Source organism: Paramormyrops kingsleyae, chromosome 3 (assembly GCF_048594095.1).
Source record: "Paramormyrops kingsleyae isolate MSU_618 chromosome 3, PKINGS_0.4, whole genome shotgun sequence".
NCBI classification, from domain to species: domain Eukaryota; kingdom Metazoa; phylum Chordata; class Actinopteri; order Osteoglossiformes; family Mormyridae; genus Paramormyrops; species Paramormyrops kingsleyae.
In genome coordinates, this window is record NC_132799.1 from 42,524,634 (window position 1) to 42,668,812 (window position 144,179).

The following is a 144,179-nucleotide window of genomic DNA, read 5'->3' on the forward strand; positions in this document are numbered from 1 at the left end:
TAATGTGCCTCTTTTAGCAGTTTTGCTTTTCAGCTACATGATTGAGCCTGTCCTGCTGTCACACATGCAGCAGATGGACTGTTTCAAGCTCCTATCATGTGGAGAAATATTTTGGGAATGTTGAACCTAAAAACGTGTATGTTGTGATGGTGTTAAGGGACAGCTGGGAGCTGGTTGGTCATGCAGAATAATAAAATAACCAGGCTATACAAAGAGACCCTTAAAAAAAGTAGCCTTTTATTTGAACCTCAAAGCTTTGGAAGTAAAGTTCATCATCTGGAAGGCAGTAAGTACTGGTTTTAAGGGGCTGGACTTTACTTCAAAGCACGCTGAAAGGACTCTGTTCTTTTTTATATTCCATACACAGTTGTGAACAGAGCATGTCAGCCCAGGGAAGTACAATTGGTAATTATGTTTCTGAATCTTCTGCAGACAGTGTAGTTCACTCTTGAGAAAACGACTCATGCGTCTACCTAACTGTACATTGTAAACATAATAAACACAGAAGCAATCTTCATATTTTTTTCTTTCTTCGAACATCTAGATACAGAGTCAGTTAATTCAGTTATACTTGCCATTAGGGATACAAAAGGCCTATCCACAGTAAAGTTTAATTCCAGCTATGAAACTTCAAAAGAAAAACAAAAATGTTTTGAAATGAATAGAACATTTATGTGTATACTCTTTGACTATAATAGAAACTACACTGAAGGTCACTAACATCATTTATTGGTTGTTTAGTTCTTCCGGTGAGTTAACGTACAGCCTTTCACAGATGCATGGCAAATGCTATTAAAGTGAACACCAGACATTACCAATCGAAAAGAGAACATACCAAAGCTCTCGCCAACTCCCAGGTTCAGATTTTTCAAGATTTCTGTGAAATGTGACAGTTTTATTTAAATGGTATTTCTTTTCAACCCCCCCTCCACCCCCAGAGGTCACAGCTATGGTATGCTAACCTTAAAAATGAGACACATATAAACAGTGAAATACTGTACTGACAAAACAGTACATCCAGAATGAAACACTGGTGAAAGGTTCACAGATAAACACCATGGCCGAATTCCTTCATAGAGATTAAGTGAGGTGCTTTGTGGACACGTGATAGTTGACCTTAAAACCAGGAAAGCAGTCATTATTAAAATGGGATTACTGTAATAAAAACGATCTGTGGCAACTCTAATTTGGACATTGAAGACAGTTATAGAGTGTGTGTGTGTGTGTGTGTGTGTTTTTGTGCACTGGCACTGCTCACATACACTTGCACCTTATGAGAAAGTATTGGCAAGACATCGTTTGAAAGGTTCATTTCTCACAAAGCCTATGACACATGATTTTTCATATAAAGTGAGCACGTTTCTCTCAGGCGTGTCTGTGGTAAAAGGAGGGAGTGGCAAGACTGTCACTATGGTGAGCTTCTTTGGTGGGCTCAGGATAAATAGGGGAGAGGCAGATGGCTCCTTCTCAGAAAGACTCTCTGTAGCAGCCAGACTTGTGCAGATGTATTTACTCCTGTGCTTGAACTGCTAGGGTCTCTCTCACAGACAGACACAAACAGACACACACTCACACACGTAGGGTGATGTTCTCCTTGGGCTGTGTGTGGTCTTGGCAAGACAGCAGTTAAAAAGGACACTGAAGAGCAGGCAAAAAGTCACACATATCTTTTTCCCTTCATTGGCTGAGGCAAGAGTCCAGGTGCTACACACACAGACACACACACGCACACGAACGCACGCCCCAAGGGAATGTTTCACACAGTAAGTTCATGATTACCTTCTCGTTATCTCTGCTGCCGGAACATTCTAGCATCTTAAGAGCCACAGCACTTCTTGGAAACCAAGCCATCCCTGCTCAGAACTGGGGAGACACGTACAGACCCAGCTCTGACAGGAACATGGTGACAATCTCTAACAGCAACGCAACATGTTTTGTTTTTAACCACAAGTAACATTTGCCATAATGCGAAATGGAAGAATACCACTTGGAGGGGGCAGCTGTGGTGGGGAGTACACCCTGCCGACCCTTCTTCACTTGTCCATGTCCTCAGGAAGTCTGCACAGAAACCGTGACCATGAAGAGACTTTCAGCCCCTTTTGGGGGGAGGGGGCACACAGTCACATTCTTGTCATGCCTGGTGACCCACCCAGTCCTCTCAGTGCCAGCCTCAATGCCTCTAAAATTGGTAACCCCTCTGTGTCACCCTCAATGCCACGCCCATCCATTCTGATACAGCACCATTCCTACAAAAACGCTCCAGGCTCCTCACTCCAGCCCACCCTGAAGCACCTTCAGTGTCCCTAGTGGGGAAAGACCCCCCAAGACCCCCCCCCCTAACTTCCCTGCACTCCTCACCCACTGTGCATCGGCATACAAATTTGTTCTTTTTTTTCTTGTTAGAATAATAATAATCTATTATTATCATAGTTGTTATTATACGCACCCTCTTTATGAACATCTAAAATGCTGTTTCCTCACTGCTTGTTGCTCCAACATTAGATGAGGTTAGCTGAGGCCGACAGTTACTCTACATCCAGAGTATATATACACATATACACATGACTTTGGTTCAGTACCTAACATAAATATTCACTTCAGGTTATGGTCAGACACACAGATGCAAGGAACCTAATCATATGCCAGACAGCTAAGCGGTCGGCTCGTGAAGCTAGGTAAAGCAAGATGGGAGGAAGTCATGGCTGGGTCAGGTTCTCCGCAGGCATCGGGCTGAGGATCCGTCTCTCAGACGAGCCTCTGTTGGTTGTAGAGGTTCCAGAGTAGTAAACTTTAAACCACGTCACATATACTTGTAAGGCACTATGAGGAAACAATGCTAAAACCTAAGACTAAGCCTGGTCAGGGCTGCACCAAGGTGCTAAAGGTGTCAGACTACACACACATGCACACTCGTAAAACACGTACATGTTCACTCACACATGCACGCACGCACACACACACACGACCACGTAGTACATGCCTATGTTCTCATAACCACTGTGCAATTACATTGAGAGAAGACTAACATAACTACAGGTATCTAAATTCTTCACAAAATGAAAGGATGCAGACTGCTACATTCTAAAAAGCTCCTCCCCACCCCCCCACCAACGTAAAAATAAACAAACCTATGTTTTTCCCAGAAGTGAATAAAAAGGGGGGGGGGGAGAGCAAAAAAAAAATCTATAAACACACTAGCAGAATCTGTCAGTCACACGCCGTTGCACTTCCAGTGGGACTCCAGCTGATCACTCATGGGGTTGGGGGGGAGGATTTTGGAAAAGGTTAAGTCAGTTCAAGGCCATCCTTAGTTTGCCAGCATTGAGCAGCAGGGAGCCTCCTCTCTCCCCCCCTGGGGGATTGTATCCGGCGAGAGAGTCCTCGGAGGAGGCCTGTACTTCTCATCTGTTTTTATTAGGCTCCAAGGCGCTTTTGGAAGGAGGGAAGTGGACAGGGAATAGAATCTGAGAACGATGCCGTATGGCCATGGACAGGCAGAGAGGCCTACAGGAAATATGGCAGAACAGCTTTAAAAGAAAAATCCTAACGGTACCCCCCTTCCCCCATGTGGTCATCTCTGTCACTGTCTTCAAGTGTGCTGGAGTTCTTCTCTGCAGGGAGAGGAGCAGGGCTTTGGGGGGCTGAGCAGCAGGGTGTCAGGCTCCAGTGTTGGGTCTAGAGGTACGGGTACTGGTTCACCTTGGTGGGGCTCAGGGGGTATCCAGTGTAGACGGCAGAGCCGGGAGACGCGCTGATGTAGGTCTGGTGGGTGAACTGGGCTTGGTACTGGCCATGGTGGAGGGTGGGTGAGGGCAGTACACGGTGGCCCATGCCTACGGGCACCATGCCCGCAGGGTATGCGCCGTGCTGGACAGCATGCCGGGCTGAGCCCTGGGGACCCACCAGGTGGGCCACAGCACCACTGGACCCCAGGGCAGCAGGGGCAGCATATGTGTACAAGTGAGGCTGGCCAGGCAGGTGCACGGCACCCGCGCGGGAGGGGCTGCTCTGGTGGAAGGAGTAGGGGGCCTGGGCCGACAGGGTGGGTGCGATGTAGGCCTGCTGTCGCCGGGGGGCAGAGCCACACTCAGCCATCATGTGTTGCTGTGCCTGCTGGGGGGGGGGGGGCAGAGATGTGTTGCACACTGAATTCTGCTTTCCTATTTTAAATTTCTTTTTATTAACACAACATTTTGTATTAAACAAGTTTATTCATAAACACACACAGACAGTAGTTTTTCATTGGCCCTCAGTAGTGCTATTAAGTCTCATTCCCACACCATTTGAACAGATAATGAAAACAATAGTCTAATAAAAATATTCTTACTTGCAGATTCCTAAGAACAAAGATCCAGCACAAAGAGGGGGATTTGTGCAGTGGGATGTTTCCAGCACAGGGGGATTGCTATTACTAGGGGGACTTTTTGCAGACAATGTTGCTATTTCATGTTACGTCCATATTGTTGTATAGGGACCTAATTGCTCATTCATACACATGGCCCAGTCTCACCTGGCTGAGGTTGAGGGGTTGCTGCTGGAAGTGGTGTGGCCCAGGGCGCTGCTGCCGTAAAGGCCCACCACCGGTCACGCTTCCAGAAGAGGAGCCACCACTAGCTGCTGCCCCATTGGTGGATTTGAATTTGTAAGCAGAGCCCTGGTGTGTAGCTGTTTCTGCAAAACAAGAAATAAGTTAAGTTAATTTAGCGCATACTTACACTTGGCCCGTTTGCTTCATACTGTGCCCGATTGCATGACTGTACCCCCTCCACACTCCCCCATTGGCATGACGGTCACATAGCAATTAATGTTCTAGGCCCAAGCACGCTTTCTTCATTGTCGTCAACTTTTTGTGTTGAAGAAACCATAGAAAGAAAAGTGCCACTGCACAGCACAATGATGCTTATGATTATTATCCTTATTTTACGGCTTATTTGGAGTCGTTTTGGGCACGATGGCACATGGCCCTCTTACGGATTTATAGAATATGCCATGCAGCGATTTTCATTTAGTCACGCTGCATGTATAAGAAGAGTCTCATTCATCCATCTACCCATTCTCTGGAACCACTTATCCTGTTCAGGGTTGCGGGGGGTCCGGAGCCTATCTCGGACGCTACGAGTGCAAGGCAGGGAACAACCCAGGATGGGGCATCAATCCATCACAGGACATATTCACATACCATGCACTCACCTACACACACCTACGGGCAATTGGGTAACTCCAATTAGCCTCAGCATGTTTTTGGACTGAGGGGGGAAACCAGAGTACCCAGAGGAATCCCCTCGATGACATGGGGAAAACATGCAAACTCTACACACGGAACCCTGGCAGAGACACAAACCCAAATCCCACAGGTGTGAGGTGACAGTGCTAACCACTACACCACCATACCCAAGACAGTCTCATATTTTATGAAATCTCAAGAGATTTTGGGTGTTGCATCCAGTTGTTCTTGGATACATTCATCTGCCCAAAATTCCAGCAAACACTGCAACATTGCTGGAATGTTTGTTTGTCGCCAATTAATCCGTTCCTTTCGGGTCCAGTTCACATGCAGTGTAAACTGTGCAGTGGCATCATTGACATCATGTCTGTGTTCATATTTGGGCACGGTTAGCAATCACACTAGGCGTACTGCGCCCCACTCCAGCTGAAACTTGCCCCAGCCCACCTCTTCAAGCAGGCCGGGGCATGGTACAGAATGATCATACTAGTCAAACGAACTGTACTTTGGCATTCAAACATGCTTGGGCGTGGTACAGTTCTCCTAGTATGAGCACACCCTTAGTCACTGCATGATGCAGTTCGGCCAGCTGATCTTTTCTATTTGAAAACTTACAATTATACTCAATCAGCAAAGCTCCTTCTGGAACCTGAATGTGTAATTCCTGGCTACCGGCATAAAACACCAACCCAGGGGCCCCGTTTAATGCAAGCAATCCTGTGCTGCCCCCCTCCCCAACTGCCCTCCCATCAGGCCCCAGGGCTTCACCTGGCAGCAGACGCTCGCACTGGGCCAGTGACTCAGACTGGCTCTTGAGGGGCGGGACGATGATGGTACGGGGATTGCCGTTGCAGCAGTTGTCCAGCGGGGCACCTTTGGAGTCGAGGCTGTTGCCGTTGGTCGGCTGGGCCTCCACAGCGTACGGGCTGCTGCTGCTGCTTGAGGAGTCCGAGACAGGGGAGTCATGCACTGTCACACAGCTGATGACGTTCTTCCTCTGCTTAGACATTGTGCTGGAGGGAGAAAAGGAGGCAACCAGGTCAGGCAGGCATGATATGGCAGGTAATCCGCAGACAAGCTGGAAGGGCTTGCATGGGGTGGGCGTGGCAATCCATCCAGCAGAATCAATCGCAGCCTACCATCGCTGTCTGTCACACACTGGAAGTGTTGCAACTGTGAAAGCAAGCTCCCCAGAAGCCTCAATGACTATATCAAAAAGAAGGAATCATCCAATGATATTCTGATATGACCCATGCAAGCAGACTGCACTGTGTAGCTTAGAAAAAAAAAAAAAAAAAGGTGAGGTCTGGAGAAAGACAAATGTTTTATATATGGCCCCCACAGAGAAGACTTTTATGAGTTTATTTTTAAAATTGGAAATATGGCTCTCAGATTCAGAATCACAGAAGCCTTTGCTGGAGTTGTTCTCTGACCTGGAAGTGTCCTGCTTCTGGTCATCCTCCTCGTCAGTGTCGCTGCTGATGGTGATGATGCTGACGGTGGGGCTGGGCGTATCGGGGATGACTATGGTCTGGCGTGGGGGTAGGGCTTGGGCCACGGGCGGGGCAGCTGGATGCTGCTGATGATCCTGCGTGCTACTGGTTGCCGAATTTCCCCAGCTACTGCAGGCCAGTGACGGGCCGCAGCCTGCGGGTGGGCCATTCTGGAGCATGGCACAGCGGGGTGGCGTATTCTCCTTAACACGCTTGGAGCGCTGGGGTGAGGGCAATGCCTGCGAGGACGTCACCTCATACGCTGACGCGTTCCTGCGGGGATAGGGCAACAGAAAACCACAACAAAGGAGAAATTAAATTTTTTTATTTACGTTGAGACACTATACCAGATTATCTATGCTCTCATAACTGCAAACCTGAGTATTTATGCCAACTCCTAAGACAGTATAATAGTATTTATACCACTAAAGGCACTTTTCATCTGCACCAGGTATCATACTTTTGGTACAGTAGTGTTGATGGTTTCCCTTTTCCATTGGCTTCTGGACAAGTTCCAGTACCAAAAGTTCCAGTACCAAAAGTACCAAACCGGGGGGGTACTTTTTTGGTACTTTGAGGTGGGACGTGTTCATCGTTGACTGGTTATGTCAATTGCCTGCTGCTGAAAATACAAATTGTCATCTTGGAAAAAAGTTATAAACTATATAAATGAAGCAAAAAAAGTAAGTTCAAAAGAAATACATTTCTCAAGGGATTTAAACTCCAATGATGAAAATGAATACGATTGGCTCAGAATGTGCATGGAGAGCTCATGCAAAAGCAGCGGTGGTAAACTTTAAACTGATTTTTAAACATAAATTATATAATCCTGAATACAGGGCTAGACATAAGCCGCGGCACCGCGGCCAATGGCCGTCGTGCCTTTCAAAATTGGCCGCACGCCTCCTCAAAATTGAAGTACCTTACGGCCAAGATTGGCCTGCCTTTAATGTTTGTCTGGCCGTATGCCCCCTTTTTTTACCGAAAGTAACGTTCATTACACAAAAGACTTGCGCACGACAGGGTCCACTTTACCTCGTCAACAATCGATGCATCTGTACTGAACCCGAACCCAACCTTCGATACGAGAAACGAGGTCGACCCGCACATCTCGTAATTCCCAACTACTGAATGAACCGCAATGAATTCTGGACTAATACGATCATGTGTTCGTCGCATGATTGGCTGGTACGGTATGTATCGTCCAGCCTACTATGGAGCCACAGCAATGACAATGGTGCATCATCGGGGGTTACGTTTTTTGATTGGAAAAGCCATCCGACGGTTTCCGAATAACAGATAGGTGTCCTCTTCGGTAATCATCGTGTAGTTGTCGTCTGCTGCTTATGCTGTCACCATGCCTCGCAAAGATCGAGAACGTAAAAGAAAGCAAGCTGAACTCGCGGCTACTGCCGCAAAATATTGCAAATTATCTACTTCGTTCAGGTAAGTGTCAGATGGTGTTGTAAAAAAACATTTGCCGAGGCAGAGCAGATTTGACTCAGAGAAGTACCAAGCTCTGCTGGGAGGATATAGGACTGGTAGCGTGCAGTGTGCAAAAAACGAACGTCAAGTCAATTGTCATGTACACTAAAAGAATACGGGTGTTCTGAGCAAACAAATACAAAAATATTGACGGCTCCTTTATTGTTGGATTTTGTTTTTTGAAATAAAGCTATATATATATCTATAAATATATATACTGTATATATTCTGTCTCAAATCGAAGGTCGTATTGCGTAGGTTGTCTAAACTTGGTAATTACAGTAATTGGTAATTAGTGACTCAGTATTGGCCCAATGCCTTTTTGGAAAGTTTCTGCTTTTTTGAAAATAAAAAAATGCATCCTTTATGGAAATAAAATTCCTCCACAAGGCCCGAGGTGTCCTATGAAATTTAAGTAAATGAAAAAAACATTTTTTCAAATTAAAATTTTTAATTTGTCAATGACTTCACAAAAAACAATACCACTGCACACTAGCTAATTTACTCCAGATTTTGGCCTTGTGCCCAGGCTTAATGGCCTTGTGCCCTAGAAAAAATATGAATAGCCAAGGCCAAAGTGGCTGTGCCCTCCTAAATCCTTATGTCTAGCCCTGTGAATAGGAACAATTACATTTACATTGCTTGCTAAAATTTATTTCCTGTGACAAAGTCAAAATGTTTTGTGAAACTAACCCCCCCACACTATAATGTCTGGACAGTATGATTTCATACCAGCTCACTCGGTCCTTGCGATGTAAAATTTGCATGTGAAGTACATGCAAAGCTGGTATTATCACACATCACCCAGCCTTATAATATACTATAGCCATTACTCTAATTCAGCACAAAATACCCTGCCTTGTGTTGTGATGTTATTCAACTGCAATACAAATTTTTACACCAGTAGAAAACCAACATCTTGAAGCACAGTACATTTGGTACTTTTCTGAGGTAGCAAAAGTACGGCACCTGGTGCAGTGGAACAGTACCTTAAGGCAATACACAAGGGTGTTTATGCTGCCTCTTGAGATAGTATACCAGAGTATATATACCACTGAGGCAATATACAAGACTATTTTTGCTCCCTCTTGGGAGAGTATATCAGAGTATTTACATTACCACTAAGAAGGGAATACACAAAGTATTTATACTACTGAACTACTAAATAATAATTACTGCTACTGACTGATAGCCCTGGATGATAGCCCTGGATGTTTGATGTGCTCAATTTTCTGTGCAGAGTGAAATCATGAGGAGGGAAGGATCAGAGAGATCCTCCCTCCTCATGCTCCTCCCTCCTCATCCTCTCACTCGATATGACAGCGTGCTCTGCTGCTACAGCAAGCAAGAACAAATTATGTTAATTTATCAGGGTACAGAAGTGCAGTTTAAGAACCTCTCTTTGGCAGTGTGGGAAGCAGCAGTCAGGTAGCCTAGCTGAATACCTCTGAAAACCTTCCAAGGTCCAGCTGTGTAAAAGGAAACACGGCACCCTCACCTGGCCGTAGACTGGTGCTGTTTATTTTTCTTTGAAGAGGAAATGCTGGTTGGTTGCTGTCGCATCACATGGGCAACACCGACATTCAGGGGTTGACTGGAGGGGAGGGTCACATGACCCGGGAGCAAGGCCGGCTGCTGCATTATGGGATTGTAGTGACTACTGTGTGGATGGGAGTTCCTGTAATGCAACAGTGTGGACATTGGAAATGCTGTAATGTCAAACTTATCCTACATCAGGTTTCAACTTTTACTTTTAATATGCAAAACAGGAAGCATATTGTGATGAATATGGTGAATGGACTAGTAATATTATCTGCTGGCTATGGGCACACTGTAGCCCCAACCTGTATCAGCTCTGTAAAGATATTCAGCCAGTGAAGCATTCTGTGGTTGAAACAAAATGCCCTCTCCAGAGGTAAAAAAAAAATCTAAATCCTATTGTACACAGTAACCACAAGGTGGCAGTGCAGAGAACTTTAGCCTCAGATTCAGAGAGTATCCAAAACAAATGAGGTTTCAGGCTGTCTTTCTGGGATCAAAGCTGGTCAGGAGGAGATATATATATCACACATACATACATTTTTAGGATATTCTAGCTGATTATACCAAAGCATTGTATATGATGTGCAGGTTTATTTTTTTCCCACTCGTCCGGCTATTTCCTGAGGTAATTTAGGTTAAAAAATCAAGGGTCTGACATCTTCCCCCTCTTATCTGAATTCAATCCTGGTTGTTGATTAGTACTCTCTCCATCACAAGGGGGCTAAAGGGAAATGTGATGCATGTGCTGCACCCCCGTGATGTCTATCTCTTTCCCTGCTTCTCCTCTTGCCCCCCCCCCCCCCTTCCCTTTGTGCAAGCTGACCCGCGGGCAGGCTCCTACCTCCAGCCTGCCAGCGGCTGCGCGGTCGCCATGGCATCAGGGATGATGGTGGCATGCGGCACCGAGGGGTGGGCCAGCTGCTGCCACGCTGGGGGGAGGAGGATCTGCTGCGTACCGCTGGGCCAGGGCTGCTGTGTGTGGCGGGGTGGGGAATAGACAGAGGTAAAGGAGGAAGGGAGAAAGGGGAAAGAAGAAGACAGAGATAAGAAGGATAAGGAAAAAAGGATAAAGAGCCAGAAAGCAAAACATAGTGGGGGGGAGGCAACAGGGAGGGGAAGAGAGAAACAATAGACTGTGATGATTACTGTATGGAGTCTCACAGCAGGACTGCTGACAACGGCAGCCATCATTACTGCACAGAGTACAGACACAGGGCACACCGACACCTACACACAGGCCGTGAGTGTGCAACACCTGTGGGAGGGAGTGCCTGCCTACCCGCTTGCCGGCAGTGAAGCTAACCCCCTTCCCCTCCAAGAAAGCCTCAGATCCCAGGATCCACTACTGTCACACCAACCTACGGCCAGGTCAGTATGACCATGTTCTAACATCTCACAGCAGCACTAATTGTTAGCTGCTCCAGGTTCTGCTAATGGATTGCTCCCGAGGTGTGACTGTTCCCCTTGTCGCCACAGAGGGGACTCTAGCCTCATGCACTCTTTATGCGAGTGGACCTGCAACCATGGTCTGTTCTGGAGATGAGCTGGTGTTTGCTGGGCTGCGTGGTCTCTTTGGAGATCGCTAGAGCTGAAATTAAGGGGAAAACACACAGCTGCCAAACAGATGGCAGTCTTTAAATCTGGGGCCAGGTAAAGAGGGAAGCTCAGCTCAGCTTGCCTCATAATTACTTTACTGAAGTAAACAATCTCATGGTAAGTTATCTGGTTCAAGCAACCAAAATGGTGTCTTTAAAACTTGCAAAAACATGTGTACTTACAATCCAAAGAAATCAAGTGGATCCATGTGAGCCTGGAGGGGGGAGAAGTGGCTAGGTTTTGGGGGGATGCGACACTCAGAACCAGCACTTACTGATCTCAGGTTTCCAAGTTATCTGGGCTCCTGCTTGTTTAAGTGGCCTGCTTGTAATCCAGAGTGGGGCATTTAGCTCTCCTCTGCCCTAAGCCATCACTATGGCAACCCCTCCCTCCCATCTGGTGAAGGTGGGGGACACTTTGTCACCATGGGCTGAGGAAGTCCTCTAGATGCCCCCTTCTAGTGTTTATCCATTTTCTGCATTCTGGGCCATGATAAAGCCTTGGTCTGAGCTGGGCCCCCTTCCCAGGCCACATCAGCCTCAGCAGGACTGGGCGATCAGACAAGAGCCTGGACTGCAGCATCAGTGCAGGCCACTGTGGGCCAGACACCATGGGGATGAGTGGGCTAACACATACCAGTAGATGGGGCAACCCAAGTCCTTTTCTAACCCCCCAACTCATACGAAAAGCTGTGCCCTCTAAGGGTCAGTTTATACTCCACGTGTGCAATATGTGTGCTTACGCATGCTATTGCTATGCTAGCAGTGTTGCTGCTCATACCTATATGTGTAGTTTACATCAAAATTGAAGATTAAAAGTTATGTCCACCAGGGGCAGCACGAGAGGACCCATCTTTGTCAGCTCCTTCGTTTCTGGTCTAATTTGTTTGCATGAGGTTGTGGTATGAAACGTTTTACACTTGCCACCTCCACAGTGAGTTGCTAATTCTGTAAGTACTGCTGCAGCATTCTCTACATTCTACCCACTGTGCCACATATTGGTACTTTGCTCTGTCATATTGTTGTACTATCTCATGTTAAATGTTGCTAGATATATCATAGTAGTTAGTATTTTGTACTTGCTGTTATGGCTGCACGATATTGGAAAAAATCAATTTTTCTGATAAATATTGCAATATTTATAAAGCAAAAAGGAGTTCAAAATAAATCAATTTCTTACAAACACATATATGACTGATTTAAACAACAAGGATTAAAATGATAGGCTCAGAAAAGTGCATGCAGAGCTCAGGCAAAAGCAGTGGCGGCAAGCTTTATACTAATTTTAAACAAATACCAGATATACTTGAAAAAGAATTATCATTAAAATCGCAAAACATGCTAAGTTTTGTTTTCTGTAACAGAATATAAATGTTCTAGTGACACAGAAAACCCCCACTCTTAGCAAATTTTATCACCAAGATTTTTAAATCCCAGAACTATTTGAAAAACATCGCTTACAAAAATAACTTAAACCGCAGTATAATGTACATACAGTATGAAGGTATGCAAAAGCCTGATCTCAACCCAACTGTGAGAATTGCATGTGCATAACTTCCAATGTCAATATTAATATATCACCCAGCCCTACTTAGTATTATTTGTACTGTAACTCTGCATCTTGTTAATTGTCTGGAATCTGTGGAGAAGTCATTCAAGTAAGAATTTCACTGTACTTTGTACATGAGACACTGCTTTCCTAGCTCAGACTGAATTTGGAAGCAGAAGAAACTTAAACTAACATAAAATTTTGAAGACACTGCACACAAGGCAGTATAGTGCTTGGAATTTTTTTCTCTTGCCTCTGAAAATATTCAGTTTTCAATATTTTCTGGCCACTCAATCTTAAAAAAAAATTAGATGGAACTTAAATACTAACTGTACCCTATATGAACGAATAGTCCCGTGACAAAAGGTGACCATACCTCCCCCAAGATTTTTGGGGCTACTTCATTTTGCAAATGCATAGCATTAATTCTACATGCACATGGAATGAACACAGAATATGCATGGCAGCCACAATGCATGAGCATTGAGTATAAACTGGCCCTCAAGCAACAGATTTACCACATTTGTTTTTCTTGTCATACAGACCTCCCAGTAATAGTATGGACTAGGACACTTGAGGCCTGATTCTTAGAGAAGCCTGCACTGAGCTTAATTTTTTTTTTTTTTTTTTTTTAAATGTGTCCTGTCCGACAGCTTTCGCAAGCAGAATAATGGTCTGAATGCACTGCTGTGTCAGACATATTTGCTTTACCATGAGGGGCTCTATAAACTCTGTATAGGCCCTTCATGTTGGTCAATATCTTTTTATTTGTATATTTATTTGATCTTATTTAATACATGTAAAATATTCCAGTTGCCGTGCTGCCCGGAAGGGAGTGATAGATTAGGAAAATGAGTGAAGAAAAGGGGTAGGGAGAGAAATGAAAGAGAAAGAAGGAAAGAGAGGAGAAAAAAAAACAAAAAAACACGAACAAAGGCACAGAGAGGCTAAGAAATTAACACATAAGGCAAAAAAAAAAAAAAAAACGCATTTGAAATACAACCAAAAAAGGATAAATACAAAGACACAACCAGAAATAAAGAAAATAAAACAGATATACAGACATACAGAATTGCAGCATGTGCTTGGAAGGGAGCGTGGAGGTGTATTTGCATGTGTGTTCATCTGTTTGGGGGAGGTGTTTGAACATGTATGCGTGTGTTGGGTGCGTGTGAATTTCTCCATGGAATGCCCTTGATAGCGAGGGTGGGGGGCCGCAACCACACCCCACAGGAACCAGAGGCCGGCGGAGACAGGCCCAGGAGACCCAAGGCGTCCGCAGCCCCCCATGAGCACAGAAGAGCCAAGGCCCCACGTCCCCACGACATCCGGGTCCCCACCCCAGCAGGAGGAGGAGGGAGGTCCCAGACGCAGCCCCCGCAGCCAAAAGGGCACAAGCCCCAGAGAACCATAGGCAACAGGCAGCCGACCCCGCGAGGGTGACGGCCGCTCCCGCACGGGCCAGGGCCAGGGCCCGAGCCCCCCCCAGGCCACCACCCGGGGAGAAGGGACAGCAACCATGCCAAGGAGGCAGCCGCGCCCAGGAAGGAGCAGCTAGCCTCGGACCCAGGCCCACACCGCCCACGCAGACACCTCGCAGACACACCTCTCAGCCATACACATAGACCATACACCCACTCACACAACATACACAGACACATACACAGAGACCAAAAGACATAAGCCCATCCACTCCGGACCGCCCTCCACCATGCATGGGAACGGACGCCACCCCCCAGCGCCAGCCGCAACCCCAGGGCGCCGCCAGCCAGACGACTACCCGAGTGCCCCCCCACCATCGCGGGCAGGGAGCAGGGGTGTAGGAAGACCCGCCCACTCTCCTCCCCCACGCACCTGTGTGAGAGGTGAAGTGTTGGATGCATGTGTTGGTGATTGTGAGTGTATGTGGTGTACGGGATGAGTATGACTGTTGAGAAACTTAAGATGGTTTTAAAATTGACGGGGGAAGCGAGGAGGAGTGCTGCTTGCAAACAGCTCTCCTCCCCATCACCCCCCCCCCCCCCCGCCAGGACCCTCAATGTATATGGTGTAAGTAAAATTGAGGGGCTGGCAGCAGTGAAGAGGTGAGTGAGACCACCTCAGCGGCCCCACCCACCAACCTCTGAGTAGTGCCCCCACCCCCCAAGGCCCTGTGTGTATACTGATATGTGATGACTAAAGTGCAATTAAAACAAGGGGAGGCAGAGGGCCGCACAGCACAGCGAGTAAGGCCATGTGGATGGCCCCCTCACTGCGTGCGCGGCACATCCCCACCCCGAGATCCTACATGTGTGCGTGGCATGTTATGTGAGTGCACTGAACTTAATTTAAAAAGGTACTTTCAGCTGAATGTGTTGTTAATGTATCAGCACATGGTTTTTAATTATTCAGTCAGCCAGTATTTTTTATGGAGGATGTACATAAACTTTAGGCAGGAGTGAGACATCTTAATCATTAACTTTTACTTCAGAAAAAAATCCATTTAGCTTTTTAGGAACTCAAGAAATATCAAGTGCTTGTTCTCAACCAGATTATAATTAGAATAAGAAGCCAAGAGCATTGATTAGCTGGAGATAAGAGTAATCAAAAACAACAACAAAAAAAACATTGTTCTGGGATGGGTAGACATGTGTGGAATGTTCCAGAAGGAGGAAACCCTGTGAAGGGTAAGGGGGAGGGAAATGATAGCTTTGAGGAACTGCTGTCGACCTAAATGACTTTAACCACTGGGTACCTCCCAAGCTACAGGTGATAATGATCAGAGCCCAGTACAGACAGCTTTACTGCCTGCCAGTTCTGGCTGGGGGTCTGGATGTTAACAGACACCAAATGAAGCTGTATTAAACTTTACAGCTATGGCCATATTTACTACTAATGAGCCGATAAGGTAACAGAGAGATAAACAAAAGCACCAGAATACATAGGATTGACCCTGGCAGGGCTGAAGGGGATGTGACATTCATCTGGCAGGTGTGACTCATTTCACCTCTGATAATAATCTCTGAATGGGATTAAAGGTACTCGCAGTAGTCTCCATGGCACCTCTTACATTGCACCTCTTACCTGGGTCAGGAGGCTGGGCTGGATCTGCAGGGGCTGGGCTCCAGGGGCCTGGGTCACTATGGGAATGGCACTCTCCATGTGCACAGAGTAGCCGCTGTGCTTGGACGGCGAGGCCTGGAGACCTGGGGGCAGAGAGGAAGCCCAGTGTCATGTGAGCACTGAGTCAGATGACGCCAGGTTGGACATATGACGACCGGCCCGTCAAAAGCACCCACAGGGGATTGACCCGCCTGTGTCAGAATGCGACACAGAATGGTATGCCATCCAACATTATCCCAGAAACTCATGCTAAACTTGTTCCAACTCCACTCCAGCATGAAAACAATGCCTGGAATGTTACGGAAAATGCCTCGGGGGGCTGAAAATAGATTAAGGCTTTTAGGAGAGCAGCCGTCCACCTGGCCCCCTGTGGGTTTGCATCACCAAAGGAATGAGGGCTTAGCGTGTGCACAGACTCACAGACACATCCATCGGACCACTCTCCACAAAGAGCCACCCAGCGCAGGACAGCTTACCTTGGAAGCCGGGGGGGCAAACAATGAGGGCTTGCTGAAAGGGGTCAGGCCGGGCAGCACACAGCTGGGAGGAGCCTGGGGGCAAGGTCACGCCTCTCTGGGCCACAGCTGGTGGCTGGCAGAGTGTAGATTGGTAGTTTAGTAGGGAGACATCAGCATTGGCAAGGGACAGGGTGGCACTGGTGGAGGGGGTAGTGAGGCTGGTGGCCTAAAGGAACAGCAGCAGCAGACAAGGGGCACATTTAACAATAATCCAATGATACCCAAAGGTGGCCATGAGAGCACTTACTTCAGACAGCATGAAATGGTCATTTGCCTGTCAGCACTTATGGTAAAATGTACCACTGAACACTGTACTGTGAAATGTGTGAAAACGAAATAATAGATGCTCAAAATACTCCACTGAGAACTGCATGTGTAAAGGTAATCAAACAGCTGTCACAGTGCAGTGCTATTAATGTAATGAAAGAGGGAAGAAGGAAGCGATGGGAAGGCAGAAGGAGAAAGACACTGGCAGAAGCTTCTCCTTTAATGCGCCAGAAGCAAGAGTGCATTGTCATGGGCGTAAATTTCATTCAACAGTAGGGGCGGACAATAAATGCCTTTTTCTCATGAGCAATTTTTGAAGGGGACACAAATAATACAGTCAAATTGTACTTATAAAGATATGTCCCCACAATGAAAAACTTTGCTTCTATCATTATTATTGTAGCATGGAGACTGTGTCATTATGGTTATTTTCAAAGTTTTTCTCAGGTTCAATGACAAAGCAGATTTTTCTTCAAAACTATTTATTGCATTGTTTGTTATGTTGTCTACAGTCAAGCCATCAATATACAATAAAATTTAAACATGACTGTTTAAATGCATAATAGATATTGATTAAACAAAAAAAATACAGTGGGGTCAGTTCGGACGTAGCACAGTGCTCATTTAGTAAATGCACAGCTAAACAATATGCTAATTGTGGCCGTTTATGTTAAGTTAACATTATGCCAAGTCGTCACAAATAAAACAATGCATGGGAAACGGCTTTGGCGTGTTAGTTGCAGTACACTATGCAACAAGCTATTGTAAACAAGCTAACGTTAACTAGATAAGTAATATTTTAATCGTTAATATAGCAGATTCGTGGAAAATTACATCGGTAATCAGCATTTTTGCCGCAACTAATTTATGAATGAGTCTGCATCAACTACATTAAAGAGAATCGCTTTATTTAAAGTGAATAAAATACCCTACTTACTGGAGTTCAACATTAATTGAGCTGCAGCCACACACCTGATTCGTGTGTGTAGAGAAGGTGAGATGACCTGGGAAAGCAGGCAGTTGGCCAATCCACTGTGAGGAAGGGGAGGGGGAATTTCTAAATGCATTTTTTGCGTTTGTTTTTTTTTCTACTTACAGAATTATTTTAGGTATACATACATATATTTTTCACAATAGATTTTTTTTTTTTTATAATTTTTTTTGGGGGGACAACCCTCGGATAGGGGGGGGACATGTCCCCTCCGTCCCCCCCGGGATTTACGCCCATGTGCATTGTAATAACAAGCCAGCCAGAACTGGGAACATGTGAGGTGAGGTGGGGGCTGCTACCTGCTTGTGCGTAACCTCGATAGGACTAGCATGCCAAGGGGGTCAAAAAAAAAAGGGGCAGGAGTGGCAAAGCAAGGGATCATGGGGAGAAAACACACACACACGGGTTACAGAGGGATGCTGAGGTCAGCCCACAGTGTAAACAGGACTGATGATACTTGGGGTCATTCACACACACACACACACACTAACAGAGCTAATAAACCCCTGACATGTGAGTGTGTTTTTTTTCCTTTTCACAAAAGCAATCTGCTGGCACTGCCTCTTCATTTGCTGGGGTGGGTGCAGGGACACACATGCAGAGAGCATTAATCAATATGCCACTGCAGCCTTCATCAAGCAAAATAAACATCAAAGCCCAGCAACCACTGATGGGGGGTAAAAAGAATAATGTTTCAACTCCACAAACATCCATAGAATCAATCACTTCCACAGGCTTCTGTGCTTTCCATAGACCATGGAACCTGCAGGCCATGGTAAAAGATTTAAAGAAAATACCAATCCATTCAGGCCAAAACTCAAGGCAGAGCTGCAGTATACCAAGGTCAGGCTATTTACACCCCTGTATAAACACTTTCTTCAAACAGACTCCACTCTTCAGAAGTGCAATAAGTTGTTAACTGTAGTGATTGTTGATGTGGGCCATATCGTTGCACTGAGTGTAACTTTTGCCATGGTTGTCATGAGCCTTGATCTAGATCACTATATCACTATAACAGGGGTATTCAACTAATATTTAAAGAGGTCCAGTTAGAGAGAATTTTTTTAAAGAAAGGTCCAGAAGATCATAACTATTTAGTGTGATATATATTTAAGTAGCCTATTAGTTGTATCAACATTGCAAGTAATCAATACCTGACTGTCAAATCAAATTCAGTGCAATTCAAAAACTTTTTGACAATATTTATTGTCACGTGACATAAACTGAACATATACACTCACCTAAAGGATTATTAGGAACACCATACTAATACGGTGTTTGACCCCCTTTCACCTTCAGAACTGCCTTAATTCTACGTGGCATTGATTCAACAAGGTGCTGAAAGCATTCTTTAGAAATGTTGGCCCATATTGATAGGATAGCATCTTGCAGTTGATGGAGATTTGTGGGATGCACATCCGGGGCACGAAGCTCCCGTTCCACCACATCCCAAAGATGCTCTATTGGGTTGAGATCTGGTGACTGTGGGGGCCATTTTAGTACAGTTAACTCATTGTCATGTTCAAGAAACCAATTTGAAATGATTCGAGCTTTGTGACATAGTGCATTATCCTGCTGGAAGTAGCCATCAGAGGATGGGTACATGGTGGTCATAAAGGGATGGACATGGTCAGAAACAATGCTCAGGTAGGCCGTGGCATTTAAACGATGCCCAATTGGCACTAAGGGGCCTAAAGTGTGCCAAGAAAACATCCCCCACACCATTACACCACCACCACCAGCCTGCACAGTGGTAACAAGGCATGATGGATCCATGTTCTCATTCTGTTTACGCCAAATTCTGACTCTACCATTTGAATGTCTCAACAGAAATCGAGACTCATCAGACCAGGCAACATTTTTCCAGTCTTCAACTGTCCAATTTTGGTGAGCTCGTGCAAATTGTAGCCTCTTTTTCCTATTTGTAGTGGAGATGAGTGGTACCCGGTGGGGTCTTCTGCTGTTGTAGCCCATCCGCCTCAAGGTTGTGCGTGTTGTGGCTTCACAAATGCTTTGCTGCATACCTCGGTTGTAACGAGTGGTTATTTCAGTCAAAGTTGCTCTTCTATCAGCTTGAATCAGTCGGCCCATTCTCCTCTGACCTCTAGCATCAACAAGGCATTTTCGCCCACAGGACTGCCGCATACTGGATGTTTTTCCCTTTGCACACCATTCTTTGTAAACCCTAGAAATGGTTGTGCGTGAAAATCCCAGTAACTGAGCAGATTGTGAAATACTCAGACCGGCCCTTCTGGCATCAACAACCATGCCACGCTCAAAATTGCTTAAATCACCTTTCTTCCCCATTCTGACATTCAGTTTGGAGTTCAGGAGATTGTCTTGACCAGGACCACACCCCTAAATGCATAGAAGCAACTGCCATGTGATTGGTTGATTAGATAATTGCATTAATGAGAAATTGAACAGGTGTTCCTAATAATCCTTTAGGTGAGTGTATGTATGACTGTGACTATATGATATGTGTCACGTTCAGCTCCGAATGCTCCTCGTGTGTGCCACGCCCCCTCATTACCTCATGTCGAACCATGATTGTTCTCACCTGTTGCCTGTTCTGTTTACCTAGTCTCTTGTATTTAGTCCACGTCTTGAGTAGTTTTCCCCAGATCTGTCATCGTCAATTCCCATGTGTGAGTTTCCATCTTGTTCGTTTGCCTCCCAATAAACCCCGTTTTGTCTGTCAACCTGGCTGCCCTCACCTCTCTCACTGGCTCGTCTACTCGCACCGTGACAGAATGACAGATCTCCCGAACAACGCAACGCAGCAGGGCGAGGACCTCTGGCTCGTCCTGCTGCATGAGGTCGCGTTTTGGGGAGAGCAGCCGGAGATCAAGGAGGACCCCACGCTGTTCGGCTTGGTCAAACGGAGCCAGGAGCTCCTCCAGGGAGTAAACCCTCGGAGAGAGGAGCGCAACATGGCGGAAGTGCGCTCCCTCCTGCAGCAGCTCGTCCTCTGGGTAAGGGAGAAGCGGCTCCAGCCCCTCGCCTGTGCCGATGCGACCCCGCTGCCTCCTACCAGTTCTGGACGGCAAAAAGAAGATGGAGGCGTATCACTACCCGCCGGCGCGCCTGGGTGAAGGCGGGATACGCGCTGTTAGGGACGCTATTCCCCGGGTCCCGAGAGCCCTTAAAGGGGCAGCGCCTAGTCGCTCGGCGCCCCTACTGACGCCCGTGCCGGACCTGCCGGCCACGCCACCTACTGCTGCTGCCAATCTGCCCGTGGCACCGCCTGCTGCTGCCGCCGATCTGCCCGCGGCACCGCCTGCTGCTGCCGCCGATCTGCCCGCGGCACCGCCTGCTGCGGCCACCGTTCTGCCCGCGGTACCGCCTGCTGCTGTTGCTGCCGTGCTGCCCGCGGCACCGCCTGCTGCTGTTGCTGCCGTGCTGCCAGCAGCACCGCCTGACCCGCCTGTCCTGCCTGTCTCGCCTATTCTGCCTGCAGTTGCCACCGCTCTGCCTGCGGCACTGGCCGAGGTGGCCGCGGATGTGCCCCCTGCTGGCCGTGTGATGGCGGCGCCCGCCGAGGCGCCCCCTACTGGCCGCGTGATGGCGGCGCCCACCGAGGCGCCCCCTACTGGCCGCGTGATGGCGGCGCCGCCGAGGCGCCCCCTACTAGCCGCGTGATGGGGGCGACGGGCTCGGGTCCCACCCGCCCTGCCCCCTGGCTCGCCCGTTCGGCCCCTGGCTGTGGCTAGGTGGCTGCCTGCGGGTCCTCCGGCTCGGGGTCGGCGGTCTCCGCCGGGTCCCCCCCTGGTCCCTCGGGGCCGGTCCTCGGCCGCTGCTCCGGCTCCATGTCGATCACCTCCGGGCCCCCCTGCTTCGGCGGGGCTCCGGCTGCGCCGTTGCCTGCCGCGGCTTCCCCCTCCTGCCTGCCTTCGTCGGTGTTCCCTCCTGTTCCCTCCGTCTCTCCCTCGTCCCGTTCCCTCGGTCCCTGTGTGGTCCCCTCCTGCTCCCACCTCCCCTGCGGCCCCTCCGGCCACTGCCCGTCGCCCGCCTGGGCTCCCTCGGGCTCCCCTTTGTCCCCCTTCCGTTCCTATCTGGTCTCCCCTGTCGGCTCCTCCTCCTTTTCTTCCGCCTGTGTTTGCTCCTTGTCCCTTTGTTCCTCCTCTGTGCACTCCTGGCCCCTTTGTGTCGCCTGTGGGTGTTCCCTCTGTGTCTCCCTTCTCTGTCTGCTTGTCCGCGTTTCCTGTGCTTTGTCGGGTCTTGTCCTTCTTCTCGTCCCTGTTTCTGTTTTGTGTCTCGGTCCTGTTTCCAGTGTCCCGTTGATGTTTTGCTTTTGTTTTCCAGGTTTTGGGCCCCTGATCTCGTCCGTCGCCTCCCCTCGGGCGCGCCCAGTGTGCACACCTTTGGGGGGGGTTATGTCACGTTCAGCTCCGAATGCTCCTCGTGTGTGCCACGCCCCCTCATTACCTCATGTCGAACCCTGATTGTTCTCACCTGTTGCCTGTTCTGTTTACCTAGTCTCTTGTATTTAGTCCACGTCTCGAGTAGTTTTCCCCAGATCTGTCATCGTCAATTCCCATGTGTGAGTTTCCGTCTTGTTCGTTTGCCTCCAGATAAACCCCGTTTTGTCTGTCAACCTGGCTGCTCTTGCCTCTCTCACCGGCTCGTCTACTCGCACCGTGACAATATGTATGATGTTCTCTCATTTACTAAGTAAAAGTGGGGCTGCATTTCAAAATAAGAGAAAATAAATAAAACGTGAAAATAGTTCATGTTTAAATAAAGTGCTTAACTTCAGAAAAATAAAATAAAAGGAGGAAAGTTTGAATTTCCCCTTTTTCTCATATCGTCTTAAAGTAGTCGGAGTAACAACGCAAATGGAATGACAAGCCATTTCAGGCGAAACGGTGCATTTTACATTTCATTTCAAATAAAACGCGGGGTTGCAAACTTCGGCCCCCTGGTAAAATGAGGCCTTACATCATTTATGTAAAATGATCGGCACAAAAGCTTATGGGACCAAGAACTGTAAAATATGAAATTTACTGATGAAAGGTTTCTTTTTGACAAAAGAGTAAGATACATACTGACAAGGTTTACGACAAATGACACGATTGTGCTAGTCCTCATTGCTGAGAACAGGGTTCTACAGGAGATGGTCCAGTATGCGCTAGGTTGGGTCAGGGCAGGCAGGGAATGGCGTGTGGGACTGACCTGGCTATGCACTGTGCTAAGCTGGCTGTTGAACGTCATGGTGAGATTTGTGGAGGTCCCGGGGGCCACATGAGAGATAAAGGGGGTCTTGCTCTGGTTGACTGCATCATACATGCTGACTCGTCGCTTGCAGATGTCCATGTTCTGGAAGCAGGATTTAACGCTGGATGAGGGGGAAGGGGTGAGGGGAAGAAGATAAAAATCAGATGAGAAGCTGAGAGATCGGGATGAACATTACATTACCCATCCTTAACCAGTCATGCCTATAAGGACTTAACAGAATTATGTGAAAAAGGGGAAACATAAAAGGGAATTAGAGTGATCCTGCCATTTTCATCACATCTTGTATATTCTGCTTTAATCTACTTTAACAATTTGAAGATTTACAGATGGATGTGTTTGTCTTCTGTGACCATCATCACAAGGCTCAGACATTTTCCACAGTTCAGCAACCATCTGATTTATTGGAACTTTCCTAAACAGACTTTTCTGAAGGCTACAGTAGAGGACATGGTTGTACTGGGAGAACAGCTAAACGTCCTGCTTAGCAGAGCCTCTAGCTTGACCTACCGAGTGCTGTGGGGGAAGTCGAGCAGGTGTGTCATGGTGACGAAAGGGTGGTTCAGTGTCTCAATGGGGGTGATCCTCTTGTCTGCATCTATGGTCAGCATCTTGGTCAGAAGGTCGATGAATTCCCGCCGGTCAGACTTCTCTGCCAACATGTCGTTACCTTCCAGGTCAGTCACCATATTAACCTGTGAGAAGCCATGGGAGGAGCCACTGAGTGACCAAGTCATGTCCCCCCCTTCAGAGAGGCTTGGAGAGATCCATGTATTCAGTCATTGCTGTGTCCTGTAATGTACAAGCAAAGAGCTCCTTACAAACCAGGACAGACTACATAGAAACCAGCAATCTAGTTACTTAAGGAATGTCCTATCAGATAAAAAAAAAAAAAAAAAAAAAATGTTAAAAAAGCTGGTGTCGGACTGTGTCCAATAATTTCTGAAATGGTTCATCCGTCAAACATTCACAAACAATTTATCACAATTAATATTATTCATAACATTAATCACTGATGTACCACTAAGTGCTGGAGAGGAAAGCAAAAATGTGTGTGTGTGTGTGTGTGTGTATGTGGGGGGGGGGGGGGTTGGGGGGGGTATACAGCACAGTCCATGGGCCACGTCTGAGGTCCGAGGGAGAAAGGCATGCCTGTCACTGGGAATTTCACACTGACAGGCGGTCCCAGATTCCTCGACGGCTCTTATCTGCAGCTGTCTCCCATCCACTATCTGATGCGCTTCCAGTCATGGCCTCACACCTTATTTACAATCCCCACCCCCAGTTAGTCTACCCCCCCAGCCCATTTCCCACCTTTATGTCATGTGATAAAAGTCACAGGACGTGGGTACAGGTCACTACTGTCTATGGTGGAGTACAGTGCTGACAGTAAGTGGGAGATGCATGTCATTCCAGATTAATATGCCCCACACATACTAATGTGCAGGAGTCCTCAGAAGCCATCATTTATCATATTATTTCTCAGCATCTGACATTAATGACTGTACATCTTTTTTAAGCAAAATAAGAACCTCAAATAATAAACAATTCATAATTAAGCTTCACATTGATAACACACAGATCCTCCCAAAAAGGGATTTCAGCTGGAGTCTCAGTGCATCTCCTGAGGGCCACTGGATTCCTCACAGTCCAGAGAATCACAATCCCATAATCCTCTTTTATAACCTCAGCACTGAAGGGGTGCCAAACTGCTAGCATCTCCACATCTGTCAAGCAGGGGCTGTGTTTCTGGGGGGGGTGGGGGATGGGGCACCGCCAATGCTGAAAGTGGAGGAAAATAAAGAAGCAGTGGGACGCGACGAGTAGCGGGTTTCTTCATCATATACAAGCAGTCAAGGGTGAAAAGGTCTATGGCCCTCAGCTCCATCCCACCCAATTTCAGCCACATCAGTCAGTGCCAGGAATCATGCCGGTCTGATTCTGGACATTCTAGGCTTGGTGGCAGGGAGTCAAGAACTCATAGAGCATCTCCCCACCACCCTCAAGGACTCCTATATTAAAATGATAGGAGAAGCCTGCTCTATTATTTAAATCTTATTCAGCGATGGAGAAAACATCAGCCTGCCCTCCAGGTTGGTCTTGCATTCAGAGACTTCTTCCTCTTCTTCTCTTGCATTTTTCATTCTGGGACCCACCAACCCACATCTGGAGACTAGCCTTTGTATACTGTAGGTGTCACTAGAATCTTTATTCTTTAGCCCAGAAAAGATTCCAAATTCAAACATTACAGGCATTTGGGGTGAGGGCAGGCGATGACTTGCCATGTGGCATGCCGGGCATTTTCCCAGTGGAATGATAGGTTTGTGGAGGACCACTTAGCAAAAATAGTCACGGGACACCAAAGTCCAGGACAAAAGCTAAGCACTGAATGGAAAATTAAGTGGTAATTGGTTTTCATGATTCTATCATCCAATTAGATTCTAGAGAATAAAAAGTGGGTGAGATGCCATATGTGGACTGCTCTTCCTACAGGTGGGACCTCCTGGGTTATACACATAGCTCCAATTCAATGAAAGAGTCTAGGCAGAAAATGGGTGTATGACAGGACAGGCTCACTGAGCCGATCACAAAAAGCCCCTTGTGCCTCATACAGCTGCCTTCCCCAGCCCGGAACGAGAGCTGAAGCTGCAAAGCCTGAAACATGCAGACGAATGTCAAAGATTAACAGCCACAGAGGGGCCCTGATGACGCTACTCACGCTTTTAGAAAAACAAGTCAACACTTTAAGGAATTCAGTCCTCAGAATGTTAAATGACATTGTGTGCTTTGATTCTCAACAGCTGATTTGTTTTGGCCAAACAGCTCTACGACGCCCTCTGCGGGGTTCATTACCTGTGCCATGTCATCCAGACAATTGAAGATGTACTTCCTGGCCTCCTTTGACTTGATCCCCGTCTCCGCTTCATGGTCCTCAGGTGTCTGGGGAAAAGCCAGCAACAAGATGACCATTCTGCCCTCCTAAAATCTCCCTATACACCCCCCTCAATGGGCCTTCCGGTGAGCATGAACACTACAGTCTGGATTGTGCTGCTGGGATGGCAAAACATCAATTTAGCACCAAGAGAAGGAGACACTTCCAGACATAAGAATGAATGAGATACAATAAAACCAGCATTGATGATTATGAAGGGAAGCGTTCTAATCATTGAAGATGGAGAAGGTACATTACAGATTCAAGCCTCGGTCACAGTGTCTAAGGCTGTGCAGGCCTTGGTTACAAAGAGTCTAAGGCCAACTCATACTTCACTTTTCCATGTGCGCTTTTGGTTCTGGACAAGGATAAGTGATAAATTTCACCATCAGGGGTTGGCTGGAGACGACTAAGGTTGGTGCGCATGTAGCCCAGATTTTTGTGTGTACCGGAAACCATGCGCATCCGTGTACATCAACCACGCATGTACAGAACAATTGATTAAGTATTTCCAGTAGGTGGCAGTGCTGACTTTCAGAGATCAGCAGCCAACAACAAAAGAGTAGAGGAAGAATAGCTATTGTTGTAGCAATTATGGTAAGCAGTTGTATGAGGAGGGAGAGGAACCCAGATATTGAATTGTTCATACTGCCCAGACATGGTACCGAGGGGTACAGCATTTTGAAAAGCAACACTATTCCAGTATTTTTAAGATTTGCCAAGTGGGTGGAGGGGGTGGTCCTCCGGTTGATTTTGTCAAAATACCATGGTATGCCTTACTACCATAATACTGCCTAATACCTTTAAAATTGTTCATAAAAATTTACTCATTTCACTACACTGCAATATATTTGCCCTTTCCTGGTCAGGTGGAATATCACTGCTGTATGCATACATCGACCACGACCATCCGCATCTGCAGTCAAATGTAGCACACAGAAAAGTGAAGTATGAATTGGCCTTAAGGCTTAAGTCACAGACAGTGCATGCCTTGCTTACAGAGAGAGTATGGCCTTAGTAAGAGAGAGAGCTGCATTCCATTTACCTCAGAAGTTGGAAGTTGGAGCTGGGAATGACATCACAGCCGAGTTAACCTCGTTCCCATACAACAAGTCGGAAAGCCATTCAGCAATTCCAGGGAGCCGTTTCAGATAGCAGGATTTCTTGCTTAGCCAGATAACTTGTCAAATTTAAGGTACCCCAGTTTAAATGGCCATTATCTTCTATTACTAACATTTATCCCAGACTACCTTAAATCCGATAAATTATCCGGCTAAGCAAGAAATCCTGCTTTCTGAAACAGGCCCCAGTTCTAGACAGGTTCATTGTTATCCATTGTTGCAATATGAGTTGATAACACATTACACGGTATTTTGCACATACAAACATCATAGCAACAGATAGCAGTTGGACAGTACTATGTGTACAATCAATTTAATGAGCCAAAAATAAGACATAAGTGCTAATAAACAGTATACAACTACAGCTTTCACTTCTGTTGATGAAGGGAACAGCCATCTTGAATTCTGAGGTCGGTGTTGCAGAGGTTCTTTCAACTTTCCGAGGGGGAATTTCTGACTAGAACTCGGAATTCCAACGTCAAAGTTCAAATGGAACGCAGCATTAGTTACAAATTGTCAAAGACTGTGCAGGCCTTGGATGCAGAAAGTCTAAGGGTGCTTTTCCACTGCACCAGGTACCATACTTTTGGTACTCCAAGAAAGTACCAAAAGTACAGTACTTCAAGGTGTTGGTTTTCCACTGGTATAAACACTGGTACCGGTGCTGAATTACATCACAAAGTGAGGCAGGGTATTTTGTACTGAATTTGAAAAATGGCTGGACTGGATATTAATACTGACATTGCATGTTATGCACATGCAGTTCTTGCATGCAATTCAGCTAGATTGAGCTCAGGCCTTTTCATTCCTTCATACTGTATGGACATTGTAGTGCAGGGGGTTTAAGCTTTACTAAAACATTTTTACTGTGTCAGAGGAGGGAAAAAAACTCAGCAAGCTTTGCAATTTTAATGATTATTCCATTTCAAGATTATCTAGTACATAATCTTTAAAAAAAAAAAAAAAAAAAAGTTTCTTACACTTTACATGCCTTCTCCGGGACAAGCATAATCATTTTCATCCTTGCCGTTTAAAACACTTTGAGGGGTTGCTTTATAGATACCTCAATAGTTACTACAACATAATCACATGACCATACGTGGAACTTTTCTAGTACCATGCTGTCCTACTATATTATACAAAATACTTCTATTTCTTGTCATGCCATCCTGACCTTGTTGTTTGGATCTCTTCATTTGTCCACACATCCATTTTTTTTTTTTTAACACACTTTAATGTTGTTTTCTGAGTTAACTGAGAACTTTTTTCAATATCGTGGTGGTATTGTGTTTAGAGGCAATCTATTTGCATAGCCAAGTGAGACTGAAAGCATTTCCAAGTCTCAACTGAAAGTACTGAAGTACCAAAAAAGTACCCTAGCTGGATTGGTACTTTAGGTACTGGAACTTCTGGTACTGGTACTTGCCTGGAAGTCAATGAAAAGAGAAAGTACCGAAAATACAGCACCAAGAGAACGGTACCTGGTTTGATGCAAAAAGTCCCTAAGGTTGAGCAGGCCTTAATTACAGAGAGGCTAAGGTCTTAGTTACAAAGCATCTAAGGCTGTGCAGGCCTTGGTTACAGAGAGTCTAAGGCCTTGGTTACAGAGAGTCTAAAGGTTGGTTCATACTTCACCGTACAAGAGCAACAGTCACGTATCCACTCTAAGTATGCGTACATGGAAACATTCATAGTTCTCTGGTCAAGCCACGTACTTTGCACTTGCACAAAACATGCTGTATTTATATTTTTATTAATAGTAATATTAAAAATATAAATTATTATTCTGATATTCCCTGCACACGTACCACAGCAGTGAGATTTGGGTCCAGTTCTGTCTGTCTTACAAATTCAGAGAGGCAGCTCACGGGGTTGCTAACTTTGATTAGCTGCCTGGAGTGAGATTTTCAATTCGAAACAAGTCTGCACTCACACATACACACTTTTACATGTATGTAACAGTTTTATTACCTTTTAAATAGTCTATACAGTTTTCAAACTACCCCAACACATCCATGTTGGTATATAAAGTGGACACTAGTGAATTGATCATGCTCAGTGTGTCCAGAGCTGTGCGTACACAGCTGTACAGACACATACTTGGAGTGCAGCAAGCGTTTGTCCACAGAGGTGCACAATGACGTCAAATGTATCAAACTTTCGAGCGGACATGTCCACTATTACGTGTGTGGAGAAGTATGAACCAGCCTTATGAATGGGCAGGGTCTTGGTTACAGAGAGTCTAAGGCTGTGCAGGCCTTGGTTAGTCAGTATAGAATATACACAGCGCAGCCACATAATACATGCCATAGCCTACGCCATAGCCTGATGTAGTTGTATTTCTGGAGAGGTACACATGTCGCAGCAACACAGATCGCAACAACTGTGTTTTGTTCACTTGGTAGCATTGCACTTCCTCCTATGCATATGTTGTTTGTTCTTTGTTTCCAGCTAGGGGGATTTTAGTGTGGGACAAGTTGTCTAACTTTTCCACTGTTTTTGTCACAGTTGCAGCCATTCACGCTGTTACAAAAACACAGTTGCAGCCATTCATGCAGGGCTGTATGACATTAGAAAATTTCAGGTGTCACTTTTTTTTTTTCTTTTTGCGATATAATCGGCATTATTTATAGAGCGAAAAAAGCAACAGGAGTAAACTTTTTTGGTTTTGGTGGTGTAATTGCAGAGTGACACAGACACCAGCTCAGAAGTATAAATGCTTGCAATGGTACAGGCTACTTCCATAGGCCACACTAAGCTCTGCGTAGGCTCCACACAGAAGCATAAGATACCCTTAAGGCCTTGGCTACACAGTCTAAGGCTGTGCAGGTCTTGGTTACAGAAAGTCCAAGGCCACGGTTACAGTGAGTCTAAGGCTGCATGTACACTCAAAAGCAATCTTCTAGTGTGGTAGAGGCCAAGGAAGGTAAAAAGGACAAAAATGGCTATATTCAAGTAGGACATAACATGACAGATGAAAACCCTTCAATGTGATCCAACTTCAATTGCATCTAGGCAAGATGCAGAAATTAAAACTCTACCAAGTTCTTCTCTAGGTTGGTTAGCTGCATGGCAAAGGCTGCTCATGTTGTCCAATCCTCGCCAATGAAATCCATTCTTCTCTCGTTAGCCTGGAATTTTATTTACAACACACTGTAGGTCCATTTGTTTTTGCACACAAAGAACATCTGCTTTACTTTGCGTAGATAAGACTCTGGGCTGGGGTGAAATCGAGTATAGAATATTCCGCAGAAATGCTGTGTGGACACATCACACCACAGCTGACAAGTTCAGACCCAACCCAAACCAACATTTAGGACCAAAACTAATGGATTAAAAAACAGCTTATTTTCACAGGCAGTCAAATGCAAAACCTCCTCCCCCTCGACCCAGATTTAATGAACCCCTACCCCAAAAACTAAAAGTTCATTACTCCCTGTCACTTTTTTTCCACTTGCACTTTATGTTATCATTTTGCACCAGTACTTTGGTACATACTATCTCACTGTGCTATGTTATCTATGTTTGTTCATATTTATGTCTACATTTGTTATGTCATTTACTATGCTGACAATCCTAGACCAAAAATGGTGTTTCGTTTCTTTTTTTAAATAATGACAAAGATCTATTCTATTCTATATTTCAGCTGTTTTACCTGAGATACAATGTATACACTGACTTCGCTCACTGCACTGTGACCGTACCTTAAGTCTCCACAGAGGGTACGTGGAGTCTGGGTCCCTGTGAAAGAAACGAGTCGTCTTCGTCCCTGCGCTCAGGAGGTACTCTGCTGGCAGGCCCTGTGTTTGGGAGATGTAGCGGATCTGGACCAAGGGACACGAATGGACACAAACTGCATCATGAACGGCTTAGCATTGCCCTGTACTATTTTTTTGTAAGACTAGCAATTCCCTATGTAAACCATTATTTAAAGAAAGTATAGGATTCTCAGGCAGTATTTGCAGAGCCATTGTGGAGGTATCAATATGACTTCCTGAAGCAGCTGTTTAGTGGGTAAATGAATGCAAACACTATGCCTGAAACAAATGCTAATTTTGGACTGGCACAGTATCTTCCTGCAAGGGCTGTGGGTTGAGCCTCCAGGAAAGCTAATTTAGAAGCTCCTGTTCTTCATGCATCAACAATTTATGCTTGATGGTTGGAGGGAGAGAAGGGTTACAAAACATTCAGTCAAGAATCTTAAACTGATAGACTGATGGTGGAAAATTAAATTCAGTCCAAGTTGCATTTTAGCACTTCTTGGTATTTTCTGACATGTCTACTGGCTACAGCAAGAGATTAATTTGAGCAGGTACATAGGCAGAGATGATCTACCAAGCAGATTCTAACTGAAAGCGCTCCAGTGAGTCTGCCCATCCTACAGTGGGCATGAAGGTGACCCACCCCAGATACTCACCTGATCATACTCCGATGCCCCCGGGTACAGCGGCCAACCCAAGAACAACTCAGCAATAACGCAGCCCAGGGACCACATGTCAATGGCCTCGCTGAAAGGTAAGCCCAAAATGATTTCAGGGGCTCTGGAGAAGGGATAGACATAGAGAACAAAATCAATGCTGGGTCAGAGGCCAGGTTAACAAGCAGTAGGGTCACCAAGGGTTGTATCCTAGGGCAAGCACAGAGTAAAGGGTAACACAGTATACTGCCATCAGATTCCAAGGGAATATTAACCTGTTTGACATCAGGGACAGAGCGCCCTGACGTCAGTTTTCCTTGGGGAATGTTGTTCTCTTCTCAATACCCATTCATTAGACCCAATCCTGGACCAAAACACAAGAAATCAGGCTTTCAGATATTTTTAAGCCACTGAAATGCCACTAGGAATACGTACATGAAGAATAGAGGGTTAAAGAAACGGATCACTCTGAACCACAAATAGGACCTCCAAAAATGGAAGGCAGAAGATTCAGTGGCTAAACAGCCAGATGTTTCCATAGAAACACGTCTTTATATCAACGATACCAGGGTCCGCACAACAAAAAGTGGACCACAAATGGTAAAAATAGTGCATATGGTACTCTGCAAAGGCATGTCTGGTCAACAAAAGCAGCTATTAGCATCCTGATAAAACTTTGAGTGGAATGCAGTGGCGTAACTATAGCAGGTTCAGCAGGTGCGGTCGCACCGGGGCCCGTGATCTCTGGGGGCCCGTAACTACCTCAGACCCGCCTCCTTAAAAAAAAAAAAAAAAAAAACCTCAGCATTAAAATCCAACCATCAAATAAAAACAGCTAAATAAAGTTATCATCTTTCATTGTCGCCAAACTGTCATGTCAGAGTATATTTGTTTCTACTGAGATACAGCAAGGGTTTCTGGGAAGGCTAAATGTTTTATTGTGATTTTTTGAATGGATAGCTGCACATTGCAATCATCGTGCTGACCAAAACAAGTAGCATGCCCTTCAAACCCAAGAGCGGCTGCAAGAAGCGCCAGGAACGTAGAGAGCTAGAGGAAAGGGTGGCAAAACTCCCGAAATTAGACCAATTTGGATTTTTAACCAAGAGTGGTCGTGAGGAGGACAGGACACGTAGCAGCAGTAACTGTGAACTGTCATGCAACAGGTAAGCTCTGGACCAGAAGCTAGCCTAACATATAACACAGAACATGTTTGATTTAGACTAGGGCTGGGAATTTAGCTCATTAATTAGATTAATTAATCACAGAAAAAGTATGGATTAAACAGCAGGAGATCCGAGTCCCAGATCGCTGCTGCGTGAGCCAGAGCGCAGTTCGGTTCAGTGAGATTTGGAAGAAAAAAACGCCAAAATGGCTAATAAATGATGTCTTATTAATGTTTTTTGCCGATTATGACGATATTTTCCTTTTGGAAAAGACGCTCGCGCGTCTCCCGGTTCAACTTTGGAGCGCAGCTGAGTGGCCATGCAAGGCGAAAGTGGTCACGAAGCACAAACACACGTTTATTTCAACACTTTGCCCATCGGGAAAGTGTGTGGCATTGGTGAACCTGGTCATAGTGTCTGTAGGAGAGCTGTTGGTCGACCTAGAGGCAGCAGGAGAGGGAAAATTGGCCTGGAATAGCCGCATTAGCTTTATCCATCCAGACCTCCAGAGGGGCGGCGCTGTGGCCGGAGTGTGTGTGTGTGTGAGAGAGAGAGAGAGCTGGGAGACGTAATGTATCAACATTTACAACTGTCATATACTGTAACCTAATTCATAGGTTTGGTTCAGTCAGTGATAAAAATGCCATGACCATTGTACATTATAGGCTTGTATTCAATAATTAATGGTAAAAAAAACTGCTTCTTGTAACGTCTGTATGTATGTGCGATTAAATGCGATTAATTAGATTAATTTAACAGAAGTCATCAATTCTGCAACTTGCCAAAATGCTAGTGGTAGATTATGACAGCGTAACATCCACATTCGAGGAAGTGTGTACTGCTCTCATGTTGTTTCTGACATTGCCTGTGACTGTGGCAACAGCTGAGCGATCATTTTCCAAGCTCAAACTTATTAAGACCAACCTAAGGAGCAGCATGGGGCAGGAGAGGCTCAGTGGGTTAGCTATCCTGTCCATTGAAAACACAAGAGCCAGAGCATTAAATATTAGGGACATTGTTGATGATTTTGCACAACGTAAGGCTCGTAAGATGGCCTTCTAGTGGCCTAATTCACACATATTGGGGGTTGTATGCATATGAATCATTTTCTTTTTTCTTTTTTTTCTGCACAGTTAAATAAGTTGGATTAAGTTTTGTTTCTGGGCAGTGCGAGTTTAAGCAAGTGTTCTACGCTTGAAGTTTCAGTGTTGAGTGTTTCAGTGCTTTGAGTGTTCCCATATTTCCATGTGAGTTGATGTTAATGCGGTTATATTAGATTACCCTGTAAATTGGTATTAATAACAAACATTTTTAAAATGTTTTCACATGTAATGGATCCTATGTAGTACAGTATTTTTGTATTTATAATTACAATCTATATAAACTACCTCTGTGCTTCTGGTTCTTTGCAGAGAGGATTGTAGTCACCCTTAATGTACGTGTATTGCATGTATCAGAGCTAAAACATCCTCGGGATAAATTTGAAAAAGTATAAGGGCCCGGATTGAATTTTCGCACCTGGGCCCATGACTATGTTGTTACGCCACTGGTGGAATGGGATTGAAATGTAAATACCACCACTACACTCCATAATGCTTAGTCTCCCACCAGATCATTCTGGATGATTCCCTTTATTCCTTTCCACGGGTTTATTGTACTCTAGTGCAGCGATTCCCAATCCTGGGCCTTCCATGGCTGCAGATGTCAGTTTTTTCATGTACACTCTTATGCACAACTTTAATTCGTTATTTAGACAGATGAGCAGGCCATCTCATCTAGAGTTTCAGGTGTGAAATAGTCACTAATTAAAAGCTTACACAGCCCTGGAGGATCATGGAAGCATGGAATCCAAGTTCCGCTTCCTCTACAGACACCAGAACCCAATCTCTTCACTGGGGAGCAGTCATACTGGTCAAGGGAAGGAGGTCACTGATCCACTTGGAAGAATCTGGTCATGCAGGGGCATGAGGCCAACCACTCCGATAACCTGACAGGCCATTGTCTCAAAATACAGGGAGCCACCCAGTACAAACATGTTCATTTTGCAGAAAGCCTTTTCCTTAAGGTCATTAGCCAACCATGTGTCACATTTCCATTTCAGTTTGAACCATCCCCCCTCCCCTCAATGGGAGGTTTACCTTCTAGTACTTGTGGTGCAGAGCAGGTTGGGGAGGGGGATGGGAGTCATTCTGCCAATGGAATCAAGCTGACACAAATGAGCCACAGTGCGGCCAGCAACACTATGTACATGCAGCAGAGCAGTAGAAACCAGGACTTGCCAGACCTGTATTGGGTAACCGAACTTAGTCAGTCTCATGAGAATGGTGGTACTTCAGTAGCAATAGAGTACAGTGACCTTGCTATTACACTCAGAATAGGATGGATCCTGTCCCCAACCAGTGGGTTTCCTGTAAGGAGTCTAGGGAATCAGGGGGGCCTGAACTTTCCATTTATCTCGGTGCAGTTAGTTAACCACCATGGCCTTTTGCTGCTGTTTCACTCCACTCCTGGAACCAGAATGCCCCAAGTCCAGAACCCCAGCTCCCAAATAAGCAAAGCCTAGCGCACAAAATATTCTGGAACTCATCCCAGGCCAGACCCCCAAGGTTGGATGGTGGAAAGTCGCTTTCCCACACAGTCGGTGTGCCTCTGACTGATCCAGGCTAACAAACAGCCTGCTTTTCCACCCCCTACCCTGCTCACCCCACAAGCAATTGCAAACAAAGCATTAGGCTCACAAAGGGCTGATCTGGAACTGCCCTTTAATGAAGGCAAGGCATCAATGTACATCTGCCTTCCACTACATGCACACCACAGTGAGCACAAGGTCACAGAACACTCATTAACCCCAATTTGTATATGCATCATTACATATGCATCTGTACCTCCTCCCCAAATATAATTAGCACCTTAAAGAGAGACTGGCCATGCCTGGGAGCCCGCAGGAGCCCACGCCTGCTTGGTGGTGTCCCCAAAATTAGCTCTGCAGCAGTCGGCTAGGCTGGGCTAACACTGACCCCATTGCATTACAGACAGTGCAGAGCTCACAGAACATGACACGGTCAAAAAAAAAAATAAAAAAAAAAAAAATCAGGCACTCCTTCACACACCCTTTCCAGGCCCTATGTTGTGAGGCCATAGAAACCCGACCATCATCTAAATAAGTAGTAATACCAAATGACTGTGAGCCGATCAGACTAAGTGCCCTTCTGATGGAACTGAATCGAGGTGGTATGAGCAAGCGACTTGTGAGTGTTCGTGCCATCCTGTGACTGAGAAGAGGAGGGGGGGTGGCTCCTTCCATCACATTCTAGCCGCTCACCGTGGCAATATGTGCCCCCCCCCATTTTTGCTTCGCTTCATTCCAGCTGGCTGTACCTCCAAGGTGCTGGCCGCGTCACTGCCCGCCACACCAAATTGTGCATGCAAATCCCACCCCACCCCCACTCAGCAGCATGCAAAGCTCTACAGCAGCTGAGGAGGAGCAGCTACTGGGGAGGGGGGCTGCTGGACGGGGGCGTGTCTGCAGGTCAACTAGTGATGCCGCTGCTGCTGGAGGTGTCAAGGAGGAAGGGGGGGGGGAGGGTGAAAGATCAGCCTCATGTCTCCATACTAAAGGACACAGCTTTGGTAAAGCCCCTCCTTCTCTGTGCTGCAGACCGGGCTGTGGCTGCTGGGAAACAATGCGGTGGAACAAGCCTGCTCGCCTCCTGCACGGGATGCGTATCCCATTAACAGCTTCGGGGCTCGGACGTCATGGCAACGGAATCACAAAACGGCAGAGTGATGCGCTCATTTGCCTGAACGCTGCTGGGCAGCCTGTCTTTCAATACGTGCTGACATGGAGCCTGGCATATCTTGGATTCCAGTTGCATGCTGGCAGGAACAGAGGTGCTGTGCTCCCCGGGCATACATCCTGTCCAAGACACATGTGACAACTAAATGATCATGTGAGCACCTAGACTCCTGTAGGGAGGGGGGGTATTCCAGTTGCTGCTCGACCCACAGACATCTTTGGTGCCATTGTTGAAGCAGACACATGCAAGGAGAGCTCCCTGATGTCATCTTCGGCGGTCTGCCACCCCCCCACCCCCCCAAACCTCCTCCTGACGTCCTCCAGGCATGCCAACATGAAGCTGTGAAGACAGGTTTGAGGACTTTCCCTACATTGGCCCCTTTGGCAGCAGTGTGAGTCCGTAGTCCCCTTTAGCAAACCTTTGTTAAAGAAGCATACTTCCCCTTTAACCTCTGTGGGAGGAAGGGTTACTGTGTGTTTGACCAGGAATGCATCATTTTATCATGCTCCTCATTTCACAGAAGCCTCAATTCTAGGAAACCAGCTGCAGGGAGAGTGCAGACGGCCTGCCACGTCGTCCCAGGAACAGCCTACAGAGAATGCCCCTGCAATGAGCATTCTGAGAAAGTCTAACATAGAAAAAAAACATGTGAGGAAGGACAAGGGGGAAGGGGAGGCTTCCTCCCAGACAAGTGATGAAGGTGTACAGGGCAGCAGCCAGGAAACCTACTCAGGCTAGGAAGCAGTGCAATGCAGCACACACCACAGTAACCATCACCCTCATTAATTACAGCACTAGTAAAGGCACCACAGCCGTCAGTGTGCCAGTACTGGTGACTCCACTGGGGTCTGAAGCCAGCCAGCAAAGATGAGGCACCATTTCCAAGTGCATGAAATATTAAGGGACGCCGATGAAATATTAAGAGGTGTTCTTGTGGGCTGGCACCAGCACATCACAGAGCGGCTGGCCGGTCTGTGGCTCAACCCTTCACACAGTCCTGTGACATAGATACTTCAAAGCCTGATAGCCACACAAATTGTTTCTTTTATTCTGATGATGTAACAGGGGAGTTTTTGGATGACCTTCAGAGGCTAAGGACAAAAGGGGAGCCCCATCACAGCCCAGCAGTGGCCATGTTACTGTCCCCATTTCCCAGCCCAGCCTCTTTTCTGAAACAGGACAGGGGATGAGTTACAGATTTAGAGAAATATCCCCCATCCCTGCTTCCAGCAACCCCTGCCTCTCCAGTCAGCAACATGCTCAAAGTGGACACACATACATACAGACAAGCCTTAAATGGTGGACCCCATATGCAAAACCTCAATCAGTGACCTGGTCTATTGTCTGTGCAGCAAAAAAAAAGAAAAAAAGGAAGAAAAAACAGGCAGACTGTCAGAAAAGGGATGCAGCTTATCTTTCCATCAGGTGGGGGGACATTAGTGAGGCAATGGGACTGGCAGGGGGCAATGGGGGTGCTTCACAAAGCCAGCCTCCTTCCCGGCCATACTGTACCTCCCAGAACCTCCCTGAACCACCTTTTAATGAATTTTATCAAAATTACTCATTTTATTTCCAAGTATGTGGTTGAGGAGCGGGCGGGAAATGGACAATGGGGAGAGGTCCCCTCATATCTGCCTCGTGATGCTCAAGATGCTGGCCCGAAGAGCAAAGCCAGGAACAAAGCACCAATTTCTCCAGGGGTTCGGGCAGGCCAGAAGCGCTCATTCCCACGCTACTCCTGTACCCCTAAATGCAGCCACTTAGGTTCTCTAGAGCAGCAAATCTCAACCTGCAATTTCTGAAAGGGTCACGATTTAGAGTTAGAAATGTAAGCATTTTAAAGCCAGCAAGCTCCAATGCTGATCCATGATCAGATTTCCCAGCTCCAATCCTTGAATCTACCTATACAAACAGGTCTTCTCCAAAAGAGATTCTCTCTACCATAGGAACTCCTAAGAAATGTCCCATTGGCAGCAAACGCTCCAAGAACTCTTTCTCAGCCAGACCACCTTTTCCATTGGCTGGTATCCCCTTCCTGATAAAACCCGAACAGTCAAGAAGCCACTGAGGCAGCTACACTAAGGTGATGCCACTGTGACCCACAGCCTTAGCTGACTGACAATCAGGGGCAAAGTGCAAGCAAAACAAGTGTTATATAAAGGGCTCCCAGGAGTCACAGCAGAGCACTCAGCCAGCAACAGGCTGTTCTAGACAATACCGGTGCACCCAGGCAGGCCCACTCCAGGACAAGCTACCTACTCAAGGCAGCCATTCAGCTAGAAGCACAATGGTAGCTTGGGCCTGGAGACAGAAGGATGATCCTCATGGAGCTCACTGGCCCATTAATTAGGAGCAAGCTTTGGAGGGGGGGCAGGATTTCCATCCAGATGCAAAACAAACTAGCATGAACACCCCTCCCCCCACAACTTCTCCAGAAGCTTCCGTTTCCAACACGCACAGGCATGAAAATGAGGCTGCCGGCCTCCAGCTCCATCTAAACATCCCTGTACTGAAGCTAGATTAACACAGAGTTTATGAGGCTCCCAAAAAAAAAAAAAAAAAAAACATGACTCCTTGCTGGTCTCTCCTCTTGACACCGATAGACCTGGAATGGCTGACGTCACGGCCTTGCCCAGCACACCACTCAGGATGCTTTTGAATGGGACAGCTTTTAGAGAGACAGGTAATTAATTTCTCCAAGCAAACCCTCACAGCAGCCATTTCTGAGGACGCTTAATCATGTCTCAGAGAATATCCACCTTCACTTCCCTCCCCCAGTCCACTCTTCCCAGCCACCCTGCCCACCCCCGCCAAACAGGGGACACCTTTCATCTGGTTCACTTTGTCCTTCCAGCTAAATACAATTGCTGCTTGGGAAAATCCATACAATACCACAGCTTTCATGTTGGAAGACTCAATAACAAATGGAGTGTGTTAAAAGCTTACAGAAATAAATTGACCACAATGGCCTTGCCCACCAAGCATCCTGATACACCTCATCAAGTGGAGAGGTTGAAAAAGCATGCACAACCTAAGGTAAATAAATACACAGATGTGAAAAGTGCTGTTTTAAGGACACCAAGAGTAACACTTGTGGAGGGGGTCATGCCTACAAGGTAAAATACAAGAAAAACTGAGTGAAAAACAGCAATACCTGAGAAGAGAAAGTCAGACACAGTGCAGGTCTGCAAAATGTACTCGGCTGCAGGTTTATCACTTCACAAAACAAACAGACAGGCTGGTGGGAATAAGCTGAAATCGTGAAGAGGCTGAAGATCTCCCTGACAAAAGCAGGCAGTCGGCTGCTTCTGACAGTCGTGCAGTGAACAAAGTAACATGGAAACCTCACACGGCAGACATGAAGCTGGAGTGGGGGTGGGCAAGAGGCTTCAAGCAGCCAGGGGAAAACATTCAGGGGCAGCAGGAACAGGCACAGATTCATGGGAAAAGTGTGGCATTCCGTGACTACACAGGTGCCCCCTGAACATCACAATCCCTGACCCGGGCCACCCCCCAGGAAGAAGGGAAGAGAGGCAGACAGAAAACAGGCACCGGGAGTCATGGTACAGGGCAAGCCGGGGTCGATTAGGCTCTGGGAAGGGAGACAGAGGCAGTGCTGCTCCAAAGGTGAAACCCAGTGTCAGACATGAGTCTTGAACTGACCCAGGCCCTATCACGAAACAAAGACAGTCCTGCTGCCCCAGGCTTCAAACCATATCTCAGGATGACATTAGGAATAAATGCAGGGTAAACACCAAGGGGGGCTGGAGCTGAGCCAGGGTCTGTGGGTCTTCAGGTCATGAGGGGCAGAGCCAGTGAGCCCATCCAGAGCACCACCCACCATCCAGTGCCTGCCTATCTCACAGCAACGTGGTGGAACGTTGTTACCCTACCCCAGCTCTGCTCATGACCCAGGGCCCACAACAGCATTCATTAAAAAAAGCTACCCCTCTGATTCCACCACATAGACCAACCACAGCTAAAGAACAGTCCCTCCAAAGTATGAACAGGAAGGCCCAGCCCATCAGTGCAGAGAACAGCAGCTGAATATCATCTCCATTAGGCTGCATTAACACATATACATGTTTACGTTACAGGGGCATTTCGTAACCTTCCAACAGACCTGCTGCAGGAGTAAGGCGAATGTGTCAGGAACGCGGCTGTCAGAGAAAGTTCTGCTGCAATATTTCGTGGAGGGGCTTGGTTTGGGGGAATGTGGTTCTTTCATGGGCAGCCTGCTGAAGACATGGTGTTTGAACAGGTACACCAGCTCACTAGCACACGGTTGGGGTCACCACACAGCGAAATTCAGAGTAAACATGCGGAGATTCCGAATTCCTTCCCGTCTGCTTCTGGAAGAAAGCATTGAGAAATCAAACTCAGAGCTGAGACAAAGAGAATGAGCCTGGGTGGATGGGGGGTGTGCCATTTGAAAACCAGTGAGGGCACGTGTAATCAGCACCCCACCGCTCAGTGGAGCACAGCCTCAATGACGAGAGCAAAGGGACATGGGAGTGCAAATGTCACATTTCACAAGCTTACAGCGAAGAGCAACATTCCTCACAATAAGATACCAGGAACGATAGCACCTTATTGGGGTCTGAAGGGGGGTGGGCTGGAAAGGCAGGTCGGTACAAAAAAAGGGGTATGGGGGAAAAGCAGTTAAATCAAGAAAGGCTGACAAACCTGGTGTGCATGAGTGTGTGTGAGCGCGAGTGCATGTGGGTGCATGCATGTATGTGCTGGAAAAGGTTGATTCACAGACGTTTTTATCACTAATTAAAGATAAGCAATCAGCAATGCCATGGTGACCGGCTTAATCAGGCCTTTCTGGAGCGCTGATGTAGAGTAGGAGGAATTCAGTAGGACAGCATGGCTGAAGATGTCACTGCTGCTGGGTGCTAATCATCAGGGCAAGGGAGCCACATCCATCCCCGGGAGGGGGCCGACGGTCGGGTCTGACGAAAAGCCTCACAAACGCAGGAAATGCCAGAAACTTTGGGGAAGTGGGAGAGGCTTGCGCTGCTCTCCACCCCCACACACCCGACGGGGACAAAAACAAGCTATTTGTCACTCAGAATTAGGGTTGGGTACCGAAAACCAGTGCCAATACGGCACCGGTACCTATATAACCGGTATGTACCGGACCGAAACAAAACGCGAATTTCGGTGCCACTTCGATGCCTGAACTGTCTATTGAAATATTTGTTCTCTGGGGCTATGATGACACAGTTGTAATAAGCATAAGATTCATCAACACACGTGACATCATCAGGAAATGAGACCATCCGAGATGCGCGTGAATGCGGCAACTAACGTTACACTTGCTCTGACAGCAGCAGGTGGTCTACCGCTATCTTAGCTTGCTAAATTAAACAACTTTTGTTAAAATGCCTAAAACTAAACGGTTGAAAGTGTGGCTATATTTCACAAGAAAGGATTCCGACACCGCGGCGTGCAGCAAATGTTTTACAGCAGTTGCATGTAAAGGGGGAAACGCGTCAAATCTAATGAAACATTTGAGGGTACACGGAATAAACTTAAAAGCAGAGGGATGCACCGTGCTTGACAGCTTGCGGACAACAGCTGGCACGATCGGTGTGGATAACCCCAGCCCCAGTCATACCAACCGTAGCAAAAAGGAGTCCACCGATTATGATGACGACAGCAACCTTTCCGCAGGTTAGTAGTAGGCTTATGTAATGTTAAATTAACATTACATAGGTGGCTTATGTTTTGTTGTTTTTTGTATTTACATATATATTCATATATACTATAAACTTTTAATATATTGTTCAATTTTAAGCATTCAATTTTTTGTTCAATAAAAATGTATTCTTGAGTCATCCACCATCATTTTGTGGCTTTTGCAAAATGCACCGGTACCGTTTTAAAAGTATCGATTTGGCACCAGTATCGAAAAAACCCCAAACGATACCCAACCCTACTCAGAATTCTGCATTCATAGTAAGGAGGGGAAGATCGCCACCCTGCATTGTGGGGGAGAGGCTCTAAACACAACAGGGGCCCCTGGGGGAGGGGAGGGCAGAGCACACTAACAAGCCGGCCATCACAAATCACACTTCTCTCCCTGATATGGTCAGTGCCATAGTTATTGAGGAATCTGGAGAATCAGACTACGTGGAGTGTGATGGGGAGCCCCCTGAAATGGGAGACTCCCCTTAAAGTCGTGGTGAAGACTGAGGGTGAAGTTTCACAGTTTTCATTAGCCTGAGGAGAAGCAGAATGTGAAAGACAGAGAGAGCGAGCAAGCCCTTACAGGGAAAGGTCAGAATTAGAGGTCGACCGATATGGGTTTTTCAATAGCCGATGCCGATGACGATATTTAGGAGTCAGGGTCAGCCGATGGCCGATATATGCTGCCGATATTTTTTGGCCGAAAATTGGACGTTTTCCCCTCTATTTGCATGATAAAATATCACATTAATAACAACAAACGATACACAAAATTTCTCAACGTAGCATTTATTGAATACTGACTTGTGTAAATTTAAATATAAACTTAAATAACAAAAACACAATACAACTTATAAACAACTTAAACTTATAAACAATAAAGATAGCAGCATCAGAATCTCTTTAGCAGCAAACTCATTCTTCAGCTCCCAAGCTCACCAGTCTGCTGCAGATATTGCACCTGGCTTTTCCTGGTGTTGGCTTTGTGAAATGCTGCCATACAGGATTAGATTTTTGTTCAGCCATCAGACAGCAATTACTAAAACAGAAGAATAAATGCAAGGTTAGAATTTTTATTATAGTACCTTCATCTTCAATTCATTCTACAATTCCAGTATTTCATGCACATTAAAACAATTACACTCTAATACATTTTGAAGAAAAAAAAAAACACTAAGTGCATCATGGTATGATGAGTAGTGTACACTAACATGTTGTTTCTGTTGTTAGCAGACAGATAGCTTAAAGACAAATTCACAATCAGAATCTAGTGATCCCGGAAAATAAAATAAAATAACTGTCGTATTGCACAGCCTTGTATGCAAGGACAACATAAGCCCCTAGTGATTGTGACGTTGTCTACGTATAAGCCCGTATAAAGGATAGACATGTTTAATGAGGAAACTAACTGCGCAAAGTCATGCACTTTTTATCTAGACGTCTGACAAATTGTTTGAATCTCCGGTCTCAAATGAAAAAAAGTTGCACAGAAGGACCATTGTCAGCATCAGCTCAAGTAAATGGTAACCACGCTTTCGAACAAACACTTTTCTCCGCCATGCATTGTTCTTAGCAGCTCTGTGTCTCCGAGGACGGCGCTGTCTGTGATCAGGGCAGAGTAACGCAACTCACACACGCTGCAGTATTTGAGAGCTGCCTGCTCCGCCCCACACACTCACAGAGTGAAACTCTCCGACACAAGAAAAAAAACATAACTGATAACATCGGGCTGATATGGTAATAATTAAAATGTTAACAATTAAAATGATTTTTAACGATTAAAAAACATCTGTGAGCCCACCAATAAGCGCACAAAACGAACTCTATTAGAATCAATGATCCTTAATGTTACCTGTAAGCTACAGTTGGTTGAAGGCTCATTATCATTACCCCAGTTCCCAATAGCGTAATTCGCGTTTTCTTTTAAAGCAACATTTCATAGCAAACTACTTAAATAAACAGGTCATTGAAAGATCAGAATTTAAGCCTTACCGTTTTATCCCAGGACTCTTCCAAAACTTCTGGCTGTGGTCCTGCACAAGGCAGCATGGGTCACCTGTTCCACAGCAACAATAACACTGGGCTGCCCGCAGAGGTGCCTGTCTGAAAATCGGCGTAGTGCACTCGGATATCGGCCGATGCCGATACATTAAAAAATGCTAAATATCGGCCCGATATATCGGCCGACCGATATATCGGTCGACCTCTAGTCAGAATTCCATGTGCTCTAGGCTCTCCCTGTAGGGGGGGACCGCAGGTCTCATGACAACAATCCCAGGACAGAAGCAGGGGCTGGCTCAGAATGGGAATGTCAGCAAAAGCCCCACCCCTTAATGCCACACCCAGATACTCGGCAGTTCCGCCTGTCACAGCTTTACGCTGCCATTCATCACAAGGGGTCAGGCACAGGTCCTGACAAGTGGCTAACGGAGAGATAACCCAGCAGATATCTAGGCCGAGTGTGAAGCCATAAGAGCGAAACTGGTACTCACCCATGGTGGCATGGGGCTCGCTGGGTATCGGGGCACCATGCCACCTTAGCAGCGGCTAGAGCCAAAGGAGCGGTAAAAACGGGTTGGAAGCTGCCGTCATCACTCACCTGGCACAACCCCCCCCCAACCTCCAGAGGATGCCGGCTGCAGCCCAGTCATGGGAAAGAACAAAGAGCACTTTTCACTGTGCAGGAAAGGAGGGGCTTAGTGTCTGTCATGGCAACGCAAACGCAGCCTCATGAGAGGATAGAAGCGGATAACGAGTCCCTCCGAGCAGATCACATCCAAAATGATCAGCAGGATCTGTAGGATCTGTCAGGCATGTATACAGTTTGCTGGGGCACGGTGCCTGGCTTGGGAAACTGAACAATAGCCCACAAACACTTGCACATGCCCCCCCACACACAGATATCTTTGTATTCATACCTTTGCGGGGACTGTCTACTCATTTCTATGGACAAAAACCTAATCCCAACTATGATGACTTTAACCCCTACCCAGCCCTAACCGTAACCATAAGTAACCAAACAAAATACAAGATTTTGGCAATTTTTTATTTTTTGATTTATAGTTTATATTTTTATAAAAACTGAATTTTCCCTTGTCTCGACCGAAAAAATGTGGTCTTTGGGAAGTGAACCAGCCTGGATTCACACAGGACGCTCTCCCAGGCTTTACACATGGGCGTTTCACTGCCTTGCTCATGCCCAGTGTCTGAGTATCGTTTTTCGTCACTTTCCTCTCTTTCATTTCCTATATGTTTAAAGAATGCTTCCAGTCGACCAACTCCCCCACTCCACATTAAACCCCCTGCCTGAACAACAGTTTACCACCAGATGCTGATGAAACGAGAGCCCACCCTCTCCTGTACTCCACCCCGATAGGTTACTGTGTAGCCATGGCAACCGAACATGGCATCAGAGGGCAAGTACCAGGCTAATCACATTATTGTAATTGCTGCTTGCCAAACACTAACAGCTTGGAATTCTCTCTCCATTTTATTCAGCCATATAGCAGAGCATTATGTAGAAGGTTTTCAGCATGGGTAATCCCTCAAAGGACCTCAAAGTGGCCAGGACACCATCACAGTGACCCTTCTGCAGAGGGGGCTGGCAGCCCAATCTACCAATTATATTTAAAAGAAGAAGAAAAGGAAAAAAAAACACCCGCCCCCCTACCATACCTTCATGGGACAAAAAAATACCAGAAGAAATGGCCTGAACAAGCAGTCTGTAGCCTTTCACCCCAAGAAAAAGAACAAGGTTCATCTCTCACAACTTCAGCAAGTCAGCCTTAAAAAAAATTCAAACTCCCATTAAGGAGGAAATGGCAGTACTGTGCCGGTACGGCCGACTAATCGGGAGAGTGTCTGCCGAAGGGGGGAGTCCAGCCCAACACCAGAACAAGCTCTTTAATTATTAACACCAGCTCAATACGCGAGTGATTATTTTTCTAAACAAATTCTGCCCCCGGCTCAAAATGCAGCAATTTGATACGGAGCATTACATTTCTGCCATGCAGCACTATTACTCATTTTTAATAATTAATCAAATGGGGCAAAATAGGATTTGACAGCCATGTGTTTCCAGATTAACGCTTCTAGGTGTTATTACGGCAGCGCCCACAAGCAACCAGCTTGCATGCTTTGCATATATTATGAAAAGAATCACCCGGAAATGCCTCATAGAGAGGGTTTAACCATGGCCAGCTAACACAAGTGCACAGGTGCATGCACACAGAGTCATTCAGAACAAGTGTCCCCCCATCCCCATTTATGTTTCCTGTCAAGCCATGTGAACCACTACTAGTGTCTGATGTGGTCTACACTGCAAGCAATGCCCTGAGAAGAGCAACATACTGTACCACTTTAGCCCCCCCACCCCCAAACGGGATTTCCAATCCACACCATGGTTGAGGCAGACCTGGAGTATGCAGACGGCAGACACCCTGTGATATCACAGACTGGCGTTAAAGAAAAGCAGCAAAAATAAACAGCCTGCCCAAAAATGACTATTCCAGGGAAGCCAGCTCTAAGTATAGATCACACCTGTTCATTAGAAGCACAGCCCACTTTTAAACAACAACAAAGCTGTGGACATCGACATTTGCCGGAACAGTTGATAGATCTCCATTTCATTGCTTCTGAGAAGTTAATGACAGAAGTCATTACCATGCACGCATGACATGATTTGCTTCTGGAATGGTTAAGTTTCTGGATTCTCTGGAAATCAGTAACACTGCCCTCTACTGCAACTATGGAGGGGTTGGGTCACTGGTAAAGTGACCCCACCCCAACCCCCCCATGGTAAAGTGACCCCACCCCAACCCCCCCATGGTTGCAGTAGAGGGCAGTGTTACTGATTTCCAGAGAATCCAGAAACTTAAACATTCCTGTCCACATGTTTGTGAGGGAGTCACATCACCTTGCCAGTCTGAAAAGTTGCTCAATGAAGATCGATGGTGCCATTTCATATGGATCAGTCAATGCCCAATGGCGACAGACAGAAAGACATTTTGGTGAAACATTATGCAAGACAGCCAATCACTAGTGACTTTATATCTTTACACGTATACTGCATGCTGATTAGCTCACAGACACCCAAAACAGTAAATCTCAGTATCGTAATATGGCACCGAAAGAAAATTAACTTTTTGATCCTCAATAGGATTGAAGCATTTCAAGCGGTACCATAAAAGTAACAAAGTTCGGTACCCAGCCCTCTCTCGTACTGAGGGGGGTGGGCTCAAATCAGTTTATTATGGAAAGGAAAATTAAGCTCTTTGGAACCAGCGACTCATGCAGATAGCCGCTGCCCAGCATAAATATGCAGGGGAACATTATGTGCTAGCTGCCCAGGTGGAGGTTGACAGTGTGGGTCCACGGACTCCATGCGCTGCCAAAACAAATAACTACCGGGAACAGAGCGACAAAAAGCAGTGCAACAAGTTCATTAACAAATAGCCTCACTGGCATGGTTAGCTTTGCTCCCCCTGTGTGCCAGAGTTTCACTGTCTGAAACTCAAAGCCCCCTAAAGCATTGTCACTTAACACCACCAGAGCATTCTTCTGAAGGGGCCAGCTCTGTGCCCACTTGTCCATGAGATCATATCAGCGTCTTAATCAGAGAGGAGCTGATACAGAAGTCTTTTTTCCCAAAGACCAGTATTAATGAACATGGTATGCTGACAGCACACTGTGTGACAAGGGCCCATTCAGTGCCGTTGTTACTAGCACTAACTTGCAGGTTTTGATCCTGCTTTCAGAGGTTTGCTATAGTTGATGACCTCCTGGCTTCTGTTTCATATCTGGGCTGAAGGAGACCCACAGGAACCTCCCTAACACCCCCACCATCCGGTTTCTCAAAGCTAGGTCCCGATTATTCTCACAGCTGCATAGAGCACTGGATCTTCTGCACTGCTGACACACTACTTAAACAGGTATTTACAAACCAGTATCCTCTAACCTACCTACCACATTATCAGCTGACTGACTCTCTAGGCTAGAAAACAGGCATGCTGGAGTGACCTGCAGTCAAACATCTGGGAAACGCTGCTTTGGACACAGCCCAATAACGTGAAGGCTACATTAGGTGAGGAAATGCATTTCAAACAGGATTAGAGCAGAGAAATCCCAGGCGCTGGCACTCGGCTCCACGGAAGACTCCCAGTCATTCTGTGTTTCACAGAAACAAAAGGAATTCCAAGAGAAGACAGTCATTTTCAGATATACCATCGGTTTTTTTCTTCTGAGCTTACAGAGGTTTGGAGGCTTACAGACACTATCCCCAAAAAGGAGACGTTTTTAAGTGACAGGACTCTTTGCCATTCCCAACACTGCTAATTAAACGCAATTAATAAAGAGCATAATCAATGACTAATCAATGCAACAATAATCAGCAAGCCCAACCTGCAGAATACAAACGGGGATATGAGACAGGCCTGCAATTTATGGCCTCTCCTCTCCTAGAAAACAGCACAGAAGCCTCACGAAAAAAAAAAAAAAAATGATGAACAGGAGTTTTGCAACAAAATAATTTCCTTCATGTCACTGTCCTAAACTCTCACCATGCCAACCCACTAAACAGGCTATCCTTAATCTTCACAACAGCAAGTAGTACAGTTTTCCTCCTTTAAAATCACACTTAATGCAATAACCAGCTGCCTTCTGAGCTAGGCCCACAGCTCGATTGATGTCTCTCAGGGGGACTCAGATCTTGTCTTGAAAACAAAAAAGGAACCTTAACTATCGACTAGTGAAAGGGAGTCATATAGCAGAGGACAAAAGAGCCCTTAAACACTAAGCCTGACCACTAAAGAGGACTATGAACTAACCCAACTAACAACCTGAATGGTAATGATGCCCTACGGATGAGAGGCTGCCCCACTGAGACTCTTACCTGTAGTATCTGGACTGCAAGTACGTGGAGCACACAGCCTTGGAAACGTGGCTGGCAGATCCAAAGTCAATCACCTTGACCCGGTAGGGTTGCCGGGTGGGATCCACCAGCATAATGTTCTCAGGCTTCAGGTCAGCGTGGATAAGGCCCAGGCTCTTGAGCTTCATGAGGGCCGTACCCACCTGCTGTAGCACAGGCCGGATGTACTTGAGAGGCAGGGGGTTGAACTTGTTCTGCTTGAGGAAGTCGTAAAGATTCTGCTCCAGCATTTCAAACACCAAGCACGTGTGACTCTTGTGCTGGAAGCACTCGTAGGCGCGCACAAAGTTGTAGTCGTCAGCGCTCTCGGTGCTGAGGCGCGCCAGGATGCTGACCTCGATCTGGCCTTGGCGTGCATAAGACGGGTGGTTCTTCAAGATCTTGATAGCCACAATCTCACTGGTGCCACGCTTCCAACACTTTACCACCTGGCCGAAGGTGCCGCGGCCCAGGAACTCCAACACCTCATAGGTGTTGGTCATGGAGCAGAGGACCTCGTGCTGAACCAGCTGGTAGTCACCCTCGGACCCACCAGTACCACCATTCTTGGAGGCGGCTGTGGAAATGGCTGCAGCAGCCACAGTGGTAGCTGTGGTCTGGATCATGGCCGGGTGCTCTTCAACGATCTGCACACTGCTGTTGTTGGCTCCGTCCAGCTCCTCACTCTTGCGCTTAAGCCCACATCGCTGGTAGGTGTCCAGCAGGCTCACAGTGCTACGCCGGGTCAGGTTGTGGAGCTGGCCAGTGCCACCCACTGCCGCTGCTGTGGCCGCCGCCACACCACCCGCCTGGAAGACGAGTGCCTGCTCGTAGGGCAAGGAGGAGCCAGCGAGCTGGAGCGGGGCGCTGACGCCCACCTGGGGGGCAGGCACAGTCTTGCTGCTGACACTGTATGCTTTGCCGTGCGTACCGCAGCCGGTCATATCCCAGGCAGAACTGCGCTCCACCTTCAGCTTCTTCACATTAAAGAAGGCACTTGACTGGAGAGTGTGGGGGGAAAAGACTTGCACTTGGGAGGCCATACCTGAGTGAGACAACACGAGAGGACAGAGATGAGGCGGAGTAGAAGCCAGAAACTCAGTCAGGGGCCACAGATGCAGAAAGCCCCAAACCAGAGCAGTCCATCTTCAAATTCAACTCATTACCTCTCACAATTGTCACAAAAATTACTCTTACAGTGGTAACTAACAAAACTGTTTTACGGACGAAACTCTGGCAAGTCTTGGGCTCTCTTCCCGTGGTGGCCCCACACTGCCATCAACAAAAGAACTGCATGTTTACATACAGCACAGAAGACAAATACTCCCATTTTCAACCTCATTTCATACAAGTGGCCTTCACTCTGCATAGATGTGATGCTGGTCATTGCAGATAGGTGGTGGTGCTGATGGGGGTACAGATCAACTTTAAGTCCTCTTTGTTCCAGTGACCCTGGGAGCGAAACTACATAGAATGGATGGAAACAGAAGACGAGTCATGGGAGCAGAACAAATTATACCAGCCTTATCGTGGCACAATAAAGAATCTCATACTGTCATATCTGGTCCTCATTGAAGACAGAAACACTTCCAGGGAGGGACGGGGGGGGGGGGGGGAAGAAAAAAAAAGACAACAGGTACATATCTGATAAACTTCTCAATCTCAGGAGCCAAGAACAACCAGCAAATAAAGAGCGCGACCTTCCTGGGAATGGGGCCTGGTGATGAGCGCAGCCTCTTTGAATGGCACACTAAAAATAGTGTCCCCACAACATGCTATTTGTGCTGTCAAGACAGTCGTTACCTTACAGTCAAGCAAACATTTGGGAAATCTTAAAACGGCTGCCATTCAGGAGCGAGCTGGGAATGAGGGATCAGCAATGGTCCATTAGCACTGATGCTCACATGGCCCAGAAGAAAGCATTCATTGGAAGCTTGTCTGGGAAGTGTGTGTGAAGGAAACCGTCTCAAGAGGGTTCCTCAAAATGTGCTGAAAGACTTGATCAAAAAGCCCTAACCTTCACAAAGGCATCACCCAGAATAACCCACCTGCAAACATCAGGATTATTCTTCTGAAGTCATCATTGCCTGAATTAGGCAACCACTCCGAGTATTGACTAGGGGCGTTTTTCCACCGCACCAGGTACCGTACTTTCGGTACTTCCATGAAGTGCCGAAAGTTTGGTACTTCTTTCATGTCGGTTTTCCACTGGCGTAAAAAATGGTACCGGTGCCAAATGACATCATCAGTGACCGCCCCTGACTGACAGCACAAAATTAAAACTAATAGTTGAGGCTGGAAAATGCGGTTTATTGTTATGACAGCTTCTATCACAGTATAAGATTTAGTAAAATCCTAATCATGCTGCCATCAATTACATTTACGTAGGTACACTTACTTTGGCTAAGCCGATCAAAGCAGTAAGAATTAACTTACTGCTAATTCAGTCTTTTGAAAGCAAACAAATAATTTAATTATGTTTTTTGATTTTCAAGCGGCATTGTTCGGTGTTTCGCGTGTGCCCCATTTCTTCCAAGCGGCTTGGTATTACGGTGTTCCGGGCAATTCGGTTTCCCCTGTTTATCCTGAAATAATTTTCCCCCTAATATTAAAGCAAAGAGGTATGTGAAATGTCTGAAAATCACTCAGGTACATTATTACATGTGAATACAGTAGATCGTCACGCATAATTATAGTCTTATAAGCAATACTATACCGTTTTCATCAAGAAATATCTATATCCAGAGAATTAAGTAATTTCATTTATTATCTGTAAAAACAAAAAACATAGAAAAGGGATGTGATGTTTTAAAATTAATATATAATAATATGTTTACCTCAAGAGCTTCGTAAAAAGACATGAAAACAACAGCTAAACTGTGTACAAATCAGCGCGCGACAGGGGAAACATAGGGAAACTGAATTGCCGGTGTTCCGGGCAATTCGGTTTCCCTGTGTTTCCCCTGTCTATCAGGAAATAATGTTTCCCCTAATATTAAAGCAAAGAGGTATGTGAAATGTCTGAAAATCACTCAAGTACATTATTACATGTGAATACTGTATTGTTATTAGTTCCGAGGCCCAGAGTTGCTGTATACCTATTTTAACAGGGGGGAACCAAATATCCTGGATGTCAGGAAATAATGTTTCTCCTAATATTTAGGCAAATATGTATGTGGGATGTCTGAAAATCACTCAGGTACATTATTACATGTGAATACAGTAGATCGTCACGCATAATATAGTCTTATAAGCAATACTATACCGTTTTCATCAAGAAATATCTCTATCCAGCGAATGAAATACTTTAATTTATTATCTGTAAAAACAAAAAACATGTGATGTTTTAAAATATATGGCTTGTTTACCTCAAGAGCTTTGTAAAAAGACATGAAAACAACAGCGAAACCGTGCACAAATCAGCGCGCGACAGGGGAAACATAGGGAAACCGAATTGCCCGGAACACCGGGAACGGCAAAAACTTTTTTTATTTCGAGTCGTGCCATCCAAATCCCACTGGATCTGTTCATCCGACCATATGGCGATTAAAGCCTGTGTTTCCTCGTTTGTCCATCCTTCCATTTTACTTTTTTATATTTTTGTTTCTACTGCTTTTTATTTTGTTTCTCGCTGTGATTGCTCTGTTCGCTGTGTGTTTCAAAAGATGGCGGTTGTATTTTGTGTTTCAGCGGCAGGCTATTTGCATAACCAATCGACAGCAAATACGTTTGCAAGTCCCACCCCAAAGTACCGAAGTACCAATGGAGTACCCCAACTGGTTTGGCACTTTCGGTACTCGAGATTTTGGTACTGGTACTCGACCGGAAGTCAATGGAAAAGCGAAAGTACCGAAAGTACAGTACCGAAAGTACCGTACTTTGTGCGGTGGAAAAGCGCCCTAGGTTTCAGCTAATGTGTTGACACATCAACATGTGGTTTTGGACTAGCTCTCAGTATCGATGTTCCAAAAGCTTCTTGGTGTGGTGGGATATACCAAGCACTAATGCTAGCAAAAATGCTAATCAGTGTTTCCCCTATTATATTAGGGGGGCACCGCGCACCTCCAACAGTACCTCCCGCCCCCCCTTGAAGGTCAAGATAAATTTTATTTTATTTTCTATATAGCACCAGATCACAACAGAAATCATTTAAGGTTGCCTTTCCTATAAGACAGGTCTACACATTGTCCTTTTATTAAATAAACTTAATAGACATATGTTATTTATCTTATTTACACAACAGCTTGTGATTTTTGTCTCTACACGGTCGCGTGTTTACAATTCTCTGCTCTCCCGATGCGCGCACAGACACGTGCGCGCACACTCAAGTGAGCACACTCCCACCAGCGAACAGAAAGCACGCGTCGGAAAATATGTCGCGTGAACCACCTGAAAAGCAGACAAAAGTAGCAGTGTTGCTTCTGACTCCTGAGGCTTGGAAAACAGAGATGGAGTCCATGCTGTGCTCCTGCTGCCCCCCCCCCTCCCCCAAGCTGTAAACCTAGGGGAAACACTGCTAATAACACTACTTCATGGCCCCTTTCTCTGCTTATTCATATATCTATGTACTAGTATTACTAGTTGAAACCACCACAAAGCAGAAGGTGCAACTTTAGCTCAGCCAGCTCCCAAGGAAAACCCTTCTCCGGGAATAATCACCACTTTCAGCAGTTCTCTCTGAATATGCTAATAAAACTGGGGTGTTGTGCAAGAGAATCCAGATGAGCAGCAGGGAAAATGGGGTCCCTGGGGCCGAGATATTTCAGTTATTCTGGGACAGTGGACTCAGGGACTGTGCCTTGGGTATGGATTTAGGAGAGGAAGAGGTTCCATGTTGTCTTTAATAGGCAATTATCATAATGAACAATAAACCATTTGCTTAACACCTCTACTCTATTTATTGAGATGAACTGCTAAGTGTCTTACTCAATGGTAGGAAGAGCAGCTGGGGAAGCTAAACCTGCAAGCCCTAGGGACTGGCTTGGGACTGCCTCTATTGGCGCTCTTCCACTGCCACCAAGAACCAAGCCTCACCCAAGCTGAACTGCAAAGAGATGGTTTTAGATTGGGCTATTTACATTATGCAAGCCGTACCTAACCTGTACACTTGCAGAGATGTCCCTACTTACTAGAAGGGCTGAAAGCGTGACTACACCGAGCTGGTTGCGTCTGATTGGTCAAAATGCATGGAGATATCAATGATCTGTCACTGTCACTACACCTTCACCATGCTGACCCATCTGCAGTGGAAAACTGAAGCGAACTAGATCCGTGCTGTAACAAGTGTCTCTTCGTGTTATGGGTCAGGTATGGCTATATGCCAGTGGAAAAGCACTCCTATATCCCAAAGGTGAGTCAGCAGGAGCATAGCATGGGTTCAATCTCTGTTTTCCAAGCCTCAGGAGTCAGAAGCAAAACTGCTAGCTGATGGAAAGTATGCCAGGGCTGCATTCTGGAGCTGCCCCCCACATCCCAAAAGCACTAATGAAGAAAACAGGGCAAGAGGTCCATCAGGCTATTAAGACCTAAGATAATCCCTTAAACTACTGGGCCAGATGCCGCTCTTTGGATTACGGCCGTCTTCTCATGGACTTTACACTAAAAATACTTCAGATTCCATCACTGAAGACTGCCACAGGCTACACTGAATATTTTCACTAATCACTCCTCCCGAACTAGGCCCTGGGGGGGGGGGGAGGCACTCCCAGAATAATCGACAACACCCAGAGCCTCTTCAGATGGTCTACTTCCCAGAATAATCAGTCACAAACAGGCATGTCAAGATGGACCCAAAGATCTCATTGTTCTGGCAGGCACGTGCTTCGGGTGAAAAAGCCCACTGCAGCTATACTTAGGAAAGCGATAAAGCTTGCACGCAGCACAGACAGCAAACAAGGAGTCACTCACAGGCAGATATGTGACGAACCGAATAAACACTCAAAGGTCAGGCACTCAGAATGTTATCTGCAGGCTGCACACCCCAGCGAAAAGCACCCCCCACAGCGATCTGCACTTCCCTGGAATGTATATGGCACAGAAAATTTCCATCCACAAAGTTGGCAAACCAGTACAGTCCTCTTGCCCTGCAACTGGCCCGTCCCAATGATGTCGTGCGTAGTCTGCCTCATTGTGAGACGTTCAATGCCTCAAACTTACAGGCTGTCAAAAAAATGAAAGCACGGAAAGTCAGCTCCCTCCATTCTGAACTGCAAAAACTGTATTTAACATGCCCTACAAAACAGTGCAGACCGCTCTGCGGTTGTTTAGCTGGGAGGGTAGCAGCTCTCGGGCAGAGAAAACGCTGGAATGTTACTCATCCGATGCCCTTGTAGGGTGGGGGGGCTTCTGGATGGTGGGATCAGTAGACTGTCAAAGGTTAGTAAATTATCTTTTCCAGCAAAGCGTTCCACCTGAGAGCTGCGGGGAGAAATGCTCCTTCAGCACCATTGATGGCAACATGCTACTTTTAATGAGGCCTGAAGCATGGGCAGAAGGGCAGTATTCACAGTAATTAGGTCTACACCATAGTCAAGCAGATGCACCAGCCATGAGATCCAGCACATTCACTTGAGGTCCTGACGGTTGGACAAGGACATGCACCTGCCAGGTCACATGATCAGGAATCCTGGCATCTGTTTAACCAGCAAACTGAGGACCATGCTCTACCCAGCCACAGGCCTCGGGGAGGGGCTCAGCCAAAAGGAGGCCATCTCAGAAGCCCCTTAACACTGCAGCTAAGGAGCAGGCTGTCAAGCACATCGCAGACGTCCCGTCCTCAGACAGTGTTGCTCACGTTGCTCTCGTCACGCTATTCAGACGGGAGCTTCCGGAAGACACCTGGCTGAACCCCAGCAGTGTGAGGAACAGCCTCACAGCAGGAGAACGGGAAGTGCCTGTCCTTTCCTAAAAGCTCACAGATAACACAGACCAGGAAGCCTGGCAGTGTGTGTGTGTGTGTGTGTGTGTGTGTGTGTGTGTGTGTGTGTGTGGGGGGGGGGGGGGTTACATAAAGCCTCACTCAGCAGCAGTTTGATAGTGTGTAGACTGGATTCGGAAAATGCTTAGGTTTCGAGCTTTCAGTATCAGTGGGATTATAAAATGACCAAAACCCACACTGACATGAGTACAGAGCCGAGACACACAGCTAGGAATGAAGATTCCCAACTCAGTGTTTAACTCTGGATTATGTCAACAGAAGATGAGCATTTTAAGTGAAGATGGTCCTAGCAGTGGATGCCCAGAGTACAGTCACCTACAAATGCCAATGAGATGTTAAGTGGGTAAACACAGTCTGGGGAAGCACCCTCCCCCCCACCTGTCCAAAGCAACTGGGCCCAGCTCAATATATGGAGGGGTGTTTCATCTGTTTGGGACGATGCTTGAGCAGAGGTGTTATCCACTTCCTGTAAAGCCCCCACCCCCCACCCCCACCCCAGCGCTGGCCCCATAGCACCAAGCATCCTCCAAAGCAACCACCAGGAGGGGGCTCACAAAAGGACTATGCGCCTTTTAAACTTTGGAGGACATTTTTCCAAGGTCTTACCTAATGCAATGTTGAACACCCTCATCCTGAACCAGGCACAGAGTGTGTGCACATACACTCTATACTATATTTTATTTTGGTATATATTTCAATTTACGAACTTTCAGATATACAAACGAAGAGGACTGTAAGGCTCTCGTTTCCCATCCACAACATCAGACTGACTTTCTGCATGCCAATTCTGCCTAGTATGACTTCTGGCCACTTCTCCCGCTGCACAGCAGCGTAGCATGCGTACTCCCAGCATCCTAGTTCTTTGCACTTGCATATACCCTTAAAATGATGTTGAATAACGACTTAAACATTTCAATTTACGAACTGCCTCGAAATGGTCTCTATAATGTGGTTAATACAAATCCACACATACACACACAGTCCATTGAAAACGGCATTCTCAAGATTCCCAGCTTGCAACTGCATAGCTGTCTAAGAGAAAAACACACCATAGTTCATAAGAATGTTGTGCCCACTGAACAAAATTTACAAAATTACAGGTACCTCTAGATTACTGGACTCTCATGTCATTTCATTTTCAGAACACTTGCATAACTGCCCCCCACCCTCCAATGGGAGGTGGGTGGGGTCAGACTGCAACAGCCAAAAATACACAAAACATACAAAACCTGAAGACAAAATCCACAGGAGGGGTTTCAGAGCCATGCCCATACCCTCTGATATGCCCCACCACCTTGTCTTCTGTTCATGTTGGCCTTCAAGCTCTGCTTCGGTGGTGCCCCAAGTCAAAGGCTCCACCAGGACACTGAGAGCTACTGTTCCAGAACATGATGCTAGCCACAGGATCACGCCCACTTTCATCTCATTCGCCACTGACACAAAGCCCAACCCATTAACCAGGGAAACTGTGAGAACTCCATGAAGGGTCCAGATCAACTATGCTCCTCTATGAAAGTCCTCAAAGTAAGAAGGCTGTGAGAGAGAACGATCAAAGATGCATCAAGTGCTTGATAAAACCCGATGTTTCCAAGCAAGAAAGCTGGCTGAACACTGCTATATATTATAAATAAAAAAAATGCTCAAATGCAGTGAGAACACAATAGTGGACATGCTGCTACTCAACTGCGTCTAACCACCCATCTCCCTCAGAGTTTCACAGAGCAACAGCAGAATGTCACTAAGCAAGTCTACATGCTGTCTGCAGGTCACACCGATACAAACTGCCAGTTAAACAACCAAATTGACCAAGTAATACACAAAAACAATTCAATTAAAAAGCCCACCAAGACTGTTCTGAGGACTCTGAAACCACTCAATGAGCAGTACCCTCCTGATTATAAGTTTGTTTCCTTAGCCACTGTGCCACCAGATGGACCTTATGAGTGGTTGCTGATAAGCTCCACTCTTAGGCTAGGTTAACTGCTTCATTGGAGACAGCTGAAAACAGCTTGAGGTGGTGGAGGAGGGGCTTTCTGCCGTGTTTCATATTTCATCCTGTTAGCTTCAACACACAGATGTTTTGGGGTAAGCCGGAGGGGTCAGCAATGCGCCACTAAATTGGGCTCTACAGCATGTCAGCATCTGGCTCCATCACTAAGCCCAGCCCGTAACACAGGCCTGCAATGCAACACACAGATGGGGGGAGGAGGGGGGTGATGTTGCCAGAACCTTAAAAGAAGTCCCTGTCACTCTTCCCCATAAAAACACCCACACCTTCACCTTTTAAGCAGCGTTAGTTCATCCCCTGGTCCTTCTTGTCCCCCCAGCTGTGATCCGGATGGCCGAGCCCGGTGCCGGACGGCCCAGCTCAGCACTGAACACCCCCCTGCAGCGTCAGCTTACGGCGACAGAGAGCAATTAATTCCTCTCACAATTCCCCACAGCGCCCGAGAGAGGCAGGAAATGTAATTTCAGTTAATTATCTGCCAGCAAGGTGCCAGCTCTTAAAAAAGAAAAGAAAAAAAAGTTAATACGAACACCTCACTACAGGCGAGGCTAAAGGGCTCCATGGACACTGCTGGTCCATCTCCAAATGAAAATCGCCCTGGATGGCTGGAAATACAGCCAGCTAAATAAAAACATAATACTGTCTGCAGCAGATGGCGAGACCATCGCTCTGGATCCTCACTGTCTAGAAGTAACTAGAACTGTAAGAGAGACACTTGTCACCCAGGGACTTCAGATTCAGACTGAGGGAACAAGATGTTTTTCTTTCAAACCATGAACTAGCTGGTAGAAACACAGAGGGTCACAGGTGGTTGGTGGTTGGTTTAGCATTTAACATACAAAAAAAAAAAAAAGATGATAATGCTTCGGCCAGTCCGGATGGGAGTGCTGAATATTAGACTTAAGTTAACTCGGCAAAAAAGGATTCTTGTCCAGAAGAAAGAAAATGCCCATTATGTTCATTATCATTGCAGGACCTCACGATGGTGACTGTGCCACTTTTCAGCCTGTGTGACATGTTTGTGACACTGTTTTTGCACTTAAGGGCCACACAATCGTGTGAGACATCCGAAGGTGATTCAACTCTCCCCTCCATGTTTGAGGACAATAAGGAATTAAATGTTTTGTCTTTTTAAGGGGATGTCACTTGTCAATGTCAACTGTTGAACAGCCTTCCGGCATTTTCCAGGGACAGACAACAAGGTAAACGTGTAAAGGAGACTGATATCTCTCCTGCTGGCTTCACTGGTTTAGTAAAACATCTGTAGGTGGAATATGCAGCACAGAGGCATATCTCCAATCTACAGTTCAGCGCAAGAGACAATCAAAAATGCTACCAGATGCTCTTTGCGATGATGTATTTGAAAATGCTCATGATCTCAGTAAATTAAGGCTGAGGTAAAGAGTGGCGGAAGATACTGCGACAGTCGTTCATTACCAGCATTTTGCATTGCGAAAGGTTTCGGGAAAATACAACATGTTAAGTATTTAAGTAAAGGGAATGTTACGTTTTGTATCCGAAGCGGGTTGCCGCGCAGAAGCACCCGGGTCCCCGCCGGCAGGGTGCGCAGCGGGATCCGCCAGCAGGGGGCGCAGCGGTCAACGCCATGAGACACCGTGAAACATCGTGAAACCTTTTTTCATCCTACACTGCAGACGATCCCGGGACTAAACCTGAATAATCACACATCTTCCCACCCGCATCCCTACCGGCACAAGCCATTTTCCGCACCATGTTCCGTAGATTGCCAACAAATGCCGCTGTATTTCGGCCAGATCGTATCACAGAGATGCCAAATGGACCTCCGCCTGCTACATAAGTCAGTTTCTTTGTTATTGGGCGTAAACATCAATTGATAAATCATCTCACGTAAAAGGGTCGTAATTTAATTATGCCTTTTACATAATGATGCAGGAGCTTAGAGGATTACCTCCCTGTTTGTGTAAATAATGAAACCAAACACCTGATTGCTGCTGCGACTTATGGAATAGGAAGCATATCACTATATATAGGGCTATATGCATAGGCAATACCAAGACCACACGTTCAAAATAATTATTTTTAGAAATACACATTCATTTATAAATATACGGATCAGCGTCTCCCCGGATAGATTCGTCGGAAACACACTGCAGCAGAAATACATCAGATTAACGACACAGTTTTGGGGTTTAAATAAATCAGAGCGAGAATAGCCAGAGCAAATAAGTAGAACTCTCTTTAGTAGAACTAAAATTGTTAGTTACAAGCTTTACATTTAAAAATAGCCAGTGAGCCAGATTAAGATACATTAATATGTACAATGTACAATTGTATATTTAATAAATATCTACATAGCGACCACCTCCATAGGCGTATGGTCGCTATGTAGATATTTATTAAATACCACGTACTTTTCATTATCGCCCTCCAATAATCTCATTTAACTAATGTCAATTTGATAGTTCATTTTATAATACAAGCAAGAAAAAAATACATAGTATTTTTAAGAGGACACCATGTTGAATGTAACGTTTTTCATAGTGTCCATTATTGCTTCAGGGATAAATAAGATGAAAGCAAAACTATTTGTTGCCACACTGCGAAATTGCAATTAAATAGACACGCTGTCTACGAAATAAACATGCGACAAAATAAATCAGTGGTTGGAGCTCATACAAAGTAGATTTGCGGAGCCCAGACGTCCGGCATGTAGCTAGCTGGGGTCAGCAGCCAACAAACATCCCTCGGTTTAGCGTCGCCCGATGGCCAAAGCGGCCGAGAGAAAGCCCCGACTCCCGACTTCCTTACCTTCGAATACGGGGGCCATTGGTGCAAGGGCTTTTCTTACTCATGGCAAAAAATGCGGGCAGGCTTCAGCTCAGAACTCAATAAAAATCTGCCATTTTGAGCCGTTGACAGTGCCGTGGTGTCCCGTATTACCAGCTTCGCTCATCAGTTAAGGTGAACATTTAAAATTCTCATCTGAGACCCCGATATACCGGCCGCTCCGGAGGACAAACGTCCGAGACAGATCCGTGATGCTACACCCCGCCGATCGCCAACCGGCCTTCTTTTCGGCTCAAAAGTTGAGCCAAATCGCAGGGTTTACTTCAGCTGGCAGCCGACATGTCTGTGGAGTCCCTGCAAAAGTTGCAATGGAGAAAAAGCGAAGGGAGTTTGGAGATAATCAAGCGACTATCGCATCGATCACGGTTCTGAGGATATTCGGAGGGATTTAAACATTTTCTACATGGTCTGTGAATGCTAGTGATCACCTATTTACGCTTGGACGTGCGCATTTTAACCTCGAACAGGATTTATATAAGAAAAGTTGAGTTAATTTCATCTGTCAGTTTTAGACATTATAAAATAAAATGCAAAAGAAAAAAATAAATAGTAGGAATATGTTTTAGGTTCGGTTATGCTGGTAAAAAAACTATAATTTTTAAAATGTATTTATCAGAAGATATAAAATACAGCATAAAAAGACTACCCATGAAGGTGCCAAATCACAGAAAATCTGTGGTACTGGTTTATTATTGTAGAAACGTCAAAACAAACACACACATAACATATATTATTGCTATTTAAGTAATATTTCACAGTGGGACTGAGATTTAAATATATAAATACTATTTATAATATTCATAATAACTATCATGGGGGCATTTTAGCCAATTAACATTGTATAGACATTACTTGCATTAGTTTGGCTATAATCAGTTTAAATATATGTAAAACAATAATAAATATAAGGAATTGAAAATTATGCGATGTTAATAGCCTCGATTTAAAAAAAAGCTGTGGACGATGACAGTGGCTGAAAGGATCTGAAAGCGATGTATGTGGCCTGTAATGAACGCCTCAATGACGACACTGGATTTTCACAGAATGAACTGAGCCAGAATCGGATTACACGGGCTCTCACAGATGTGCGTAATCTGTTTTATACCATTAGCCTGGAAATTACTTGAGTTTGGAGTAACAGTAAATTATCATCAAATTCCCGTCAAGCATATGAAAAGCAACATTGTAAATTACATAGTTCTCTTCGATAGCGATCAAATGTGATTTTTCATAGTTCAAATCAAGATCTGAATTTAACCTACTGAAAGATGATTTAATAAAACAGTTCTTGCATTGGTTTGTGCCGCCGTATAATAGTATTTTGCCACTAATTACATAATAAAGTAGTTATTACGTCATTCAATAGCGACACGTACGAAATGGTCCAGTATTAGCCTAAGTATTATTGGTAAACAACTTTCACATTTATTTACTGTATGTAATTTTATAATAATTAAGAGCTTCTGCAATATAAGTTACAGTGCTGATGCATTAGCTTTTACCGCTTTGTGGGAAGTGTTATTTAAATATATTGATCAGAGAAATACAGAATCAAAGAGTTGCAAATACCGATTTTTAACAAACAGTAGAACTAGAAAATATCTTGCTATCACCATGCAACTTACTAAAATTCAGTCAAAATTAAAACTACAAGTACCATAAGGCTTATGTACAATTGTAGTTCTCAAAAACTGGACTACAATGATCACAAGACTAATGAAACCTTGTGCCTCGATCATCATCTAAACTGACGAGGAGGTAAGACAGCATTAACAACACTCACGTTGGCATTCATAATGTTCGCAATATAGTATCATGTACTGATATTTAATAACATTTATTTACAGTGTATTTATTTATCATACTGGTAAATCGGTAGCATACCAGTTCCTTCAGCAGCACATTAACGTTGCTTGAAATTTTGTTGGGGATAGGGCTGTCGATTGCTGGTTTTCTGTCTCGGTGGATGAGACCTTGTTTCCGCCGCTCCTGTTTAGCTGCTATGCGAGAAAGTACTCACTCTAAACTGTAATGAATGCTAGCTTCATCGAAGTCTTACAAAAGCAGTAAATGATAGTAAGGATAATTACTAAATTATAGAGGTGTACGAAGTGTTCGGATTAATTTGGTAAACACTGTTGTGTAGTGTTGCAGAAAGCAGCAGCATTAGTCTGCTTTTAAAGCTTACAGTTTTAAGGATTTTTATTTATTTTCGTTTATTTGGCACGTTCCTCAGGCTATATTTGCTGGGACAGCTTTGTTATTTTAGGCTAGGCTGATCCGGCATCAACGTCCCAGACTGCCTCTTGTCATCAAATGACCGTACAGTGACACTGCCATTTTGTCCAGTGTTTGACGAAGGAATGCACTATTATTGAGATTCATGAAATTCATGGTAGCAACGGCTTCTCTCCCACAATCCTGCACTGGATCACCTGTATCAGTTTTACAGAAGCTGCCAACTCTGATGGATGCCTGACATGTTGCAACATGATTTCAACTGACTTTTTGCATTGCTACCCATTACACCTAAGATATAACTGGTGTGTGGAAAAAGTTAAATGTCTTGACAGCACAACGTCAATTTTAGAGAAGGAAGACTAGATTTTAGATTGAAAACCTTATCATTTCATTTTTAATGAAGAACAACATTCTATGTGACGCTGTCTGACACAGAAAATGGTCAACATGTGACTTTGGTCCTGTCTTGGCTTGTTCTTTATGTATTTCAGATGACAAAAGGGCATGAATAAATATGCGCAAAAACAACGAAAGGACTGATTCAATACCTTTATTTAACAGCAATTAAAATGCTGCTTAATACTGTGAACGGTGTCCCATTTTTGCATGTGAAATTCCAATCTTAGGATGAAATAATTCATGAATATTCACCAGCAGCAATGCTTGCAGAGGTTCTGTGGAGATTGTAATGATTTACCAGCAGCACAATATCTTTTGTTCTTTTTTCTGTATGCAAAGCATTCTTTGTGAATCAGACATTTATTATTATTATTATTATTATTATTATTATTATTATTTATTCAGTGTCAAAAGATAAGGGGTGGAAATTCTGAAATTATTCTGCTATTCCCCTTGTGTACGTGTGTTTGGTAAAGTCTGTACATGTGTCAGATTAATGGCAGGGATCACAGATGCGGACAGAAGTCTGACTTGTCCTGAATGCTTCTCGTACACAATGTACTCAGGTTTAATGAACAATTTGTGCCTCCATGTATTTTATTATTGCTGTGGAAAACGTAATATCAGCATGAGAGCAGACTAAGTGTCACATCCCGCTCCGTACGATCCCGATGTGTGCCACGCCCCCCTCATTACCTCGTGTTCAGCCCTGATTGTTCTCACCTGTTGCCTGTTCCGTTTACCTAGTCCTGTGTATATTAGTCCGCGTCTCCCCATGTCTGCCAGATCCGGCATTGTATTGTCTCGTGATTGTCCGTGCTTGCCTGTTTTAGTTCATTAAACCCAGTTTACCTGAAGTCCTGGCTTGCGCTCCTGCTTCCCTGCTTGCCTCCGTCACCGAACGTGACAGAATGCCGGATCTCCCCCACAGCACAACGCGGGAGACCGAGCACCACCGGCTCGGTCTCCTGCAAGACTTTGTGTTTTGGCGCTCCCAACCCGAAGTATTGGAGGATCCTGTAGCCCTGGAGCTGGCCACCCGGGGCGCGGACCTCCTCACGGAGGAGCGCCCGCCCGGACAGCAGTACCCGCTCGAGCGGGCACGCAAACTCATACGCCGTCTGAGTGAGCGGCTCACGCGGCGGAGAGACGAACGCGTCGCCCGGAGCCTGGACGAAGTGTTCGCGGTGGCTCCGCTTTCTGCTGCAAGCGGCAAGAAGAGGCGGAACAAACAAAGAGTGCAGCAGGAAGAGGCTCCGTCTCTCTTCCTGGGGGCTTGCACTCTGCTCCCTGCCTGGAAGTTAGCCAGGGAGCATGAGGGCTCACCGCTCCCCTGGGATGACTTCGCCGCTACCCGCCTGCTCAGCGTCCACGGTGAGATGCCGCCTCCGCGGGAGGCATATCCGTACCGGCCGGAACGCCTGCACGGAAAAGGGATCAGCCCGGTGAGAGACGCGATTCCCCGGGTCTCTAGAGCCGGTCTGCCCGCGGCTGCGCTGCCTGCTGCTGTCGCCGCCGATCTGCCCGCGGCTGCGCTGCCTGCTGCTGTCGCCGCCGATCTGCCCGCGGCTGCGCTGCCTGCTGCTGTCGCCGCCGATCTGCCCGCGACACCGCCTGCTGCAGCTGCCGAAGCTCTGCCCGCGGCACCGCCTGCTGCAGCGGCCGCCGCTCTGCCCGCGGCACCGCCTGTCCTGCCTGACCCGCCTGACCCGTCTGCCCAGACAGCAGCTGCACCGGCTGCTGCGGCCGCCGCTTTGCCTGCAGCTCTGCTCGAGGTGGCCGCGGTTGCGCCCCCTGCTGGCCGCGTGATGGCGGCGCCCGCCGCGGCGCCCCCTGCTGGCCGCGTGATGGCGGCGCCCGCCGCGGCGCCCCCTGCTGGCCGCGTGATGGCGGCGCCCCCTGCTGGCCGCGTGATGGTGGCGCCCGCCGAGGCGCCCCCTGCTGGCCGCACGATGGTCTCGCCTGTCCTGCCGGCACCTGAACTGCCTGTCTCGCCTGTCCTGCCGGCACCTGAACTGCCTGTCCCGCCTGTCCTGCCGGCTCTTGACCTGCCAGTCTCGCCTGTCCTGCAGGTGCCGGAACGGCCTGAGGTGGCCGCGGTGGCGCCCCCTGCTGGCCGCATGCCTGACCTGCCCGTCTCGCCTGTCCTGTCCGGCCAGCCCTGCTCGCCGGTCCTACCCGTCTCGCCTGTCCTGCCCGGCCAGCCCTGCTCCTGCTCGCCTGTCCTGCCGACGCCGGAACTGCCTGTTTCGCCTGTCCTGCCCCCTGCTGACCGTAGGCCCGAGGCGCCTGCAGTGGCCCCTGCTCTGCCTGCAGCGCCCCCTGCTGGCCGCTCGCCTGACCTGCCCGTCTCGCCCGTCTGGCCTCTGGCTGCACCGCCTACGACCACGCCCGCGGCTGCATCGCCGGCTGCTGCCGCTGCTCTGCCCGCGGCGTCCCCGGTTGGCAGCTCGCCGGTCCAGCCCTGCTTGCCTGTCCAGCCGGTCCAGCCCTGCTCGCCGGCAGCTCCGCCGGCTGCAATGGCCACGCCCGTGGCCCCGCCCGAGACTCAGACTCTTGTCCCCGAGGGGGACCTTGAGTGGGATCCCTCGGGGGCCGTCCTATGGACCCCAGATCCCTCTCCCTGCAGGGACCCACGCCCCTTAGGACCCCGCCTGTCAGTGTCCCGAAAGGGACGGGGCCATAGGCGTGGGGCCCGGTTCCCGCCCGCCCTGCTCCCTGGCTCGCCCTCGCTCGCCTTGGCTGGGGCTCCGGGGCCCCCTGCGGTTCCTCCGGCTCGGGGTCGGCGGTCGCCTCCGGGTCCCCCCCTGGTTCCGCGGTGCCGGTCCTTGGTCCCTCCTCCGGCTCCATGTCGGTCGCCTCTGGGCCCCCCTGCTCCGGCTGGGCGTCGGACGGCGCCTTCGCCGGCTCCGGCTGCGCCTCCGCCTGCCGCGGCTTCCCCCTTCTGCCTGCCTGCACCGGTGTTCCCTCCTGCTCCCTCCGTGTCCCCTCCGTCGCTCCCTCGTCCCGTTCCCTTGGCTCCTGGGTGGTCCCCTCCTGCTCCCTCCTCCCTCTCCCCTGCAGCCCCTCCGGCCGCTGCCCGTCGCCCGCCTGGGCTCCCTCGTGCTCCCCTTGTTCCTCCTCCCTTTCCGTTTGTCCCGCCTGTCTCTGCTCCTCGTCCCTGTGTTCCTCCTTTGTTCACTCCTGGCCCTTTTGTTCCGCCTTTCTCCCCTTCTGTGTCTCCCTTCTTGGTCTGTCTGTCTGCGTTCCCCGTCCTCTGTCAGGTCCTGTCTTTCGTTTGGTCCTTGTTCTTGTTTTGTGTTTCTGTCCTGTTCCCCGTCCCTCGTTGATGTTTTTGCTTTTTGTCTTCCAGGTCCTGTTTTCCCGGTTCGTCTCGTCCGTCGCCTCTCCTCTGGCGCGCCCGGTGTGCGCGCCTTTGGGGGGGGGTTCTGTCACAACCCGCTCCGTACGATCCCGATGTGTGCCACGCCCCCCTCATTACCTCGTGTTCAGCCCTGATTGTTCTCACCTGTTGCCTGTTCCGTTTACCTAGTCCTGTGTATATTAGTCCGCGTCTCCCCATGTCTGCCAGATCCGGCATTGTATTGTCTCGTGATTGTCCGTGCTTGCCTGTTTTAGTTCATTAAACCCAGTTTACCTGAAGTCCTGGCTTGCGCTCCTGCTTCCCTGCTTGCCTCCGTCACCGAACGTGACACTAAGGTTGTACAGGTTGGATTAAATGTGCATATTATTGCCAAAATAATAACTTCATGACTTCTGGAATGGAAGACGCATCTTTTTAGAGTAATGACTCTTTGTCAGGTAGCACCTTCTAAAAAATTAACAGATCAGCTCCAGGTGACAAAGTGTAAACCTCAACTTGGTCACACACCTAATGGCTGGCCTGTTAATGTGTGGTGCACCTCATGGGTAATCCGCATGACCCATGGTGGACTCTGAAAAGTTGAAGAGTAGGGTAGGGTTCTTGGTCCTAACTCTCCTTCACAATGTTCTATTTTTACAGGATTCAGACCCTTTTTTTTTATTTGCCGATATGATGTCCTTGTTTTAAAACTCCAGAAGTAATGAAGTGGAGAGCTTGTATACAGGGACAGACCTGTGCAATCTGCCTCTTTATGTCAGTAATTCCCACCACAGTGATACAGGGTGACCTTGGGACTCTCACCCCCCACCCCCCACGCCCCAACCCTCAGTTTCCTTTGTATTATAAAGGAAACTGGATTTCTGATCTCTTCAGATGATGCCCACTTCCTGGTACACTGTAAATCTCTGTGTTGCACGCACCTTGTTCATATGTGCACTTGGCACCAGGACACCCTAGGCCGCAGTTCGATGATCGACTTTTTAGTCCTGTCATCGGACTTGCGGCCGCATGTCTTGGACACTCGGGTGAAGAGAGGGGCGGAGCTGTCAACTGATCACTACCTGGTGGTGGGTTGGCTCCGCTGGTGGGGGAGGAAGCCGGCCAGGCCTGGCAGGCCCAAGCGTATAGTGCGGGTCTGCTGGGAACATCTGGCGGAATCCCCTGTCAGGAGGAGTTTCAACTCCTACTTCCGGCAGAACTTCTCCCAGGCGGGGGACATCGAGTCCGAATGGGTCATGTTCCGCGCCTCCATTGTGGAGGCGGCTGACCGGAGCTGTGGCCGTAAGGTGGTCGGTGCCTGTCGCGGCGGCAATCCGCGAACCCGCTGGTGGACACCAGTGGTGAGGGATGCTGTCAAGCTGAAGAAGGAGTCCTATCGGGCCTTTTTAGCCTGCGGGACTCCAGAGGCAGCTGACAGGTACCGGCAGGTCAAGCGGGATGCGGCTTCGGCGGTCGCTGAGGCAAAAACTCGGGTTTGGGAGGAGTTTGGTGAGGCCATGGAAAACGACTTCCGGATGGCTTTGAGGCGATTCTGGTCCACCATCTGGCGGCTCCGGGTGGGAAAGCGGTGCAACATCAACACTGTTTATGGTGGGGATGGGGTGCTGCTGACCTCAACCCGGGACGTTTTGGGTCATGGAGGGAGTACTTCGAAGACCTCCTCAATCTCACCGACACGCCTTCCAATGTGGAAGCAGAGTATGGGGACTCCCCTATCTCGGGGGTGGAGGTCACTGAGGTGGTTAAAAATCTCCTCGGTGGCCGAGCCACGGGGGTGGATGAGATCTGCCCGGAGTTCCTTAAGGCTCTGGATGCTGTGGGGCTGTCCTGGTTGACACGCATCTGCAGCATTGCGTGGACATCGGGGGCAGTGCCTCTGGACTGGCAGACCGGGGTGGTGGTCCCCCTCTTTAAGAAGGAGGACCAGAGGGTGTGCTCCAACTATAGGGGGATCACACTCCTCAGCCTCCCTGGTAAGGTCTATTCGGGGGTTCTGGAGAGGAGGGTCCGCCGAATTGTCGAACCTCGGATTCAGGAGGAGCAGTGTGGTTTTCGCCCCGGCCGTGGAACAGTGGACCAGCTCTATACTCTCCGCAGGGTTCTGGAGGGTTCATGGGAATTTGCCCAACCAGTCTACATGTGTTTTGTGGACTTGGAGAAGGCATTCGACCGTGTCCCTCGGGGAGTCCTGTGGGGGGTGCTCCGGGAGTATGGTGTGCCGGGCTGCCTTTTAAGGGCTGTTCAGTCCCTGTATGACCGGTGCCAGAGTCTGGTCCACATGGGCAGCAATAAGTCGGACTTGTGAGGGTTGGACTCCGTCAGGGCTGCCCTTTGTCACCGATTCTGTTCATAGTTTTTATGGACAGAATTTCTAGGCGCAGCCAGGGCATTGAGGGTGTCCGGTTTGGTGACCTCAGGATTAGGTCTCTGCTTTTTGCAGATGATGTGGTCCTGTTGGCTTCATTGGACCGTGACCTTCAGCTCTCGCTGGGACAGTTCGCAGCCGAGTGTGAAGCGGCTGGGATGAGAATCAGCACCTCCAAATCTGAGACCATGGTCCTCAGCCGGAAAAGGGTAGAATGCTCTCTCCGGGTTGGGGATGGGGTTCTTCCCCAAGTGGAGGAGTTTACGTATCTCAGGGTCTTGTTCAGGGATGATGGAGCGGGAGATCGACAGGCGGATCGGTACAGCGTCCACAGTGATGCGGGCGCTGCGTCGGTCTGTCATGGTAAAGAAGGAGCTGAGCCAAAAGTCGAAGCTCTCGATTTACCAGTCGATCTACATTCCTACCCTCACCTATGGTCACGAGCTGTGGGTAGTGACCGAAAGAACGAGATCGCGAGTGCAAGCGGCCGAAATGAGTTTCCTCCGCAGGGTGGCTGGGCTCTCCCTTAGAGATAGGGTAAGGAGCTCGGTCATTCGGGAGGGACTCCACATTGAGAGGAGTCAGATGAGGTGGCTCAGGCATCTGATTAGGATCCTGGACGCCTCCCTGGTGAGGTGTTCCGGGCATGTCCCATTGGGAGGAGGCCCCGGGGAAGACCCAGGACACGCTGGAGGGACTATATCTCTCGGCTGGCCTGGGAACGCCTCGGGATTCCCCCAGAGGAGCTGGATGAAGTGGCCAGGGAGAGGGAAGTCTGGGTTTCCCTGCTGAGACTGCTGCCCCCGCGACCCGACTCGGATAAGCGGGAGATAATGGATGGATGGATGGATGCACACACCTTAATAAAATTTTGTTTGGTCCAATTCCAAGCCTCTTGATTCCTCCACTGCATCAATACCTGGAAATCTCTATGGAAACAAGCAGACAATTTAGGCAGGGTGAGTATACTTGGATGTAACCACCCTTCATGATAAAACATGCTTCATAGTCAGACTACACAGGCATGTCTGTGGAGGTGACACTGACTAACAGTTTGAGTGAGTAAGGAATTGGTGCAGACAGAATCAAACTCCTGTGGCAGTCATCTTGAGTCTGTGTACACTAGGGGTGTGCAAAGCAGCCGGTATTTGTATCTGTATTTGTATTTGTTGAGGGGGGAAAAGTATTTGTATTTGTATTCGTATTCGAGTAAAATTCAAAATAGGCATAAAAATCCAGTTTTTTTGCGTTGCACTTCTAATTTACGTTATAGTGTAAGTATTCTTTAATTATAATTATGGATATGCAGTAGACAGAGTAACTTAAACGTACCATATAACTCGTATAAGTGCATACAATTCGACACAACTACACAAGCATTGTTTTAACCTTTTTAACCAAACGTTAACGTTACTCTTTCAACAGCCTATTGTCTAAATTACCGAGCTAACAGAGCTACGTAAACAGAGCGAACATGAGAACACCTGACTGCAGACGTCAATAATGCAGCGTAATGGAATAATCTCCCGATCAAACTCCGCTTCCCAAAAGTTATAAACTGCCTCCGGAACCCAGTTAAGGTACAAAAATCTATTCAACAAAAATAGTGATACAGTTAAGTCTTTTTTTCGCTCAGCCGAGTCTTCTCTGTTGCTGTGTGGAGCAGCCTGTGTCAGTCACCTCTTTTACTCCCCCCCCGACTCCTGAACTCACTCACTCACTCACTCATCCGGGCATGCACTGCGGTCTCAAGAGGAAACGCAGCTTTTTAATATAAAGTTTTTCTTGTTCCCGAATACAATTTTTTTTTAAAGTATTTGTTCGAAATAAGTATTCGTAAAAAACACATTATTTGTGCCTTTCGGAATACCGTATTCGGGTTCGGCTCCACCCCTAGTGTACACTATATGCTTCAAACCTGAATGCATGAATCTTTTATGAGTATGCTGGGGTCCACAATTCTGTCCCAATGTACATTTATGAGTGCAGTGGGATAATGAAGTTAATTTAGAAGCAGCCTACAGCATATGTTTGTTGTCAGTACTGAGAAGAACATCTGGGTTAAAGGTATCGTTGGCTAAGTATCCAAGTTATTGGGTTTAAGTAAATTAAGATATAGATTCAGCCCAGGAAAGGTGCTACCTGGCAAACAAGTGGGATGGGATTTTAAGTACTTAAAGGGTGTTGTCCTTTGTCCACATAAAGACGTGGTTTCCACGGTGACACCAGCTTTACCGCTCGCCAAGAAGGGATGTGTTACGTCGGGGCAAGAAGGGAAACGGAGATCCAGAAATGCAGGGATAACAATGCTTTAATAAGACTGGCTTCGGAGAATAACAGGAAGGGCTCTATGAAGAAAGGGAATGCAGGCTTTACACTTCGGGAAATTAGAGTGAGAGCGAAAGGCAAGGGCGTGATTGCCCAGTTAAAGGGCTGACAGGAAGGTACAGAGGCGGCGAGCTGAAATCGAACTCGGTGTCCGTAATCCGGGGGCGAGGCCAGGGGAATCCATCCGACAGGTAGACACAGGACCAAGGAACACGAGGAGGGGAGAACGGACGAGGCTGGACTCAGCAGGACAGGTGGGTCAAGGACGGGAGTGGGTCTGAGGAGGCAAGGTAAACAGATAAGGTTCAAACAGGTAAGGCAGGGGAAAGCGGGATGACGAGAGACTAGTAGAATGCTTGGTATGGCTTCGTAACATCAGCACAATACTTCGCGAGGAGTGTCTGGAGTTGCTCTGCTTTTAGAGGTGGTTACTCGTCATTGGATGTGTTGCACCTGTCAGGTTCTGCCCCTTTGGGCGTGACCGGATGCTTGTACTTGTAATGTTTACTTATGCTGCAGTAACATGCACACACACCACTCACCCTGCCTTATGTCCCAGAAAGTTCAAGAAAGGTGAACACAGGATGGAGATCGGCTCCTCTGCAGACCTATGCCAAGATCCCCACTGGGCATTTCAGGACAGATGGTTGGCTGAAAACAAGGGCTTATTATGCTTCGGGGGTGGGGGGGGGGGCGCATGCATGCATGCATGCAGACATATCGGGGGGTCTGTGTAGAGTGTGAAGTGAAAGGTGATGTAGGGATGAATGTGTTCGGGTGGTGGTGGATGATGACATAAGGCTGTTTGATGTTGATATTTTAGGGTGGTGTTTTAAATACAGCGTCAGTATTAAATGGGGGGAACATTGTATTTTGTGATAAACCCTTGCAGGGATTTTGGCACCCTAGAGTGGTCATGTGAGTGGGCACATTGTGTTCTCTAGTAGGCTTTCCCTGACTGACCTGATGTAATGTAGCTATCTCCACTCCAGTGATACAGGCTGCCCATGCCTCTCACCTGAAAGTTAGCTCTCTCTGTATTACTCTATGGCATGTACTGTAATGTTCTGTTTGATCAAAGTCACCCAATGAGGCACCAGAATCTGAATGTCTGTACATTACCGAGAGTAATGATGGATTTCTTGAACTCACCTGTGCCATACAAAATTATTATACATAATTTTAAATAGTTGTATAAGAGTATCAATCAACAAAAAAATCAATAAAAAAATGTGTGGTAAAATTAATAAAATAAAAGAATGAGTTAAGGTTCCTTAGTAGTAGATTTATAAGTGTAAGCCCTGGCAGATTTAGGTATGAGCAACGTGGGCAGCTGCCCAGAGTGGCATCCTGTCAGGTTTGGCACAGGGCATTCGAACAAAAAGTTTGGAATGTTGACATTTGCGCGATTGATTTCCTATCACTCATAATCTCATCACGTCAATGATATCATGTCACCATGTGGGTCAATTAACCTTATCAGAGTGGATGCCCTGATTCTAGTTTGTGAGATAGGCAGGCTGCCACTCTACTCAGAAGTAAGAGATGGGGAGGGGTGCAGGGTTGAATTGACCTCAGGTCATCCCACTAGAAGCCTTAGGTAGCGGGAGCAGGGGAATCTATCAAGTAGTGCTGCGTACAGTACTGATGCAGTTAGTGAAATCAGTTTTAAATTTTATTCTTTTTTGTATCATTCTAAATGTCAATAAAAATGACAGAGCGGAATGTTGTTGTTTTTTTCTTTTTTTTTCGTTGGGGGGTCGCTGAAAGGGAGTGCCTTACAACCTAGAACTGCTACTGAGTGTAATTTGTATTTGTTAGCATGTTGTGAGCACGCATCAAATAACCTGCTGTGGACACAAAGGCAGCTCCTGCCTCCCCTTCTCTCTGAAAAAAAAGTGTCAATTGCTCCCCTGATGCCTCACATCTCTCATTGCCCATGTGACTGACCGGCACCCAAGCCTGTGGCCTCACAAACCCCCCCCCCCCCCGCTATATCTCCATGCTGCCATAGCGTGACTGTGGAGTGTTGTGCGATCCTGTGTGTGACCTCCCCTCCTCCTTCGCAAGGCTCAGGCAACAGGCAGTGTGCCCTACTTCCTAACCCCTTTTGGTAGAATGGCCTCCCCTTGGATTATCGCATTTAATTATATCTCTTTAATTATATAATACATTTTCAATAAGCATTCAGTCAGTCTGGTTCACCATGATCCGTGGCCTCTCCCAGGAAGCACAAGACATAAGACAGGGCACACAATAGATGGCACAGGACTGGCACACCTCGGGGGTGATTTGGAACTTCTTTAGACAAAAAGTACCCAGAGCAGGCCCACAGGGGGAGAGTGAGAAAACTATACACACATGCGCAGCTAGGAACGAAAACCTGCCACTTTACCCAGTGAGTCTGCGTGCCACCAATTTAATTATATCAGTATCAAAATAGAAATGTGTGGGAATTGCCAGGTTTAGAATAAGAACAGGAAGCAGCAGAAAGGACATAGGGCGGACCTCAACCAGGGTTTATCTTTGGTGTGTGTGTTTTTAGTCAACCTGGACTGAATCACTTCAGCCTGAGCTGTCAACACTGAGAATGTGAGCATTTAAAGAGACCAGGAAGATAAGGACACTCCATGTAGGTTGGGGAGGGTGGAGGACACGGGGAGTCGGGATGAGTTCCATAAGCCAAGTTTCTATTTTTTTTGTTTGTTTGTTGTGTACCCCCACCTTGACAGATCTTGCAGTGGGCTTAATATCATCACAGGCCCCATTACTGTCCCATTATACTTACCTCACTGTAGACCTATTCATTTGGATCCTTAATTAATGTGTCATTATACTTGCATCATTATAAAACCCTGTGCCTATGTCCTTACTGGACTTTGTGTCATTATACACGTCTGAATTCATATAATATAATTACTGTGTCTGTAGGGTTTGGTGAACTTATTATACTTACTGTACCCTAACATTGTTACACACTATCCATTCATAGGATTGCTCTGTCATTGTACTTAACATTGCCTTGCATCATTACATACTTCTGCATTCACTAGAGGTGTAAATAGTTATAGGCCCCATTGTGATCTGATTTGGTTACAGTTATTTCAGGAACCATGATTAAATTCAATCAGTCCCTAAAAATATTTATAAATATGACCGTTAACTCTATTACACACTATTACAGTTTTTCTCAGTTGCGTTGGGACATTTCTAGAATCATCCTTAACATTTGTAAAACAGTAAGTGCATTTCTCAAAACAATTTGCACAAACAGCACTACATGATGGATTACCTGCAAAAGCCTGTAACTTTCTCAAAATCCTTAGTTTATCCATCAAAAGTAAATATTAATGTCAATGAACTTGTCAGTGCCATCAGAATGACAAGTCATCGTTTATGAACAAGATGTGCAAAATGCTTAGCCATGTTGTCAGTAGAACAGTGCACTTGGTAAGTATTTTCTGATGTGAACTATGGCTAACGTTTTGATGACAATGATTGAAAAGTCATACTTTTTCTGTCTGACATATCAGTTTCAACAGTACAGTTATACTGTACATATACTGTAACCAGGGTTCCCGCTGCCGCTCGTCACTCTCGTCATTGACGAAAACGCAACCCATGGTGACGAAGAAAAACGGCATCAAATCGTCACTCTGGCGAATTCAATTTTCAAATGACGAATTTTGAATTTTTGAAAAGTCGAATTTCATTTTTTCCCAATTTTCAACCGTAGCACCCGTAGGGCCTAATCAAAACTGGCCCGGCGCCCCGGACACACGATCGTCGATCATCCATGTCAAATAAGCATGGGCCGTTCTAAAAGTAGCAAATGTTATCGATCGGTGTGGGGACATTCTAAAACGCTTAATGTGAAAACGCTTAATGTGGTTTAATGTACCAAAATAGCGACCAATAATCACCAAATTTCGCACACACACATCTGGTAATAAAGACTTTCACTTGACAAAAAATCAAAACCGAAATACAAGGAATATGGACTTTATTTTACATTAAGCGTTTTCCCCTCCATTGACGCCCATTATAAGGAAAAGGCTTAATGTAACTTAAAGTACCAAGACAGCCACCAAAAATCACTATATTTCTCACACATATATCTGGTCATAAACACCTTCACCTGACAAGAAATCTAAACCGAAATGCTAAGAATAAGGACTTTATACTCATGGGCGTAAATCCCGAGGGTTGTCCCCCAAAAAGAAATTATTAAAAAAAAAAAAATCGCACTATCTATTGTGAAAAATATATGTATGTATACCTAAAATAATTCTGTAAGTAGAAAAAAAAACCAAACGCAAAAAATGCATTGAGAAACAGTTGAGTTCCCCCTCCCCTTCCTCACAGTGGTTTGGCCAACTGCCTGCTTTCCCAGGTCATCTCACCTTCTCTACGCACACGAATCAGGTGTGTGGCTGCGGCTCAGTTAATGTTGAACTCCAGTAAGTAGGGTATTTTATTCACTTTAAATAAAGCGATTCTCTTTAATGTAGTTGATGCAGACTCATTCATAAATTACTTGCGGCAAAAATGCTGATTACCGATGTAATTTTCCACGAATCTGCTATATTAGCGATTAAAATATTACTTATCTAGTTAACGTTAGCTTGTTTACAATAGCTTGTTGCATAGTGCACTGCAACTAACACGCCAAAGCCGTTTCCCATGCATTGTTTTATTTGTGACGACTTGGCATAATGTTAACTTAACATTAACGCCCACAATTAGCATATTGTTTAGCCGTGCATTTACTAAATGAGCACTGTGCTACGTCCGAACTGACCCCACTGTATTTTTTTTGTTTAATCAATATCTATTATGCATTTAAACAGTCATCTTTAAATTTTATTGTATGTTGATGGCTTGACTGTAAACAACATAACAAACAATGCAATAAATAGTTTTGAAGAAAAATCTGCTTTGTCATTGAACCTGAGAAAAACTTTGAAAATAACCATAATGACACAGTCTCCATGCTACAATAATAATGATAGAAGCAAAGTTTTTCATTGTGGGGACATATCTTTATAAGTACAATTTGACTGTATTATTTGTGTCCCCTTCAAAAATTGCTCATGAGAAAAAGGCATTTATTGTCCCCCCCTACTGATGAATGAAATTTACGCCCATGTTTATACTACGTTAAGCGTTTTCCCCTCCATTGACGCCGATTATAAGGAAAAGGCTTAATGTAAAATAAAGTCCATATTCCTTGTATTTCGGTTTTGATTTTTTGTCAGGTGAAAGTGTTTATAACCAGATATATGTGTGAGAAATTTGGTGATTTTTGGTGGCTGTCTTGGTACTTTAAGTTACATTAAGCCTTTTCCTTATAATGGGCGTCAATGGAGGGGAAAACGCTTAACGTAAAATAAAGTCCATATTCCTTGTATTTCGGTTTTGATTTTTTGTCAGGTGAAAGTCTTTATGACCAGATGTGTGTGTGCGAAATTTGGTGATCACATTAAGCGTTTTAGAATGTCCCTCTCAAAGGTACTATGAAACACCGGGAAAGTATTAGCTTACCTTATATATATATAGTAATTATAACATTATTTCCGAAATGCGTACTATACATTATGTTTTCAACACGCAAATTTTTACACAGTATTCACGATTCTCCCAACCTTATCAAGTAGACTCGTGACTCGCCCATGCCGTTAGTTGACCAATCACAGTGTGATTGTCAGAAGAGATGTATATTCAGTGAGTTTAATGATTAATTTATTAAGAAGCGGCGAGAGAGTGACTAAAAAAAACGGATGCTGAAAAAAAGTGAAGAATTTGATCAGTAGAAGCAAAAATACAAAGAAAATTGAAGAATTGAAATCAAACTCCAGGGGGAACCCTGTATAACACACACATTTGCATATGTACTCACTGTAAATATGTATACATATGCATGTATGCTACAGTATATGTCCAGAATGTAACTGTATAAGGTAAATTTACTGTAAAATGCAAATAGAATACTGTAACATGAAGCACTGCAGTAAGTATACAATAGTACAGGACAGTGCACATCGTTGGATTACATACCTCTTATCTTTATGAAATGTTTGAATGACTGAGGACATGGTTGTTCTCCCAACATTCGGCTGCAGCCTTTGACCAGCCTCGGCCACTGTAACACCATGATTGAAGACATGGTCCACAATTGTGGCTCTTATTTCATCAGGAATGTGCCTCTGTTCCTAGCCTCTTCTACCTCTTCCTCTGTTTTGCCTCCCTACCCTTCCATTATGTAGCCTTATTCCTCTTCTTATCAGTTTTTGACCCTGTTAATTTCCTCGTTGTTCTTCCATTGCCAGTTGTGCCATTGTCAATTGTGTGTATTGTGCTCTGTCAATATATGCTTGCCAACTGAATGTTCATGAGATGCACCTTTGAGCTATGTTATAGAACTGGTTGATCATTGGTTGATCTAGCACATTAAACATTCCCCTCTATTGGTGAAAGTCAAGATTCAACTGAGAGCAATTCATCAATTCAGGATGCCTTTTAAAAAAATGTAATAGAGATGTATGGAGAATATGCTTGACATTATGACAACTAGTTCAACCATGTTGTATGTAATTATTTATACAATGAAATAATGCCTAGATGTTTTGGGGGATAAGACTATTCAACACATTACCAGTATAATACATTTTGACCAACACGGCATAAACAATTGAAAATGTCGGAATCAGCACGTGATTGTATATAATCATTTGCATGACTGTGCCAAAGCATTTGCAATTTGACCAAAAGAATGAGCCTTTGTGTTTATGATGTGCACAAGTGACTCGATGTGGAGGATGTACAAATAGTTATGAGAATTTCATTTCTAATCTGAGAAATGTACCAAAGTGACTGAGAAAACGGTAATGGAATACATGTAAAGGCAATGAACTGACTCTGAACATTTATTTTATTGTTGTTATTATTAAAAACGGAAAATAAGCCAGTGTAAATTGTCAAAAAGGCCACCTACTGAACTGCACAGATAAAAACAAACACATAAAGGAAGTGCCATTTGATTGGCTGCTTTCACCTAGGATACCTAGCATTGCACTGATATGGAAGTTTTGACAACTACAGATATATTTTTTCACCAGTATCACCAATACTGATACAGATAACTGGCTAACCTCTTAGCCACTTATGGAGTAGGGGTGGGCAAGATTTAATAATGAATTCTGTCTTCGGCCGGTACTTTGACACCTGTTATAAGTGGTGAATAAGCCATTCAAATCCCTCCACCACAGGAGATTATTAGACTGCTCGTCTAATGTAATCACCTCCATTACTGTAGTAGTTTTGTGTTTAGCTCTGGTGTTTTTGACTTTGAATACTGATAAAGCTTTAATATCGACCTAGTTTGGCACATTTGACTTATGCCAATATCTTAATTTTTAACAAATATCAGTTGATATTGATATGTTACCCAATATATCATACATTACCAAGACTAATATTACTTTTTACTTAGCTAGCTGGTTTGCTACCTGAGAGTCTTTCTACTGTAGTTAGAAAAAAGAACAAAGCGTCATAGCGCAAAGATCATGACGCAGAGCTTCCTTTATGAATATTAATCATCTGCATTTCTGCAATTTGCATGCCAACATTGCTACTTTGCATGTGAATGCGAGAGCACACAAGCCGGAAGCAGGAGTATCTTGAAGGAAGATTTTAACCAAAATCAATTAAAACCAATTTTTATGTTACAGACCAATGCATTGAATCTCCACCTTAATAATTAATTTTTATGATACATTGATGCATTTTTAAACCCCCGTAATATTTGTATCATTACTCAGTAATTACTGTACCCTAATATGATTACACATTTCTGTATTCATATCCAGTTCAAATTATTTTATATAACGCCTTTCACAACAGGTTCGGCCCAAGGTACTTTGCATGGGTTGAGATACATTCCAATAACATTAAGACAGACCAATATAAAAACAGGGAAATGGGAAGACAAAAAAATGAAAGAAAGAAAGCCAGATGGGGAGAGGTATCAAAAGCTTCCAAGTATGGAGAAAAACCCTCTGTGGGTTTGAGGTCAACTGGCTGCCTAACCCCCCTGGTCATGCTAACATTAATGAAAAAGACTGAGCAGGCTTGATTGCTAAAAGCAAGGTGTAAACTGTGTTCAGGTTCAGTGCCAAAGCCCATCACTGAGTCATCATAACCATGTCATTATACATACTGTAATGAGGACATTGCATTGTCGTTAAACAGATTCATCGCTCGCACTGCTACACCCTTATTCAGGTGGTGCTTTTCTACAAAATTTTGACTATACGAGTGAGGCATGCTGACTGAGACCGAGCATGGGAGACGATTACCCACAATTCCGCAGTGTGAGAAAGTGAATAACCATTGGTTCAGTTGTGATGACGTACGCTCGGCATCAAAACAAGAAGCGCACACATTCGCTTCCTGTTTTGAAGCCGAGCGCACGTGAAAACAAGAAAAACAAGGAGCGCATGTGTGCCATATGATTTTTGATAATACTTGGCGCTCGTAAACCAGGACTTGCTCGGTTTCCAAGTCAAAATTTATTAAAAATCTTTGCTCTTCTTGCAGAACACTCGTAAACCGTGTTACTCGTAATCCGAGGTTCCACTGTATCTTTACATACTTCTGTATTCATATCATTAGCATGTCATTATACAGTACATACTTACTATATCCTTATATAGTTTATAGATCCATAACATCAGTAGATTCACTTAGCTAACAACCCCCCATTTATTCGGACAGCTGGGTATTTCCTAAAGCCATTAAACTTAGCCCGCTTGTCCAACAGTAAAACATCAGAACTCTTCTTGGATTTGAGCCAGAACCCTTCAGGCTACTGGTCCAAATCCTTAATTAATTGACAGCTTGCTGCCTCTGTGGTTCTCGGCCGAACACAGGAAATTAAGCCAGAATGTGTGAAATGGCACCCAAACGTTGGTCCACTCTGTTCCCTGTTCCCTACTCAGTTCCAGTACAGGGCCTGTTACTACCTGAATAGATTTAAGCTGATCAGTTTCCCTGGGCTGCAGAAACCATGCTCTCTTTTGCTTTCCGAGGAACCATTTTTTGCTGGAGGAAAACGTGGAAGCTCCAGACGGCCTGTGTGTTACTGTTCCCAGGTCAAATGTAGTTTAGATTTCTGTCTGAGGAATGTCACCATTGTGAAACGTCCCAGTGCAAGAGGACTTCATATCTGTTTCCAGCAAAACTAAATCTAGGAAACGACAACCAAGGTGGTTTACTAAGGAAATTAAGAATAAAGTCAGGAGGAAAAGGGCTCTGTTCCACAATTGGAAAATAACTAATGATTTCAAAATTAAGCAGGAGTATCTAAGTCTACAGGCAGAGTTAAAAAATGACATTAGGCTATCCAAGAGGGATGTAGAAAGAAAAATTGCATTGGAGGCTAAGCATGACAGTAAAGGTTTCTTCCAATATTTTAACTCCAAGAGAGCACTAAAAGCTGAAATCACTAATTTGCAGGATAGTAAGGGACTTATAATTGATAATGAAATTGATATAGTATATGAGTTTAATGATTATTTTTCAAGGGTGTTCACAATAGAGAACACAAGCAACTTACCACCAATTAATACGAATACAGCATCGTCTATGACCAATATATGTATAACTGAGGTTGATGTGATACTAAGCCTAGCTAAACTCAAAATAAATAAATCGCAGGGGCCTGATGGCATCTTACCTATAGTTTTAAAAGAGATGAGGGATATTATTAGCCAACCTTTAACTTTAATATTCCAGAAATCGTTATCTGCGGGTGTGGTACCATCAGATTGGAAGCATGCTAATATAACACCCATATTCAAAAAAGGGGATGGAAGTAATCCAGCAAACTATAGGCCAATCAGTTTAACTAGCATTACTGGAAAAATAATGGAAGCTATAATTCAAGTGAAAATGGTAGATTACCTAGATGCAAATAACATTATAAAGTATAGCCAACATGGATTTAGGAGAGGTAGATCCTGCTTAACGAATCTACTTGAGTTCTTTGAGGAAGCTACAAGTGAAATTGATCACAAAAAGGCCTATGATGTGATTTACTTAGATTTCCAGAAGGCCTCTGATGTTGTCCCCCACAAACGGCTCTTGCTAAAGCTTAAAGCTGCAGGGATTTTAGGAACTGTGGCAGCTTGGATCAAAAACTGGCTAACTGACAGGAAGCAGCGAGTAGTTATTAGAGGCACAATGTCACAGTGGGCCTCCGTTCATAGTGGGGTACCGCAGGGTTCAATTTTAGGACCACTATTGTTCCTAATTTACATTAATGATATTGACACAAATACATACAGTAAACTGGTTAAATTCGCAGACGACACCAAGGTGGGCGGTGTAGCAGATACTGATCTAGCAGCAGAGAGGCTTCAAAGGGATTTGGATTTAATTAGCGAATGGGCTGATACCTGGCAGATGAAATTTAACACAGATAAATGTAAGGTAATCCATGCAGGGAGCAGAAATATAAAGTACAGATATTTTATGGGTTCCACTGAAATAAAGGTAGCTGATTACGAGAAAGATCTAGGTAGGTATGTTGATGCTTCCATGTCCCACTCTCGCCAGTGTGGGGAAGCAATAAAAAAGGCCAATAGAATGTTGGGTTATATCTCTAGGTGTGTGGAGTTTAAGTCAAGGGAGGTGATGTTACACTTATATAATTCCTTGGTAAGACCCCACCTAGAATACTGTGTGCAGGTTTGGTCACCATACCTCAAGAAGGACATTGCTGCCTTAGAAAAGGTGCAACGAAGAGCTACCAGAATGATTCCTGGTCTTAGAGGAATGTCTTATGAGGAGAGGTTAGCGGAACTGAATCTGTTTAGCCTTGAGCAAAGGAGACTAAGGGGGGATATGATTCAGGTCTATAAGATTCTAACGGGTCTGGATGCTGTTCAGCCAAATTACTATTTCAACCGTCTTCTTGACAAAGAGCCTGGTAGACACCATCCATTAAGTGCCCAAAGCCTCTCTTCAAGATGCCGGGACCTGAATTGGTCTGTTTTTGCTGGTTATAAGCTCTGGTGAGTATTAGTCCTGCTCGACCTGCTGCGGATCACCATCCTGGTAGCTGGTCATCAATAACCACGCCATTGCTAGTGGTGGGTCTATTTGCCTGCCCAGCCAGCTGGTGGCACTTTCAACACTGGCTTGGACAGGAGGATTCAGAACTTGAGTGTCCGCTGTAGCAGGACTTGAGGTGTCTGGCTCTCGGGGCTCTGTGGAGTGTTAATCTCCATTTGGGCTCAGGGGAAAGGAGACACTTTGGCTGAATGAACACTGTAGGAAACCTGGTGTCATTCTGGCCTGGAAAGGGGGGATAAGGTTGGTCAATTACACTTCTGCAGAGCGTAGCGTTGCCCCATTGAGCCCTATGTTTGTTAGTAGAGGGCATTCTCCCTGTTTGTCCGTTGCCATAACCAGTAAACTTTGGGTGCAGTGTCGTTCAGAGGATAAAAATCCCCACTGTGGTGCCATCGGGTTCATTTGGGTCGTCTGGAGGCCAGCAGGCGCTGAAGAGTGGCAGGAAGAGAGCAACAGGCCTGTCTAGCTAATCCCTCAGCACTGCTGACTGATTCACGGCCTCTAGGAAGAAGGCAGCTTCCTTCTGGGACTCACAGCGTCATGAGGAAAGGAGTATGGGTCGGCTGTCAGGACCTCCCTTGTTATGCAGGAATCACGGTTGCATTCAGGCTCTGGGTCTGCTTCTTCATTCGTGAGAAAATGTTTGTGAACCCGTTGGAGTGATCTGAATGACTCCTAAAATGTGAACTGACCTTTTCTCAAAGGTGTTTTTGTGCACTTCTCTTCTTCTTGTTTCCTTCTATAACCCTGGTATTTCCTCTTTGTCCACAGCAGACCAGTGACCACTTGGCGACCACTCAGAAGCAGCCCTTTGGCTCTGAGATATGGAGGTGATGACAGACTTCCTCACACTGATCACCACGGAGGCCAGAAGTTTGCGATAGTACATAGTTCATGTGATTGTGTTTATCGTCCCAAAAGTGTGGCTAACTGCATTATGGGGGAAATGGGCCTGAGATTGTGTTGGAGATACAGGGAGCTATTTTTGGCATCCAGCAGCAAAGGAAGTTTAACAACAGGGCTGGTATTACTGGAAGTGGGAACAGAACATGTTGGTTCTGTTCGGATTTAATGAGAGCAGGCTGTTTTCAGAGTTTGCTGCAATGTCTTAAAGTGTGGTGTCAAGCCAGGCTCGTTCAGGACCCCAACGGCAGAGCAGTAACAAAAAGACAGCTGCAGAATGGCGGACAAAGGAAGTGTACTGCGCAGCTCCCAAACCCAGTAAAACAAAAAAAGAAGCATAATAAACAACCGATAAATGATGTGTCTGGGTGCATTCTACCCACTTGAGGCTTGCTGCAGTCATTTGGTTCCAGATTAAAAGAGCTCCTTCGTAACTGTTAATCTCCATCAGGACAACTAGGCTGTTTTTTTCCACTCTGTTTTTTACCATGTAAAACTCACTGAAACATAAAGCTTGTGAAGTTCTTTAAACTGTAAAGTACTGTATGTCGCAGTATTATTGTGTATTATTAGGAGACATTGTACGTTGTATAGGTTCTTATGTTCTTATGTTCTTATGTATAGGTTGTCTATGGTGTCTGTGACCAGCGGCACACCATGAATTGAGTTTTCACAGATTTTTCCAGCAAGCCAGGCACCCTCTTGACTTTTGCTGGTGTCTCGTTCATGAGACAGTGCGCCCCTCTACTGGCCACCTGTAGTCTTGCACTGACATACTCTAAAGAGTCCAACACTTTTTTATGCATTCACTTCTGCACTCTCTTAATTTCAAACTGAAATACACTGGTAAGAACAGTCCAGATCACACCCACACTGGCAGACCTGCTTAACCATTCTGTCTTTGGACATCTTGGACTTATGGTTCTGTAGCCTTCTGCGTGCAGGTCATTGTGTGTTACTGTTGAGAAGGCACCATGACTTAGTGGGTATCCCTGTCACCTCACAGCAGGGGTGCTGATTTGGATTCCCCTTTTCCTGTGTTTCTTTGTGGTGTTTGCATTCTCTCCTCTTGTCATGCAGTTTTCCAGTGATTTCCTCCTGCAAGCAGTCAGGCTAATTGGCGTCTCTAAATTATCAGTAGTGTGTGCTCTGTGTACTCTGTGATGGACTGGCATCCCATCGCTGGTGTTCCCAGCCCTTTGCTGCCTGGGATAGGCTCCCAGCCCTCAGCAACCCTTGGGATAAATGGATGAATGGATGGATGGATGGACAGATGTGTTTCTGTATGTGTTAATACTTATATGTATAATCTCATCTAATATTGTGTATAAACTCACTATTTCCCGCTATTCAAACTAAAATATTATGTGTTTGCTCTGCACCAGAAAACCATACATTTGTACTGTGTGGTTCATGGTGGTTTATTGTGTTCTGTGACTCTCAGTGGTTTGTTGTCTTCTGTGACTCATGGTAGTTGGATATGTTCTGTGACTCTCAGTGGTTTGTTGGTCTGTGACTCGTGGTGGTTTGTTGTCTTCTAACTGTTGATAGTTGGATATGTTCTGTGAATCTCAGTGGTTTATTGTTCTGTGACTCAGGGTGGTTTGTTGTGTTCAGTGACTTATGGTGGTAGCTGATAGGAGCATGTTTTATTTTTCATTGTGTGTTTGTTTTGTTTACATCCCCCCTTCCTCACAAGCATACTCAACACAAACATGGTGCTGCCAGTCACGTAAACCACCCGAGCCTTGAGGTCACACCTGTGCCCTCAGCCATGTTTATCTCTTAATTAAACATGGCTCAATGGCCTGTTCATCACACCATGCTAATCACATCACGCCATGTGCACAGCTGTGTCCCCAGTGATGCCAATCCAGTACTGCATCAGGAGCACGTGTCAAAATTCACCTGGAGGAAAGCAAAGATGCACCTCTGGTTTTAGCTCTCTTTTTATCTTTCTGATATTACCATGGCGACAGATGGCTGTCCAGGAGTCCCTGTCACGTCACAGTGATCCTGAAGTGCTCATCCACATACAGACACACACACACACACATATACACTCTGGGTGGGGTGTGTGTCTCCCCTTTGTATGAGTGTATGAATGTCTCATTTGTGTGTGTGTATATCCATGTATCCGTGTGTGAATGTGTAAGTTCCCCATGTACTTCGCTGGGTGTCTTTGCCTCTGCAGCGGGCAAACGTGATATCAGATGTGTTTATACATCAGCCATCCCAGAGAACTTGCGGTGGGGGGGGGTTCAGGGGGATTGGGGGTGCTGTTTGTTCAGTGGGACTAGGGCTCTGCTCCTTCTGTGCTTTCACCAAACACACCTAGACAGATTTACTGACAGGCTGGAACGGAAGTCAGTCCCCAGGGGGCGCTGTGTGGAGATGGCTGACTGATGCTGGTGACAGTGACAGCTTGGAGTGCTGGCGGGACCCACATGCGGCCCGGAGGCCAGGCCCAGGGCCCCACAGCTGGAAAATACCAATGTAGGTGCCCTCTCCACTGACTCTGAAATTCTGGGAAGGACTGTGACTGAGCATGCCACCAGCATTAAGTACATGACAGAGGGCTAACGGCAGTCTCAGATCTTTGTCAGATTGCTTCATGCTGCTTTGCCATGGGGTCTTTGTTGCTAATACATGGTCTTTGTCTGGCATTTTGATATCGCTAATAGTCCATGGAATCTTCCTCTGCTAATGAATCTTTCTCTTTGCCTGTGCATTAGTTACAGAGCCTCAGCTGGGTAAGTGTCCACAGTAATTGGAGGAGAGTCACTTCTGTGACCATCCCAGACCCAGAGTGCCACCCTCTGGGTACACTGGTGTCACATGATATTTTACAGTTGTCAGATATTCTGCAGTATAGTATGGATGCAGCTTTTCTGTTTTTCCTGTCTTATGTGATTAAAGCTTATAGGAAACCAGGACAGATTGGCTCCATGGCGTTAGTTTCATTGTTCCAGGAACATCCATGGTCTTTAGACTGCAGGAGGTATGGTGGTAAGGAATTGTACTTTACATGTTGCTTATTTGAGATCCACTTGTCCCTGTGATAAATTGCTAAACCAGGACTGTATTTCCTTATTTCCTTATATTGTCCACCTGTAGAAGTATGAATGCTCCTGACAGTACACACCCCCATGATGAATAATGCATGTTCTTATTTACTGCAAATGAGCTGAAATGAAACAGAATTTGTTGTGTGTCTGAGTCAGCGATGCAGATGGTGCATTCAGTGGCTGTGTAGAGAAGTCTATATGCATCGGCTAAGGGTGTAGATTTAGGTATGGACAGTAGGGATATGTCCCTAGCAATACCATGGGAGCACTCTTAATGTATACTGGGAGCACTCTTAATGTAACATGAGTTACCAAAAACAAATTTAGTTATATTTCTGATACAATGACAACAATAAAGTCTCTCTCTCTCTATTTAGGGGGGGGGGGGGGTTGGGACTGATTGGGTCCCTACTTATTTAAAAACCAAACCTATACCCTTGGCCAATCTATTGCCCTGGTTGTGTGTTACAGTGACGCAGATGTAATGAGGGAGGTGTTGCAGTTTTTATTGCATCCTGAACCTTAATACAAAGCTGACTTTGAAAACGAGGCTGGGTCTGTGGGGGTTGAGAGCAAGGGCTCTGGGTTTTGCTCTGTCAGATAACCTTTCTAAGGCTTCTCTGTTTTAAGCTAAACATCCCTTAAGTTATCTTCCATGACATTTGAAGGATTTGTGAAAACCTGATTGGCTGTATTAGAACTTCTTTTTTGTTATATTTCACAAGTAGTGTGTGTTGTGTAAAAATAGCAAAGAAGAGAAGATGTCCTCCAGGAACAATTCATGGTTACTAAATCACAAGCTCACAACACTATTGTATGGATAGGGCAACAGTGACATCCAGCATTAGCCAACACCCCCTCCTTTTGTCTGTTCCTACAGGTACTCCACCTTAGTGCTGTAGTTCTCGAAACCGGTCTTGTACGGTGGCCCCTAGAGACAAAACACAAACAAAAGAAAAAGCAGAAACAAAATTAAAATGCACTGCAAATTAAAAAACACAAAAGAAAAAGCAGAAGCAAAATGAAAATGCTCTGCAATTCAAAAGACAAACAAAAGAAAAAGCATAAACAAAATGAAAATGTGCTGCAATTCTAAAATTGCTTTTTATATATTGTTTTTTTTATTGTGAATAGTCAAGCTGAACATTTTTGTTGAACACCAGCCCCATCTTTCAGTCAAATAACGTAACCTTGAGACACCGTTTGATTTATTATCCGATCCCATGATTCGTTGAGTCATACGGTCAGGCGCAAAAAAGACGAAAAAAAATAGTGAATCACAGAATCGATTTTAGAATCGATTCATTACAACGGACAGCTCGAAAGAATCAAATCAGTTAATTCAGTTGAACTTCCAATCACTACTGTGTAGCAACTGGGCCACATGAGCTCACCGCGCCCCCTAGCGTGGTGGAGCACTTCCGGTTTGGGATGGTCTACTTGCTGTGCATTATCTTTCTGTTTCTGCTTTTTCTTTTGTTTGTCTTTTTTCACTTGCAGCGCATTTTCATTTTGTTTCTGCTTTTTCTTTTGAGCGTGTTTTTTAATTTGCAGCACATTTTCATTTTGTTTCTGCTTTTTCTTTTGTGCGTGGTTTTTAATTTGCAGCGCATTTTCATTTTGTTTCTGCTTTTTCTTTTGTTTGTCTTTTTTGAATTGCTGTGCATTTTCATTTTGTTTCTGCTTTTTCTTTTGTTTGTGTTTTGTCTCTAGGGGCCACCGTAGGAAAAAAAGAGAAAACAGCACATCCTCACCGAACAGTATCATTATTACGCGCCTCAATTCAAATGCAACCAGTCAGATGCATCTATTTAAAAAACGTTACATTTTATACATTTTCTCAATGGACACTGCCAGTGCTTCACAGTCCACACACATCATACACATCGCATCATAGCGAAGTCCGAAAATGTCCGCGAAGTCTATAGCATAGTTATAATTCAAATAAATTAGGTATTTTACATTGATTAGAAAGCACGGTCATGGAGGTGCAAGTCAATCTGGAGGCTCATTCTCTTCAATTCAAAGCAAAGGATAATTACATAGCCGTATTCATAGCTTACCTGAGGCCTCTGTCCCTGGTATAAGAGACTTAATATGAACATCTTTCTGGTACATCCCATCTCTTTCCCTTGACTTCGTCTGATAAAATGGCTATAGGAGAGGATTGCTGAGAATATAATTTTCAATCAGGCCTCGTAACTATGACAAATCTGGGAGATTTTAAATGAGAGACATATGGACATATGGACAATATAATTGAAAAGATAACATGAATTTGATTTGAGTAATGACACTTTACAGCAATGCCTTTTTTCAGTTGATCTGAGTAATGTGATGTCGATTCTAGCGCTAGTCTGTTTTCAGTCTTGGTCTTGGTCTTGGACTCGGTCTTGGTACCCTCAAGTCTCGGCAGTGTCTTGGTCTTGATACCCTCCGGTCTCTGCAATGTCTTGGTCTCGGTTTAGGCGGTCTTGACTACAACACTACTCCACCTATGCCTACACCATCCTGGCAACGTGTGGCATCTCCCACCCCAAACCTTTACCGTTCTACGGAAATATGTTCCTGTTTCGGCAGGTGAGAGGTTGTGATAACACAGGCCTGCTGCTGGCCACAGTTAACCATGACTATTCATGATTAACTATGACTAACCATGACTTACCTTGATTAACCATGATTGACTGCGACTAACCTTCACTAAACATGTTTAATTGTGACTGACCATGATGGAACACCTGGAACTAGAAGTTTTTACTATGAGATTAAAGTTCATTTGAAATAAATATTGTTATGCAGTGTCTTAGGAATTAAAATAAAAATTGATTTAACCAATCTGAGTGAAGTTCATCTCTCAGTTTATAGGGATGGACTAAAATGTCTAAAAATGTCAGAAAACAGGCAGAATCTGATTTGATGATGCATAAAGCATTGCACTGTTGATTTGCATGCATGCATACCTTCATAAATGCATGCATATGTGCACACACATACATTCAAATATACAAGGGCAGAAATGCACCCTGGTCTTAATCTGCATAGTTAACTGGCGTCACTCAAGAGGCTCGGTCAGCTGGCTTTCTGATTTACCAAGATGTCACACCCCCTAAATTAAAAGCCAAACATGACCATGCAGTACTAAGCTTCAGATTTAATCTCAGCATTGTCTTCCCACCCCTATAAATGACAATGTACACTGTTTTTCTGGCTCCTGATTTTATACTGGGCTGGTATTTAGCAGGCGGGTGATGCAGGTGCTGATGGTAGCAGTTGAAAGTTTCCTAGACAGAGGGACTGATTACAGTGCTGGGGTTCAGGAGGAGGGTGGAGATGGCTTTTGTCAGCATGGCCGGTCTTCATTAGACCTCTTTGTTAAAGATGACTCAAAAGTTATTACTTTTGATACCTTGCACTCATTAACTAGATTGCATATATTGAGAATTGCCTTCACGATGAAAAGGTGCAGAACAGAGAGGAGGAGGTGGCCTCGTAAAATTGCCGGATTAATACTGAGAACATGCCTCTTTATTAATATTAATCTATTTTTAGAGCAGCACAGGAAGCTGAATGTCATGGTGAGGGCAGCCTGCTTCTCGCTGCCGCTCTGATGAGGTGTGGAGGCCACCTCCATTTGCCATGGAGTGAAACATGTACAAACGCCACGGCAACTTTGGAGGAGTGATTAAGAGTGCTAGTGTCTGGGGCGTTCTCCTCCTTGAAGGTTGTCACATGAGGTGTGCTCACATCACTGGAACTTTTTTCTGGAACCTGAACCTTTTTCTGGAACCAGAGACTTTTGTCGTGTTCACACAACAGGAACTCGACCCGATTATAATTCCTTGGAGGCAGTTCCTGAACCCTTTTTTAGTATCTACTACAGAATAGGCACTTCAAACACAAACTATGGGTGAGAAACTTGCAGTAATAAATTTGCTGATTGGTTGACCACAAACACCAGCGCATTACATGAAAGTGCAGAAAAATAGATGTAGTCGAGCAGATTGATTTTTTTTATTCCCCAATTACATTTAATGCATCAGTTAATACACTTTTTTGCTTGTGTTTCCATATTTATGCATTGGAAAATTTGATCACTAACCAATTTACTTTTGTGTAATATCATTGGTGCTGGTCATATCTTTTGCATATTGTGTATGGAGGGCTAAGAGTGCCAAAATTAAATAAATAAATACACCAATAATTAATTAATTAAATGTGTCATGAATTGTTTAAAATGGGAAATATAAAGATAAATTATTACTTAAATGTGTCATGAATTATTTAAAATGGGAAATAAAAATATCGTTAATTAAATGTGCCATGAATTATATCTACCATCAGAAATAAAATCATTATTAATTAATTACATGTGTCATTTACAATTATTTCACTATTTATTTAATTTTGGCACTTTCACCACATCATGAATTAATTTTATCTGTCAGTGTGACCCATCAAAGTCAGTAGGCGGGTCACTGCGGGTCGTCAACCGAGAGTAACATCTGATTGGTTACCCTGTACAGCAAGTCAAAACAAATAGCTCCCAGATAATGGATCGGTACGGGACCCGTCAACATACTCCGAGACAATAGATGGCAGTATTTGTTTTTACATTGCTACCTATAATAATCAAGAAGAAGAAGAATTTCGCAACGGCCTTAATTGAGCGATATAGGTAGGGGTGTCACTACCGAAAATGTAACTTCCGCTACTACGTATGCGCACGCTTGCGACTTCTGGAAGAAGGCGTGCTATTTTTATGGCATCGCGTCACATTTTATCGTCTGTTGGATTTTTTATGATAATGTCGACAGCGAGAGGAAAGAGAATTAACCGGATAATGATGGAGTCCTTCGACTTTAAAAGATTTTATTTCGCATAGGCCTTTAATGCCTAATGTGCTTCAGAAGGAGCGACGTAAAATACAGGGTATGGCCATCAATTTTAGTCAAAGGTGACATTACTTTAATGTTACCATTATGTACTACTCCCAGTTCGATGTGCTGTGAAGTTACTTAAACTAAGCCTGCTTTTTTCTCCTTAGTCATTTCTTTTCTTAATTGTATCAGTGTAATTACCACACACTCCGGTCAGTTATGGCAGCTGTGTTTTGTGGTGCTAAATGAAGCAAATTATATTTGTTTCTGACAGACGACCGATTGTTTTATCTTGGGCCAAACCGCACAACATAAACATTGTTTATGTTGTGCAAATAAAATTTCTTAACTATTATTTTGGAGTGACTTTTTTTTTTTTTTTTGAAAATGCTGTACATATATCACAGCCCCTTGATAAAGAAAAGGCATCTATTCAGCAATACCAATTCAATTGGGAAAGTCCGGTGTTCTGACAAAACGTCCTACTTTATCAAAACATCCTACCGTAGTGCTAATCGATAGCCCTAACCCTAACCCCCCAAAACTCTTACCTTAACCCTAACCCCTAAAACCTAACCCTAATCCCAAGACGGTGGAACTGTACATGCGCAGAAAGGCTCGATAGCACGTCTCGATAGGTAGGATGTTTTGTCAGAACACCGGCACTAAAAGCAACGCGCACACAGATGCAAATATTACAATCTGCAAAGCAATATGGTTTAAATACCACAATAAAGTGACGGCTGAACTATAAATATAAACATCCATGACCCATCTCACAATACGTGACCAATGAATGATGATACACGACATCCATGCCCTGAATCACGGTCTGCCGCAAAATGTGAATACATGCGCAGTATTGGGCCTGGTCCATGATTGGTAGCGCCATGTTGGAAATGACACAGCTTCAGACCAAAATAATCGGCTGCACAAGATCCAGATAGATCATTGTTTGTCCCGCCTACTGACTTTGATGGGTCACACTGACAGATAAAATAAATTCATGATGTGGTGAAAGTGCCAAAATTAAATAAATAGTGAAATAATTGTAAATGACACATGTAATTAATTAATAATGATTTTATTTCTAATGGTAGATAATAATTCATGGCACATTTAATTAACGATATTTTTATTTCCCATTTTAAATAATTCATGACACATTTAAGTAATAATTTCTTTATATTTCCCATTTTAAACAATTCATGGCACATCTAATTAATTAATTATTGGTGTATTTATTTATTTATTTAATTTTGGCACTCAGCCCTCCATAATTGTGGGTGTGTCTATGTAAAATGTATAGGTTGCTATTCTTTATATGCACTAAAGAGAGGTATTACATAATATTGGCATAAAAAACCTTAGTTGAAACCGGCAAAAAAATGAGTTAGCTCTCACTTAAAATGGTGAAGTATGAACGTGAGTTTATTTTTATTTTTTTCTGGATGAACTGAACTTTGAATTAGATAACACGAAGTGTGAACTTGCACTGATTATTGCTTAAAACACTAGCAGGCGATCCAAGATATCATAGCTCTGGGTCAGTGCTTCGAAATCTAAGCCAACCGTCTGCGTGCATGCACACAGCATCCCAACCGCTTTTCAAATCGCGCCACTGATCTTCATTTTGAACAGCCGCTCCTCTTAAGCATTTGACGGCGAGTAACGTATGCTGCCCAAACTGGACCAATAGCGTTTCCATGGTAAGAACTTAAGTGCCTTTTAATGAAAACTGAAAACGTGAATTCAGTACAAATTTATCTAATACTATACGTTGTGTATTGTTAGATAAATGCGCGAACTGCACTAAAATGTTCACATTTTGTAAATGCACGAAAGTATTCACATGATTCTGTTACTTCACGCAGCAGAAAAGACGTGGTGGCTCTGACTTCTTCCCCCTTGCATGTTCGCAATTGTATTCAGGTGCGTATCTCACTTATACGATCACAGGATGTTATATATTTTTTAAATCAATTTATTATTTAAGTTTCCAGAGGAGATTACAACCACATCTCTCAGACCAGACATAGGCCTGTGGTCTAGAGCAGTGGATCTCAACCGGTGGGGCGCGCGTAGGACACTCTCGCGGGGGGGGGGCGCAAGTAGGCTACAGGATGGGAGGAAAAAAAACTGATTTTTTTTTTTTGCAAATTTGTGATTTGTTTGGATTCATCAGAGCTATTTTCGCTGCTAAAATAGACCAAAACGGTCATTATTTCATCAAAAATGTAAGTGACTTAATATTATTAAATCAGTGTCACATTTTCAATCGTGAGGTGATGGTAAATTAAGTGATGGTCAATTGTCAGCTCTCTTGGTCGTCAGGTCGTGTGATGTATATATGTTGCTGAACTGTATTCAAATGTTATAAATATAAAAACACCACATTTCGAAATTTAACTGCAGTATGTCAATTTAGTTTATTTGTGTGTGCTGCGCTCATAGACTTTAGAAAACGGCGCTCATTTGTTTGATTTCTCCTCGAGAAGCTGCGCAAGCCTCAAAAGTTTAAGGTCCTTGCACCCTGACTGAGTCCGAAACTGTCGTATTCGTTTTTCATATTCGTCATTTGGTGGCTCTCAAAAAACACCCTTCAAAATATTTGCTACGGATACGAAAAATGCAGAAAATAGAACCATCCGAATTAATTTTTATGACGCACGGAAGTTGCAGAGGCTGCAAACGTATAAAACGTGAGGTCGTATTTAGTTTTATATATATATATATATATATATATATATATATTAAATTCTGGGCAGCATTGATGCAGGAATATCCTGAACTCTGTGACGTCGCCTTTAAGATTCTCCTTCCTTTCGCGTCAACATATTTGCGTGAGGCAGGATTCTCAAAAATGACTGCACTCAAAACTAAATACCGCAATCGTGCACAAATCGAGGATGATTTGAGGCTATGTTTATCAAACATTGAGCCAAGAATTGAGGATCTTTGCAAGGCAAAGCAGGCTCAGGTCTCACATTAACATCACCTACCTGCAAGCTTCTGTAAAAAATGCAGATGATGCCTACTATTAGGCCTAGTAATAATAACAATAATAAAGCATAAATTAATATCAGAGGTCTGGTGTCAATTCCCAATTATAGCAATAGCCTAGTAATGATAATAGGCCTATACTGATGATGATAATAATAATAATAATAAAAACAATAAAGCATGTAACCTCATTATTATATAACAATAGCCTAGTAATGATGATAGGCCTACTACTACTCATAATAATAATAATGTCTGCAAGCTCACATTAGAAGTTTGTTGCTACTGCCAATTATAACAATAGCCTAGTAATGATAATAGGCCTACCTACCGCTACTGATGATGATAATAATAAATAATAAAAATAATAATGTGGCCCTAAAAATAATAGCCTAGGGCTATCTATCTATCTATGCAAGGTGGTGTTCCGGAAGTGGGGGGGGGAGGGGCACTGGGGCCCCAACTGCAATGAGCCAGCTTTGGGGTGGACCAGCTTGCAAAAGGTTGAGAACCCCTGGTCTAGAGCAACCCTACAAGTGGTTCTTCTTGAGCTGACTGTGCCATGGGAGGAGAGGATGGAAGAGGCCCATGAGAGAAAGCGTGGGAAGTACCAGGCCCTTATCCACGATTGTCAACAGGTGGGATGGCGTGCTTGGAATTTGCCAGTAGAGGTATGCTGCCGAGGATTCCCTGGGCAGTCTCTCTGGACTGCCCTGTCCAGGCTTGGCATCAGAGGTTGCAACAGAAGACGTCTAGTGTCAAACATCACTAAACGAGCTGAGACTGCATCTAGATGGCTGTGGCTAAAGCGCTGTGAGCGCTGGAACAACCCACTAAGTAGGAAGGAGTCATCTTGAGTAGTGGCTGTGGAGCCGGAGGGGCCGAGGGGGCAGCCCCAGGACGCTGGGGTTAGCTGTCAAGCCATCTGGAGGTGTTGTGGGTTAATTGACGAAACACTGGTGAAGGGGGGTACCCACCTGATGACCTGAAGAAAGCACCAAAAGCCCACACCACAAGCTCTGTCAGGCAAGTGTTGGCCATCATCCTCAGGAAAGTGGCTGGATGTCCATCCAGCCGTTGGGGGTGAGAGCGATGAAACCATCGTATAACAGACTTATTGTTTTTATTGTATAAGATTGTACTGAACACACTGGAGAATTTAAGTATGCTCAGTATGGAGAACTGAAGCACTGACTGCTGTATATTTGCTTAACTATTTTAATGTCATGTTGAATGTTTATACTGAGACGAATATTTGGGCTCTGAAGGTGGCGTGATGCCTCTGACTATATCCCCTTTGCATGTTCACAACTGTATACAGCCAGAAAAAAGCAGTGGACTGAGAGGGTGGACCAAATGCAGACTCCTGTGTCCTTAATCTTCATATATATTTACGCTGACTGGTCATATCCATGTGCTGTTCAGCTGGGACAGCTCGGTCAGTATTGAACCAATCCTTTTCTTTTTTATTATTATTTTTTGGCTACAGATGATGCATAAAGACCTCTAAAAACAGGGCTATAGGTTTCATCATGTCAGAGTTCCCTTTAAGACTGTGTACACTGCCAGCTATTTTTTAAAAAAAGATATTTTCACAGGGTTCCCCCTGGAGTTTGATTTCAATTCTTCACTTTTCTTTGTATTTTTGCTTCTACTAATCAAATTCTTCACTTTTTTTCAGCATCCGTTTTTTTTAGTCACTCTCGCCGCTTCTTAATAAATTAATCATTAAACTCACTGAATATACATCTCTTCTGACAATCACACTGTGATTGGTCAACTAACGGCATGGGCGAGTCACGAGTCTACTTGATAAGGTTGGGAGAATCGTGAATAGGCTACTGTGTAAAAATTTGCGTGCTGGCGTGCTGAAAACATGATGTATATTACGCATTTCGGAAATAATGTTATAATTACTATATACACTCACCTAAAGGATTATTAGGAACACCTGTTCAATTTCTCATTAATGCAATTATCTAATCAACCAATCACATGGCAGTTGCTTCAATGCATTTAGGGATGTGGTCCTGGTCAAGACAATCTCCTGAACTCCAAACTGAATGTCAGAATGGGAAAGAAAGGTGATTTAAGCAATTTTGAGCGTGGCATGGTTGTTGGTGCCAGACGGGCCGGTCTGAGTATTTCACAATCTGCTCAGTTACTGGGATTTTCACGCACAACCATTTCTAGGGTTTACAAAGAATGGTGTGCAAAGGGAAAAACATCCAGTTTGCGGCAGTCCTGTGGGCGAAAATGCCTTGTTGATGCTAGAGGTCAGAGGACAATGGGCCGACTGATTCAAGCTGATAGAAGAGCAACTTTGACTGAAATAACCACTCGTTACAACCGAGGTATGCAGCAAAGCATTTGTGAAGCCACAACACGCACAACCTTGAGGCGGATGGGCTAAAACAGCAGAAAACCCCACCGGGTACCACTCATCTCCACTACAAATAGGAAAAAGAGGCTACAATTTGCACGAGCTCACCAAAATTGGACCGTTGAAGACTGGAAAAATGTTGCCTGGTCTGATGAGTCTCGATTTCTGTTGAGACATTCAAATGGTAGAGTCAGAATTTGGCGTAAACAGAATGAGAACATGGATCCATCATGCCTTGTTACCACTGTGCAGGCTGGTGGTGGTGGTGTAATGGTGTGGGGGATGTTTTCTTGGCACACTTTAGGCCCCTTAGTGCCAATTGGGCATCGTTTAAATGCCACGGCCTACCTGAGCATTGTTTCTGACCATGTCCATCCCTTTATGACCACCATGTACCCATCCTCTGATGGCTGCTTCCAGCAGGATAATGCACCATGTCACAAAGCTCGAATCATTTCAAATTGGTTTCTTGAACATGACAATGAGTTCACTGTACTACAATGGCCCACACAGTCACCCAGATCTCAACCCAATAGAGCATCTTCTGGGGTGTGGTGGAACGGGAGCTTCGTGCCCTGGATGTGCATCCCACAAATCTCCATCAACTGCAAGATGCTATCCTATCAATATGGGCCAACATTTCTAAAGAATGCTTTCAGCACCTTGTTGAATCAATGCCACGTAGAATTAAGGCATTTCTGAAGGCGAAAGGGGGTCAAACACCATATTAGTATGGTGTTCCTAATAATCCTTTAGGTGAGTGTATATAAGGTAAGCTAATACTTTCCCGGTGTTTCATAGTACCTTTGAGAGGGACATTCTAAAACGCTTAATGTGATCACCAAATTTCACACACACACATCTGGTCATAAAGACTCACCTGACAAAAAATCAAAACCGAAATACAAGGAATATGGACTTTATTTTACGTTAAGCGTTTTCCCCTCCATTGACGCCCATTATAAGGAAAAGGCTTAATGTAACTTAAAGTACCAAGACAGCCACCAAAAATCACCAAATTTCTCACACATATATCTGGTTATAAACACTTTCACCTGACAAAAAATCAAAACCGAAATACAAGGAATATGGACTTTATTTTACATTAAGCCTTTTCCTTATAATCGGCGTAAATAATGGGCGTAAATTTCATTCAACAGTAGGGGGGGGACAATAAATGCCTTTTTCTCATGAGCAATTTTTGAAGGGGACACAAATAATACAGTCAAATTGTACTTATAAAGATATGTCCCCACAATGAAAAACTTTGCTTCTATCATTATTATTGTAGCATGGAGACTGTGTCATTATGGTTATTTTCAAAGTTTTTCTCAGGTTCAATGACAGCAGATTTTTCTTCAAAACTATTTATTGCATTGTTTGTTATGTTGTCTACAGTCAAGCCATCAATATACAATAAAATTTAAACATGACTGTTTAAATGCATAATAGATATTGATTAAACAAAAAAAATACAGTGGGGTCAGTTCGGACGTAGCACAGTGCTCATTTAGTAAATGCACAGCTAAACAATATGCTAATTGTGGCCGTTAATGTTAAGTTAACATTATGCCAAGTCGTCACAAATGAAACAATGCACGGGAAACGGCTTTGGCGTGTTAGTTGCAGTGCACTATGCAACAAGCTATTGTAAACAAGCTAACGTTAACTAGATAAGTAATATTTTAATCGCTAATATAGCAGATTCGTGGAAAATTACATCGGTAATCAGCATTTTTGCCGCAACTAATTTATGAATGAGTCTGCATCAACTACATTAAAGAGAATCGCTTTATTTGAAGTGAATAAAATACCCTACTTACTGGAGTTCAACATTAATTGAGCCGCAGCCACACACCTGATTCGTGTGTGTAGAGAAGGTGAGATGACCTGGGAAAGCAGGCAGTTGGCCAAACCACTGTGAGGAAGGGGAGGGGGAACTCAACTGTTTCTCAATGCATTTTTTGCGTTTGGTTTTTTTTTCTACTTACAGAATTATTTTAGGTATACATACATATATTTTTCACAATAGATAGTGCGATTATTTTTTTTTTAATAATTTCTTTTGGGGGGACAACCCTCGGATAGGGGGGGACATGTCCCCCCCGGGATTTACGCCCATGAGTATAAAGTCCTTATTCTTAGCATTTCGGTTTAGATTTCTTGTCAGGTGAAGGTGTTTATGACCAGATATATGTGTGAGAAATATAGTGATTTTTGGTGGCTGTCTTGGTACTTTAAGTTACATTAAGCCTTTTCCTTATAATGGGCGTCAATGGAGGGGAAAACGCTTAACGTAAAATAAAGTCCATATTCCTTGTATTTCGGTTTTGATTTTTTGTCAAGTGAAAGTCTTTATGACCAGATGTGTGTGTGCGAAATTTGGTGATTATTGGTCGCTATTTTGGTACATTAAACCACATTAAGCGTTTTCACATTAAGCGTTTTAGAATGTCCCCACACCGATCGATAACATTTGCTACTTTTAGAACGGCCCATGCTTATTTGACATGGATGATCGACGATCGTGTGTCCAGTTTTGATTAGGCCCTACGGGTGCTACGGTTGAAAATTGGGAAAAAATGAAATTCGACTTTTCAAAAATTCAAAATTCGTCATTTGAAAATTGAATTCGCCAGAGTGACGATTTGATGCCGTTTTTCTTCGTCACCATGGGTTGCGTTTTCGTCAATGACGAGAGTGACGAGCGGCAGCGGGAACCCTGTTTCACACTCTGGAGCCCTGTCCGGTTGTTTAACCATTTAAATCCTATGGAAGCAGCAATGGTGTGCTTTTTCACTAGGGATGCAACGGTACTCGGTAAAATACCGGACCGTTCGGTACACGCTGCACGGTCCGGTAAGCCCTTTTGAACCGCGGTTTTTCGGTTTTGCACTTCCTTTTGAAAATGGTGCTTAATGCTTATCAGGCTACTGTTAAGCAGTAAGCGCAAATGAGCGAAAGCCCTCCACCGTGAGTTATTGTCCGTTCGTTTTTCTCTCGGAACTCGGAAATTCCGAGTTGAGTGACATCACGTCCATCGAGCTACCCACATCTCGATACAAACATGGCTGCCTCCATGAACACGCTGCTGTGTGTTGTTGCTTTATATTTTAGCAGATTTGGAGTGAGATACTTTTTTCTGAGAGACAAACAAGAAACACGAACTAGTCAAACCACATTAAAAGCTTTAAAAAATATTTTTGTACATTCATAGCGATATTCTTTTTTCGAGAGGCAAACTACAAACAAACCAAAGACAAGTCTGGTAAAAATCTGATATTGCATGCTAGGATACTGTTTACGGTCATGATATGGTATTCTCTACACATGCAATTACATTTATAACTATATTAATACATTTAACAAAATAAACATTTTTAAAGATTTATAAAATAGAATTACTGTTGAGTGTGTAAGCCGCCAGTCCGACATCAACGTCACAAAAGAGGCGTCCGACGGAAAGTGACCATTAATGTCCAATCACTGTTGTGGCTCCACCCACTCGCTCTCTCTCACACTGACGTAACTGGAGCCGAGCTAGCAGCTCGATCAGTACACAAAAGCGGAAAAAAGAAAAACAAACAAGCAGTTGAGAGGCAGAAGTTTGAAGAAGCACCGGCTTCGTACAAATCTCCAGTATGGTTTTTTTTTCGGGTTCACTGTAGAATACAACGACCAGGGAGTCGAAACAGTTAATAGAAATGCCACTGTTTGTAAACATTGCCTAACACGTGTCCTATACGCTAATGGAAACACGAGCAATATGGCTAAGCATCTCAAACGTAGTCATGCTGATATAATGGTTCCTGAACGGAGGACAGACGAAAAGGTAACTGCAGGTAAACAAGTGTCTATTGAAAAAGCTTTTCAATTAACAGACATACCCTGCTACATCCGATAAACATAAGAAAATAACCCGTGCAGTGGGAACATTCATTGCAAAAAATTTGCAACCCTTTTGAGAAGGGTCCAGCTGCAGACGCCTGTAGAGTGGAGCTCCACCAGAAATACGTCACCTCCACAGGAAATACGTGATTTTAAGGGGCGTAAAGTGGATCTCATGATCTTTACGGACGTAAAGTGGAGCTCCACAGGAAACACGTGACCAAACTGTGTGTTACAGCGGAATTTCAGTTGTAAAATTCTCAAAAAGTATGTTTTTGTTCATTTATACGCTAGAGAAATTATATATATATACACTCACCTAAAGGATTATTAGGAACACCTGTTCAATTTCTCATTAATGCAATTATCTAATCAACCAATCACATGGCAGTTGCTTCAATGCATTTAGGGGTGTGGTCCTGGTCAAGACAATCTCCTGAACTCCCAACTGAATGTCAGAATGGGAAAGAAAGGTGATTTAAGCAATTTTGAGCGTGGCATGGTTGTTGGTGCCAGACGGGCCGGTCTGAGTATTTCACAATCTGCTCAGTTACTGGGATTTTCACGCACAACCATTTCTAGGGTTTACAAAGAATGGTGTGCAAAGGGAAAAACATCCAGTATGCGGCAGTCCTGTGGGCGAAAATGCCTTGTTGATGCTAGAGGTCAGAGGAGAATGGGCCAACTGATTCAAGCTGATAGAAGAGCAACTTTGACTGAAATAACCACTCGTTACAACCGAGGTATGCAGCAAAGCATTTGTGAAGCCACAACACGCACAACCTTGAGGCGGATGGGCTACAACAGCAGAAGACCCCACCGGGTACCACTCATCTCCACTACAAATAGGAAAAAGAGGCTACAATTTGCACGAGCTCACCAAAATTGGACAGTTGAAGACTGGAAAAATGTTGCCTGGTCTGATGAGTCGATTTCTGTTGAGACATTGAAATGGTAGAGTCAGAATTTGGCGTAAACAGAATGAGAACATGGATCCATCATGCCTTGTTACCACTGTGCAGGCTGGTGGTGGTGGTGTAATGGTGTGGTGGATTTTTTCTTGGCACACTTTAGGTCCCTTAGTGCCAATTGGGCATCGTTTAAATGCCACGGCCTACCTGAGCATTGTTTCTGACCATGTCCATCCGTTTATGACCACCATGTACCCATCCTCTGATGGCTACTTCCAGCAGGATAATGCACCATGTCACAAAGCTCAAATCATTTCAAATTGGTTTCTTGAACATGACAATGTGTTCACTGTACTAAAATGGCCCCCACAGTCAGCAGATCTCAACCCAATAGAGCATCTTTGGGATGTGGTGGAACGGGAGCTTCGTGCCCTGGATGTGCATCCCACAAATCTCCATCAACTGCAAGATGCTATCCTATCAATATGGGCCAACATTTCTAAAGAATGCTTTCAGCACCTTGTTGAATCAATGCCACGTAGAATTAAGGCAATTCTGAAGGCGAAAGGGGGTCAAACACTGTATTAGTATGGTGTTCCTAATAATCCTTTAGGTGAGTGTATATACATATATATACATCTGGTCTGATCTAGTTTGTGGAATATATATATTGGTCATAAGATGAGCAGTTATAAACATACCATACATATGCAATTGCTATTATGTTACTTTCCATACACATTACTAATATATATATTGGTCTTGCCTTAACTGTTATAAACATATACTATATACGATTGCTGGAACAGCGCAAATGCGTACGTATTTTATGTGCATTTGCGCTGATATGACAAGAAATTATTATGCATTTTAACCTGTATATGCTAATTCGTACTTCATTTGCGGTATATAGGTTGAAATGCATGGTATTTTCTTGTCATATCAGCGCAAATGCACATAAAATATGTACGCATTTACACTGTCACAGCAATCGATTGCCGCACGTATCGCTTTTAAAGGTGAATGCGTACTTGCGTACCAGTTATCAACATGTAACAATTATATTCAATCAACTGCTAAATTTATTTAGACAGCAACAACAAACGGAATGAAATAAATAAAAAAAATCAATCAACACACTCATGTGCCAGTAATTTAATCTTTCTCATAACAGACAGCATTAACCCGGAGGCCCTGCTGGTCAACACAGGCCTGTAAAAATAATTCCATGTCCTCTTGGATCTGAAAACCAAAGAGGAATGTCTCCTTGGATTCTATATCTTGTCTCTTTTCGCTAACAGAGTGGTAGTTTCCGGTAGAGGTCACGTGTTTCCTGTGGAGCTCCACTTTACGTCCGTATAGATGAGATCCACTTTACGCCCCTTAAAATCACGTACTGTATTTCCTGTGGAGCTCCACTCTGCACTGTCTACAGGCGTCTGCAGCTGGACACTCTTGACCCTTTTCTGTTGTTGAAGATGCGGGGTTTCGCCCAATACTATCTAAGCCAGCAGTGTTATGCCAGAAGTTACGTCAAAGTCACGTCACCGCTGTATTAGGCGCAAGTTTCTTCGCTGCGGTTTCAGAACGGAGTCTTGTACGCCACTACTGTAACCTATGAGAACTGTGTAGAAAGTTATAGTATACTACATTATACAGTACTATACTACATTATACTATACTTTATTACAAGGTTTCTCAACCCAGTCCTCGGGGACCACCAGACGGTCCACGTTTTTGCTCTCTCCCAATTGGCAGGGGATTGGGAGAGAGCAAAAACATGGACCATCTGGTGGTCCCCGAGGACCGGGTTGAGAAACCCTGCTTTATTATATATTATAGAGATAGTGGAAAATGGTATTATACGGATAAATGGTATTATACGGATAGCCGTTACTTTTGTTCAAAACAGTCCTGTGGAAAAGTTTTGAAAGTCAGTTTCGTTCCTTTTTAAGATACAGCATGCATATAAATCTAAATTTTAGTGAACGTAAAAAATGGTAAATAGGCTGCATTTATATAGCGCTTTTTTCTACTCTTACGAGTACCCAAAGCACTTTACAATTTATGCCTCGCATTCACCCATCCACACACACATAAACACACCGGTGGCGTGTGTGAACGTGTAAACTTTTTTTATCAAATGTAGTTTTAACAGCAAAGACAGGTCCATCTACAGCCCATAATTAGAAGCATAGCTGCTATGCACAAAGGGAAAGACCACAAAATAATATAAAAAACCTATGTCAAAAACGTCTTCCTCTGTAATAAACCTGCGCTCTTTGGAGTACTTTAGAAAATATTTGTCAGTAAACAGTTCCTTATATCCAAGATTAATATCTACCTCACGAAGTATTAGCTGTTAATTAGAAACATCCAGAAAAACTTTTCTTAAAATTAATCTGAAATGAATGTTCATAAAGGCTACACAAAGTCCTGCTTTTAGCTTGTTTTTGTAGAAAAACCTGAACCAACTAGATGATTAGATGGAAGTGCCTGTAGGACAGACTGGTCTGTCTTTGAGAACATGGTACCAAATGACACAAAAAGAACATCAAAACCCAGACTTGAGCAGAGGACCGGAGCATCTAAAGTCCTGTATTGGGCATGACTATTCTGTTTCAACTATTTAATGTAAAGGGTAAGCTCACCCCAAAACCATAGGAATCACAGTAAAAGATGTAGATTTATACAAGAAATGATTTAGTAAAACAATTTAAAACTTGAAGCTCTATTTAATTATGTTTTCTTAAAAATTTACTTTTAAAGGCATTAAAATAAACTAACTAATATGACCTCAAAACTAAGACCAATACTTCAAATGAAGGGGCAGATGCAATAAGATTGCAACAAGTTATATTTTAATGAAAAATACAACAAAAATTAAAACTGTTAAAATAAACAAATTAAATAAACAATGCAATCTATATAAAATTATTCTAAAACTACTCATACATGCAATTTATCTTTAATCGCATTTTGGCCCGAAATTCAACAATAAAAAGTTCCATGTCTTCCTGATTCTGAAAGACAAACAAAAACGGTTCTTTGGCCTCAAAGCTTGGGTAATCGTACAACTTTTGCACAGCTCTCCTCTGAGCTTCCTCCTGCATCTCCAGATAGCGTGGCTCGGAACACTGCGCCTCTGAAGAGATTGATATTTACCTTCAACCACTCTGCAGCAGTTTGAAGATCTCTTGTTAAAGGTGTCTCCTTAAAAAATTATCATGAACCAAAGAAAACATATTGGTTTGGCCCATGCCTATATAAATGTATAAAACACAAAAGATATTACAACAATACATAGGAATACCTCCTCAATGCTCTCAAGAGTCCCTTTCAAATCAGGGGTCCATGGTGTTTCTGTCCTATAACAAAATATTTACATGTTAACCACACCTACAACAAAACACGATTAAGAAAGATAAACCATACAGGGAGATGGAGGGAGAGAGAAAGATTTACCTTAGAAGAGCGAAATTCTCAATTAAAATAAGGCACCACCATCTCCTGATTAAGGGAAAGTCATGCTACCAAGCAGAGGAGAAAAACAATGGCTTACCCAATCAGTCATAATTATACATATATGAATTAAAATCAGCTGAAAACTTACAGAGTTGAAGTCAAACGGTGCCCCCAGGACACAGTGTAGAGCATACTGGATAGAAGGGGCACATACAATATTTATTTATTTAAGATAAAAAATTATGTACTTCTATTTACACATGTATACACACACACACACACAATATATTCCTCACCATCAACATAAATACACCACAGTCCACTGATCCGGCCAACTGCTGAGGAAGATCCTAAAATTGAAATGTAATTAAGGCAAAATGGAAAACTGTGATTCTTTCTTTACAACATGAGCAAAATATTTTCATAGCCATTTAGTGGCAATAAATTGCCAAAAGTCGATGGCCCGTTTATAAATAAAAGTAATCTTTAACTTAATATGCTTCCACAATAGCCTGCAAGATAGCATAAAAAACGCTTGCCAGAATTCGCTAGTTAACCTATCAAACTACTATTATTAACATGATTCATCATGTTAATAATAACATACTTTGTACATCTAAAATGTTGAAACGTGTCACAAACTGCACAGTTTCATATCAGCAATCTAAAACTTAACACAAGACTGAAACTTACCATACAGTCCTCCGCCATTGTAAATAGTGGTTTGTCCCCGCCCATAAACTTCCATCCAGAAGCTGGTGGTCTAGAAGTGGTGGCCTAGAAGTGGCGGTGGTGCGGCGCTGCAATTGGACATTTCTTGGTGGTCTAGAAGTGGTGGCCTAGAAGTGGCGGTGGTGCGGCGCTGCAATTGGACATTTCTCGGTTTCGCCACTTAATTAAAACGCTCGACCCACGTTATGTTGTGCCCTGCCGTACACATTTCAGCGACGTTATAATTCCCGACCTCTGTGACAAAGGCCACAAAGCCATCGAAAACGATTTGGCTCAAGCACAGAGCCTCGAGTGGAATATACAGTGTTTAGAGCACTTTAACATTTTTAAAAGTGTTTTTGTTTACATTTTGTAAGTTTGAATGTTATACATGTATACATATATTTCTGAAAGTATGTTTACTCTAACTACTGTGTTGTGTTTAGAGCACTTTAAGAGGCATTTTAACATTTTTTTAAAGTGTTTTTGTTTACATTTTGTAAGTTTGAATTTTATACATGTATACATATTTTATACATAAATAAGAGAGAGTTTATTATTTGTTTTGTTGTATTATTATTTGTAGTGTTATGTTTAAACCGAACCGAAACCGTGGCCCAAATACCGAGGTACGTACCGTACCGGGGGATACCTGTACCGTTGCACCCTTATTTTTTATGTCTTATCCATTTTGGCTTTGTGTTGTTTTTTTTTTTTTTAATAAATAATGAATGGTGGAATCTACATTTTTGTGCACTTCTGGTTAGATATACTGTATTTTAGAACCAGGTAAGCACCAGATGATTTTTATCATGTCCTGACATGTATTAGGTGAGACCAGAGGTGGAGATTTCAGGTCCAGATAGTACAAATCCAGACCAAGATTTCATTTCCACCAAAAGTCTCAGTCACAGAGTACTCAACCTCTGGGTGAGACCCATCTCTTCACCTCAAAATAGAAACACTTCCTACTTTTTTTTTTTTTTTTTAACCTTTGAATCCTAGTTAACCTATTCTTTTGAATGTTAAATTTTAATGTTCTTGTCTTCTCTCTCCCACCCCACCCCTCCTTGATGCACCAAGGATCCAGTGGACTACTGCCAGTTTAGACACCTTTCACGATTTCACTGTATGTTTGGTTAGGAGGGCTCGCAACATTATAAAAAAAAAAAAATTGTGCAAGCTACACCTCTACAACATTGTCCCGGATTTGTATTGCATTTTGGTGGTCCAACTGACTTCGAATAATGTTGCGGGAGGCATTTGCAGTGGACCCTCCCAACCACTCCCACACTTGATCACTAGTTTAAAAACTATAGGTCTATGCCATACTGTAGGTCTAATTCTACAAAACTGAATCTTTGCATTGTATTTAGTGCTATAGGCATACTTGTATTGCACTATAATAATTCTTTATGGTTTTATCAGTTTTGTCTTCTAAAATAAGTGTTAGTCTTAAGCTTATGTTAAAGGAAAACACCAGCTTTTTGATTTGTTCATTTGCAGTCAACCCCAGAGTTACATAGGAGGGTGAATATGCTTCACTTCTCTCCTTTTGCAATGCCCAGTCTGACACCGTTTGCCTAGCATAATTCACTAGAAATGGATGCCATCCTTTTTAGGAGTTGTCGTCTATAGCTAGACATCTACTCCCAGTGAATTACGCTAAACTAGATTAACAGTGTCAGACTGGGCATTGCAAGCACAGCAAAGAGAAGGGTATGCACCCTCTTATCTAACTCTGAGGTTGACTAATTTGGCTAATTTTTAAAAAAAAACATTGCATTTTTCTTTAACACTTCACTTAATTTAAGTTTTTTCACGTAATTTGAATTATATTTTACTTTAATTTTATGATTTTTGTTTGGCAGCCATTGCTGCCAGTCATCTGATATTTTTTACAGATAATTTTTGCTTTATTGAAGGTGTTTGATAATATATTTGTAAAAAACCTGTAAAATAAATGTATTTCTCTGCTGAACTTCCGGTGTGGTCATTTTATTGAAGGTGATTTGTTGCAAGAATTTAGGAGATATTTGTAAAATAGCAATATTTAACTGTTGAACTTTTGGCACTGCCCTTTTAATTAAGGTATTTGATCACAATAATATTAAGAAAAAGTGTAAAATAACAGTATTTCTCTTCTGAACTTATAGAACTGCCGTTTTAATCAAGGTGTTTGATCATAATAATATTAAGAAAAGCTGTAAAATAACAGTATTTGTCTGCTGAACTTTTGGAATGACCCTTTTAATCAAGATATTTGATCATAATAATATTAAGAAAAGCTGTAAAATAACAATATTTATCTGCTGAACTTTTGTAATAGCCCTTTTAATTAAGGAATTTGATCACAATAATATTAAGAAAAGCTGTAAAATAACAGTATTTATCTGCTGAACTTTTGTAATTTCCCTTTTAATTAAGGTATTTGATCATAATAATATTAAGAAAAACTGTAAAATAACAGTATTTATTTGTTTAACTTTTAGAATTGCCCTTTTAGTTAAGGTATTTGATCATAATAATATTAAGAAAAACTGTAAAATAACTGTTTTTATGTAAAAGTGTCACGCGCGCTGTCCAACAGGCAGGCAGGACATGGGTAAAGGATCAAGCCGGTAGACGTAGATCCAAGAAGACGGGTTTATTCAGGGCGGACAACACGGTTACTGACATCACACGCGACAATACAATGACAGATCTGACGAGACGTACTCAGACGCGGACTAAATACACAGGAAAGAGCGAACTGAACAAGGCACAGGTGCTGACAATCAGGAATTGACACGAGGTAATGAGGGGGCGTGGCACACACGAGGATCGTACGGAGCTGGGCGTGACAGAACCCCCCCCCCCCCAAAGGCGCACACACCGGGCACGCCCGAGGGGAGGCGACGGACAAGACCAGACCGGGGAACAGGACCTGGAAGACAAAAGCAAAAAACATCAACGAGACACCGGAAACAGGACAGAGACACAGAACAGGAACAAGGACCAAAAGAAAGACATGACCCGACAAAGGACGGGGAACGCGGACAGACACACCAAAAAGGACGAGACAGAGGGCACAGAAAACGGAGGAACAAAAGGGCCAGGAGTGAACGGAGGAGGAACAGAGGGACAAGGAGCAGAGACAGGCGGAACGAAGGGAGGAGGACCAGACAGGAACGGAAGGGGGACAAAAGGGAGCCCGAGCGGGTGATGGGCAGCGGCCGCAGGCGCCGCAGGCGACAGGAAGGAGGGAGCAGGAGGGGACCACGAAGGGAACAAGGAGACAGGACAAGGGACAGACGAAGGAGACAAGAAGGGAGTCGGAGGGGCCAACGGCGACGGGAAGGAGAAGGGGGAAGCCGCAGCCAGCGAAGGCTCGTCGAGGCGGGGGAGGAGAAGTCATAAGGAAGATCCCTGAGGGGTCCCATTCGAGCTCCTCCTCTATGGAGGTGGGAGCGGCTGTCAGGCTGTCCGGGACCTCCTCAGGGACTAGGTCCTGAGTCGTGTGTGCCTGAGGGACTTGGACTAGGACCTTAGTCAGGGTCTCCAAAGAGGCAACAGGCGGTGCAGCCGGCGCCGCGGGCGTGGCCGCAGGCGGGACGGGCGAGCCGGGCTGGACGGGTAGGACAGGAGAGCCGGGCTGGACGGGCAGAGCGGCGGCCTCAGGCGGTGCCGCGGGCAGAGCGGCGGCCTCAGGCGGTGCCGCGGGCAGAGCGGACGTGCGGCCAGCAGGAGGCGCCTTGGCGGGCGCCGCCGACACGTGGCCAGCAGGGGGCACCTCGGCAGGCACCTCGGGCGTGCGGCCAGCAGGGGGCGCCTCGGTGGGCACCTCGGGAGGAGCGGCGACGGCAGCTGCAGCAGGGACCACAGGCAGGTCCGGAGCAGGCAGGTCCAGAACTGCCCCTTTAAGGGCTTTGGGGACCCGGGGAATTGCGTCCCATACGGCCCTAGCCCCCCCATTGAACAGGCGCGATGGCCGGTAATGATAAGCCTCTAAGGGAGGCGGCTTCTCCCGGTTGAGGCTGATCAGGTGGGCAGCAGCGGGGTCTTCCCAGGCGGGAAACAAGGAGCAGGTTCCCAGGAAGAGTGGTGACACTTCTTCCCGCTGCACTCTGTTTTTGTTTTTCCGCTTTTTCCGGCTGCTCGTCGCGGAAGGCGGGTCCGGTTCGAACGCGTCGCCCAGGCTCCAGGCAACGCGCTCTCCCCTTCGTTCCATCAGGCGTTGCCTCAGCCTTTGGAGGCATTTTCTTGCCCTTTGAAGGGGATAGTCCTGTCCGGGCGGGCGCTCCTCCGCGAGGAGGTCCGCGCCCCGGTTGGCCAGAGCCATGGCTACGGGGTCCTCCTGGACCTCGGGCTGTGACCGCCAGTACACAACTTCTTGCAGCAGACCGAGCCGGTGGTGCTCGGTCTGCTGCCCTGTGTCGTTGAAGAGATCTGTGATTCTGTCACGTGCGCTGTCCGACAGGCAGGCAGGACGCGGGGAAAGGATCAAGCAGGTAGACGAAGATCCAAGAAGACGGGTTTATTCAGGGCGGACAACACGGTTACTGACATCACACACGACAATACAATGACGGATCTGACGAGACGTACTCAGACGCGGACTAAATACACAGGAAAGAGCGAACTGAACAAGGCACAGGTGGTGACAATCAGGAATTGACACGAAGTAATGAGGGGGCATGGCACACACGAGGATCGTACGGAGCTGGGCATGACAAAAAGAATAACGGACATTTTTTTTAAATTTAATGTATTTGCATTTGTATTTGTTGAAATAAAACATTTTACTGCAATTTTACAGTTTTTGTTTGGCAGCCGCTGCTGCCAGTCATTTTACCGTTTTTTTACAAGATTTTTTTTTACAGTGTGCCTCTTTTCCACTTTGGGAGAACAAATATATGGTCTCCCGCAATGCCTGGGGGCGAATCTGTGATCTCAGAGCCCAGAAAGGGAAGAGCAGAGAAAGGGCAGCCAGACTGTTTATATAGAGGTAGGAGGAGCTAGCAGTTTTTCAGTAGATGGATGTGAGGGCGGTTTATCAACCCACAAATACTGGCTCTTATACACTCACCTAAAGGATTATTAAGAACACCATACTAATACGGTGTTTGACCCCCTTTCGCCTTCAGAACTGCCTTAATTCTACGTGGCATTGATTCAACAAGGTGCTGAAAGCATTCTTTAGAAATGTTGGCCCATATTGATAGGATAGCATCTTGCAGTTAATGGAGATTTGTGGGTTGCACATCCAGGGCACGAAGCTCCCGTTCCACCACATCCCAAAGATGCTCTATTGGGTTGAGATCTGGTGACTGTGGGGGCCATTTTAGTACAGTGAACTCATTGTCATGTTCAAGAAACCAATTTGAAATGATTCGAGCTTTGTGACATGGTGCATTATCCTGCTGGAAGTAGCCATCAGAGGATGGGTACATGGTGGTCATAAAGGGATGGACATGGTCAGAAACAATGCTCAGGTAGGCCGTGGCATTTAAACGATGCCAAATTGGCACTAAGGGGCCTAAAGTGTGCCAAGAAAACATCCCCCACACCATTACACCACCACCACCAGCCTGCACAGTGGTAACAAGGCATGATGGATCCATGTTCTCATTCTGTTTACACCAAATTCTGACTCTACCATTTGAATGTCTCAACAGAAATCGAGACTCATCAGACCAGGCAACATTTTTGCAGTCTTCAACTGTCCAATTTTGGTGAGCTTGTGCAAATTGTAGCCTCTTTTTCCTATTTGTAGTGGAGATGAGTGGTACCCGGTGGGGTCTTCTGCTGTTGTAGCCCAACCGCCTCAAGGTTGTGCGTGTTGTGGCTTCACAAATGCTTTGCTGCATACCTCGGTTGTAACGAGTGGTTATTTCAGTCAAAGTTTCTCTTCTATCAGCTTGAATCAGTCGGCCCATTCTCCTCTGACCTCTAGCATCAACAAGGCATTTTCACCCACAGGACTGCCGCATACACTGAAAAAAATAACCCATTGGATGAACTCAATTAAATTGTGGGCAGGATTTCCATCCAATAAATATATATAGCTCTAACTCAAATGAAATACATCCATGCACTATAATTTAATTGAGTTAGTCCAACTAAGTTTTATCAAATGCAGCTACAATAAAATAATTACAATAAATAAGGTAAAATTATTTGTTTGTCCAACTCAAACTAATACTATTAATAGGAAATAAAGTTATTAAGTTATGTTTTCCATTTTTATTTCCAATTAAGACATGAGACATAGCCTATTTGAGGTGTTTTTATTGATAACCAGTAAAACAAAAGGTGCTGCTTACACTGTAGTTTTAAATGTTAGAACAACCTGGAAATCACTTACAAGGCTCATTTAAATTTTTTTTTAAAAAATTTTAAGAGCAGTGAACTGAAATAGTATGTAAAAGCTTCATAACTGGTGAAAAATTAATTCCCAGTTATTCCGAATCCCTGAGCCAAAAAAAAAAGGCTCTTTGTAGATGAAGAGCTTTGCACTGCTTTACAAACAGGGGATGCCAATGTCTGGTTTTAATAAAACAACTATCAATGAGGCAAAACAACTTCTATTAAATTTTCTTAATACTAATTGAAGAACAGTTTAAACATCAATTAGAAAACATTCTAAATATACAGCAACTGTATATGTAATAAAAGCTGAACATCAAGACTATAGAAAATATTTGCAGGAATTACTTTTACCCCTGAGAAATTTTTAATGTAACAGGCTTACATCTTATGTAAACATGCAGATAAGTGCAAATGAAAAAGAAAAATATTTTACTAATCCTGAAAAATGAAAACCTATAATAATAATAATAAAAATAAATTCAAAAAATACACAGTGAAGCCAAACTCTTCCATGTAGGTCATGTACAAACAATATGGCAAAAGCAAAATTCCCTCTACTTTGTTCAGTCCAGAGATACACAGTCCTGTAGCATTGTTTTCTTCCCCATAGTACAAACAGTTCAATACTCATACCCTGAAAAACAGTTTTTGGTGTATTATCCTAGGGGCTAACAGAAACTGGTTGCATCGACCACTAACCCATCTAATAACTAATATGGATACCCATATTCATTTAAATGTAACAAACTGTAAAGTTTGACTTGTTACACAAAAAAGGTTCTGGCCATTCACAATCAAAGGGAATTACAGTTTTGTTGTAATCTGTTTAGATCCATTTCAACTTGAAAAAAAATGGATGTGTGGAAAAAAAAAATGGATGCACCAGCTGACACTGCCATCAGCTTTATGGCAAGTTGAAAAGAGTGGAGGGTAGAGTCAGACTTGAGTTAGCATGTGGAGGCGAAGCAGGCAAACTTGAGGTGAAGACCATGGAATTCCAAACTTAAACCCAATCAACCCTTAGTTTGTCTGGGAAGTGCAAAATCACTCTACTTCCCATGGTTGTATATCCTTCATCATTACTGTTAAACAGCTTGCAGTCATGTTAAAGTCCAGTGAATAACTTCCATAGTCTGCCTCTGATGGTCATTGGCTGTTGACTGAGCCAAAAACGAAAATGAAAAAGCAAAACAAACAAAAGTGTACTTTGTAACCTGGTGTTTACCTGTTATGCAAACAACTTGATTTTTAGCTGCTGTATCTTTGTATTCAGCTTGTGCCCATCCAAATTCATTATAACCTTCTGGAAAAACTCGAAGGTTTTCTGGAAAGCTTAAATCAAGGGCATAAATGAGCCCAAACAGCATGATGAACCCCATGATGACACTGCCTACGTTGCTCAGGACTTTAATGCCTTCGATCACAATTCCCACATCCTCTGACTCCTCAGCACCATCTCTTCGGATCGTGTAAATCCCCATGACTGTGTTTGTGATGTCCCTCTCTGCATCCTCAGTGGCGGAGGCCTGAACAGCAACACATACACACAGCACTTGTGTTAAGAAGAATGCTGAACAGTAAAAACCATAAACTAAAAACACTTAAAATGTGAAGTTGGAGTCACACAGTGTTAAGTGCTGAAGGATTTGCAGACATGACCTATCCCATAGCTTGAAATATTTTACCTAAAACATCTAGCCATGGGTATGGATGGTGGTGTGCCATAGAATTTTCCTCATTACAGTGTATGGAATCAGATAGATAGTGGTGCTTGATCACAGAGCAAAGACAACAGCTGACAGACATGTAGGTCTGGATGTTCAGTACTTGCGTGAGAAGGAGGAAAAAGTGTAAGACCTGGGACTGCATATGTACAAACCCGACAGCCAGCTTTGTCAGTCTCAGATCTAATAACAGCAGGGAAGTCTAAAAATCCCAATTTATTCAGTAAAGTTTCTCAAGCAGTTGGTAAATGGTGGTCCAGCATTTATAGAAATATAATATTACATGTGTTTGATGAAAATTGCTAATACTTTTAAATATATACTGTATATAGTATTGTGTACAGTAAAAACTACTTTGTGGAGAAAATCATTTATATTTAAAACACAAAATACATGTATTAAATATTACTTTGCATTAGGACACACATAATTTAATAATAATGTGCCATGGAAGAAGTAACTGTGTAATGCCGTATGGGAGGCATATTGTGATATACTTACCAGATATTCCTTGAAAAAAAGAGTCTGGATCCTCATTGAGGTAGATCACAAGGCTCCTCAGGATGCACTCCCTCCTGATGTCGATGTTGTCACACTAAAGCAGCGGGAAGAATCAAGATAGAATTTAGCCAAATGTGGGTGCAACGGCTGAACAGGGAGGAGAGCAGGTTGTCTAAAGAATGCCATTGGTTAGCGTGCGAGTTGGGTGAATTAAATGTAAATGCAATTAAGTGCTTTGGATAAAAACACCATATAAACAGGCAATTAACCATTTCTTAAATATGTTTAAATGAGCAGCTAAGGACAAAAAACCTTGCGATAAATCACCTCAATACAGTGTAAGCATTTCCCATGGGTTTTTACTTACAGAATCTTTGATTGCCAGGACGGCCTTAATCTTTTGCCCCTTCACTCCTCCTTTCTTGTTAAAGATCTGTATTAGTTTTTCTTAAAAATGGTCCAGCTGCGCCAGTAACTTCGATCGCGGCGGCTTGGTGGTGATCCGCAAGAACTCTGCATTTATCTGAAATTTTTAAATAATATACAATGTACTGTAAAAAAAATTCTAATTGCAATTGTTAAACTGTTAAATTTGATACCAAAGCATAACCTATACTATCGTTCAACTTGAGGTAGCAACGGTTGCGACATGGATTTCGCGGTTGTAAAAGTTAGAAGTCAGAATATAACCCTGTTTAACGTAACCACAGTTCACTCCCACTCCTACAACAAGCGGTCCTCTGGCCTGCCTGAGATACTTAAGCACAGCAGCAGGAGAGGCTAACGTAACCTTATTAGCAAAAACAAAAAACGCCAACTCCAGCTTTAATCACGTTATAACCAAGCAAAATTCACCTTGCTTAATATAAAACATACTTTGGTAAATAGCAAAGTAAAATACACAAAAAATACTTACCGAGGAATGAACGTCAAGTTAAAGTCAGTAACGTAAATGTATCATCCTCCCCACCGGTGTTGCAGCCCTAATGAGAAAATGCCTTTTTCAAAATGGTAGACAAAGATTAGTAAAGCGTGTTCTCGCACATGATCAGTGGGCGGTTCCCTAAACGAACTAATTTACTTTACGTTAATGAATCTCATATGTGAAACTATTAAAACTTTTTGTGTTACAGCTATTAAATATACATGCATATTTTTAAAATTGATATATTTAAACAAAGCAAACTATATTTAAATATGTCATATTTAAGAGGGGCATGAATAATTTTTTTGAGTGTACTGGATGTTTTTCCCTTTGCACACCATTCTTTGTAAACCCTAGAAATGGTTGTGCGTGAAAATCCCAGTAACTGAGCAGATTGTGAAATACTCAGACCGGCCCATCTGGCACCAACAACCATGCCACGCTCAAAATAGCTTAAATCACCTTTCTTTCCCATTCTGACATTCAGTTTGGAGTTCAGGAGATTGTCTTGACCAGGACCACACCCCTAAATGCATTGAAGCAACTGCCATGTGTTTGGTTGATTAGATAATTGCATTAATGAGAAATTGAACAGGTGTTCCTAATAATCCTTTAGGTGAGTGTACATTTTCCGCTCTCTGTCTGAAACACTCTGGCCGTCTGGGATATCCCATGATGTTGGTAAGGCAGCTCTGTGCTGTGCACTAGTACACTCAAAAAAATGATTTGTTGGATTTACATAAAAAAGTAGTGTCAAGTGGTTCCACGCAAGTAGGTTGAGTAGTTTCTACAATTAACAATTTAGTTGTATGAACAACAGAAATTCAGGTAAAGTTGACAAAGCTTTTTAAAGTAAATCCGAACAATTCAGATTTGTCACTATTACACATAAATTATATGTAAACTTAACTTAATTTTGTTACATTTACAAACTTTTAATATGTAACACACGTTTTATAGATTTTATTTACTTCAAGGTTTCCACTTGTAGAGCTAATAGTTAAATAATCACAAGCATATTTCCAGAAACAAAACACGTTTATTTTATTTTTTGCAAGGTCTTGCAATAGACAACCAGGTCCTTGGAAACAATTAGACTACAGCATAATCATTTCAATAGTAAACATTCTTTACAAGTTCTTTTAAAGTGCAACTGTCTTCAAGAAATGATAAAAATCTTACTTGGATCAAATGTCTGTTGAAATTAAACAGGATACCTCCAAATGCTGCACAACTTCCTGTCTGATATTTCAGATCCTTTATGCGAACAATTAAGGTAACATTAACACTGGCCTCTATTTTTGTAAATGACCACAAACAGCTTAAATGTCAGTTTGTTAAAAAAAAATAATAATTCTAGTCAATTGCAAACATTCTTCCCAAAGTCATACAATGTGCAACTGCCTTCAAATATTGTAATGAATAATTTTAATTAGAAAAATAAAACAAAAGGAAATTTTGTTTAAGTCAGGGAGCACACCATAAAATGCTGCGACATTAAAAAAAATTTATATTTAAAATGTTTAGAAGCTTTAGTAAAGGAAACATTCAAACTGGCCTCCATTTTTTTTGTAAACAACTGCAAAGAATTTTAACTTCACAGTTCCTAAAAACAATAAAACAAGTCTGCTTAAGATAGGCAGCATGCTCCAAATGGCCATCAACAATGGTAACATTAAAACTGCCCCCTAATTTTTAAAACCACAGACAATTTAACCGTCACAGATCTCGGAAAAACAAAATGAAAGAGAAATAAAGATGTGTTGATTCAATCAACAAGTTTGTTTTTGAGCACCTGTATTTTGTGTGAAAGTTTCTGTGCATCAAGTCCTAGTAACACTTTTTGAAAGAACTCAAAAGTATACTTCAGGTCTGGTGGATAGCTGAGATTCAAGCTGTATATGATTCCCAAAAGAAGAGCACAAGCCTTGGTGACATCGCCAAGATTTTGAAGGACTTTCACTCCCTCAACAATGAGTCCAACATCCGATGGTAGGTCACAGACTTCTGCATCTTCAGGTCTGATGATGTAAATTCCAATGACTGTGTTGGCCATGTCTCTTTCTGCATTCTCAGAGTCTGCGTCCTATAAAACACAAAAACAGTAACACTGTTCAGTCATTTTAACTGCATCTTGCATCAAAAATGCAGGTTGCAAATTTAACATAGCTTAGCAGTGTATCCAGAAAAAGCAAATAATCAGAGAATTCTGTATCAGTTGTCCATTCCTTAATGTTTCACATCAATGAGTTGCCAGAAGAAGAAGGAAGAGAGAAGGGCAGAGCACACTAGATTTCAAAAGTTCTATAAAGCAATGATAAAGCACCACTGATGTTCCTGCAGCCGCACTAAAGTTACATATGAACTATTCGGTTTAAATTTTTCATTAATAGACTACTCAATTTGGTTGTTTTTGTTCTTGACCGAGTTAAATATACTTCGCGTATTTATATTTCTTGACTATATTATGTGAATTTGGCCCATATGTGAGCACTTTATTGTATTGTCTAATGATTTTGGGGAATAATTTTTTACTTTAAAAATGCACAAAAGACTGTCTGAGAATACTTACTGCATACTCCTTCATGAGGTTTTCATAGTCTTCATTTAGATACACAGAAAGTGCTCTGACAATGCACGCTCTCCGAGTTGAGATGGTATCATTCTGTAGACGAGTAGAGACATTAAGTAGAGGCTAATCACTATGTAAATTATACACAAGCATCATAAATACAGATCATATACTTGGTCAATGGCAGCCATTAATTTGCTAATTTTACGTCCTGCAACTCCTCCTTTTCTTCGGTAGATGCTGGTCAGCTTGCTTGTGTAACAATCCAGTTTTGACATAAATGTTTGAATAAGTGGGATGGTGTTGATTCGAGTGAACTCAGCAGCAATCTATGGATTTAAGAGACATAAGATTGTTGTAAGGACAGTAGAGTATGGACATGAATAAAGAATAATTTTACATAAGGGAATTTGTTTCACCATTTAAAACTACTAAAGAAATAAATACAGTTATATAATCATATTTACCTCATATTCACAAAACAGAGCTGGCCATCTGCTTTGGAAGTCAACAATGAAGGGCACATCTTCAATTACTTCATGTCTTCTGTAGGCAAATGTTCTTTCCATTTTTTGTTTAATAATTTGATAGTTGTCATTTTTCTGAACCTCAGACAGCAATGCTAATCGTTCTTCTTCTAGGCTTCGTTTGTTCTCTCCAGCTGGATAATCAGGATAGAAATTGACTTCAGCCTTCCTGGGCTTTTTGACTTTCTTGGTATTTGTATTTTCACCATGTTTGTGTTTTAAAGAATTTATCTTTACTTCGGGACAGCCTGCTGCTCGCAAAGTACGACGATAGTTCCCCATCTTCCACTGTAGACTGACTTTCCAGCCATAGAACCCACCAACAGAACCCCTTTCCTAAAGGCTTGGATGCTTTTTAATCAGAGCTTTTGCAACCTCTTCATATTCTTCACACCTCGGGTACACTTTGTACTTCACTATTTCTGCAGCTAAGGATTTCAGAATTTCTGATTTTAGTTTAGGCTTTGCGTCTATGTTAAGTGAAGTACCAGCATTCAAGAATTCTTCATTGGCTTTCTGTAGTTCTAGCTCTACCTCATAGGGAAATGTAGGGATTGGAAAGTTAATTGGCCAGATTTCACTCCTTAGCTTTGCAGATGAAGACATGGCCTCAGAAGCTGCGGCAGAAGAATCATTTGATGGTGTTGGAGAAACTAACATGCTAGGTGTCTGAGATGAAGTTGATGAGAGAATATCAGTGTCTGCTGAAGAAACAGAACAAATATCATGTGCACTTGCTGCACATTGTGCTACCACTTTAACTGTTCCTTTGTCTTGGAGATCCACAGTTGAGGTAAGAATCAGGAAATCATCAAAGTCAGCATCAAGATACTGCAGCCTGAAATGTCCTGAGACACCACATTGTTTCTTAATCTCAGATTCAAGTTCTTCAACAGATTTGGGTATTCCAGAGGGCAGTGTCAATTTCATTGAGTCACCATCTCCTAGAACAATTTTTAACTTTGCTGGATCAGTCATTTTCTTTGTTTGATTCATCACTCTTAAAAAAAAAAAAAAAAAAAAAAGGTTAAGCAGCATGTATGTACCTTTTCAAGGTAACCATACGAACAGATCCAACTTTGTAATGAGAGAGAGGATAACGATCTGTCAATTCACCCAGCTCTATAAACATAACATCCCTTGGATGTTGTTCCAATTCAAAGGATCGATAGTGTTCATTGTACCAGGAACATAACTTTTTTGCTATAAAAGCAATTCCATCTTTCAAAACACAAATCTGCACAATTTCTGCAAAATCAGGCAATCCACTAATTGTTCCATGCACAATGATCATGCCCTTTGTGTACTTTATGCCATCAGAAACTACTGTCTGAGCTAAATTAATAGCAAAAACATTCGGGTATTTTTGATTAAAGGTGTAAGCAATGTCTTCATGAAGAACATCGACAGGAACAGTTGAAATGCGAGTAACCTCTACAGGTGATTCATCACACTGGGATGACTGCATAAATTGTCCAACCATGAGCTGATGTTTCCTGGCCAAAGTCTTAGTGATATTTTTGAAGCAGTTTGTATGCCTAGCTACCTGTTTAAAAAAACTGTGCTTGGCTTCGAATCTCATTGTCCAGAAAAAGACAGGTGGACCAAAGAGACAAATCATTGCTGGATAATGCTCCAGAAAGTGATGCTTTGGCAAAAGCTTTCTTTCTGGAAAAAGTAATTGGAACCTATTGCGGTGCTCAGAAATTTTGCTATCCAAGTATGCAACAGACTCGCTAGTATACACAGGACATACAAGAAGCTCAACAATGTCTTTTAAGAGAAGAATGAGCTCCCAAGCAGGTTCATCCTGAGGTATAAGTTTTCCAACAATTAATGGTATTAGCCGCAGGAGACACCAATTCTCATGTGCGTTTCCCCCAATAGTTTTTTTTCTCACAAAATTGAGTGGAAGCACATGAGGGCGATTGGTCTTATCTCCCCATCTGAATGGGAATTCCTGAATCAGCTTATTAAGTTGGTCAAAGGTGAAATATTTCTTCTTTATACATATTTCAAAGCACCCTGCCAACTCAACAGGTACTATACCCTCTAAGAGATCATGGGCCAAATCTGGGGGAAAACCTGCAGTGACTTTAAAGTATGAGAGGTTCACAGATAAAGGACAAGCATTTTTTACACCAAAACATGCTTCTCCTTTCTCACATGCATCTGCAACATGTACGTCATGCTGCTCTTCAGATCTGAGAGGAAAAACACCATCTCTGACCTCTTTTGACTGAATATCTGTGCGAGTGGCATTGCAAAACCTACAAAAATATTCCCCTGAAAAATTCTCAACAAAACCTGCCAAAGCATGTGCACCAAGACTGTCCGCAACCACATATTGTACTGTGCCTCTGATAAATGTTTCCAGGTGATTTACAAACACACCTTGTTGCTCTAAAGTGATGAGGTCGTTCACAAGAGGCTCAAGAATTTTTTCATAGCCAAAGGCCTTCACATCATCACTTTTACATAATAGAGCGAGATTAATTGTGGACAATGATGAACTAGAGCCTGGTGGTAAGTTTCCTAAGATCCAATAAACTGCACAGATTTTATGCTTTTTGCGTGATGTTCCTAATGGATTACACAGCTCAAAGTCATCTATGTACAGACACAAGGAGAGTCTGAGCTCAGTCCCTGAGAAAAACTCATTATCTTTAAAGTGTTGACCATCTTTGAAAGATCTGTAAGATCCATCATGTATAATTTGTTGCCCTGTATGACCATTAACTACTTTATTAAGTATGTCTTTCTGATTAAGCAGCTGTTGTAATGATTTTATGATGGGTATATATTGGAAGGATCTATGTTTTTTAGACTGAAGAATCATTTCAACAGGATCAATAATATCAAAATTATCTCTGTAATATTTCATGCGCTTGAAAGCAGTGGCTAAAGGACCATCTTTTGTGGTAGCTTTCAGCAGAGGATTGGATGATGACAGTGAACTGATTAGCTCTTTTATAACCAGCTGATCTACACAAAGATTATGTTTCTGGAAGGTATCAAGAATGACTTCAGTTGATGAGGATACTGAGGCAGAACTGATCATGTACTGCAAATCTGTGATAAGTTCATTAATGGCATTACTAGGTACATGAAAATAATTTTCAAGTTTTAGCAAAATGGATGCAAATTTCAGCTCTATGGTCTTGGACAAATCTTGTCCTTCTGTGACAATATCCTCATTATCTGAAACATCTGCATTCTCCTGTTCAGCTAGCAATGCATCATCATTGAATTTATCTGAGAAATTCTGTGTACCACTTTCTCTAACGACACCTGGTTTGAAGTCCTGAAGAGAATAAGGATTGTGCTTCCTATTTTTATGCGACTTGAATGTGCCACACACATTTGTCTGAAAAGAACAGTGCTCAAACATACAATGAACCGTTTCATTGCTTTTTAGGTGGTTATAGATGTGACTAAAATACTCTCGTTCTGATGCTATATCGCTGCAAGAACACACGTGACAATTGAATGTGGCTAACCTTGATGGTAATTCAGTGTTCTCTTTAGCATGGTAACGGTTAAGATGGCTGTGTAGCGCATTCCATGTTTTAAATCTACAGGGACAATCAGAATAAGTGCACGGGAAATGATTACGGCGTCCATAATGTCCATGCATTAATCTATAGTGCTTCAACAACTGATATCTAGTTGACACTGTTAATTTGCAGTCCTTACACTGCCACATGCTTTCCTTGAAAAATTAGCATAAATGCCTAAATATTTTTTTTAAGCAAAACACAAAATAAACTAATAACGTAAATTAATTACACTCTGTGTACACCTACATCACTTTTTCCTGACAGTATTTATCAGGATGGGCAAGAAATATTAATAAATATTAAACATTCATACCTGACACAATCACTATCGTCTTCTCCTTAAGGTGTTTCGCGCTTTCATTTGTCTTCCGTTCCGTTGCTCCGCCTCCAAGGTGAGCTGCTACGGTATCCGCAAAGGTCCAATTTTATGGAGTTTAGCGTTTTACTCAGCAATGTTAAGTTGACCAAACAAACACTTGTTAAGTAAAACCGACAGTACTACATTTTTTGTATAAATAACTTAATTAACTTACGTTAATGTAGTTACTTGCATTATTTATGTACTGTGAACAAGGATGGGTTTAGTAAAACTAACTATAGCGATAGTTCATTTTTTTGAGTGTAGGTCTTGTTAATGGTTTTGTGCTGCTGTTAGGATACCAAGGATGGGATTCGATTATGCGATAGGAATTAAGTATGGTGAAGTGAGTGAAGGCTTTAATATAAATCATCTGATGAAACTTGTATGGCTTTCAGTTACCCGCCTACATAGTTGAATGTTTTACTGAACTGGTTTAGATTCAGGATCTGCTCCCGAGTTTCAGCGGAAAGTAGCTCCTGGGACTCAAAATTGCAACCTTCTGGTCTCAAGTCCCATCCCCAGGAGGCTGACATGTCGTTGTTGCTCACCTTCAGATGCTTGATTCAGAAGCTGTTATGACTGTTACCCTTACCTGTGGGAACAGCTGTGTGGGACAGGCATGGTTTTACTCTGATGACTAATGTAGACACTGATAAAGAAGATCTGCTCCTGGACTTCTGTTTATCAAATGTGCCTGTAAGGGAGTGGAATTAGCTCCTATGTTTCCTTTCTGTATAGCACAATTGAATACCGTAAGTTGAAAATGCCTGTTGAGGTTTTTCTTAAGTAGTCTTTGATTCATTTACAACAATTTAACATTGAAAAGGGGTGCTGTAGCTCATTGGGGGCAGCACTATGGTTTCACATCTCACACCTGTTCGACTGCCACCTCCACTCTGTGTCTGGAGTGTTTCTGGTTTCCTCCATTCTAAAAACACACAGCTCTCTTTTAGTGTGTGACTATATGGGTGTGCCCTATGATGGACTGGCATCCCCTCCAAGGTGAATACCTGCCCTGGAAATGGCTTCAGATTCACTGTGACTATATAAGTGATCAGTTAATCAACGGATTTTATTATCCCCAGAAAAACACATGAAATTGTAAAGCGAGTGTGCTAATCTGACATTTTAGAATCAGACTGCAGTGTTACCGATTAAGTGATGACTCCAATGCATCAGTCTGACTGAGACTTTGATTTGTGGTAATACAGAGAAACTGACTAGCAACTCATCATGTGAGTGCAGAGCTGGGGGATTCTTTGATATAACAGAGAAACATTTGAAGATCATCCTGAGAGCTTCCTGCCACCTGCCCCCAGCCTCTGTGAATTGGGTGGGGATTAACCTGAGCAGAGCTGAGCCTGTTGATGTATTTCAGCCTCAAGCCACTGAGGATGCTCCTTTACAGAGGACAATGCACACACACATATAGATACACAGAAGCACATGCACACACAGATATACACTCAGACTGATGCAGACAGACACACATACAGACATATACACACAGTTACAAATGCACACACAGACACACACACATGCAGACTCGCATGTATATACAGATACACACTGAGATAGACACAGAGATACACAAACACAGTTACAAACACACAGATGGATGCACACACAGATGGATGCACAGGCAGACGCACAGACACCTACTGTCACAAACACACAGAACAATACACACGATACAAACAGTCACAAGTAGTTAGATGCACACACACACAACGTCTCACACTGACGCACACACACTCACACAGATACACACATGCACAGAGCACAATCACTTCGGTTTTGGTTTTCTGCGTCACGTCACCATTTCATTGTGTTCCCACACAGCGGCATCCAGGCTGGCATTTTTGGGCACAGTGGACCTCGCACCACATTAGAGGACGTTTGGGGAACTGTCGGATTGAAATGTTGCGAGTTGATTGATACTGTACTTCAGTCTATACAGGGGGGGTTGAGCATCTACTCAGACACACTGTTATGTGTGGGGAGAGTCGGACTCCTGTTAGAGGGACAGCGGGGTCTGCAAGCTCTCTGCAGTTTGCCATGTTTCGTCCATGTTCATCATTTTCTATGTCTCTTCTTGTCTGGTTTCCTATGAAAACCCAGGGATGTGCTGTTCTGATTACCAGGGAGCTAAACTAGGCAGCAGTTACCGATGTCCGCTAATATAGACAGTTGTTACTGATGTCTACTGACCAACACAGCCATCACTGGTGTCTGCTAACCTAGATAGTGGTCACCGTGGTCAGCTAACTTTGACAACAGTTACCAGTGTCTGCCAACCTAGGCAGCGGGTACCGCAGTCCACTAACCTAGACAGTGGTTACTGGTGTCCGCTAACCTAGAAAGCAGTCACCGGTGCACACTAACCTAGACAGCACTCACCAGTGTACACTAACCTCTATTATCCTCTATTATCAGTTTCAAAAAGCACATAATTATTTATTTTTTTTATTTGGCTTTTTGATTGTGCTTACTTTTTTTGCGTGTTCTCTTAGCAGCAGAAACACAGTATTCTTAATATATTTTATACCTGCTTATTTGTATTTAATTTTATTTCATTATTTATTTTTATTTAAAATTGCCTGTTTTCATTTCATTTTATTATTATTTTACCTGTTTAATTTTACATTTATATTGTCTTTTTGATGCACCTCAAGCTGCACTTGTATGAAGGGTGCTAAACAAATACATACATTTATTTATTTGTTTTTACTGCCAGTGTATGGTAACCTAGACTGCAGTGTACTAGACCAGTATGCAACCATCTTAATTAATGGGTGTTATCTAGTGATGGCCATTAAACACAGTAACAATTTCTCACACTACAGAATGCATAAATAAGTCACTGATGGCTTCGTTCACTCGGTGTGTCTGCTCATTTTCCCAAACACCCATTACGTCATTAACATAGTTAATACAGGATGGGTGAAGAACCCTGTCCGGGTTGTATGCCTACACAGTAGATCACTAGCAATACAGTATTTGCTTAATCTACTTTGTAGTATTATGGGCTGGATCCTGGGAACTTAAGTATAAAAAGACTTCAGACTTGCCAGGAATGGCATACAGTATAATTCTGGCATTCAGTCAGAGGCATCTAAGCATGTGTGTGTTGGAAATAATCTGTGCATTTTCTTATCCTCAACACATTCAAAGGCCTACAATGTGCTGAAGAAAGATACCACTGAACAAATGTGTTTACTTGGCAGACTGAGGGTTACCAACCTCCAGCATGCGTCTGGGGGGGGGGCAATACAGAGAACAGAGTCACCTGTAGTAGCTGGTAATGTGATCTGTGAAGGCTAACCGGGTCTTTGTCACCCTGGTCAAGGCTTCTGGGACTTCCACAAAGACCTGATAAAGCAGCATGGCAGAGTGTGTGGGTAAGAGCACATCAAATAGCAGCATGCCCACTCTTGCTCCACCCGCCGACACCCCACCAGCCACCGTGTACACTACGCCGCATTTGATGCATGTCTCCAAATCCACTACGCCAGTCAGCCACTCAGGGTTACTGCAATAGAGCGGGACACAAGCACGGCCTCTCAAGCAAGCAGCACTCTTACTGCCCATCCCCCCTGAGTGGCACTCTTGAGCTGCTAAACAAAGTGTCTGCTTATATTCCCATACAGGACAGGCCCCTCCTCCATTATAGACCCCAGACAAATGGCTGCGTGTGAGGACTCTCATTCATCACATACGCATCTCCTCATACAAATCATCTGTACCTTGCAAAACACCTTTTATTAATGTTCTGTGTCAGGTAGCAATTCTGCCATTAGATTATTCATTCATATTTAAATGCATTTAATATACATATGAGGATCAGAAAACAGGTTCAGACAGCATCTCTGGAGCCGTTGGGGGGTACAGGCCTTGCTCAAGGGCCCAACAGTAATATCGTCTAAGCTCTGTTGACCATGGGATTTGACCCTATGACCTTCCTAACCCACAGAATCACATGCCATGCTATATAGGGCAATATATCAAAATATAGTTTGAACATATGCAAACCAAGGATCAGTTTTCCATGACATGTCTGTGCTGTGGCATGCTGGGACGAGCCACCTATCATTCACAGCTCAGTGACATTGCAGGCGTCTATCTAGTAATGCTGCTGTGTAGCTGTCTGCTTCAGCTATGAGAACCCCCCCCCCCCCAACACCACCCTAGGAGCCTCCACCCGCTGAGCTCCAGCACCTCCAGCATTCCACTCGATATCTGGGCTGCGGAGGAGACAACACTCCTCCTTTCACTGCATTTCTCTCCTCTTGCCAAGATCAAAGGAGAAAGCTACTGTTCTGCATAAATGGCTACACGCTACAGCGAGGAGAATTGCCTTTGTTATGGTTGGCTTTTGTGCCGAGGAGCAGAGAGTCAGAGACCGGGATATACTCTGAGGGACATTAGCTTCACTTAGGCTAATCCAACCCCTCTATAGTCACAGGAAATAAAAAGCCTTTGAACTGTACTGCCACACATCATTGATTGTGTCAATTCTGTCATCTAAAAGAATGCGATTATCCACCATCCTGGTTTGAGGCACTTTGAGGCTATTGGTGTGTGTGTCTCAAACATTCTGAAAATGGAGCTGGAAGAAAGGGGGACAGACAGGACAGACCTCCATCACCTTTCACAGAAGTGTCTTGGGGCAGCTGCAGTTAAAATTGCATGTGAATTGCAAGAAAATGTGTCAGGGTAGATGTACTAGAAGCGGCCCAGTAGTGAATCATCTGGCTGAAGGTCCAGATGCCCTCTGCTTTGGAGGGCAGTGTGTGACTCAAAGGGTTAAGATGCAGCTTCTGTGATCAGAAGGTCTTCAGTTCAAATGCCAGGGTCAGCTGTGTGATGTCACCATAGAATCCTCCTGCTTATGTGAGCATATTAATACTAGAAAAAGTGCAGGGGGCATCGGTGCTTGTATGGCGATAGGAGTGTTGTCATGGTGACACACATTCCCTCTCCGAGTGGGCTGCGGTCCCTGAAACACACTGGTGGGAGTGAGGGTGGGGGTGCTGTGGTGTGGTACCAGCTGGTTGGACTTTGTCTGTAAACATAGCAGCCTGACAACCCACCCCCACACACACAGGTGATGGTCTTTTCTAATGCTACTGAGAATTAGCCTTGAGTAAAAGGGAGCCCCCTCCTGCAGTGAGGTCTTCATTGCAGACCACAAATACTAAAGGCAAGTCACACAAGCTCAGTTTGAGTGCATGCCCTGCTTTTAGATGCTGGGTTTGTACTGCCATGTGCCATACCGCTAAATTTCAAGTCTAGGTTTCTCTGGAACAGGTGAGGCCAAAGTCAGGTGTCTGCATTTTATACAAGTGATTCAGCTCAAGGGGGTCAACTTTCTCTGAGTGTCACCTTTGTGCAGAGCGCTGCTGTTCCTTTGATGTGCCCCAGATAGGTCATGTGACAGAATGAGGTACATCTAAGTGTCCTCTATGCCAGCTGTCCTCGTCACTGGCCCTGCTCACTGAATGAGACGTGTCTATGGGAGTCCACCTATGTCTGTCCAACTGCAGCCTCAGAATGAACTAAGCAGGGCTAAAGGCTAAAGAGCGTGCCAGGAACACGGAGATAATTCACACATAGAAGGTGTCTTATGCTCTAGAATGACATTAAACAAAGTCCCTCTGTTCAGAGTGTGTTTCTCCAGGGTTTCCCCTGGAGTTTGATTTCAATTCTTCACTTTTCTTTGTATTTTTGCTTCTACTAATCAAATTCTTCACTTTTTTTTCCAGCACCCGTTTTTTTTTAGTCACTCTCTCGCCGCTTCTTAATAAATTAATCATTAAACTCACTGAATATACATCTCTTCTGACAATCACACTGTGATTGGTCAACTAACGGCATGGGCGAGTCACGAGTCTACTTGATAAGGTTGGGAGAATCGTGAATACTGTGTAAAAATTTGCGTGCTGGCGTGCTGAAAACATAACGTATAGTACGCATTTCGGAAATAATGTTATAATTACTATATATATATATATATAAGGTAAGCTAATACTTTCCCGGTGTTTCATAGTACCTTTGAGAGGGACATTCTAAAACGCTTAATGTGATCACCAAATTTCGCACACACACATCTGGTCATAAAGACTTTCACCTGACAAAAAATCAAAACCGAAATACAAGGAATATGGACTTTATTTTACGTTAAGCGTTTTCCCCTCCATTGACGCCCATTATAAGGAAAAGGCTTAATGTAACTTAAAGTACCAAGACAGCCACCAAAAATCACCAAATTTCTCACACATATATCTGGCTATAAACACTTTCACCTGACAAAAATCAAAACCGAAATACAAGGAATGTGGACTTTATTTTACATTAAGCCTTTTCCTTATAATCGGCGTCAATGGAGGGGAAAACGCTTAACGTAGTATAAACATGGGCGTCAATTTCATTCAACAGTAGGGGGGGACAATAACTGCCTTTTTCTCATGAGCAATTTTTGAAGGGGACACAAATAATACAGTCAAATTGTACTTATAAAGATATGTCCCCACAATGAAAAAATTTGCTTCTATCATTATTATTGTAGCATGGAGACTGTGTCATTATGGTTATTTTCAAAGTTTTTCTCAGGTTCAATGACAAAGCAGATTTTTCTTCAAAACTATTTATTGCATTGTTTGTTATGTTGTTTACAGTCAAGCCATCAACATACAATAAAATTTAAACATGACTGTTTAAATGCATAATAGATATTGATTAAACAAAAAAAATACAGTGGGGTCAGTTCGGACGTAGCACAGTGCTCATTTAGTAAATGCACAGCTAAACAATATGCTAATTGTGGCCGTTAATGTTAAGTTAACATTATGCCAAGTCGTCACAAATAAAACAATGCATGGGAAACGGCTTTGGCGTGTTAGTTGCAGTGCACTATGCAACAAGCTATTGTAAACAAGCTAACGTTAACTAGATAAGTAATATTTTAATCGCTAATATAGCAGATTCGTGGAAAATTACATCGGTAATCAGCATTTTTGCCGCAACTAATTTATGAATGAGTCTGCATCAACTACATTAAAGAGAATCGCTTTATTTAAAGTGAATAAAATACCCTACTTACTGGAGTTCAACATTAATTGAGCCGCAGCCACACACCTGATTCGTGTGTGTAGAGAAGGTGAGATGACCTGGGAAAGCAGGCAGTTGGCCAAACCACTGTGAGGAAGGGGAGGGGGAACTCAACTGTTTCTAAATGCATTTTTTGCGTTTGTTTTTTTTTCTACTTACAGAATTATTTTAGGTATACATACATATATTTTTCACAATAGATAGTGCGATTTTTTGTTTTTTTATAATTTTTTTTGGGGGGACAACCCTCGGATAGGGGGGGACATGTCCCCCCCGGGATTTACGCCCATGAGTATAAAGTCCATATTCCTTGCATTTCGGTTTAGATTTCTTGTCAGGTGAAGGTGTTTATGACCAGATATGTGTGTGAGAAATATAGTGATTTTTGGTGGCTGTCTTGGTACTTTAAGTTACATTAAGCCTTTTCCTTATAATGGGCGTCAATGGAGGGGAAAACGCTTAACGTAAAATAAAGTCCATATTCCTTGTATTTCGGTTTTGATTTTTTGTCAAGTGAAAGTCTTTATGACCAGATGTGTGTGTGCGAAATTTGGTGATTATTGGTCGCTATTTTGGTACATTAAACCACATTAAGCGTTTTCACATTAAGCGTTTTAGAATGTCCCCACACCGATCGATAACATTTGCTACTTTTAGAACGGCCCATGCTTATTTGACATGGATGATCGACGATCGTGTGTCCGGGGCGCCGGGCCAGTTTTGATTAGGCCCTACGGGTGCTACGGTTGAAAATTGGGAAAAAATGAAATTCGATTTTTCAAAAATTCAAAATTCGTCATTTGAAAATTGAATTCGCCAGAGTGATGATTTGATGCCGTTTTTCTTCGTAACCATGGGTTGCGTTTTTGTCAATGACGAGAGTGACGAGCGGCAGCGGGAACCCTGTTTCTCTAACCGTGCCCTCTCCATGACAAATGATGTTCCCAAACCCAGGGATACAAAAAAAAGGGCAGATTTTAAAACTGCACATTGCTTAGAATAATTGTTTCAGTTATCTGCCTGAAAGGTCTGGTATTTCAGCTATCTGTAAAAGAACATAATTATTAGTATTTTTACATATGAGGCTGATTCTCATTAAGAGGCACTTACTGCTATTGAGCCCTTGTGAGCTTCTCCACATCTCAGCTCCCTGTCTAATAGCTTGGGCTCTCGCTGTCTTTCCAGTCGTGACTCAGGCAGGACATTTAGAAAGCACTGATATATGAACACATAAAAAAGGGTGCAAGGCAGCTCACAGTGATCCCCAAGATCCTCACATTGCAAGCGTGGAGCTTATAAAGAATAATGAAAACACATTTTGCTTTTTGTGTTATAATTTAATAAACATCACAGCACAGATGCATTTTGGCGTGATGCCATCCTCAGTGTGCTACTGGCACTGTGCACTTCTAATTTAAAAAGACACATCCCTGCTGAACAACCAATGATAATACAACAGGTGTCATGGGCATCATCAGGGCATCATCAGACCACACTCCAAATGAGTGGTGTCACACCAGATTACTAACAAAGTATACAAAACATAGGGATTCATATCATCTGTCATCACAAAGGATAATATCACACCGGAACATATAAAAAAAAGACAAATCCATTCACATATATACACATATACAGCTGTGGAAAAAATTAAGAGACCGCAGCACAATTTTTTGTTTCACTCATTTCTCAAGTTATGGGTGTGTGTCTGTGAATAATATATATTTTTTTGAAAACTGCAGCCTGGCTCTTCCCTGTTTCTCATTAATGAAGGGCTTCTTCCTTGCTTTATGGCACTTCATTCCTGCTTCTAGGAGCCTGATACAAACTGTCCTAGCAGTGCACTTCATACCTGCACTTATTGTTTCCCATTCCTTTTGAAGGTCACTTCATGTCATCTTCCGATTCATGAGAAACTATCGGAAAAGTTAACGGTCATCTCTGGCATTAGAATGTCGCTTCCACCCTTTACCTGGCTGATTTCTGGTCATTCCCAGGGTTTCCTGCTTCACCTTATTCTTGTGTACTGCTGTCTTAGAAAATTTGAACCTGAAAGCAACTTGCTGTGCAGCATAGTCTTCTGCGAGCAGAACCATGATTAAACCAGGATTTAAAAATGCAGATTTTTTCAAAAATATAGAGTGGTCTCAATTTTTTCCATGGCTCTATTCAAACACACACACACACACATATCATATATACACGTATTAATAACATATCACAAAAGCAGGAGAGAGAGTCTTCATTCATACCATGTGGAGTTGTATTAGGACAAATTTCCAGACGAATACGTTGCCTAGTGTCACGTATTAAGGAAGACACGAGACAGGTCGTAAGCTGAAGCTGTTCATTTATTTTCCCAGAAAAACTGCCGCAGCGTTCCTGCGCACTGTCCTCTTAATATCCCCCAAAAAACGTGACGTGTTTTTTGTGCGCGTACATAACATTTACTCCCCCCTCTAAACGAACAAAATCAATCGTGACAATTCGGAAAACTGCACTTACCTAGTTTTGGAATACCCTAAATATTCTAGAGAAACAACATATTACCATAATTTGGTATGAAAAAGCACAATAATACTTAGCATACCCAGCACATTAAATGAACTGCACAGAGAGCCAAATGCAAGGTCAGCATATTAGAATTCAGTCACAAAGTCCCTTAGGTAACCTGGGCGAGTCCGGAGGCAAGCTGATCTTCGAGTGGACTCCAATGTAGACTCGAATGGATGTGCAGCTGGGCCTTGAGCGGGCTCGACTATGGGTTCAGGTGTGAGCGTATCTGGTTCCATAGGTAAGTCCCAATTACCTGCTGATGAAGGAGAACCAGCGTGAACATTTGCGCTAGCCAATTCTGGAGCTGCCACCTTGCGGAGACGGCTAGCATGCCATCGAGACCCATCAGAAAGAGAGAAGGTAGCTGGCCCTAGCTTCCCCGCCACCTGAATAGGAGGAGACCAGAATGAGACCAGCTTGTGGTCACGATGAGCGTGGCGGATTCTGACCCAATCCAAAATGGCAATAGTAGGGTTCCGTGCCCTCCGAGACTGATCAAACCGCTGCTTCATCTTGTGCTGCTGAGCGGACACCCTGTGGCGGCATGAAGGGGAAGGGGAAACAGAACTGGCCTTGAGTCGATCAAGTGGAAGCTGCAGTTCACGGCCCAACATAAGTGACGTGGTGTGCTTGGTGGCCCTGTAATGGAGCAGTGTGTAAAGGAGTGCTGCTGAAAAGGGGTAACCTTCAGCTAAGTGGGCTCTGATGCCATTTTTAAGGGTCTGATTGAGACGCTTCACTCCGCCATTAGCCTGGGGGTGATATAATGCTGTGCGGATGTGACGGATGCCTCGCTCCGTCAGAAAGGCTTCGAACTCAGTAGACAGGAATTGTGGTCCATTATCCGTCGTAATAGCCAGAGGAAGTCCCCATCGAGCAAAGAGGGTATCTAAAAAATCAGTGACTACCCGTGTTGTGACAGTGCCAGTGGAGACCACCTCAGGCCACTTAGAGTGTAGATCATACACCACAAGGAGGAACCGCTGGTGGTGTGGAACTCCATGTAGTTCCCCAAAGATATCCAACTGGAGATGTTCCCAAGGACGAGCGGGCCAAACCAGAGGCTGCAGAGGGGGTGGCGCAGATGGGCCCATTTTCCCGCTGACAAGGCAGGCTGCACAATCCCTAACCAGATTCTCTATGTCCCTATCAATGCCGGGCCACCATACTAGGTCCCTACAACGCTGTTTGACACGTACAATGCCCAAATGGCCTTCATGTGCCATGCGAAGAACTAGGGCCTGAAGGCTGCTTGGCAGCACTGTGACAGCTCCACGAGCTATGCAGTGCTCATTCCAACACGAAAGTTCATCCCTGACCCTGTGGTAAGGAGTCAATTCAGCAGAGACTTTAGTCGGCCAGCCTGTACGGATGTATGTACGAAGCTGAGAAAGGACTGGGTCCTGTTCTGAGGCCAGCTGGTGTTCATCAACGGAGACAGCTGCCTTCAGTAGTGTGTACATCATCTGGATGAGGTCTGGTTCCTGAGAGATGGAGTCAGGTGCTGCCGGAAACTGGGTAGAGCGGGACAGCAGGTCTGCCACAACGTTATCACGACCTGGGGTGAAACACAGGGTGAAATTGTACTGCTGAAGTCGCTCAGACCACCGGTAAAGTCGGAGTGGTTTGCGTCCTGTACCACTTGTTGCAAGCAAGGCAGTCAGCGCCTGATGGTCAGTGCGCAGTGTAAATGCCCTGCCATAAAGATACATGTGCCAACGCTCACAGGCCCAGACACTGGCTAGAGCCTCACGTTCGCCCACAGAATATTTTTGTTCGGTGGGGTTGAGAGCACGGGAGGCAAAGGCAATGGGCCGGTCCACTCCATCCTGCAGCTGTGACAGTACAGCCCCAACTGCCACAGCTGAGGCATCACAAGTGACAGAGGTGGGGCATGAGAGGGAAAAGTGTGCCAGGATAGGAGATGATGTGATCTGGGACTTCAGGAGATGGAAAGCCTCAGAGCAGGCTGGTGTCCAAATCCAACCTGCATCTTTCTGCAGCAGCTGACGCAATGGAGCTGTGGTAGCAGAGTAGTGAGGCAAAAAACGCAGGTAATAAGCTGTCATGCCCAGGAAAGAGGCAACCTGGGTAGCATTTGTGGGTTCGGAAATACGCTGAATGGCCTCAATATTAGATTGAAGTGGAGTGAGGCCCTCAGCTGTGAGGCGGAATCCCACAAACTCGATGGCAGGTACAGAAAACACACATTTCTGACTGTTAAGCGTGAGGTGGTGTTTAGCTAGCACTTCAAACACTTGATGAAGGCGTTCGTCGTGGATGGCATCTGTAGGTCCATGGACCACAATGTAATCGAGGTAGATGACCACCCCAGGGATACCAGTGAAGATGGTAGCCATAATCTTCTGGAAACAGCTGGGGGCGGAGCTAAGCCCAAATGGGACCCGTGTGTACTGGAACACTCCAGCATGCGTCACAAAAGCCGTGAGATTCCGGCTGTCGGGGTGGAGAGGGATCTGCAGTTAGCCCTGATGAAGGTCCAGTTTTGTGAAAACCATCGAGCCATGAAAATGAGAGTTAAGTTCTTCTATGGAAGGGAGGGGGTACTTGTCAGGAACGACAGCATTGTTTACAGCCCGGAGGTCAACACAGAGACGCAGACTTCCGCATTTCTTCTTAGCTATCACCAAATTTGAGATCCATGGAGAAGCATTAACTGGCTCAATAATGCCTGCCTCCAGCAGGTGGCGCAGTTCAGCAGTAACACCATCACGAAGGGCCAGGGGGACTCGACGGAGGGGCTGAATCACTGAAGTGACAGATGGATCAAGTAGGGGTTGGTGATTAAATGTGGAGAGACAGCCTACGCCCTCGAACAGGGCCGCATACTGCTGCTGCCATAGTGAGCTGACGGTCAAAATGGCAGATCCAGTCATATCCAGGAGAGAGAATCCAAGGGCAGTAAAAAGGTCAAGGCCCAGTAAGTTGGCACCATGGTGTGAGACGTGAAAGGGAAAGTCTGGGACTAGTTTAGAGCCATAGTGGACAGATAACCAGATGGAGCCTATCATATTAATTTTGGAACTGCCATAGCCACATAGAGCAGGAACAGCCTGGGAAAAAAACTGCCGTACAGTAGCTAGATTTAACAGGGAGACTGCAGCCCCAGTATCCAATAAGAGGGGAAGGCAGACATTGTCCAGCTCAACAGTACAGGTTTTAAAAGAATGGAGCTTGGAGCTGACGGTGTGAATAGTTGTAGAAGCAGGTGGAGCGGCAGTGGGGAGTGAGAGCGCTGTAGAATTTGCAGGGGTCGAACGGCATACTTTGGCAAAATGGTTAACTTTGCCGCATCGCTGGCACCGTTGCCCATGGGCAGGACAACTCCGGGCCCGAGTAACATGGGAAGATGAGCCACAATTCCCACAGCATTGCCTTTGTTGCGATCGTGGTGTCTGAGTATAATGCACGTCTGAATCAACTTCAGGTGGGATAGCACTATCAGGTGGTTGTGATTTTGATATTTGTTGTGCAGGGAGCAAGGTGACAGCAGGGTAAGCTAATTGAGACGTAAACTCTGCTGCTGTTTCTACAATATTTGAAATGCAACTTGTATAGCGCTAGCGAAAGAGAGATCATCTGCTGCTGTCAACAGTCGCTCTCTAACTTTAGGGTTGTTAGAGTGTTCAGCCAGCTGATCACGAATGAATTCATCCTGCATGCCACCACATTTACAAAGGTTGGCTAAACCAAGCAGATTAGCCACGTACTGGTGTACGGACTCACCCGGCTGCTGTCGCCTTCGGCGAAAAAGAATCCGGCGCGGGATGACACTTTGTGGAGCTGCATAGTGAGAACCCAGGAGCGAAACAGCGTTTTCATATGTCTCCGCAGGTCCGAGCGTCCGAATGATCCGCTGTCCTTCCGTGCAGTCCTAGGGCATCCAAGTATGTCTGGAACGATTCCAGCCAGCGAGTCCAAGGGACAGGGGGTTCGCCGGGGAGCACAAGAAAAGGTGAAGGTGGTGAGAGTGCAAGCTCCATCCTCGTCGCCAAAATGTCGCATATTAAGGAAGACACGAGACAGGTTGTAAGCTGAAGCTGTTCATTTATTTTCCCAGAAAAACTGCCCCGCCGTTCCCGCGCACTGTCCTCTTAGTACACACTCTTAATATCCCCCAAAAAACGTGACGTGTTTTTTGTGCGCTTACACAACACCTAGAATTAATCATTGTCTTCCTGTTACTGTTATACATATGAAGTGATTGATTGATTGATTCTGATCATGTGTGGACTAATCATCCTGAGATTCAAATACGTCGTCCATGATTCACCTATGATATTATTGTGTCAAGGTTAGACTGCAAAAGCATGTTCTTTTTTTTTCTCCTCTCTGATCACTTATATAACTTGTTTTTTATAAATGACTGGTTTCAGAGTATCCTTATCTCGTGGGAAAGAATCCTTGTTCTAAGATGCTTACCCTACTCAAGGACGCTTACCTCATCCTTAGAAGGATGGGGGCGCATTGAGTATAGGAACTTGCCTTATCACTTCTGATCGAAACTGCAAGCTGCTTACTCGGTCATAATTGGGAATTGGACAACGCCTTGCCTGAGGGGAAGGGTGAGTCTGGCCAGCTCGTCCCCTGCTCACACGCAGTGCCCAAAATTAGTATAAAGGAAGGGGGAGATCTCAGTACTGACTGGAGTTCAGCCGTGGGATAGAGCGTGCATCGCCCAGCACTTTCTTGGGACTCACGTGTTGGTCTCCTGCCAGGACTGAAACGGGCTCCCCAGTCTAAGTGTGATGTCTTGTATTGGCGGTTTGATCATTGCTTATGATTTATAATACCATTGGATATCACTTGTGATATGGAATTATTTTTGCATTGCTTTTGATCCAATATTTTGGTATTGATTTTAATGCAAGGTTATTTTGTATTACTAGTAATAAAGCGTTTTTAGTAGTGAACTTAAGTGTGCCTGTTTGTTCCTTTGAAAGCCCTATATCCCCCTCACATCATCTTAAAACACATGGCTTAGTTTGTGTGTCTCCTGGCATGACAGTTTACCACTCCTGCTCTCCATGTTGCCTTCAAGTGGCAGTCCCCAGTATGGTGACCTGTGTTCATAGACCTTTGTCCCCTTTCAGATATTATATAGGCCGGAGACCAAACATAGTGATCCCTGACCCTGAAATGCTCAGGAAGATCATGGTGAAAGACTTCAGCAGCTTTACCAACAGGATGGTGTGTCCTGGGAGCAGATGGCAGGTCATGGAGAAGGTTGTGGGGTCGGCACGACCTTATCAGGCTTGCTGCATCTTCCTACCTATGCTCATCTTGCCTGAAGATGGCCAGATATGATAACGTTCCCAGAGACAGCTGAAGCTTCCTTCAATTTAGACCAGAGGAAAGCTCTCATTTAGTGAACTTGTAACAAGAGCCCAGGGTCTCTCACTGAGTGAGATCACTGTGTTTACAGCCACAGGGTTCTGGGTTTGGTTCACATAGGTTACACAGCCACCTCTCAGATTCTCAGAGCCCCCTGTAGGCTGTTATTGACTCCCAAGATGCTGGTTATGACCTCATTCAGGAATGAGGATTCCCATTAATATCCTGAAGGTGGCCTTTATCTGATCGCTTTCAGCCAACCCAAGCAAACGCCAGTAGGCCTTCCTGCTGGTAATCGATTTGGTTGACAAAGCTAGTGCTCTCATAAAATTTGCAGACCACAGCAGGGTAGATTTCAGCACTCAGAGCACTCTTCTCCTGTTTGAAACACCCTTCAAAGGGGGCAGCCCACCTTTCAGCCTCAGAATAGAAGCCCTTTGCGTCTGTAATGGAGTTAGAGCTGAGGTTAGGCTCATTGACTGTAGGTCTGAGTAGCTGCTGTGAAATTCACTAATTAAGCTAATGAAGAGCAGGGTGGACAATGTCTCCATGTCAGCGGTGTACAGTATACAGGCCCAGCGGAAAGCTGATTAGCTCCCAGAGTGTCCCCCTTCAATGTCACTCAGATTCAAAACATATCATTGGCTCAGGATAAGGTGGGCTCTTCAGAGTGAATTGTGGCCCCTGTTATGCCCCCCACCTTAAAAATGCTATTTTTGCTCCTGTTTCCAGTCTAACTGCACTGTAACCAATGGTAATGCATAGCAGCACCTCCTACACCGGTGTGTGAGATTAAAGGTCAGCGAGTTGTCTGGCTTTTGTTACCAGTCTGTTTTGTGTCAATGGGGATGGTGCAGTCAGGCTAAAATCAATACAGGCTTTAATGGTGCTGGCAGGCCTGATCTCTCACCTGTCTGATATATGGTCCCGGAGGCAGTCATTACAGGGCCAGGCTCAGATCACAGTACTGCCTTTTATGTGAGGGCTTTTCAATGTGAAGGGCTGGCAGCCTTGGGTCAGACAGACCCACACAGGACTTCTTGATTGTTCCAGTTTCTGACTTTGCCTTCCATGACAGACAGGTGTAGATGGACTATGACAGAGTGCATGATTGTTAACTTGTTAAGCAATCAAGTATCAGTTCTTTATACTCTTTATGACTCCTACTAGTGAAAAAAATCTGAGACTGTCTGAATTAAGTGTCATGTTCATTTGAATGTGGTAGAAATCTTTCCTAAAGGCTTCTGGCATGTTTTGTTGCTAACAGGTGAATCCCCGTTATTTTATTTAACCCTCTGGAGTTGGAGGGGTAGGGAACACACTTTCACTTACTGGGGCATGGTCACACATTTCATTCAATATCATAAACTTAATTAATGGCAAATAAATTATTTCTTATATATTTGTTTTGTCATTAAACTCATCTTTATCTTAGTGTACTTTGTAAGTCCGTGGTGGCCGGGCCCCAGGGGTGGACGAGATCCGCCCGGAGTACCTGAAGGCTCTGGATGTTGTGGCTGACACGCCTTCTCAACAGTGCGTGGAGGTCAGGGACAGTGCCGCTGGATTGGCAGACCGGGGTGGTGGTCCCCTTATTTAAGACGGGGGACCGGAGGGTGTGTTCCAACTACAGGGGGATCACACTTCTCAGCCTCCCTGGGAAAGTCTATTCCGGGGTACAATGACTTGTACTGACCAATTTCAGCCAGCATGGGTCTTATACAGGATCTTGATGTCTGGATACATGTGTCTAAATTCAGGGGCTGCATCCTTCAAAGGAAGGTGAATCCTTTGTGAATTGGCAAAAGAAAGACACATTACCAGGCCTCACTTGAAGGAGCCTCCGAAATGGGACACCTTTGCTGTGATGCATTCAGTCTGAATTTGGACACAGTAGCTGTTGTAATAGGTAGGTATTACAAGCCCAAGTTTGCCCTGTCCTTGAAGATTGAGAGCTATCCATTGGTTAGTAGAGATGTAACGATACCAAAAACTCATGGTACAATAATACCGCAATAAATAGTTAATGATAAGATAATTATCATGATATTTAAAAAGAAAAAAACTCTTTTAATAATTAGTAATTAATAATCAACATGTTTATATCAAATTAGTTCTTCTTTTTAACATAAAGTGCTTCTGCTTTTCTTCATTTTTGACATATCCAGCTATGACCTTAAGTCTTTGCCAGAACTTAGCAGTGATTGTCCTTTGCAATGAATGACTGAACAATGCATGTAATTATAAAACAACAAGCAGTCAGTAGTTCCTTTATAAAATATTAATTATTACTGTAGCAGCTGGATCTTTTAATCAAAACACAATCTGCAATTCCGAAGTAGTATTTTCTGCTATTTTTAACACGATAAATAATGTGTGAAAACAGTGCACGTGTAATATACCGTTCAATTCAGGCATAACAATGTCCAAAGGTTAATATACAGTTCAATTCAGTCCATCATATCCTAACTGCACACGTTGTAAGAAAGTCAAAGTTCACAGTTGCTCCATGGATCTAGCTTGCCATCCTGCTATGAACTCTGTTCGGTGGGTCTCTGTTCCTCGAAGCACATGCAGCAATATCTGTTCTATATCTTCGGAAGTGTCAATGTAGTGCAGAAAAAAAAACAGTTTATTGTGGTTTAAAACATTTCTTCCATCTTTATTTTCCTTTATTTAATTTTTAAAAATCTTCTTACACCACATAAGTTTAAAAAGTTTTCTTTTTACCGTATTCTAAATCCTATGGCAGCACTTGCTGCAGCCAGCCTCAACCACTTCTGCAAAAAAACAACCCGTGCTCTCCATGTTACTTTGTGATATCACCTCACATTCTGCATACAATCATCTTTTATCTTAAAGAGATAAATTATTGTTTTGTCAATATATTGTAAATGTGTTTTTGTTTCTATTTGAACAATTTATAAGATATTGTTGTAATAGTTTTGTAATGGGTTTAATGTGGGTTACACACAGCCAATAGAGCACAAAGCATTCGTTAATGTAGTATGTATTTTTTGAGATGGAGGTTATACGAGCAAACTAGCCACGTGATATCTTGGTTGATATCGGAACAGTCCGACAATGGTTTTGAGGTATTTTTTTATTACAATATTACGTTTATCGTTACATCCGTATTGATTAGTGTAATTAAGAATAACATTATTAGTGATGAGCTTTAGAAAATAATTTGAGTGTTGAGCCCAAAAGGTTACACATTTTTCATTTCTGGGTCAGAGCAGGGGCAGAGCTCCAGACCAGACCACAAGGGCATTTGATGGGACAAGAAAACCCAAAACCGCCCAAACAACTCACTCTCCGCCATCCCACCCATGTAGGAAGGGTCTGGCCAGGCTTGTTATCTGCCAGTTCCAACCTCACCTGAGCAGCCGCGTGCACACTGCCACCCACAGGCCACTGTGGAGATGTAGCCCAAGGCTGCCGGGGCATTAGCATCAGGCAGAGATGCACTGTCTCAGACGTGCCCTACATCAGGCTGCTTCAGGTACGGCAGGGAGAGTGGATTGCATCCAGTGTCTGAACAAAGGATGTGCTCTGGGCTTTCCAGCTGCACTGCTCCCTGCGTCAGCAGCTTTTAAACGCTGCTAGCCTCCTTAATATTCCACTCCTCAGACCCACAGGGTCATCCGTTTGTCGTCGTGCTCAAGTTGAATAGATTATGTCCTGTTCAGTGGCGCCCAATGCCCCTTTCTCCAACACTCAATTCAGCACAGAGCAAGCACAGAGTCATATTTTTTTCTGTCTTCTGAAGGTGCGGCTGGCAGAGTTCCTCTGTTGCTGAAAAATGGATTGCAGCCGTCGGGAGATCCCAGGTATGCTGAGGGTGAATGGCACCCTGGGATGCTGCCTGTCTTTACCATCTGGTGTCAGGAACTGGTTTCTCTCCATACAGCAGGCCTGAACTGGGCAGTGCTTCCATATCTGAGAGCCAAAACTTAGGGAAGATGAGGACAGTGGGGTCGATCACAGGTTAGCCATAGTAACCAGAACTCATAAAAAATTTACTTCAGGAGCACAACATAATAATAAAAAAAGTATTTGCTGTCCTGTGTGATTGTATGAGGTAAACAAATGAAAAAAGATGACAGGAAACATGTTTGTCCAAAGTGTATGCCTTTGTGTATCCAGCCTCAGAAATAAATATTCACCATTGATAAATGACTTTGTATGGAGGTATTATTGGTGCAAAACACCTGAGCATCTGTAACAGTGCAATCTGTAGCTGTAAAAAAGCGTCACACATGTGTATCAGTAAATTTGAAGTCACAGGATTTCCACAAAGACAACACAACGGTTATATTCTTTATTACAGGTGCACAAATCCTATTCCACGCATCACAAACTAAGAAACTCATACGCTCTCAGTTTTGCTACACTTGCTGCAATATGGTGCAAAAGACATTTGCACACCCTTAACCCTGCACACCCGTAACCTAAAAATGTAACTTGTACATTTTGTTCCTCTCCTACAAGCACAACACAATGGTTACGCATTCACAAATTCCTCATTACAGGTGCACAAATCCTATTCCATGCATCACAAATTAAGAAACTCCAACACTCACAGTTTTGCTATACTTGTCACAGTAAATATGGTGCAAAACACATTCGCACTCCCGTAATCCAAAAATGTGAACTTACGGACAAAAGTGACACATTGGCATATTAGTTCGTGAATTCGTACAATGAGAGCTGCATACACATAGAACATTTTCTCACAACTATATTTTTTTCTTGGACATTTTTCTAGCGGAAACACAAGTCAGTAATTACAACTGCTCGAATCTGCCGCTACGAGTCTCAAGTACTGTTCTCTCACTTGCTCTCAATTTCGCACCAAATACCTCAGTGAAATGTGGTGCAAAAGTCATTCGTACCTGTAGGGCGAGGGGCGGGCACTGTTCAGAGGGGCAGATACTATTCGGTGATCAGATCGAGTACCCTTTTGGCCAATCAAAGGAACTCATTTGGGCACCTGCTCCTTTTACCAGGGTAAAAAAAAGGACCACAAACTGCAGACATGTACCTGTGGATGGAGGAAAATAACATCTCTCCAGGGGTTGAGGATTCACCAGGGAAAGAAAAAGTGCTTGAGGGAAGAGAGACAGGGGCCTCGCATTGATTATTTTCTGCGAAAGGGGTCAAATCAGTTGAGTGAAGCGCAGCAGCCGAACGCAAACCATAGCTTGCAGTGCATCAATACCGCTGAACAAACATCAGCTGTAGATACCAACCAAAATCTCAGACCTGCACTTGAACGGAGACTTCCAGGACACAGGCTGCGTGTGATTTTGCCCTGTGCTGGGGAGAAAAATCTTTGGCACATGGTGAATTCTGACCTGACCTTGACTCTCAAGCAACTTAGAGGCACAGTGGAGAAGAAGTTGGAGAGAATGGGAGACATCATTTATCAGTATGGGGCAGAACGCTTCAGAATACAAGAGCCAAAAGGTGCTAAGCAGGCCCCATTTCCATCAGTTTCCAGGAGGCAACAGGAGATTAAATGCCTCGTTCAAGAAAGGAGACAACTAAAGAAACTTTGGAAGAAGGCCTTTGGAGTGGAAAAGGAGGGCATAAGCACTCTCCAAGCTGACATGTAAACTCGTCTGGCATCCCTCCGTAAGGCAGAGAATCTACGGAAGCGAAGAAGGAAGAAAGAAGTCCCTTGAAATTCCTAAAGACTCTCTTCACCAAGGAAAAAAGTGGAGTTCTAAAAACGACAAAGAATGACCTGGAGGAGCACTTTAGAACAACGCATTCTGATCCAAGACGCTATGAACACCTAGCCATCCCCTCAGACATTCCACCAATCGACCCCCCAGAACATCAATTAGAGACTGGCCCTCCAACATGGAAAGAGGTGCAGATGATAGTCCATCGGGCGAGAACAGCAACAGCCCCGGGGCCAAATGGAGTCCCATATAAAGTGTATAAGAAGTGTTCAACACGGAAGAGGAGGCCTTGGATTAACAACTAGTCAGCCAGCCTGGAGTAAGGCCACGGCTCCAGCATGGAGGAGGATGGTGGTGGAGGAAGTGCGCCTTCAGGAGGAGGCTGCAAGGTGGGCCAAGGCAGTCTCCCTCGGTAAACAGGGGCAGTGGATGCAGTGGGACAGTGTCAAAAGGAGGAAGCTCACCTGGAATGATGTGTGGGCTATGGAGGCAATGAGTTTCAGCTTTACCATCAGAGCCACTTATGGCGTCTTACCAACACCAACCAATCTCCACCAGTGGGTTGGTGAAGATCCAGGGTGTGCTCTTTGCTCCAGGCCAGCCTCCCTCCAGCACATACTCAGAGGGTGCAAGACCAGTCTCACCCAAGGGCGATATACTTGGCACCACAAGCAGGTCCTAAAGAGCCTTGCGTCCACATTGGAGGAAAAACCCCCCATGGATGACTGCCTTTGTCCATGAGAGGGCGATGGTTGCCAGGAGCAACTCCACACCATCGGACTGGACTGCACGCGACTGGAAACTGCTGGAAGCTGCATCAGAGAGAAGCAGCCGGTGGCTCAGGTTGAAGAGGAATGCCCCCTGCTGGGCTCCTAAGTGACAAGTTTTGGCTGTCATATATAGCTACATGAGATGTCTGTCATCTGACATCAAGGTGACTCTGATGACTAATTGGGCATGGGACACAAGCTTAGAGCTGATCACCCTGTAGCTGGCCACCTCTGGTGAGGGTGTATAGTGTGAAAGGCCGAAACACCCCATGAGCACTACTGATGATGCATCCCAAATTTTTCAACCTACACCAAGTCTA

General features: G+C 44.2%; 2 protein-coding genes and 2 long non-coding RNA genes across 17 annotated transcripts; 2 read left to right on the forward strand and 2 right to left on the reverse strand.

Moving 5' to 3' along the window:
- Positions 1-2,420: 2,420 nt before the first annotated feature.
- Positions 2,421-62,958, reverse strand: LOC140588323 (homeodomain-interacting protein kinase 2-like). 14 transcript variants are annotated; one of them, XM_072710338.1, is made up of 17 exons: positions 62,697-62,958; positions 60,774-61,106; positions 50,376-50,502; positions 49,021-50,083; positions 31,472-31,595; positions 30,759-30,878; positions 25,855-25,941; positions 23,512-23,696; positions 22,942-23,104; positions 16,467-16,674; positions 15,952-16,073; positions 10,586-10,716; positions 9,701-9,880; positions 6,658-6,990; positions 5,993-6,237; positions 4,511-4,671; positions 2,421-4,113 (listed from the first exon to the last, which is right to left on the reverse strand). In XM_072710338.1, exons 4-17 carry the CDS (start codon positions 50,079-50,081, stop codon positions 3,676-3,678), a joined length of 3,558 nt encoding a protein of 1,185 aa, XP_072566439.1. In that variant the 5' UTR covers positions 50,082-50,083; positions 50,376-50,502; positions 60,774-61,106; positions 62,697-62,958; the 3' UTR covers positions 2,421-3,675. The 14 variants fall into 14 exon arrangements, with proteins under 14 accessions (XP_072566439.1, XP_072566440.1, XP_072566434.1 ...); XM_072710339.1 differs by having other exon boundaries at positions 50,345-50,502; XM_072710333.1 differs by lacking the exon at positions 50,376-50,502.
- Positions 62,549-67,047, forward strand: LOC140588344 (uncharacterized). Its single transcript, XM_072710360.1, has 4 exons — positions 62,549-62,570; positions 64,384-64,897; positions 65,525-66,217; positions 67,024-67,047. The coding sequence occupies exons 2-4, from the start codon at positions 64,832-64,834 to the stop codon at positions 67,045-67,047; spliced, it is 783 nt and encodes a 260-aa protein (XP_072566461.1). The 5' UTR covers positions 62,549-62,570; positions 64,384-64,831.
- A 26,065-nt stretch (positions 67,048-93,112) lies between these two features.
- On the forward strand, positions 93,113-99,868 carry LOC140588325 (uncharacterized). The gene is made up of 3 exons (XR_011989691.1): positions 93,113-93,202; positions 93,368-93,425; positions 95,135-99,868. It is a non-coding gene; the product is annotated as an uncharacterized lncRNA (long non-coding RNA).
- Positions 99,869-116,374: 16,506 nt separating this feature from the next.
- LOC140588324 (uncharacterized) lies at positions 116,375-118,737 on the reverse strand. The gene is made up of 3 exons (XR_011989690.1): positions 118,395-118,737; positions 117,928-118,256; positions 116,375-117,441 (listed from the first exon to the last, which is right to left on the reverse strand). It is a non-coding gene; the product is annotated as an uncharacterized lncRNA (long non-coding RNA).
- Positions 118,738-144,179: the final 25,442 nt, after the last annotated feature.

What these genes read in the sequence shown, in the direction of transcription:
- LOC140588344 (XM_072710360.1), top strand. Translation starts at nt 64,832, where the DNA reads ATGCCGCCTCCGCGGGAGGCATATCCGTACCGGCCGGAACGCCTGCAC. An exon ending in ACGGAAAAGGGATCAGCCCG is followed by an intron (nt 64,898 to 65,524) that starts GTGAGAGACGCG and finishes CCTGTCCTGCAG; the next exon opens with GTGCCGGAACGGCCTGAGGT. An exon ending in GGGCTCCGGGGCCCCCTGCG is followed by an intron (nt 66,218 to 67,023) that starts GTTCCTCCGGCT and finishes CATGTCTGCCAG; the next exon opens with ATCCGGCATTGTATTGTCTC.
- LOC140588323 (XM_072710327.1), bottom strand. Translation starts at nt 57,397, where the DNA reads ATGAAAGTGGGCGTGATCCTGTGGCTAGCATCATGTTCTGGAACAGTA. An exon ending in ACCCTCTGTGGAGACTTAAG is followed by an intron (nt 25,942 to 30,758) that starts GTACGGTCACAG and finishes GCTTTTCCCCAG; the next exon opens with ACACCTGAGGACCATGAAGC. An exon ending in CAGAAGCAGGACACTTCCAG is followed by an intron (nt 6,238 to 6,657) that starts GTCAGAGAACAA and finishes TTCTCCCTCCAG; the next exon opens with CACAATGTCTAAGCAGAGGA.